Source organism: Labrus bergylta, chromosome 5 (assembly GCF_963930695.1).
Source record: "Labrus bergylta chromosome 5, fLabBer1.1, whole genome shotgun sequence".
Lineage (NCBI taxonomy): Eukaryota > Metazoa > Chordata > Actinopteri > Labriformes > Labridae > Labrus > Labrus bergylta.
The window spans coordinates 19,910,806-20,023,085 of NC_089199.1; the positions used below are offsets into that span (position 1 = coordinate 19,910,806).

The 112,280-nt window shown below is 41.3% G+C and overlaps 4 protein-coding genes across 26 annotated transcripts in view; 3 read left to right on the forward strand and 1 right to left on the reverse strand.

Moving 5' to 3' along the window:
* Nucleotides 1-10,736, reverse strand: part of alpl (alkaline phosphatase, biomineralization associated) — a 19,779-nt gene extending 9,043 nt beyond the window's left edge. Inside the window, exons 1-5 of one of the 2 annotated variants that reach the window (XM_020643383.3) lie at nucleotides 10,574-10,736; nucleotides 4,045-4,196; nucleotides 3,224-3,343; nucleotides 2,065-2,180; nucleotides 418-592 (exon numbers count right to left, since the gene is read on the reverse strand). In XM_020643383.3, coding sequence (XP_020499039.1) covers nucleotides 418-592; nucleotides 2,065-2,180; nucleotides 3,224-3,343; nucleotides 4,045-4,117 — 484 coding nt within the window. In that variant the 5' untranslated portion in view covers nucleotides 4,118-4,196; nucleotides 10,574-10,736. Of the gene's footprint in view, nucleotides 1-417; nucleotides 593-2,064; nucleotides 2,181-3,223; nucleotides 3,344-4,044; nucleotides 4,197-8,949; nucleotides 8,968-10,573 lie in introns of those variants that run through there. The other variant, XM_065955073.1, reaches the window with a different exon arrangement.
* A 5,136-nt stretch (nucleotides 10,737-15,872) lies between these two features.
* Nucleotides 15,873-43,106, forward strand: ece1 (endothelin converting enzyme 1). Of its 3 annotated transcripts, none has more exons than XM_065955092.1 (18): nucleotides 15,873-16,025; nucleotides 24,609-24,695; nucleotides 27,259-27,397; nucleotides 29,485-29,697; nucleotides 30,828-30,952; nucleotides 31,060-31,206; nucleotides 31,524-31,589; nucleotides 31,942-32,130; nucleotides 32,905-33,047; nucleotides 33,309-33,423; nucleotides 37,598-37,906; nucleotides 38,080-38,157; nucleotides 38,277-38,380; nucleotides 39,868-39,978; nucleotides 40,350-40,417; nucleotides 40,570-40,760; nucleotides 41,321-41,416; nucleotides 42,069-43,106. In XM_065955092.1, exons 2-18 carry the CDS (start codon nucleotides 24,609-24,611, stop codon nucleotides 42,243-42,245), a joined length of 2,358 nt encoding a protein of 785 aa, XP_065811164.1. In that variant the 5' UTR covers nucleotides 15,873-16,025; the 3' UTR covers nucleotides 42,246-43,106. The 3 variants fall into 3 exon arrangements, with proteins under 3 accessions (XP_065811164.1, XP_065811163.1, XP_020499071.1); XM_020643415.3 differs by lacking the exon at nucleotides 15,873-16,025 and having other exon boundaries at nucleotides 24,045-24,695; nucleotides 37,598-37,708; nucleotides 37,808-37,906; XM_065955091.1 differs by lacking the exon at nucleotides 15,873-16,025 and having other exon boundaries at nucleotides 24,040-24,695.
* A 559-nt stretch (nucleotides 43,107-43,665) lies between these two features.
* On the forward strand, nucleotides 43,666-100,712 carry eif4g3a (eukaryotic translation initiation factor 4 gamma, 3a). 16 transcript variants are annotated; one of them, XM_020643393.3, is made up of 35 exons: nucleotides 43,666-44,300; nucleotides 56,191-56,263; nucleotides 60,674-60,841; nucleotides 63,123-63,215; nucleotides 64,373-64,405; nucleotides 66,706-66,726; nucleotides 70,100-70,279; nucleotides 71,388-71,517; nucleotides 71,638-71,798; nucleotides 73,491-73,625; nucleotides 75,556-75,811; nucleotides 76,478-77,257; nucleotides 79,968-80,059; nucleotides 81,633-81,924; nucleotides 82,167-82,291; nucleotides 84,598-84,717; nucleotides 85,772-85,927; nucleotides 87,048-87,245; nucleotides 87,429-87,575; nucleotides 87,732-87,968; nucleotides 89,908-90,012; nucleotides 90,867-91,005; nucleotides 91,340-91,470; nucleotides 93,844-93,934; nucleotides 94,260-94,377; nucleotides 94,488-94,714; nucleotides 94,887-94,999; nucleotides 95,186-95,358; nucleotides 95,591-95,716; nucleotides 96,145-96,226; nucleotides 96,573-96,671; nucleotides 96,818-96,973; nucleotides 98,338-98,419; nucleotides 98,559-98,705; nucleotides 99,659-100,712. In XM_020643393.3, the coding sequence occupies exons 1-35, from the start codon at nucleotides 44,134-44,136 to the stop codon at nucleotides 99,838-99,840; spliced, it is 5,535 nt and encodes a 1,844-aa protein (XP_020499049.2). In that variant the 5' UTR covers nucleotides 43,666-44,133; the 3' UTR covers nucleotides 99,841-100,712. The 16 variants fall into 16 exon arrangements, with proteins under 16 accessions (XP_020499049.2, XP_029135065.2, XP_029135064.2 ...); XM_029279232.2 differs by having other exon boundaries at nucleotides 75,607-75,811; XM_029279231.2 differs by having other exon boundaries at nucleotides 73,500-73,625.
* Nucleotides 100,713-101,833: 1,121 nt separating this feature from the next.
* On the forward strand, nucleotides 101,834-111,270 carry hp1bp3 (heterochromatin protein 1, binding protein 3). 5 transcript variants are annotated; one of them, XM_020643419.3, is made up of 13 exons: nucleotides 101,834-101,987; nucleotides 102,484-102,567; nucleotides 103,359-103,542; nucleotides 104,155-104,217; nucleotides 104,324-104,480; nucleotides 104,598-104,741; nucleotides 106,163-106,222; nucleotides 106,416-106,555; nucleotides 106,964-107,054; nucleotides 107,482-107,641; nucleotides 107,944-108,055; nucleotides 108,240-108,398; nucleotides 109,874-111,270. In XM_020643419.3, exons 2-13 carry the CDS (start codon nucleotides 102,498-102,500, stop codon nucleotides 110,394-110,396), a joined length of 1,863 nt encoding a protein of 620 aa, XP_020499075.1. In that variant the 5' UTR covers nucleotides 101,834-101,987; nucleotides 102,484-102,497; the 3' UTR covers nucleotides 110,397-111,270. The 5 variants fall into 5 exon arrangements, with proteins under 5 accessions (XP_020499075.1, XP_029135061.1, XP_065811166.1 ...); XM_029279228.2 differs by lacking the exon at nucleotides 101,834-101,987 and adding an exon at nucleotides 102,046-102,068; XM_065955094.1 differs by lacking the exon at nucleotides 101,834-101,987 and adding an exon at nucleotides 102,122-102,245.
* The last annotated feature ends 1,010 nt before the right edge of the window (nucleotides 111,271-112,280 follow it).

Below are 112,280 nucleotides of genomic sequence, written 5' to 3' on the forward strand. Positions count from 1 at the left end.
TTAAAAAGCTTTAAAAAAAAATAAAACTGATCATACTTCACAGCAAATATATGACATAGAGAAACGTTTGGAAAAATAGTTGGTGAAATGAAACTCCATCCAAAAATAACCAATTTGGTCATGTTAAAGTCACTAACAATCTGCTCTAAGGATGACTTTGGTTCAAAGCATGAAAGGCTGAAAAGGGGAATGGGCAGAAAAAAAAAAATCACTTTCAAAAACACTTCAAAGTCATAGCTGTGAGCAGTACGTATTCACATTTTCAACAAACAAAGAAACCACGATTACCTCATTTTGTTTCCATGGACATGAAATGGATAATTAATGACAAAGAGCCGAAAATTGCGCAAGGCTGTAGACAAACAAACATCTGTGAAAGAGGCTGTGTTGTGTAGTCTTCATTTTATATCACGTTACCTGCGTCTTTTGCCCATCTGAGGATGGATGTGACCTCGTTGCCCTCTGTGGTGTTACACTGAGACCGGACAGCTGCTGCACTCACTCCCACCGTGCCCTCATTAGCTTTGACCCCGCAGAGGTAAGCTGTGGCCGTGCCAGCGCTGTCTGGCACCTGCGCGTTTGTGTTGTATGTCTGCAGAGCGACAGGTCATTGAAAATGCTGTTAGACTACAGATCATGTAAAGTCATTCTGATGTGGGGTGATGTAACTTATTTAGACATGATAATAACCAGGCAGTTGCTCAACCAATGACAACAGTCTTACATATGATAGCAGAGGGAAAGGACAGATTATTCTTGCTGTCAGCATTTGCAATAAAAAGACCAATACCATCAAATATGTTGTTCTAGACTCTCTCTGACTGAAGATCTCAGCTTCTGTAAATTCCTACATGTTTTTACTTAGAAAGTAAAACTGTTGAATTATGTCAACTCGTCTATTCTGAGGACCCACCACCAACTCCTCCATAAAAAATCGTGACCCAAATTTGGGATATTTTCCGACCAATCAGATTTGCAGTATGGACCTCAGTCGGTACAAAACGTGACAGAAGCAAGACACAACAAAACAAATATGCTTAAAAAGTGCTTCACAGACTTTTGTTTACACAAGTTTTTTTCCAGGGACACGTTCCCATCCCACTGAGAATGGCTCCGCGACCCATCTCTGGGTGCCGACCCACCAGTTGAGAACCACTGTTTAAACAGTCCTAATAAGTATTTGTTTGGGTGAATTTTAATTTATGGAATGGTGCTAATTTGTTGCAGTTTGTACTTCATCATTTAGTTAGGAACCTTTATTAATAAAAACGATATAGTAGACAATATCAACAATAACAGGATGGTTGTGTGGTTGTTGAAGTCTCCAAATTTGCACACACAATAAACAACCAAAATGACCTCTGATCAGTTCTGTAAATTAAAATGAATACAGTTGTTTTCCATGTAACAGAACGTTTGTCAATAGGATCTGTGTCTGTATTTGGTCAGAAAGCTCCCCCCCCCTAGTTTTAATAGGAGTCATTATTCTGCATTCTTAAATGTTACCTGATATAAATAATTAAATTCAACACTTTCATACTACTTATTTAGAAATACAAAATCTGAATATATAATTTACAGGACATACAGACACTTAAACTGACACTGTTATCTCCTGTGCTCATCCAGTGCAACAGCGAGTGTTCTGTCCTTTTAAAAAGATTTCAGACAACAATAGTCGTCTGTGGCACAGAGTAAGGGTTTAACTACATCTGGATGTAGCTACACACATGACACCCTGTAGTAATCTTTTGTTTCAGTCTTTTGAAGGCAATTCGTCGGTATGATGTACCAACAAATTGCCTTGATATGATACTGACTTACAGACGTCAGTTTCTGTGGTTTGAGTAAGGTCATAGCTGCTGCTATATGAGTTCTAAGTAAACAAACAACTGCATGATTTCTGGTCGTCTGGCTTCAAATCTGTAACAATATAGAGAGCCAGTATGACATGACACACTAAATGACCTTGTTTAAAGTTATAGGACCCTTTCAGGAAGTCATTCACAGACTGACATCAATACATTGTGTCATAGTGTATGTGTATGTATATATATGTCTGACCTTGGCCAGAGACACAAAAGGGAACTTGTCCATCTCCAGCTGCGTCTCTTCTCCGCTCTGTCCATTCAGCTGACCCTTCAGTATGCGAGCAGCCGTCACCGTGGGAACGCCCATCCCTAAACAACAAAATCACATCCACTGTTAGGACTGTTAGTTTCCCCTCAAGGCTGGAAAGAAAAAAGAGGACACTTTGCAAATATTAACTTGTTTCATTCACGCTGTGCCTAGGTTGCACAAGATCTTTTTGTTTTCTTAGATACTTTAGAACGAGGATGACTGCTGCACGGCAAAATATTTTCTCAGATACAAATTACTTCAAAACCAAACACTTGATTTCACTTCTCAAAGTTGTTTGTTGTTTTGTTTTGTTTTTTTAAGAGTGAAAGCTGGAAATGAAAGATAACTTCAGGAAAGTGTGAGAAATTCTTCATTGTGCTCATAGGTTACAGTTTTTCTTGTCTTGTTAACAGCGAGAAAGCAAAGTGTCAAATATTTGCCCAAGGTTCAGTCTGATCATTTACAATCATTCTGCAGCCTGCCCCGCATAAATAAAGCAGGAACGTTAGACAAAACCAGAGTCCTTTAGGTAAATAGGAATGGCTTTGTTCCTGTGCAGCTGAGTGTTATTCCAACAGAATCCTGTGATTTTGAAGTCAAACACTGTCTGGAAAACATTATCAACTTGGGCAAACATTACTTGTTTTGTCTTCAATAAGTCTTTAAAAAAAACTGTAAGATGCTGCCTTGACCCTGAACGCAGCAGTGGGCAAGAATGTCATGTTGGGCCGATAGTCCAAACAGAAAGCAGAGGCCCAGTGAGAGGACAAAGGTTATTGTGCAACCAATGAGCGGCCCAGCACAAACAGAAGCTCAATGATCTGGAGGGAGCACAGTTTAGTTCTATTCGATACTATACATGCAACTCACATGTTAGAAAACAATTGGTGAAATCTCGTTCATTTTCAGCTAGATTTCAATTTACTCCACCAAACTGTTGGCTCAGCTCCATAAAAACGACATTAAGAGTTTTTATTGCAATTAAAGTCCTCCTGCATCAAGGTAACCTTCCACGTTTAAGGGAATTGGAACAGCCCTTTCGGGATATTTCACAATTTCTTGCCTCAAATCAGAACATGAATATTAGAACGTCCTTGCTTACCGTCTCCGAGAAACAGGATGAGATTCTTTGCCTGGTTTTGATTGAGCTTTTGCAGCGTCAGAGCGTTGTTCAGGGTCTTCTGGGCCCACGCATTCCAAAACTTGGGATCCTTTTCATGCTCTGTATATTGCAACACATACATCTGGTTAGCAGTCAAAAATGAGAGGAATACATAGATGCAGGGTGATCTTTCAAATCATGTTTGTAATTTCCAATAGCCAAAGCAGTCTCTTCATATGATTTGTTCCAGACAACCAACTGTCCAGAACACACCTTGTTCTGAAATAAACTTTTTTTTAAACTTTATCCCTGATGAGGGTTAGTGTATTTGCAATACACAGGTGGAAACCTTGTTCTGTCCACTATGACAGAGAGAAAGATCAAATCCTCATATTTGAACCTGAAACAAAAAACAACGTTTGGCTGATTTGATATTAAATTGACTTACAATACAATAAAGTTATTCTTAGTTCAATGAAACTGTAATTGCAACAAAATCAGTCAAAATATTTAAATACAAATTCCCCCATGTTTATAACTCGTATCCTACCAGGGGAACCAGATTCAACTAAATGCAGTAAAACAAAACACATCTGTGTCCTCCAGAAGAGCAGGGGTGTTCCTTCTAAAGAATTCCTGTTATTTTCTTTGTAAAACTGAACCAAATATAGCAACGTATTGTCCTTTTTTTTCAAAACAGGAAATCCAATCGGCTTATTAAACTTCCTTAAGGGCTCCAAACATTCTCCTACAACCTTGAAAAAACACGTCCAGACGGTTGTTGTTTCTGCTGTTGTGGGACTGGAAACACGACAACTTACCGGGGAATTTAGGCTCCCCTGAAATCTCCGGGAGCAGACAGGAGCAGATGATGAGCAGAGCTGTCACTTTCATGTTGTCGTCTCTGTGCTGCGGCTGGCGCGTAACATGCCACTTTTAAAGCTGAGAGAGCCTGTCTGCAGTCGCCTCACAGCTAGGGACACACACACACACACACACACACACACACACATACACACAACAGTAATTAAGTCTGTGTCCCTTCGTCACACACTGACTCTGACGATCTGGTTTAATATGTGTTTACTCTGTGTTAACTTCACAAAATACACGTGTTTAAGACAAACATCAGACTTCACCTCTCCAAATATCCACCGTCTGTAAGTGACAGATATAATCGCAGGCTGCTCAAGATGAATTGACAGATCCGCTCCAGTATTGGCACTTTGCTTTAGGGGAACTTAAGAGAAATTAAAACTGTTTGCATGCATACTTATTCCCCAGTTGTGAGTCTAATCCCTGCTTTATTAGACTTATCAGAAACCGGAATAGGGTGTTTTAATGCCACAGTGTCCTGGTATTATCTGAGTACTACAATTGGAATTTGATGATTTATCATAACCAAAGGTCTGGACTACAAAACAAGTCAAAATCTGCTTTTGTGCATTCACTCTGACACATTTTGAAATACTTTACACATCTATTTTATCAGACAGGTGCGTAGATGGAAGGGAAATGTGTCCATGAAAAATGTACAGGTTAAACCCTGCACACTGTCTGACTTGCAACAATACATTTACAGTCAACTTTATCAGGGCTTTTGCCTGATGAGGTCTAGTACTGCAGTCTGCGACATAATGCCTTTACATGTATGTTTGAAAGTTAAACAGTGTGCGGGAGTATACGTTCATTCTTGACATTTTTATAAATAATTTCAGAAAATTCCGGTTCTAATATTTTCCAGAATTGATGCTCCCACATGTCTCTTAAACGGGAGATTTTCTGTGTTGCACAATTCGAAACACTCTGCGTTATGTGAGGAGGCTCTCGTGTAAAGCATGCAGGATGAGGACTGGGGAGAATCTTCTGAAATGGTGACTGCTTTCAGGTTAATAGGACATGTATAAGAACTTTTCTGCAACACAAGTGATGCAAGAATAAATACAAAAGGCGAGAAGTATAGAAGCAGCAAAATGTTGCTCAATGTGTTATCCCCTTGCCTATTCACTTGCAGAGAGTGTTCCAGACGGTTGACTGTTATGTTCGCACATCAGCTCATCACCACTTTGTGCTGATTTTTTTTTACAAGGGGGCTGGCAGCGGGAAAAGTCTGTTAAAAGTCAGTGCGAAAAGACTGCAGTGTTTCCCCCTACCATTCAGTCGAGGTGGCTGCAACACCAGCCCATCCGCCACTCCAAGAGGAAGGCATGAAATACTTTATTTATGGATTCACAGAATGCATGTGCACTCGCTGTATTTCTGCAGAGCATGAATGTTTTTTTTATGCATTTCAGTGTCCTGAGCAATGTCTCTGCTCTGGTGAGTTTCTTCTTTAACACAATCATACTGACTGACATGTATCCTACATGGTTTGTGTCAGATGCAGCACCAAGATATAGGTTTATTAGCATTTAACAGTACAAAATAATAAATGCTTTTGTTTGATTCATCATGCCTATCACATGTATTCAGAGGAAACAGAAATTAAGGTGGATGTGGAACCAAATTTGCTTTTGTTGGTTTTTGAAATTGTGTCTTCATATATCTCAATGTTGCTCCTCTGCTGTGTTACTTTATAACGCTTAAAATGATACCATAACGTATTTTAGATACTTAACTATACAAAACTGTAAGTTGGCATGCAAGGCTTTGCTTACAGTACATTCTGTAAACGTGAGGGGACTGAATATGAAGTAAATAATGTTTAAAGGTGATCTTGCTTTCAGAGAAAATCACTTTTTTATTCTGCATGATTCGTGTCTGACAGAGGTAAGTGTTTTGAACACGATCTTAACCAAGTTTAAATCTGAGACTTCATGTTTGCTGTTACCATCTTTGCAATGCACAGTGCAGGCGTGTAAATGTACACTCAGAGACACAGAGTCTGACTCAGATTCAGCTTATTACAAAACTTTGAGCCCTCCTGCATGGGAAAACTCTTAGGAAGGAGTGTTGTCTGATTGTAACGTGCAGCACGCTGGACGCTCAGTAAAGCAGTCGATTCACTCTGCGATGGAAGAGTCTTTTTCTTTAGATTGTTGTCTGACATCAGATCAAAGGGTCTGTGTCTGAAAACAATGTCAACAAGGGATGGGTTCAAGGCAAATACACATGCTGGATGTAGGCTGCCAACACAATAACAAGTTGTTTATTCGTACATTCTGGAAATGTATTTCTCAATTGGCTGAAGAGGACAGTGAAACATTAAAAAGACGATAATGATCTACTGACATGAAACAAGTGCACATAAATCCCATCAACAAATATTGTGTACCTTTCTTTTGAAGTGGTGGAAAGTCATGTTTCATTATAGAGAGCGGGCCGCCACCCCAGATGAAGGGTAGGGTAAACACTGTCGTTTTTGGTAAACAGCATGATGAATATCTTTCAGAGGACATGTACAGGTTTCTGTACATTTCCGCCCTCCTCTCTTTTCACAACTGATGCAGAAAACTCCAGGTTTGCTATTTGAAAACTGATTGTCAGTGGGTGGTGCTTTTATGGCAGTTAGTATATTATTTTGGACATCTGTCAGTAGCAGGTTAGATGTTCAGCTTCAGTTGATGAGAGTAAGAAAAGGAAACATTTTTGTGCTGCTGGAAACCCAGAGTTAACCCTGAGAGCGCCTCGCTAACAGCAAATCCTCCTTATCTGGACTTATCCAGATATCTGACATGAGCATACTACTGCACATGTTATCTGAAGTACTTAGAATATGCCCTGCCTTCTTTGACATTCTCTAAATAAAGAAACAGGCAAAAAAAAAAGGCAAAAGAATAAAAGCACCAAAAGAATGCAACCAACGCTTTGTTCCCATGCCATCAAAGCTGTATTGATGAATTAGTTTCTTTTGTGATGTTTGTTTGTGGTGTCCAAAGTTTAAAGAAAGAGCTTTCAGCCCGCCACCTCAGCTGTCTCAGCAGAAACAAAACGGAGAGCTTGGTGAAGTCAAGCAGGAGGCCTTGCTGTCAATGCTGGTAGTGACAATAGGGAACCTTAAGGGTTCCTGGCCAGCCAAGCTTTCATCTATAATTACCCACACCCTCTTTCCTTTCTTCCCTGTGCTTATAGTCAAGGTCAGTTTAATGGGATTGAGCTCCATAGTGCTGAGAGGTTTAAGGGCCCTAATAAAGCCGATTAACACTAAATGATTGACTGGACATGACCACCCTTGAAGAAGAAACACTCAAGACATTACTTAGACAGTACTTTTATCACGAAAATCTTCCCTTTGCACTTTTTGGTTGAGTGTGTGTGGACAGGGTTCTGTGCAAATATCTATAAAAAGAACTCAATTTCAAGATGTACAGTATCGCATTATATGGATTTGATTTATGTCGGCCTCCAAAGCCTCCCAAAAAGCAGCGTTTGGTATCTGAAGGAACAACTTCAAGTACCTTATTATAGCCCTGTTTCCACCAAGCGGGCCCGGTTTGGTACAGTAAACCCTGATCTTGCTTGCGTTTCCACAGCCAACTGTACCAGTTGTACCAGTCAACAAAGAAGAAGAACGTGACACAGTAAACAAAGGTCAATGATTCCAAGGAAGGTCTGCATCTCCGAGGCAAAAAACCCCCCAAAAAACACAGTGGTGCTGGTGGCGCAGTGGTTAGTGTGCCACCTTTCTTTACCTTTACCTCCTTTCCCACATGTCATTCCCCACTCTCTCTCTCCCTGATTTCTGACTCTATCCACTGCCCTATCTCTCCAATACAGGCACAAAGCCAAAAAATAAATCTTAAAAAAATAAATAAACACAGCGTTGAAATGGCTCTCCAAATCCGCAGGATATTTAAACATGGTGCGTTTTGTGTTTGTCCTTTATTACCGCTGTCGCAGAGGAAGTGAAGATTCTTTCAACCAATCAACGGGCTGCAGTGTGTCTAGCTTCACCCTTTAGGGTCTGATGGGTACGCTTGGCACCCCAACAGAAAGGAACCAAAAGAGTAGGATGGTACGGATCAGTTATTTTGGTATACCTTCCCAATTAAACAGTGGAAACACCAATAAATGTTTACCGTACCGAACGGGACTGAACCAGACCGCTTGGTGGAAACGACGTATCTGAACCATAATCTATCATTTAAATTCAACTTGCTTTAGGTCAATTATAACGTGATGACAAACGTCAGTCTGGTGATTACAGAGTGTAATTTCAGTCAGTTGGCAAAACATTAATCATCACAAGTCACTTTGAACCATCACTTGTCAATTTAACTATCCGTTCACTGCACAGAATTTCTTAATTGTCCTGTATAGTTCACTTCTCCATTTATATTCTCCTTGTATATACCTCCTATTTTATCTGCTCTGTTTCAGTTTTTATGTTGTATTTCCTACTTCTACTGTCTTTGTCCGCAACACCTGAATTTCCCCTCTGTTCCCCTCAATTAAGTATAATCTTATCTTGTCTTTTCTCCAATAATATGGTTATTTCCAATAATCTAGGCATCTAAAAGGAAAAAAACTATTTGCTAATAGTGTTAGTGCACGCATTGTATCTTTGAACTGCATTTTCCCGTTTTAATACCAATTTCCAAACAGCTTGTAAACATCATCTCGTAAACATCCAAAAGCTTGCGCCGTCTGAAAATGGAGCCAGACTCCATCTGGTTTAATGAGGAACTGGTGAGTCTGAACCGACCTGGAGTGGAAGAAAGGGTCCAACCAGGCAGAAGTCCATGAATATAAGTTTTGAGAAAAAGTAATTATTCAGCTGCTTTTACCTTTCCCAAGATGCAGCAAAAGGTGCAGTTTAAAAGGTGCCAGGTCCACCCTTGGGCAGTGGACCTGCCAGTCTGCACATAAAGTAGCAGAGCAGGACCACTACGGCTACCAGCAGGACTCCAGACAGGGCCGTGGTCAGAATGACATTAGATCCCATTTCCGTCATGGTTTCACGGCTGTTTCAACGAGCTGAAAAACCCAGCTGGTGTCAAATGGGGTGAAAATTCCCAGCAGTAAATAACCCCCCCCCCACCCCCCCCCCCCCCGAGCTGCTGTGAAAGCCTGAAGCGAGTCACACAGACACCTGAATGTGTCACTCCGGAAGGTAGCTGGGAGCGCCAAATGGAGGATTAGGCTTTTAATTATGCTGAGAAGTGCCAGGCCGATAGACAGAGGCTTGAGAATACTCTAACAAAGCTCTACAATTATTGTTCTGTGCCGGGTTTTTACCACAGATGAGATTGTGTTATCTTCTCTGTCTCAGTTCACTCTGATTGGCAAGGACACTAAAGACAGTTGCCAGGTTTTAGATAGGCAGCTTGGTTTGCTTCTTGCACCAGGCTGCTTCGCCCAACCTCTTGGATGCACACAGAATAACGAACGTTTTAACTGGATTTCACACTGCACCGGATGTCTTACTTACCCTGTTTGAGTAGAGCAGGCTTTTCAATGAAACTTTTAAGTTAAATGAAAAGGCTGCAGCTATTGATCGATTACTCAATTGAATGAGAAAATAGTCACAAACTTTTCAGCCATATTTTTCAGCAGGAAGAACAACATTTTTGCTTCATCAGACTTCTTCAATGTAAAGACTTTTAACTTTCCGTCTCCCATTTAATACATCAAGTAAACAATGTTGACATTTTCTGACTGTGGGTTCAACAAAACAGTGTTTAAAGTGACTTTGGGCCTTTTTATGATTGCCTAAATATTGCCGGTATTGCACTCATGTATCTTGAAAATAATCCTCAAATTTCTTGATAACAAAATGATAGTTAGTTGCAGCGATTACACATCATCACAGTGTCAGAATGTGTCATGAATAGGAGGTGTAAGACTAAAACTCTAAAACTTGTTCACGGCTCCCAAAACTTCCAAAGACGGCCTGGTATCAAAACTCCCCCAAAAATGCTGTAAATAGAGACCAGATTGCTTTTTACTACAACCTCCTATACATTAAAGGGACAGGAAACAGGAGTGGGTACAGGGAACCCCATGAAACCATTGCAAGATGTTCTACAAACTCAAACTGTCTAAATTACGTTGAGTTTTTTTTTAGCAAATCAAATCATGTATGACTTAGTAATAAAAGAGTTTAAAACGTACAACAGAGAACTGTTAATCCTAAAGGAAAAGGGGGCGTTCATAAACCTGGTCTTGGTGCAACAGTTGACCAAAAAGTCTTTCAAATCCAGTGTGCATCGTTTACATTTTCTTTCAAAACAAGGATAAAGTCATGAAGCATGGATGCTGAGCGCAAAGATGCAGATATTACAAACAAGCGGTCACCAAACAGTTCCGCCAAGATGATCGGATGCAGAAGAGGCAGCTCTCCAAAAGCAGCGTGTTATCGGTTTTAAAAAGAGCCAAAATAGAAAAAAGTTCTGGTGTCGTTTTACTTACTGAAAGCGGCGTTTCTCCCGGGACACAAATCTGCATCCAAATGTTGACTGCACTCAATTCAATTCATTCAATCCTTCACCTTGAAATGTGTGTCCTTGTCAGTGTTTCTCAGTCCTTTTATAAGGCCACACTTGTTCATCTCCGGCTCTGGGGGTCTGAGAATAGCGGTCTGTATCCCACGAGGGGAGGGGAAAAAAAAAAAGAAGAAAAAAAAAAAGAAAAGCCTTAGAAATAACGATGCCATGCCGTGCACGCTGTGGAAGGAGATGGACCGAGAGCTCCCCCTGTCTGACGACCGATGCCATTGCTTCAATGACCGGGCAATATGATTATAGCCTACTGACACTAACAAGTGGTGGAAGAAGTCTGACAACCTACTTTAAATACATACACATTTATGAATATTCCAGTATGAATACAAATCATGTGATCAGAAAGAAATCTTAAAAAGAAGAAATAAAAGTATAGGCTATTCATGCAGACAACCTACTAAAACCATCGCTACTTTCACTCAGTATGTTGACTGCCATACCAGGGACAATAAAACTTTGGACTTACTGTATGCGAACACCAAGGATGCATACAGATCATCACCCCTCCCCACACTGGGGCGCTCAGACCACGACCTGGTGAGACTGCAACACATTTACATACTATGGTGAAAAAACAAACAACCCCCCCCCACAACTAGGTATGTGAAGAAGGGGTCTAAGGAGGCCACTGAGGCACTGCAGGACGGCTTTGACACCACTGACTGGGAGGTGCTGTGCAGCCCCCATGGGGAGGATATCGACAGCTTCACACAGTGTATCACAGACTACATAAACTTCTGTGTTGAGAACACTGTACCCACCAAATAAGTACAGTGTTTCTCCAACAACAAACCCTGGGTGACCCCTGAGCTGAAATCCCTGCTGCTGGAAACGAAGAGGGTTTTTAGATCTGGAGACAGAGAGGAGCTGAGGAGGGTGCAGAAGGAGCTCAAGAAAAAAATCAAGGAGGGGAAAGCCAGCTACCGGGCAAAGATGGACGAGCAATTACAACATAAAAATGCAAGGGAAGTCTGGAGGGGCCTGAATAACATCTCAGGTCAGAGGTCGTGGTAGGGGCCAGTAGACTGGGAGTGGGCAAATGAACTGAATCTGTTCTTCAATAGATTTGATTCTGCTCCCAACCCCACCCTCACCCACCAGAGCGCAGACCAGCCCACTTCTCAGACACTCCATCTGAGTACCCTACCACCTCCCTCAACAACCCTCTCCTCTTCCTCCACAGACGCCCCCTCAACAACCCTCTCCTCTTCCTCCACAGACGCCCCCTCAACAACCCTTTCCTCCTCCTCAACCGACGGCCTCTCCACAACAGCTGATCAGGTGAGAAGCCAGCTGAGGAAGATCAAGGCGAGGAAGGCCACAGGTCCCGACAGCATCAGCTCCAGACTCCTGAAGGACTGTGCAGATCAGCTCTGTGAGGTCCTTCTGCACATCTTCAACCTGAGCCTGAGACTGGAGAGGGTACCGACTCTGTGGAAGACTTCCTGCGTGGTGCCAGTCCCAAAGACATCTCACCCCAGGGAGCCTAACCACTTCAGACCTGTGGTCCTCACCTCTCACCTGATGAAGACCATGGAGAGGATCGTCCTCAACAACCTCCGCCCCCTGGTGACTTCAAATCTGGATCCTCTGCAGTTTGCCTACCAGCTGAACATCAGGGTGGATGACACCGTCATCTACCAGCTGCAGAGATCCTGGACTCACCTGGAGAACACCGGCAGCACTGTGAGGGTCATGTTCTTTGACTTCTCCAGTGCCTTCAACACCATCCAGCCTGCACTGCTCAGGGGGAAGCTAGAGAGGGCGGGAGTGGACTGTCACCTGACTGCGTGGACAACAGACTACCTCACCAACAGACCACAGTATGTGAGGCTTCAGGACTGTGAGTCTGACATGGTGGTCTGCAGTACAGGGGCCCCGCAGGGGACAGTTCTCTCCCCTTTTCTCTTCACCCAGTACACCTCGGACTTCAGTTACAACTCTGGGAGCTGCCACCTGCAGAAGTTCTCCGATGACACAGCCATCGTGGGCTGTGTGTCTAAGGGGAGCGAACAGGAGTACAGGCAGGTCATCATGGACTTTGTCGACTGGAGTGAGCTCAACTACCTTCAACTCAACGCCAAAGGCTTGGACATCGAGATGGTGGAGACGTACAAATACCTGGGTGTTCACCTCAACAATAAACTGGACTGGTCACACAACACAGACGTCCTGTACAAAAAGGGTCAATGTCGACTTAACCTGCTGAGGCGACTGAGGTCCTTTGGAGTGTGCAGGACTCTGTTACAGACTTTTTATGACACTGTGGTGGCATCTGCACTTTTCTATGCAGTGGTCTGCTGGGGAGGAGGGAGTACAGAGAGAGACAGGCATCACCACTCATATCAATAATGCTGTGTGTTTTTAATAACAATATCTCTTTCCACAAGTGGAAGTGTACATACCTGGTATTATTCTATTATTGTATTTTTTCTCCCTTTATTTAACTGATATAAATATGTTTGATTTTTAACTTCTTGTAATTTTAATAATTATATTCCTGTTTCCTGTTTTCTTGAGCTGTTGTAATGAAAAAATGTCCCCATGGGGGATCAATAAAGTTTATCTTGATCTTTTCTTCCTAATTGATTTTATATTTTTTTTCAGTGACAAAACATGGTGGAGCAATTTAATATTCCGCACCATTTATTGCCAAAGATAGTTTGCAACACCCATCACTAAAATGTTCACAAGACGAGATAAAACTTAACCGGAATATATACAAGATAGATATCCAGAAGAAAATACTAAACTTTAAGACAGAAATACCGAAGAAAATGTAAACCAATGGAATGAAAACCAACAATTCATACAATTGTCTACACCCAAAGGTCACATAATATAGCCTACTCCTTATTAAAAAAGTTTAAATAAGTCTCAGATGTCCCCAAAACATGTCTGTGAAGTTTCATGTATTTGATCATGCCTATCCCCTCTATTTCAGCCCTGCTCAGTGTCTATATATACACAGTATGTCCATGCCTTATTGTTTACGGTGAGAAGGCAGACACAGAGGGCAAAACAAACACCTAGCTTTGGGAGTGTCACCCACCTGGGGAAGGCACATATTCCCTTTGTGATGTCATAGAGGGAAAATCTCCAAACGGCCTGTTTGAGCAGGCAAACGATGGAGAGGATGGACTTTTCTCATCATTGGGGGGTTTTTCCGACAGGCTAGGGACACATATCAGTGTTAGAAACCCACGGTGAAGTGCATTTTGCGTAATACATTATCTTTGAAATCCATAATTTTAACACCTTTGAAAGGCACCAGAGCATCCTTAAAAATGCCTCACATTTTACAAACTCATCATATTTTTTGATTGTCATGTCTTTCTCACTACACAATAACTGACAAAGCCTATTTTATAAAACCTCTTTTTTAAAGTACAGTTCTTAGGGAAATGTTATTTTTTACCATCCTCTGCTGTTTTTTTTTGAGACAACATAAATATGGGATCCTGGCTGCAGTAATTGTGGCCATCTCTGGGTGTGACTGTTTCACAGGTTTCAGCCCATCACAGTTGGAAATTGGTATCTGTTGAACAATCTGACAGACAAGAACTACAATCTAAAACCAACAATTGGATACACACGTTTATACAGCTTTATATTTTTTATATTTTATCCTCAGAGTTAACTAGTTAGCAGGAACCATTAAAACCAACCAACAACCAAGTCAGGTAGGCCTCAGGTTAGCGTGGTTAGGATTTTGTTTAACTTCTTGTCTCAGGATGTTATTGTAATGTCACACATTATTGATTGTTCTATGTGAAATATAGCCTACTATATTTAAGGTTGCTTTGCACCAAGCTCATTCAGTTCTTCAAAAAACTGATTGGCCGCATTTCTATCGAGCAGTTCAAGTAGGTCAAGAGAACTAGCTTTCAGTTAGCACAGTAATGTTTCTCCTTGAATTCTACTGTCAGGCTTGGTTTATTTATTTAGATATTATTCTGTAAATTGTTGATATAGGGATTTGTTTGTGTAGCCTAGCTTCATTTTGCCATTAAATTATAAAAAATGGGCACATAAACCACTCAATGAAGGATTAAGTTGAACTATTGCTAACTGTTACTTATTAGCTATAGTTGGGAGAGTCTTTGTATGCTTTTACTTTAATGGTTAACTCATGGACAGCAAGCTAAAATGTTAATTGAAAACTTTACTTACTATGACAGCCATGATATGAACATAACAACATCCAATATTTGACTCAAAGGGACATATAGATGTAAATTTAGCTAATTTATTTATTGTGTTTACATGATTTTTGGATACACAAGTGATTTTCCTGTGGAATTAAGCTTTGAAATCTGATTTCACTAGTTTAGTTTGCTTTTTATTTACAGTACAGTGTTAATATTTATGGTTGTTATAGGCCTACATTATAAATCAAAATGGACCCTCAAATGGAGCATGGAGCTAAACCTTAGACTGTAGCTAATGGACAAAGCCTGGTTGACGTCACCCTTCTGCCACAGGTGGCCATAGTGTTGATCTCCATGCTTGAAATCCTGTCTCAACTCAACTTGCAGTCAAACTAACGACAGGCCAAGAGCTGGAGCAAAGGCGGCTTTTAAATCTCCTGACAAACCGTTACTTCGCACCTTCCTGTCAAATCAGACACGTGCCTAACTATGCATAGCTCGATACTTCCTCATAACTAATCACATCAAAATCTTTTTTTTTTTTTGTACCAGGCTGTAAACATGTTGATTTGTGCTGTAAAAACGGGCATTTTTTGAATGTGGTGTGTATGTGACTTCCGCGGCTCTTGGTGCCAGCCTCAAGCGGCCACTCAACGAACTGCAGTTTTTTTTGCACTCCTGCCATTGGCTTCATTTTTCAACAGCGGAGGTCGCCTCTTGAGGTGTCCAGTCAGGTTTTAAAGAGTCAAAAGAACCGGCTCATTCGAAAGGAGCGAACTTCCCGTCACTAATTTCCATGAATTTTGCAGACAGGCAGTTATTTTATCTATTAGCCTACCACACACACACACACACACACACACACACACACACACACACACAAGGCTCATTTGATCATCCTTGACAGCTTCAAAAATTTCAAGTAGGGCCTGATTAAAGGCTAGTTAAGGGTATCAAAGCATTGTCTTTAATTTGTAACTTTTTGTCCTTCTTTTTTTTTCTTCTTTTTGTTTTCTCTAGAAACGCGAGTGCGCGATGATTTCCGGTGTAGCGTCATTGGCGGTGAGCGTTTCAGAGCGACGTGAACTATCTTGACAGTGACTCCCTCTTTGGTCGTCTCAAGCTGAGGGCTCACTCGCTGTCCCCGGTCACAGAGCACACCAGAGTCACGGGCAGAGGCGCTGAGGCGGTGGACCATCTGACAACACGGTAAGAGAGCTTTACACTTGTACCCAGATATAGGCTACTTTTGATTATAAAAAAAACAACGCGTTAATGGGTTAACAAAGTTTTTTTTAAAAGGAATGACACAACAGCACACGTGTTTATTCCACTCCACACGAGTTGATTGTGTCAGGCGTGTGCGTGGTTGTTGACATGAAACTTTCTGTTTTCCTCAGCAAATTCATGTTTTTTATTTTATGTTTCTGACATAACTTCAGGGTAAGTTAGCTGCGACTTTGCCTGGAGCTCATTGAGTCAGTGACCTTACCCGAACTGCTAAGTGTTTAAATCCAATATGAGAATTGACATAATATGTTGTAATATAGAATTAAAATAATATTTCAAAACTGCGGTAGAGTTCAACAGTGCAATACATGAGCTTATTGGGACTCCTTTTCAGCCTCACTCCTGCTTACTTTTTTTTTTTTTTTTTTTTTTTTTTTTTTACATCTAAGTTTCACAATCTGTTTCCTGTGGTACAGCTAGATACTGTGACACCAGTGAGGTTTCCTCATCTGAGCGTCATTTGTACTTTTCGGTGAGTCAAGTGAAGTTCCAGTTATTTGTATCACAATTTAAATTGCAACCAAAACCCACATTGTAGCCCAAATGACTATGTTCAGCCACAGTATAGCTGCATGTTTGTTTTGCTTTATTTAATGTTAGCAAAGGTGTAACATTTAGGTGCTTTTAACTGTCTAAATGTTAAGTTGGGTTGATTGATCATGAGGACTCCAAGGGGGTGATTGTAGGTAACAACATGGAAGAGGACATCAATTATAGATGATCAACATTTCAGCAAAGACCTAAAAACCAACTCAGAATACCAACTGCAGAGGTGACATTTAACCCAGTGTTGTTTGTTTTTATGAAGTTTGCTCTTTCATGCTTTCTCCACCCGAAACCCAAATTAAGAGGGGCAAAGAAGACGATGGTAGCAAGCATGCATACTTACAGTAAATAAAGTAGCAGCTTTCAGGTAATCAAACTGAGATTTGGGTGTATTAAAGCCGCTTTTTTTGCAACAAAAAAAAAATATTGATTGCATCGACTTTATAATTCATCTGGGCATGACCCATGAAGTCTCTGTTATTCACAGGGAGACATGTTGTGTCTTCTTTCTCTGCGTCATTTCTTTTTTCCTTTACTGGCTCGGCTTTATTATGTCTCATAAAGCTGTTAAACTGCTAAAAACTCTTGTGCTACAAATTCAAACCAATAACTACGTCGAGGGATTTTATTATTCTACTTGCTTCAGTGAACTTTTCACTCCACTAAACACTCACGCTGATGCCCCTGTGATTGATTGCTTTAATAATGTTACATGACTGTGTGTGACGGTGTGTGTGTGTGTGTGTGTGTGTGTGTGTGTGTTGTGTTTTCGGAGCTTTGTTTACTCAGCAGTTATTCATTACCTAGGTGTGATGGTGGGTGTGCTGCAGGGCACCATAACAACAGCAGGAACAGGTAATCTCCTGTTATCTGTGGCTGAAAATCTCACTGTAAACAAGCTTCCATTTAATCCCGACCATATGATGAAAAAGTCAAACTGAGAGCTTTCCAATAACTTTAGAATGACATTATAGTCCCATAATCAGCTGTACTTTTGAACTACATCATCACATTCAAAGCCCTTTCATTGAAACACACAGATGGGCTCGCTTTACTGATCTGTGCATGCAAACTGTTGCTGATGGAACTTAAAAAAAACGTTGGCTGCATTAAGGAGATGAAGTGCATGACGGTGGTGACACAGGACCCTTCTGGTTGATATTCGATCCTTGCACATACATCACAGTACCTGAAACGTGCACAGCACAGATGACCTGGAGTCCGCTGGCAACCAGGAATCTGAAGAATTTCAGAGCTGCAGCCTGCAGCCCTGCACATGCAGACTAAAAATAAACCAAAAGTGTTACGATTCTGGCTCTCAGCTTAGTTTAACAATCCCGCTCCGGAGCAAGGGAAAGCCGATTGCCTGGGAAAGTAGTTTTTTTTTTTCTCTCTCTCTCTCTCTCTCTCTCTCTCTCTCTGTCTCTCTCTCTCTCTTCTTTATCAGGGTGTTTTCGCCAAAGGAAATGTCTCTGTGCTGTGAAAAGAAAGACATTTCCAGGGCTGTCCTTACTGACAGGACTTGGAGCCTGAGACGACTCTGTCTTATCTGAGGCCTTCAGGCAAGAAACACAGGAGGGACTGAATGTGGAAGTATAAAGTGGAGGAGCAGAAGCGGCTTACTGTTTGATTTATGAATGTCCACTTTTTAAGTCATCGTCCTAATTTGTTTGTTTGTTCATTTGAGGACATACAGCCACGTCCATACACACAAGAGCACATACTGTACATAACTGGGGGGCCGGGACCTCGCATACAGTTTATAGCTGCAGCAGTGTACGTGCTCACCGCAAAGCCCCAGTGCACAATAACCCGCCTGTTCAGAAACAGAAGAAATGTCACTGTAACATTACTCATTCCAGTACGAAGCCCTGAACTGTTACACACACTGTTACTGGTAAGGGACAGAGCTGTTTCAATACTTCAAATGTGCAGCAGTTTTTTTTTTTTTGGGGGGGGCCAGGACACTCTTGAGAAAGAGAGTTTAAACCTCAACAAGTGTCTGACTGTTTCAGGTTCATCAGAGGTTCAAAACTGGTTGTGTCTGGTTGTTTTGTCGGGACAGTGGGCTGCCTGAGGGGAGGAGTTTCATCAGTTTGTGTCCTGGGCGTGAGGGCTCTGCACTCTGCAGTGATGTTACCTGCACGTTTCCTGACCCTGGACTGGTTCATCCGTCCACTCATCCATCCTATTTGGAGGGCAGGTTGGGACAGGACAGACTGGATAATGTCGTAAGAGCAAAACAAGCAAAAGAGTAATGGCTTTCATCATTTAGGCCACAGGCTCTGACACCATTTGGTTAACTCATTTGCAAATAAAGATTGTACTATGACTTGAAGTTGAAGGTGAAGAGAAACAGTGCTTGTTTCCCTGAGGTTTAAAAAAACCAGATTCTATAACAGCTGCCGTGTGCGTATCCTTCAGGTGAGATGTTGTTCAGTCAAAAGAAACTGTTTGTACTTGCTAAATCTTGCTGTAATTATAAGTGTGGTCATGTTTTGAATCTGCAGTTGTGGCATTCCCTGAATGTTTTACCAACCTCATTTTGTGATTCAAATGGCTTTAAAGAGGAAGTTCAGATCTGGTGTAGATGTTGTTGTTCTCTGTGGGTTGACGTAATGTGACAGAGATGTGAAAAGCGTGTTTTCTTTACAAACCGTGAAGCAGAAATGAGATTTCATCAGAAACATGACGGCTATCACGCAGCAGTAGTTCCTCTTCCACAGGCGTGGATTGTCACTTAGATTGTTTTTGTTGTGTAGTCTTTAATTACTGGTCGTCTGTGGTCTGAAACCACTTCTAGACCTCGCATCTCACTGGGTTAACATGGTGGTTTAGTGAGCCGCCTTCCCTCAGATGCAGATTGTGTTTACTGCCAGCCTACGTCAAACACCCCTATAAATCACCTGTGCCTTACTTCCTTCCATTTATGCCCGTCATCCCCATTCCGCTGCACAAGTCCTCGGCTTCTCTTTTGTCTCCTGTTCTCACATTTTGTCCTCGGGAGCTAAATTGTCAAACACCAGTCGCGTCTGAACCGACGCAGCACCCAATGCCCAAACACAAACATGCTCCATTTATTCTTGGAGGAATCCCGCCCCCCCCCCCCCCCCCCCCCCCCGCGCTACAAATAATCGTCTGGTTTGCAGGATCAGTGACGAATTACTGACGCATGTTTGTGGTTTTACAGCCTCACTCGAGGGCCGTGGCCTCGCGTCGGTTTCCAGGAACCGTGGGATTCTGACCCCCTCACGCTGTCCACTTTGCCTTGGAAAGACATCTTCATGTCACTCTGGGACACGACGGGAAATTAGCTGTTAAGTGTCCAGAGCTGACCTTGACCACCTACTATTCTTATGCATCACTTTGTATTTGCAAATGGCTCCCAATGGCCACTTATGGCGTGACTTTGAGAAATGAAGTGCATCAACAGGAAGTCCTGTGTAGGTTAAAGATTTTGCAGATGGTATTCCAACACACCCTGAGATCAGCAGAAATGCATGCTGGTGATTTTTATCCGTAGTTCTGTGTTCCTTGATGAGGCGATTAGGAAACAGGGGCAGAAATGATGACACATTGGATTGGGATGATACTTGATACGGATGATATTAGTCACCAAATATTGTTAACAGGAAAGGCAAGGCAGAGTTTTTTTTTTTGTCATTTCAGCAGGGATTCAGCTCAGTGGGGGTCAATCTGTGAGGGAACCACATCTGCACAGACGCACACACATGCCAGGAAACAGTTCAAAAACAGTACATGTGTGCCGAGGAATGTACGAGTGTGACAGCAACACAGCCTGTGTCAGAGCGGACCGAATGTGTTGCTCTGAACTGTGATCCAAAGCAGACCACACACTTTATTCAAGGGACTTCTTTGGACAGCGTTTTTTTTTTTTTTTAGTAGTTTGCTTTTGCTGTATATGCCACATGCAGACCAAAAATAACTTTTATAAGGTGTTTTGGCCAAGTTATGAGAATGAACTTGTTTGTCTCTTCAGATAGGGTTCTGTGAAATCAGTTTCATTTTTATCCACATTCTCTTCAATTTTTTCCCCCAATCAAGTGTTTTCTGCTTAAATTCACTAAATCGGCCAATATTATCGGGCGAGCCGATTAATCGGTCAGGCTCTAATTGAAAGACGGATTTACAAAAGTCTTTATCTTCTTATAGCCGTTGAATGGTGGAAAATGTTCACTTTTTTGGCCAGTGAAGCATAAGCTCGATATGAGATATTACAGGCCAGGTTTACACTTTGTTGTGCTTTACAAGGCGTAAATAACAGAGTGGAGTCATCCTGGCAATAAAGAGATTGAGATATTGGACGTTTTCTTTATACAGTTACACATTACTTCTAAAGTACATTTGTATTTGAATTGAACAGGATGAGGATTTGGTGGGTAAAGATTTAGTTTTGAGTATTTATGAATCTTGTTAAATGGAGAAGTTGTAATCCTTTCATAACATGTAGGTTTGATATTGACTTGTGTGTGTGTGTGTGTGTGTGTGTGTGTGTGTGTGTGTGTGTGTGTGTGTGTGTGTGTGTGTGTGTGTGTGTGTGTGTGTGTGTGTGTGTGTGTGTGTGTGTGTGTGTGTGTGTGTGTGTGTGTGTGTGTGTGTGTGTGTGTGTGTGTGTGTGTGTGTGTGTGTGTGTGTGTGTGTGTGTGTGTGGTGGAAAAAGTCACACATCAATATCCCTATCAAGCCATTTTCGCCTTTGGCTAAAGGTCATCTGATGCAATTTATGTAATTGAAAGTGCCCTAAAAACCGTCTGTGGCCTCGTACTTTCTCCCCCCTCCTCTCTTCCTGTGTGTGCTTTTTGAATTGTTCATCACTTTTCATCAACTCAATCTTTAATCCCGATGGCCCTTTTTATACGCTGATAATGTCTGTGTGCTGCTAGAATTTAAAATACATCAGCACAGCGAGGCTAGTTGTATGATTCTGGTTTGTGTTTTGGTTGTTGAAGGTGACAGCAGTTCCCTCCTCCTGGTGTTACTGGAGTTGATTTCCACATCTCGCCTCTTAGAAAACAAGATTTAACAGGAATCCGTGCTCCTGGTTTGCCTAGAATTCCCTGGAATGCTTGTGGTGGGAACATGTTTGTTTCTTTCCCCCTCAGTGGCATGTTGACGTGAAACATGTGGAAACTGAAATCAAACCAGGGTCTGCGGCTGGATTGCTTCCCAGTCGAGTTCCCAATAAAATCTAATCTGTCTTGGTCAAGTAAACATTTATGTTGAGTGTCTGGTTTGTCTTGTGCTCGGTGGATGTTTACATGACGAGATGCATGCCAGAGCATGAAGGAGAGACACTGAGATTGAACTGATACAACAACAGAGGCATGGGTTGGCTGCTCGGCTACACATCTGACATTTTGATCATATTTCTGTTGTGCAAAAAATAGTAAGGAATGGATTCTTTCTTTTACACATGCAGTGAATTGATTTGTATTCCTCTCAGGCTGACAGACTGCTGAGGTGATTCAGTGTATTCTTTGCACAGGGCTTAAAGAAAGGAATGATCAAATACAGGATCAGAGTGGATTTATATCAAGAAACTTCACAGACATGTTTTGGGGACCTTTTCCACTAATTTAAACTTTTTGAAAGGGAGGGTAATATGTGACCTTTAAAAAAAAAACACCAATTATTATTTTGCAATCTGGCTCTCCAACTCTGTCTTTAGATTAGATGAGATCATCTTTGTGGTCTATCCCAACAGTTACAGAAATACTCCTTTTGACAAGGCTCAAATGATAAACACAACATCCATTAAAAACACATTTAAAGCTCGTGTTATACAAACTAGATTGAAAATGTTAAATATTTATTTTTTTAGAGTACTTAAGACAGCAGCCTACTTAATGCATTTGCAAAGTTCAGTTAACAACAAACCATATGAATTGGTCTATTTTCAATATCATTCAGTAAATGCATCTTTGCTGCCACATCAGTAATCTGGCAATTTTTGGGGTGTCTGTATCTGTCTCACAAATCCTACTGTTAGGCTCTCTAGTTATTTTCAGCAGCGGCCGTTTGCCCAGAAGTTTTAAAATCATCTGACAAACAGATTGAAGACAACAAGAAGCCATAAAGTCAACAATGGTAGGCATTCGAGCAGCCAGTGCACAACACAAGAGCAACAGGAAGCGAAACAAAGAAAATATTTGATGATGACTGCGTAGTTACAGTATTTGTTGAATTAAGGTTGGCATTGGAAAGTTATTCGATTAGCGGTATGGATGATGGATGGATGGATTGTAAGACGGTGGCACAACTATTCATTAGAACTGTCAAAGAGACAAACTTTGGACCTACAACACCTCCATAACTAACACATGATAATATGAAGAAGAACTCACAATAATCCTACATTCTTAATCACATCAGTTACGTCTACTCTGTAATTAATACAGAGCTAATCTAAAACAAGGAGCATAAGTGAATTAAAAAAAAAAGGCGCAAACCAAAACATGATGTAGAACACAGGGCGACTGAAACAGACACAACCCCATAACCCCGCCTCTCGCCCAATAACAGCTGAGATCAGCGCCAGCTCCTGCGACCCCAAACAGGATGAGCAGTATAGATAATGGATGTATGGATTGTTTATAAAACAGGAGAACATGGCAGCAACATGTTTTTAAAGGATCAACCTACAAGAGGTGACTTCATATCAAGTTATCAAGCTCCAAGATGGGCATATTTTAATATTTAAAATTACTTAAAATTCTACTTCTACACTAGTTGGGACAAAGATTCTTCTTCAGTATTTTTGAAAGAAGGACTTTTGAACAAAATCAGGAATGTGTGCACGGTCAGCCACACATGTGTCTGAATGTTCCATCAGAAATGAATGAGGTCATGGGACCTGTGTGAATATGATCTGAAGCAGAGTTAGCTTATATATTGCACAGACTGTTAGCAGTGTGGAGATGACACGCATGCTTTTTGCTTTCTCTATCTCTACTTCTTTCTATGACTTAAGTTTGGCACACCTTCCAATGATGAGCCATTTTAAAATGCAGTGTTTATGCCACTTGTAAGTGCTCGTGTAGGTGAGACGAACTGACTATCAGGTAAAGGTAACACGGGGCAGCAACTACAAACATGTAGTGAGAGGAGGAGGAGGAGGAGGAGGAGGAGGAGGAGGAGGGGGGAGGGGGGAGGATATATTGTGTGTGCCCCTCCCCCCCGAGAGCCTCATATCCTATTAGAAAAAGACACTGGGTGTGAACTACAACGGTGAGGTTCCCTCCCCAAATCTAAGTGGTAACACATGCACAGGGGGAATGCACACACACACACACACACACACACACACACACACACACACACACACACACACACACACACACACACACACACACACACACACACACACACAGAAACACGCACACAATCAGTTCCACACACCCAGTCTCACTCGTGTATGTCAAGTCAGGGCTTCTTCCTGTTTTTCAGTAGTTCTCGTGCCTTGTTTTGCATACCTCCTGAGGAGGAAGTCCGGGAAAAAAAAAGAGTCTGCCCAGGAAGAGCGAGAAAACTGTGAGAGGACCAACGAGGAGATCTTGCATGGACTTTGCTGGACGAGGTTTCGGCTGCTGTTGTTGAGACATTTGCCCCCAGGGTTATCAGCAAGACATTATGGGGGCTGTTAGAAGTGTCCTCGGGGTTGTAGGGAGCACACAAGTGACTGTGAAAGGAGAGGACTGACACACTCTCTGAGTGAGTCAACTCGGTTCACCAAACCAGACAAACCAGATACCTGCTGATGGATTTTAGAGGGAAACCCTACCCTGAAGCCGCACAGACTGCTGACGAGTAGACGTCACTCATTCACTCACTCACTCACTCAGTGAAAAAAAAAAAACTCTCTCACACACATGAGTGGGAGAGGGGAGAAGGAACATGGAAGCACTGAGAGAGTCTTTTCTGCATTTAACTTTTCAGATGTCATCGTATAAGAGAGCCACGCTGGACGAGGAGGACCTGATCGACTCCACCGGGGACGACGTCTACCCTTCATCACCTATGCAGGTAAACATGCAAACACCCTGCACTAAAAATAAACAGAGCCTGTCAGCAAGCTATTATTACACAGGAAAAATGCAAAGGTCTTATAGGGTAGAGAGGGAGTCTTTTCAGGCACGTGTTATCTTAGAAACAAGGCTATGATTGCAGATTAACGTCTGCTAATTTAGTGTTGACTTTGACTTTGTAATGTGTTGAGCTGACCTCGTAAACAATCAGTAGAGATGAAATAACAAAACAACATTTTAACACCAAATCTAATCAAGGTGTCTTTTGAAACATTGTGTGTCAAACTCAGTCCATGCCGAGCAAATCCAGGGATGTGTTTCTGTTGGTTATGATTCAAAGTAAAATCCTGTTCTTATTTAAACACAACGTGTTTTCTTTGGAGGCCCTGATTTAAAATAAGGCTCCATATTTCATAACTATCTTAAATCCGTATAATTCACCGGGATTATGCTTGTTTTTTTTGCCATCTCATGCCTCAGTGTAGAGCGGTTGTTGTAAAGTTAATGTGCCATAAAATAAGCCTCATGCTGACTCAGTTTTGGCAGAACCAGAGCAACAGTAAGTCTAACTTTTATTTAAGCTAATCTGTGTGTAATTAGTGATGCAAAATACACTTTTTTTGTTGTGCTTCTTTTGCGTTTTATTGTAGAGATAGGAAAGTGGCTAAATTTGGAAACGCGAGAAAAGGAGCCGCAGGTCGGATTTGAACCTGGGCTGCCCACTTGGAGGGCTTTAGCCTCTGTACAGAGGGCAAGCGTACTAACCACTACCCCACCGACGCCTCCAAAATTCACCATATTAAATCTATTAACTTGAGCTAATTGGCCAAACTAACACTAACAAAGGTGAGGTTATTAAGCTTTATTTATTCATATTATTTAAAAATCCCATTAAGATCAAGATCACTTATACAAGATGAGACCTGAGCAAAACACATGCAGGCTACAAAACAGACAGTCAGAAAGCTGTCCTCACACACAGACAGACAGACAGACAGACAGACTGAGTCACTCCTCTGTGCATGGGAGACATAATGTGAATCATTGGTGATCAACCTGAGATTGCTGGATTTTCAAGAGAGAGTCTTTCAGCAAACTGCTCATTTCTTAATCAAACACTTACACGTTAGAGTGTAGTTCATATAGAGAAGGTTTTATTTTCAAAATACAGATATGCATTGATTTTTTTTGTTGTGGTTTCAAGTATGAGGTAGAAGTTCCTGTGTATGCTGTGGTCAAGTCGCATGTTGAAAGTAACTCTAAACTTTCCTATTGCCTTTTGCCGCTAACATGTTATGAAAAAAGATGTCCTCTTGTTGTTTTTAAAGTCTTTGTGATTAGTTTGAGCGCTCTTTTGTAGACATTTGGATCCCTTTCCTCTTACTAGTGCTGGTCCAAACAAAGGAGCTGAGATCCTGTAGTGCAGCCATTCCTATTCATTCCTCAGAAATCAACCAAAAGGAATTCAAGATTAGACAAATCTCTGCATTCATTATTGTGTTGTGTTTCTCAGGATAATAAAAGGCTGTTGTGAGAGACTGCACATGCTTGGCAGTGTGATTTTTTTTTTTTTTTTTTTTTTTTTTTACCACTCAGAAACACAGCTCAGGTCCAAAGCGAGGCGACACGCTGAGCTCCCGGGATTAAGGAGCCACTGTGGCTTTGGCATCAGATTTGATCACATTAACTCTGACTGTTAAACTCTCGTCTGAGCTAATAGAAGTTAATCGGGTCTTTATTTATATACACTTCAGAGGTAATTGACTTCCACAGGATATGTGTGAGGTCCAAAGACCTGCCTTTCATTTACAGCCGGGGATTCTCAAACGACCTGAGCGGAGTGCTGAACGTGACCCTGTGAGAGATTTGTGACTGGTCTTTTGGATTCATTCCTGTAGGAAATAAATTCCCCTGGCAGCCTTTACTAAAGAAACATGCAGCCGAAGAAAGAACAGGGGAAGGGTGTGCTTGTTAAAGATCTACTTCTTTAATCATTGATTTTCAGAAAGTGTTGAATCCCCGACAACAAAATACAGACTTTCCTCCAGCTTTTAAACTCCATTGAGCATTTTCAGACTCTTTAATATCCCGTTTCTTGTCCTTGTTTGACTCTTTTTTTTTTTATTTCCTCGTCATATTCAGGTGAACCACAAAAGCCCTCAGATATGGTTCTACAGGATTCTTATATCTTTTCCCTTAATCTGGGCCAAAAGGAAAAATGTTCTTTATGAGGGCATGTTAAACTAGAGGCGAGGGAACAATAGAAGAATGAGTAACCTTTTCAGTGTAAGAGGGTGAAAGGCACCATAATAGAGAAGCCATTGTGCCTCGAAAACCAAGCCTGTCATCAAATATCTGAGAAGCTGCTTGACTATAGACAACATTTTCCACAATGTAATAGTTATATAAAGTCTCATTATAAAGGGGGTGTGTTGAAAGAAGAGGTTTCTTTGTCTTCATATCATACCCTAACCTCTAAAAAAAGAACGATCAAACAGCTTTACAAGAGGAACTGAAATAGCCTACTTCTAAGGTTTAATGGCGTGTCTATGTGTTCACAGGTGAATCTCCTGCACGGCCGCGGCCCCACATGTTGGCCCCACAGGACGCAGAATGATAGCAGGCTGCTGTTTCTACTCTGTGTCGTGTCCACAGGCTTGTTTGTATCTCTCATCACCACAGGGGTCTTCTACAAACAGGGTGAGTTCTTTTTTCCAAGTCTTATTTGAACTCAGCATTTTGACAAGCTCAGAAAAGAAACACCTGCCGTCTCTTAGTGAAGCTCGGGAGACTTTGGAGGGGGCTGGCCTTCTTTTTTCTTTTCTTTTTTTTTACCAAACCAGACATCTACATACCTGCAGAAGGATTTTTAGAGAGAACCCATATTCTTACTTTTAGGGTTACTGTAACCTTCTGCTGCCTGGCTAACATCCCATCCTTACAGCAGGTCTCAACGAGTGTTACATAGGGAGTCAGGAGTAACAGGGAGTCAAAGTGTAAGCTACTTTTGTGTGCGCTGTGTTTTTTATGCCTCCCTGGAGTCGCATCCATTATTTACCATCTACCCGCTTTCCCTTTTCTGCTCCCTTTTTGTTGCTGGGATGAGGACACATATTGGTTCACTATCTGCATGAACCAAGAATAAACTGATAACATTAAAAAGGCAGAATATCAAGATGAGAAATAGATTGACTTATTACAGCTCTGACTCAGTTTTATCCATTTGACATAAAAAATGATGATGATCACAGAACACCTCGGTTCTAGAAAGTTTTGCATGATTTCAATTTGTTTGCAATTGGAATATCGCTGGAAAAAACTACATTTAATGTTCTCTAAAAATCATGCCCTATACCGTCTATAATCTAAAAAGACTACGTTGTGTTTATTAAGCTACTGGGCTTGGAAATCGGGTATGAACAACATGTAATTCAAACATTGCAGAGGAGATACCCTGGACTTTCTTCATGTTAAAGCTGATGATTTAAAGTTATTAAAACATTTAAATAAAAAATTAAATTGAATGACTGTAATCAATTCATGGGTAAAAGTTGTTTTCCAGTCTTTGTGATCTGTTTTCTGGCTAGCACTGGTCCCATTATCAAGGCTGTTTGTGTATGACAGAGAAAGTAATGAACTTTCCAGGTTGCAGAAAGATCCCATACACATCCTGAGGCTGTTACCTTTGAAAGTACACGTATCTTCTTTATTTATGTATCCAAATGAAAACTGCAGGGCTGTGCTATTTAACGCAGCAAGTGCAGTTTATTTTCTTTTCAAACAAAAGCCCCACCTTCAGCTAAGCCATCTAAAAACAAACTTTAAATCTCTCCCCTGAGCTTATTCATTATGGAAAAGAGGGCTTGTGGATTTAGCATCACATCCAGGCGGTGTCTCATCTGTGCCGGCTTCCTCAAAATTTACCCTGGGAAACTTAATGCCACTTCCTGCCATTCAGCAACGCATGTCAGATCACACTATGAAATAATAAAAGGAACAACGATGAATTCTCAAGAGGCTTCTAACCTCATCACTGCTCGTAACTTTGGCTCCGTCTCTGTTTCTTACCTTATAAGGGCGGATGGTTAAAGTCTTGCCTGTAAGTCAGGTTGAGTCCCCTGGAACTGGACTCCATTTCCTCATAATGACTTTCACTTAAACTTCTCGAAACACTTTCTTTGGTTTTCAAGAGCTCTTCCTGTGAAACAGTTTTTGTGTTTAGACTTAATAAAGCAGCACATGGCAGCCAAAAGTCTCTTGGCTGGCCCTCCGACAAGCTTCCACTTACACAGAAAATCCTCCAACAGCACAAGCATGGAAGCAATGTTGTTTATCTGTTGGCCTCTTTTTTGAAATCCTCTTTTAAAAGGGAGAAGTATGACTTGAATTAACTGATGAGGTAATCCAGGATTCTGTCTCTTCATCATATGGTCTTCTAATTAATCAGAAAATTACACAATAAGATTTCCAAAGTTGAATATTTGACATTACCTCCAAAATTAAAAGACAAAATAATCAACGTTCAGCTTTCAGATAAGTATTTCCAAAGGATTTTTACAAGTAGAAACTTCCCCTCAGGTTGTGTGTCTTGGCTGTTGCCTCCGATGAACTAACATTTTCCAGATGGTCTGAACACTCACATGCATATTTGGATGTCCGAACATGAAATACTTTGGGATTATCCTCAAACATTCTTTCTGCTAAGTGTTTCCTACATGCGAGGCCGTATAAAGTGGAGGGGGAAAAGGTGAACTCGCTCTTATTTTTGTAAAATCTCTGTCCCGCAGCTCACCCGGGCCTGTGCCTCACAGAGCCGTGCGTCACTGTGGCCAGTGTGGTAATGGGAGCTCTGGACCGGTCAGTGGACCCCTGCCACGACTTCTACAACTTTGCCTGCGGGGGTTGGGTGAAGAAGAACCCCCTTCCTGAGGGCAAATCCCGCTGGGGACCTTTCAGCAACCTCTGGGAGCACAACATGAATGTGATGAAGCATTTATTAGGTGAGCAGCCTTGATTGAGGGCAGCTTTAGTGCTCTAAGCAAAAGGTTTGGTGTCCCTTTTCTTCTTCAGCTGGCTGGACTTTGTTTGTTTTTCATTCACAAATCATTTTCATTTTTCAAACTCATCATTATTGTATTTGTTGTTCCTACCAGGAAGTCTGCCTTTCCAAACTAACACAAAAAAAACTTTGCACAAAGCCAATCCTCCTGGACTGGCTTTGTGTGCCAGTAGTCCTGATGGTGGCCTTACAGCGACCGTCTGAAGTTTCAAACTTCAAAATATCATATAAAGTGACAGTCAGTCATTCAAGCTATGATCTTACTGCTTAACGTTTAGCAGAAATGTTCACATGCTTTGAGTTTGCGTACATTATACAGGTAATTTCTACACATAAAAAAACAGACAAATTCAAACTCTGCTCCCACTTTTTTTTCTTGACTGACCAAACACCTGCTCCACATCATCACACTTTCTTTTACAAGTGATGCAGATGGATTTTTGTATTAATAGATAACAAAGTGCAGGGTGCATCAACATGGTTTACTATAGAATATCCTGCAAAATAATTCCCTATCTGTTTGAGAAAAGGAAAAATATAAGATGTTGTGCTGCACGTTGAGAGGGACATTTTAAGAATTTGATCCGAAAACCTTTTACAGATGTTTTACATAACATAAGAATGAGTTCTCATGTTTTTGCAATTAATATAAAAAGGACATTTGTACATATTTGATTCACTTATGGAGCACTCAGTTCTTGTAAACATGACCGACAACTTTTTGCTTTTAGATAAAAAGTAAACAAAAAAGTACAACAAAAAATGTTGTATAATTTTTAAAAATCTGCCTTCTTGTGTACAGTGCTGCAATCACAACTCTGATGATTATCTCACTGCACAGCAGAACCTAAAAAATCATGTTAGCAGTATTTGATCATGATTTGCTGTTTGTGTCACATTCTGGGTTCAGGTCTTGTGTAATATGAAGCATCTTATAGCTACTCATTGATTGTGTTCACTAAATCAAAGACGCATGGCTTGCAGGTTTCTTAAGATGATTTGGTGAAATGTCAAAGCTCAGTTTCACTTCTACACAGCTGCTGTAAACTGTTCTATTTCTTGATTGGACAGAAAACACAACGATGAAAGATCTGAGTAAGGCTGAGGAGAAGGCCCAGCGATACTATCAGGCATGCATGAACGAAGCCAAAATCGAGGATTTAGGAGCTAAACCACTACAGGAACTCATCAGCCAGGTATTTCCTGCAGACGTCAAACATCCAACAAACCCATCACTATTTTATTCCTGTGAAACAAAACCAATTTCCCTGCAGTCTCTGAGTGTCTGAATAATCTGTCTCAGTTAGGAGGATGGGCCCTGACCGGTGCCTGGGACAAGAACAACTTCCAAGAAGTTTTGCGCAAAGTGTCCGCTAACTTTCACACTTCGCCTTTCTTCACCGTGTTTGTCAGCACCGACTCCAAAAACTCCAACAGTAACGTCATCCAGGTAAGGAGCTCGGACAAGTCCATGTGTTTTTTTTTTTTTTTAAGGTCATTCGTTTACTCAAACTGCTAATAGTCCCTCCAACACAAGCAGCTTTCACAGACTGGCCCAAGGACACAGTTTTGGATCTGTGTTGATAAAAACAGTGGTCTTGGGTTCCCACTCACACTCTGTCAGTCCTTTAAATGGTGTCATGAGAATGTAGCAAATGGTTCTGATAAGATCTTCTTCTGTGAGCTGCTGCTTTTAGGCTGCATGCTCCAAACACAGGATTGAAAACAATCTGATGTTTTTTGTTTTTTTTTTCTTCTCTACTCCAGGTCGATCAGTCCAGTCTGGGACTACCTTCCCGGGATTACTACCTCAACAAAACCGCCAATGAAAAGGTACCAACCAGCACTGCAGTTAAAGAAAAAAAAAGGACATATACAGGGTTGGAAGGTGAAATTAAAAGCTGGAGTTTTCCATAATGACATCAAAATAATTACTTGGAATCCAGTAAATGAAACAACCTAAAGCTGTTTATTTTTTTTGCAAAGAAATTCTAGAAATATTCAAAAAAAATACATTTCAGCTTCAGGGGAATACTCTGCATAGTAGCCTGTATTTGCATTGTCTAGGATTACTTTTCTAATTAAATCACACACACACACACACACACACACACACACACACACACACACACACACACACACACACACACACCCTTCCTCACTGCTGCCCCCGTTGACTCTGCAGTATCTTACTGCATACCTCCACTTCCTGACGGAGTTGGGGATTCTCCTGGGAGGCACAGAGGAGACATCTCAGGCGCTCATGGAGGAGATCGTGGACTTTGAAACCACCCTGGCTAATATCACGGTCCCCCAGGAGGAGAGGCGAGACGAGGAGCTCATCTACAACAAGATGAAGGCCAAAGACCTAAAAGTAAGGCCAGCATCGTACACTTGAACGGGGGAGGAATCTGACTTAATTCAGCATTAAAATGTGAGATTGAAAAAAAAAGAACTGATTACAGATCTTATGCTAGCTATGAGTCGCTCTCTAAAAGCAGCCCAATGCAGTTTTTTGCTGCTACATGATTATTCATGATTTATCATTCTTTGATCCCTATCAAAAAGTATTTGGTAGTATCAGTCACAATGGAGATTTGGGGTAGGACAAAATATATACTCCCCGATATAGTCGCCCTGACTCGTGCGATACATTTTTTTTTTTCATAATTGGTGCCAAATATCAATATTTTTTGATAAATAATTCCACACTATGAGCAGATTTCATTACCAATTAGACTCACCATGTCACTACTTCTCCCTTTGGCGTTTATGACATGAAAGAGGGTAACATGAGTGGAAGTGAATTATCCAAAGACAGGAAGAGAGCAGAAAGAGAAGAAGAAGAAGCAGGATGATGTCGGGACAGTAGTGAAAGGATGTTAAAGGATGAGGCGGGATAAGAGGTTAAACTGACTAAATACATCCGTCCTTCAGTTAAAAATATATTTAGTGATGTTCTTTCATGATTGTCCTGCAAAATATCGACTATCACAGAATCAAAAAACAGTGTAACCCCATACTGTATGGAATTGTAAACTTAAATCTTGTTGGTGTGGGACTGTAAAGAAGTGTTTGTGTTCATACTTTAACAACAGTCTCCTCAGTACTCTCTTCATGTGTGATTTTTATTCTGGTGTTTTTGCAGACTCTGGTTCCTGCAGTGGATTGGATGCCGTACCTCACGGATGTGTTTGCCCCTGTGCAGCTCAACGAGTCGGAGCCTGTGGTTGTTTATGCCAAAACATACCTCCAGAAAGTCTCTGACCTCATCAGTAAAACAAATAAAAGGTCAGAGTAGTCTTCATTGTTGTTTTCATTTTTTTAGTGTCAAATGCTTGTTGTAAATCGCTTTCTCCATTAACTTTGATTTATAGCGCTGCAGGCTAAATAAAACGACTACAAACGAGGAAGGAAACTATAAAAGCATTCAGACTGTGAACATTATTTATAGAAGCATGCATCCTCCTACTAAAAGGCACAATGGTTTAGCATTCAGGTGGTTGTTTTAAAAAGGGAAACTAAACAATGAATTTAATATTTCCTTTCCAGCCTCCTCAACAACTACATGATCATGAAGGTGGTGAGGAAGATGGTCTCCATTTTGGACCAAAGGTTCCAGGATGCTGAGCAGCGTTTTTTCGAGGTCATGTCCGGAACAAAGAAGGTGAGAGTTAAAGTTCAGACCGTTTACTCTGGCTGTATCGTGACTCAGAGGCAGAGGTGGGATACCAAAAGAGAAAAACAGCAGTGTTTGTATGCACGCCTACCTGCTGGCAGATTCCCCTCCAGATAAACTATTTTTACTGTCTTTGTTTGAGTAAATAGCAGAATTGTAGATGCTGTTTTGCTGTCGTTTTTGTGTGTGCATGCAAACAGTTAAATGTGTATGCATTGAGTCATAGAGGAACTATTTAAATCTTGTACATTTCTAAGTTTATGACTTTATCAGCCCCTGTATGTTTTGGCTTTAGTCCTTACCGTTACAGAAAATGTCCCAAAGCCAAACACCTCGATTTACAGAGCTTATCACTCGACCTTGTGTTCTTGTTTATTGACAGTCAGAGGAGGAGGATTAGTTTTTACCAAAAGTAGAAAAATGGAAACTGGCGCCATGAGAAAAGCATAGTATCCCCATCGTTTAATGAGACTTAACCAGAACTATTATAGACTATGTGGTAACTTTAATTTAGCCGGAAAACAAACAAAAAAACTCTCGCCCAACTGATGAGGATACATCCTGCTCTTGATTAATGTTTGCATGTGTGCATGACAAACATCCAGCACAAGTGACGGTATCATTGGATTAGAGATACGGTACATTAAAGAGACACATCACTACATGTTGCTCTATGCCGCTGTGTGCAGCTCAAACTGAACCTGTAAAAATGAAGTCTTGAATAGTTGGTTTCAATAACTAACACATTCTTTTGTAAAACTTGCACAATTGTGCCGAGTCAGTACAGTATGTAGTTGAGTCGTGCAAATGATACAACTGAGATAAAGCTCCATCTATGGGAGTTAACTGTTAAAAACTGTGAATGCTCCATCCCTTGGACAGAGTGAGCTCTCAGGTCGTGTCCGTCAATCGGGTCGTACAGTGTGAGCACTTAATTGTGACCTCTGGTCGTGGTTTCACAGTAGTAAAACGGTCTCAGACCTCAACATATTCAAATATTCATAAAGTGAGATAGATAATGTGATACAATATTCAAACAGTTCTTTAAACACAAATATGGCAGAATATAAGACCCCAGATTAAAAAAATGGAGATGGTTAAATAACCGTATGTTAACAAAGCTGATTGGATAATTGTTTGGTAATTGTTAAGTAGTGCTTGAATTCAATTCAAGTTTTTCGTTTTCACTTTTTCTCTTCCACACTTTCATCGTGATGCAGATACTTTTCTTTAGTTTGGTTAGTTTAGTTCATTTTTTGGTGCTCAAGTCATTAAAAATATTAAATATTAATATAACAATATTTAAATAATTCAACAGTGGCAAGTCTTTCTAGGAGCAGAGAAATGGTTGCTGTCGATAATCTGCAGACCTCCCTGTTGACAGTTTTTCTTTGGAACCACATAGATCCAGTGAAAACAAACCATGTCTGCAGTTTATCCAGAGTGAAAGGGACAATGTGTCCGTTCAACCACAATGCTGCTGTCGCTTTAAAAAAAAAATAAAAAAAAATAATGAAGTTGTGAGCACCACAGGCAGGATTATTTGTTTTGGGTTAGAAGCAAAAAAAATATGAGCACTTAAATAGGTTTCCTCTCAAACTGTCAAAACAGCAGCTCTGCTTCCTCCTCGGTGAGTGTCTGTGTGACCGCGAAGGCTCCTTGACCTTGAGCCTCATCTGAGACAGATCCTGTTCCCTCGGCCTTGTTTCCATCTGAGGTCAAGCTGTAATAACAAACCCACAATTTTTTGTATCTGTTCTATGTGAGGGTGCAGCAGCTACGTCTCTTTTTCCATCTGAGACTAATTTTGCACGGGGTTTTTACAACTTTACTAATAACACGCCTCACTTCCTCACTCAGTCCAGGTTTCCTCTTCCTCTTTCCTCTGCAGACACGCAGCTCTGTTTGTCCTCTTCCTTTCTTTCACTTGATTATAACTTTGTCATCCAGGTGAAACTTTCTTTTTTTAACCTCTGGTCAATACATAAGCTAGATGACTGTGAAATTTCAAAGGATCACATCTTAAATTCAAAGGAGACACAACACAGGAATGTCGATGTTGTGTGTTCATGTCAGTAAATCTTTATGAAATATAAATAATAAAACTTATTTTAAATACCACCTTTTTTAAATCCAGGTAGGAACGTGCTTTAGAACAACTGTAAGACAAAAACAACATAGGTGGATACAAATAATTAAAAGAAAAATAGGAATAGTAGTGATGATAAATATTAACAGAAAACTACACATTTCAAATATTGAAATTAAACAACATGCAATAAAACACTACGATTTTCAATCATGAGCCTTGACATTGTAGCAACAAAATGCTTATCACAAAAAGTTCACACAAAAAATGGAAATGATCAATCATGTGACAAAGCAGCTCCGTGTGTGAGCTTAGAGCAAAGGTTTGCACAACTAGAGTACATTGTTTGTGAAAGCCTGAACTTAAAACAAAAAAATTAGGAAAAAGAAAAGACACAATCACACTTGACAAATTGAAGGTTATTTTGCATCCTTATAGTGTCTCAGAAAGATTCAGCTCTAAGTGAAACTGTCCCTTAAAAAGTAGGATGCAGGTTGTTCCTCAAACCTCTACTGAAGGTGCACCTCTTCTTTATTTAATTCCTCTGTGTTGTTTTTTTTTTTACTGGCTTCATTTGTCATGTTGTTTTTTTTTTTTTTAGCTTTTTGTGTAAAAGATAAGAAAGGGTTGTGTTGCACGTCCAGAAAAACATCAGTCGGTCGTTTAGAGAGAACACTGTGTCTCTGTCAACGTGCAGAGAGATAACGGCTCAACTTTCCCTCAGAAACACTGAACTCAGAGGTCACAAGACTCTCACAGCATACACTATCATTCTCTCTCTTTATCCCAGAGGGGGGCGATTCTGGTTTACACTCTGTTATTGAGAGACATGGACTTTTGGACATGCAACAATAGAGATGTCAGAGTGGGGCTGCTACACAGGGAGCGCACCAGAGCTGTTAGGGGTTCAGTGCCTCGCACCTCGGCAGTACTCCTCAAGTGACCTGGCATCTCTCCAGCAACCAGACCGACTTCCAATACTTGGGTCTGCAAAGGGACTTGAGGTGGTGACCCTCCTGTTCCCAACCCAAGTCCCTACAGACTGAGCTACTGCCGCCCCCTCTATTAGAGCTTTAACACAGTGGAACGTTTGTGTCTCAGTGATGGACTTGATTGGATTAACAGTTTCAATTAAATCAAAAAGTGAAAAAAAAAAAAAAAAATCACCACATATGTTTCACACTAATTGTCCTCTATCCTATACATCTATATCTGACTGATTATAATAAAGATATTTTGCGAGTTTTTACAGCAAAGTCCAGTTAAAAAATGTTCATATGACTCATCCAGCGTTCACAGTATTTAATTATTTGCATTCAATCATGGGCTTTCATGCCTGGGTAGAATTCCTCTGAGAAAAATCTTGCTTTCCTTTAACTATCTGCCTTTTTCTCACCGTGTAACATTTTCTGTGGAAAATATGAACTATCTATCCACCCTCTGTAAACCGCTGTGTAAGAATCTTATGTGACTCCAGAGATAACAGGCATTTAAAAAAAAAAAAAAAGAATAACAATGTCGTCAGTCTCCCCGCGGAAGGTCATGTACGCTTGTTAGGTCATACAGAGGCTTCAGTCTGTTTCATAACCAGTTAAAAACCTCCTCCTCATTTTATTCTCACACTCATGCTCGCTGCTCAGACTCATGGGCTTAGTTCATATCTCCCAGCATGCAATGGGTGAGAAGCAGGAACAGAAAGCTTTCAAAAGGTGAAATAAAGGTCAGTCATTGGGATGATTTGTCTCACCAAGAACTCTTCTATTACCATACTTTCACTTCACTTTTATGTGTCCCTTACTTCACCCTGACTTTATTTCTTAATGTAACTGTTTCACTATCACAACACTTTCCTCCACCCGCACCTGTAGCCCCCGGCTGACTGCTACAAGTTGAGCGACTCGTGTTCTCTTTGATGTCTGAAGTGACTAATCAAAGCTGACAAAAATGTGACACATAAAAAAAACAAAAAACCTCTATGCTTTCCTCATCGTTTGATGTTATCTGACAGTGTTAGAGAACGTGAGGCTGCATTCTTCCCTCAACATGTCCTGACGTGTCGATTTGAACTTGCAGAGCTGCACTCCGCGCTGGAAGCTGTGCGTCAGCGACACAGACAGCGCCCTGGGCTTCGCTCTGGGAGCCATGTTTGTCAAAGACACCTTTGCCGAGGACAGCAAGTCCATCGTAAGGCCTTCTCCCTCACAACATCTGTTCCTGCTGTGTGCTGTGATGGAGTGCAGTCTGATTTTCTTTTTTTTTTTCTCTGTGTCTTTCTCGTCTCAGGCTGAAGACATGGTCGGAGATATAAAATCGGCGTTTGAGGACAGCATAAAGTATGTGAACTGGATGGACGCAGAGACAAAAAAAGCAGCCAAAGAAAAGGTAGAAGAAAGACGTGTTTCTCTTCCAAGAAAAGTTCTTCCTACTGCGACTTGAAAGAGACATAAACATCTGACAGGAGTTCTGTCTCGAGAGCTGAAGTTTCTTGGAAATACAGCACTGCCACCTGGTGTGAAAATGTGTCTTTTACAATTATTATTTTTTATCGGTCACAGGCAGATGCATTATACAACATGGTGGGATATCCAGAGTTTATCATGAACGCCACAAAGCTGGACAAAGTGTACAATGATGTAGGTAAAGTGGAGCTGTGTTGTAACCATCCTGCTACTTGCATTTATCACATGCCATGATTTGCCTCGACAAAAAAAAATCACTGCAATGCCATTTTTGAATCACCCCTCTTTTGCAGTTTGAGGTGGTGTCGGAGCATTACTTCCAAAACGTCATGCAGTACTACAACTTCTCAGGCAGAGTGACCGCCGACCAGCTGAGGAAAGCACCAAACAGAAACCAGTGAGTCTCTCCCTCATCCCCACAGTGTGGCTGCCAGAGAGGAGGTCAAACTCTCTGACCGGGGAAACGTTCCCATTATGCTGACTCAGCAGAATCCTGCTGCCATCCACTAATGTTCCCAGGCAACCAGCCTCTCTCCGCTGAACTGATCCTTGTCTCGAAATTAGGCTCTGAGGAGGGAAGGGGGAATAGATGAGGGTTCCCATGCCTCCCTGCTGTGGATTTCTCTATAAAGTCCCAGTAATTGTGAAAAAATAACACACATTTAGTTATAAAATATTATGATGCTGTGTTTATTCAGCTAACCTCGCAAGATGTGGTGATAGTATCGACCCCCAAAAAAATATGAAAGGATGAAAAAAAAACAATAAATTACCAACAAAATAATGGAACAAAAGTTCCTCAATAACTCAAAGTAAACACAGCCATGCGAAGCAGTTTAAACTGTTGTTACCATAGACTGTGAATTTCAATGGACGGAGCCTGAGTGACGTCACCCGTCTGTTATTGCGGGGTGTTCCAGAGGTTCATCGACAGCTGCCGCCATGCTGGAAATCCTGTCTCAACCTAACGTTCAGTCAACCTAACAACAGGCTGAGAGCTTTTTTTTTTTTTTTAAAGCAACCTGTCAGTCAGGTCAGCTACATGCCTAACTATGAATAACATGTGTCATTCATAAAATCAAACGGATGCATTATAAAAAAAAAAAATCTACCCCCAAACAGTGTGTTCCCATGAGGACAATAACTAATCAGACCTTTTTATTTTACCAGGCTGTTAACATGTTAATTTTTTTTTATGTGGTGTGTATGTAACTTTAAGGAGTCTTGGATCCAGTCTCAAGTGGAAAATTGACGTTCTGCAGGAGTTGGCACTTCTGTATTGGCCTCATTTATTTTATTTATTTACACCGGAGCTTACCGCATGGTTGTAACATTTCCTTCAACTGAACTTTTACAGCCAAAGGCTTAAAGCTTGTAGCTCCTCCCACATGATGTCATTGTATGAATATGTACAATAAACTTTATTTCCTGTTATTCTTAACCTAAACCTCTACTTAACCAAGATTACTTGCATTTTCATTAACATCTCTTCTCACCCATAAAAACTTGTTTGGGGTAAAGATTATGTTGTTCATGTGAACACTAATTCAGGAGAGTGTATTATTTTACATTTGCTAAATAAATGTCTTGTTTTTTTCCATCCAACTTGTAGACAGTAGAGGTAATATATAACTCTCCTCATGCTGGTATAACTCGTGTGAATATCTGAAAAATATAAATAAAACTCCAAAGCGTGTGTTCCACTGAAACTGAGAAAAAGAGGAGGATGATCCTGAGGTTTCTTGGATAGTTTTTGCGGCTGGAGGAGAGTAGGCAATCTCTGGCGTGTGTCTGAATATGCAAGTCTTTGTGTTGTGCCCGAGTGCGCCGCCCTGACCTTGACCTCAAGTTGTGGTTTAATGTTTCTCTTGTTGTTTTTTGAAGATGGAGCATGACACCCCCGACCGTGAACGCATACTACAACCCAACCAAGAATGAGATGGTTCTGCCCGCAGGAATCCTTCAGGCTCCGTTCTACAGCCGCTCCTGGCCAAAGTAGGTCTTCCCATCAATTTCACAAAATCATGTTCGGTTGACTTATTAAAAGAGAAAGGGGGAAAAAAAAAAGTGTGTTGTGTACGACATTGGACAACAATAATAGAAGCACCATAGAACAGAATAGAAGCATGTTATGGTACAGATTAAAAAAAAAAAAAACACAGAACTAAGAATAAAGGTAAAAGTTAAAATTGAATGCCAAAAAAATCAGGGACAGTACAAGAATTTAAAAACTTAAAGAAAAAGAAGTATAAAAGTTCATGAGTGTGAATCAAAGTTACAGTAGTACACAGAAGTTTGTGAAACATTTTGACAAGAATTGTGTGCTGTGCATAGATTTTCAAGACCTGATTTCAATGTCTTTCCAGAGCTCTAAACTACGGTGGCATTGGTGTTGTAATGGGACATGAACTGACTCACGCGTTTGATGACCAAGGTTTGTAAAAAGTTGTCAATTTTATGAAATTGAAATTTCAGATGATGACAAATACAAGCACTCTGTAAACACAAAATGCCTCGATTAAAAAAAAAAAATGCCCAGAAGCGTGCACATATTTGAGACGGTTAGTTTTACACTTTGATTCAAAGGGAGGGAATACGACAAGGATGGAAACCTGCGGCCCTGGTGGAAGAACTCGTCTGTGGAGGCATTCAAGAAGCAGACGCAGTGCATGGTGGAGCAGTACGGAAACTACAGCATCAACCAGGAGCCTCTGAACGGACGACAGACTCTGGGGGAGAACATCGCCGACAACGGAGGACTCAAGGCCGCCTACAAGGTCTGATATCACACAGGAAGCATGAGTTACTTTAGTGATTTTCTTAACCTGAAGGAAAATGGCTTTCTGCCACCGACGTAGACCATTAAACGCTTTTCCATGATCATGGAAAGTTCACACCACACTGCTGTGTTTCCAAAGGCGACACTGTCAGATTGAATGTTTACAAGGTCAGAAAACAAACGCACAGATCTGACATCAATCTCCCTGCATTAGTTTATTTGTCGAGACTCTGCTGTGGGTCACATCCATTAATCTGTATTGGAAAAAGCAGAGTTGTCTGGTTTACAGTGAAGCCTGGAAGTGCAACAGGTGGCTGTGAACGGCCTTGTCAGCCTCTGGTTACTTCTTCACATGCACACATTCTTTCCATGTAATGAAAGGTCAGGAGCTGTGAGGCGGATAAGCAAATCGTATGGGAGTAAAAGCAGTCTGCACTACCTGCTACTATGTTCACCGTCTTCTGTTCACTTCAGGTTTTTATCAATGTCCATCTTTACGTGGGCAGATGAAATCATTAAATGCATGTGTGTAACATGATCATTTGTTTTCTTTTGAAGGCTTATGCGAACTGGATCAAAAACAACGGCGAGGAGGCCACGCTGCCTGCACTAGGAATGACAAACCATCAGCTGTTTTTTGTAGGATTTGCACAGGTGTGTACCCCCCCCCCCCCTTAATCTAATACTACTGCTGTCTCTGGAAGCTTCTCTTACCAGTTTGAACACATACAGAAATGTTCTTCTTAAAGGGACATCTCTGATTTTCTCTTTCCCTCTTTAGAAAGAAACATCATAAACTGATGATGTATAAATAGTTGTGTTTGCTCCAATCTGGTCGTTATTATGATGAGAAAGTTAAGCCTTTTTTACAGAGATTCTTTCCTATTCTTCTGAGCTGTGACTAGCTCTGACACCATTTTAACTTTGTACCTTGTGTGTACTACCCCACAACAATAATATTACTTTTGCAGTGTGTGATTTTACGCTGAGTTATGGAAAACCAGAGAGGCAGGACGTGTAAACAAATAATGCAAGTTTCACACATGTCTGCCGTGCTGGCTCCGACATTTCACATTTGTTATGCTTCTGTTACTACCCTTGATGCCGGTCTCAGAGGCGGAACATTTTTTTACCCCACCATGACGCCTTTAAGACATTTCCATGGAAGCGTAACAGGCTCAGGAGACAAAACTCCATATAAAAAGGCCACACTGAGATGGCCGACGAGCAACAGAGTCTATGTACTTCAGTACGATGTCAAAATGATCTGCTCATTTTGTGTCTCTGTCCGTCCTAATTTCTGCAGGTCTGGTGCTCTGTCAGGACTCCTGAAAGCTCACACGAAGGTGTTATCACGGATCCTCACAGTCCATCAAGATTCAGAGTCATCGGCACGATTTCAAACTCCCAGGAATTCTCGAAGCACTTTGGCTGCAGCGCAGATGCTCCCATGAACCCGAAACATAAGTGCGACCTTTGGTGATGACTTGTTTGTTCGATGCTGCTCATCAACAAGAAGTGAGAAGAACCTTTAAGGAATATGGCCTGGAGGCTGACGAAGGACAGGAAGAACCACTGAACTCCTGCTGCTTTACCACTTAATGCTTACCTGGCTCCTCTCTATCAGGATAAACTGTTCCTGTTCTGCATGGAGGATCCAATCTTCAGGGCTTTTCCACAACGACTGTTTAGACGCTTTCCCCAACTTCTAAACTGTAGAAATGAAATGTGCTTTTTGAACACTGAAAACCCAACAAATTCTTACAGAAATGGGATGGGGGAGGGGAGAGGTACACTCTTAAAATGTGTTCTGCTTGGTCACATAAAGTCATGGACAGGCAAGGGGACATTTTGTTGGACTCTTTCTCAGGCTTGCATCTGCTCCAGTTTACTTTAATTGTGTTTTATTTGTGCTCACAATTTTTTATAAAATAACACAACAGGGACCTGTTACACTTTTTAACCTGACGGAAGATTTAATACTCATCTATCTGGACTATTTTAAAGCAGTAAAATCAAAACGACAGTGTCAATATTTCAGAACAGTTTTGTGAACAGTCTTAAACTGTCTTTTTTTTTTTAATACATTCTGATGTTGTCTTGTTTATGTTTTTACTTGTGTAATGAGTGTAAAGTGTAATAAGAAATGTCCTATGCAGACACGAACGACAGAAACAGAATGAAGGAATTAAGACGTCCACAGCAATATTTAAGGTTCAATTTTATTTTGTTTTTTTTAATTTGAGAACTGAGTCTTAGAGGCTAAGCTCTTGTGCCATACTTGTTTTTATGAGTAAGAGTTTGTCACAAATTATTTTGTATAGTAAAACCGATCTTAAAACATGTTTGTCTCATGTCCCAAGTGATTTCACACTCTCATCCCACCCATTATTTCAATAACAGTGATGTACCGGTGGCAATAATAATTTTGCTCCCTTGTAGGTGCGTAAACCAAGAAGAACGGTAGGTGGCGCTAATGACAAAGGACGATGCTCTGATGCTGGAGCTGGTGCAGAGTAGGTCGTGAACTATCTGTGCAAATTTGTTACTATACGATTTTAAGAATAAGATTTGCTAATAATTAAATGAAAATAGCTAAGAACAATAGTGCAACTTGATATACATACAGTAATTCAACTAACTTATTTATTTTTTAATGTGAGGCATTTCATGTTAGTTTTTATTTTTAACATTATGTTCTTGTTTGAAAAAGGGGAAAAAAATGTAGTAAAAAGTCAAATATTTTATGCTTACAAAAAAAAAAAAAAGTATCAGCATAAAGGGGCAAATTCAGTAATTTCTCACACGACGAGGAAACGTGAACTCCGCGGTGTCCATGTATCTTGTGATTGTGGGTTACTTGATTAGCCGAGCGATTCCGTAACCGGCCGAGAATTGCCGAATCATCTGTCCTGCCCGGACTGCTGGAAGCGGCCGCAACGCCATGTTGGCGAAGTCTCTCATCTCTGTGAGGGAAAAAAAATGACAAATAACACACTTGACGACGAGACGAGGTAGATCGCCGAGAAGAGGTTGAAGAATCTGTGGCGATTATTTATTTTTTCCACAGAAACGAAACCTAGCCGGATCCAGCAGGAGGTTCCGGACGGGCCGAGGGGAGGCTAAACCTCCCACCGTCCCCATGAACAGCACCGCTGATCCGAACAGCGACTTTCCATGATAAAAGAAAAAAGACGATTGTGTTGCTATTCGAGCTTTCGTTATCCCGGTTCGTTAAAAAGGGGGATTTTGGGGCCTGCTGCTTCCAAGAATCTGCGAGGCTTTGCTCCATGTTTGCGAGCTAGACGCTGTTTGTCTCAGTATTTAAAAGGAGGTATTGTTTTTTTTTTTTTATTATTGTTTTTTTTGCGATGAGTTTGCCACCGAAAGTGGTTCCCAAACCCGCCGCTGTCGTCGCAGTGAGCGGACCTGGAAGTGGCCCCTCTCCGTCGAGCCAGCTGCGGGCTACCCTGACCTCCGTCTCTCTGCCGCCGGGAGCCCCCACAGTCCCTCAGCCCGGCTCCGTACCGACACCTCAGTATCCTTTCACTCTGGTAATCACGGTGATTTATTCTTTTTTTTTGTTGTTGTATTCATGCATTTCACTCTCATCACCTGTGACACTTAAACACACACACCTGGTTGTTTTAATTACTTCGGGGTTGGATGCGGGGTGGGGGGGGATGCTTTGGTTTTCGTTTGGAGGGAGCTGCGGAGGGGAGGGGACAAACCTTGCTAGCTCAGGATGCTAACATTAGCATTCTGAAAGCCGGGTGTCAAAGCTAACGGAAATGTCAGCTTGACGTGAGCTACCGGGCGTAAATAAAACAACGCCACTTGAATTATGCATTAATAAACAACAAAATGAGGTGATATTAAGCTTTTATTGCAGAAACATCCAACCGTGTAGGGCTACCGGGCTTTTTTTCTCCTCCAAATCCCCGGTTACCGGCTTTGTTCGCTTGTTAGCTCCGCCAGGTGCAATTAGCCCAGCTAGCTAAAGTGAAAGATAGCAATCTGTGGCACAAGTCAGTGGACGCTGCGTCGCAGAGCAGCAAAAGCTTCATCCTTTTGACTTGTGACTTTATCCTGCTTTCATGTGGTGTTAACAACATAGTTTTCCACTGGAAACTTAAACAACCCCCCTTTGGGAAAGTCAGAAGAATAGGACAGCCTTCATATTACTCTACCCCCATTTAAATGAACACATCTACACTGTTGTCTTATTTCAGTCTTGTGCAATGTTAGGCTTTGCTTGTGTTGTGTTTATGGTTCATATGTAATGTTATACTGTAGTGCTTGAACAGTGAGCATACCTGGCAAATAAAGCTGATTCTGTTAATGGTCGACTAAAGTAATGTAAGCTTAAAGGTCAAACACTTTTTTTATTGCTTCATTTAATTATCTTATGTCTCATTTGTAGGATAGGATAATACTTTATTGATCCCGTTACAGCAGCGCAGACAAGAAAGCTCAAAAATACACATTCAACAGAATAGATAAGATAAATGAAAATAAAAACAGGTGGGTGTATACAGTACAAAATGAATGATGAAGTTAACTGGGGGGAGGGGGGATTGAGACAGTATTTGCAGAGAATGACAAGATAGAGTGACAAGTGATTAACGTGATAAGTAAAGTAATAAGCTACCAAGTATGGTCATCAGCAACCATACACATTTTTTTTAAACGCCTGAAGTGTTAACATATTACACCTTAAAGACACGCTGCAGCTGAAAGAACGACCATCCTAAGGAGCACATAAATGCACCATTAATAAAGGGGCTGACGTAGGCCTGTTTTAAGGCCTGGTTGGTGGGAAAAGCCCCTCCTGACCTACTTCACATGACATCAGCTAGCTTTTGAACGCTGCTCCTTCAACTATGCACCTTGACATGTCAGGTAATACCTTGGCAGGTGATCTTTCAGGGTGAAAACCGGTATAATTTGATATTAAGAAGGAAGATATAGCTATGGTTATGTGAATGCTTTCTCTGTCAAACATGTTGATAACTCACTTTTTATAAAAATGCGTTTGTGGTGCAATTATTGTTTGTACGTTTGTACTGTCACCTCAGACACACCTTTACCTTTGCATTTACAGAGATGTAGACATGCATTCCACTACCCTACATTCCAGGGAGTGAAGTCACTGTGGTTATGTCACCTCCTGTTTTATTTACAGCGTGGTGGCAGTAGTGTGTGAGAGGTGATTAGTCTGACATCTCCTGGCTGCAGCTGGCACAGAGTGATGGGTGTTTTTTGATCTGACAGCTTCTCTCTTGGCTTAGCTTTGAGGTGTGATGTCTCGACCTGATTTCCTGCCACCTACGGTCATAGCCGCCCTGTGATTTTGACATCTGTATGGGGCAGTAACTAGCTTGGGACTGTAGCTGGCTGGCAGCATCTGTGGTCATGTTTTGAGGTTGTCTGTGAGCTAGATGAGTAAATCAAAGACACCCCAGATTATAATGGTCTCTTTTATCTGTTGTACCATGTCCTCTGTTGGCTCCCAATGCTTATCAAATGAGTGTTGAATTTGCTTAACCTACTTTCAGCTGTACGATCCTCTTTGCCTTCTAGTTGAGTTCTAGTTGCTTAGTATAAGGTATCCATTGGTTATAATAGGTAATGCTAAATATTTGTATTTTTAGGAGACTTTAACCTCTTTGTCATGATTGTTGTATTTTGTTCTTTGGTTTGTTGTTATCCCTCTTGCTTAGCTTTAGCTTAGCTTTAACATATCTTAAAGCCATCTGTCTGATTTCAACATTTCATGGGCTTACTGACCTCTCTTGATAATGTCGGAGATATTGATCCCCTGACGAAGGAACAAATTGTGGTAAAAAGGCATGTACTAGTGCAGGGGCTGGTACTTTATTTACCTCCTTTTTGCTAAAATATTCAGGATGTAGGTCACAAGTTTCATTATGAAAATATTCCACTTTTTGAAAACGGTACCAAATGTGATGATACATCAAAAATACTATCACTATTTTAAATACTTAACTTGCAAAGATGTATCGTATATATATCATTTATGAGGAAAGTGTTATCTCCTTTCCTCAGATTGCACAAAAACTAGTATTTTGATATGGATGTCACATGGACCGTTGGAAGTGAAACTGTTCGTTATGCACCTGTTGTTTTGGTTTCATTTAAAAAGTAATGTGATGCATGCATATCGTGTTGGGTTTCATGGCAATGTAAGTTACTAAAATTAGATTTAAATAACTGTTTGATATTTCTTTGCCAATAGTAACCAAACCACTATGTTTCACCAGATAGTTTCAAAATCACAGCTCCAACTTGTTTCACATGGGGTAGCGTGAATATTAGACACACTTGGATGATACGCCAATCCTGTGGCAATTTATTAGGGTCACCTTGAAAATGTACCTGCAATCAAATCTAATGCAACATTCACACAATAAATCCTAGTTCTTCCATTGCATAACAATATGTGCGGTAGGTGGGAGTCAACAGAAGGATAAATTGTTCTAACATCAAGTGAGTGAATTTGCAGGAAAGTGACACTAGTCTGATTTATCCGGGGACCTCAAGTACAATTTCAAATGTCCCCCTGATGGTCCCTGGACCCTGGTTTAGACGGCTATGCACTAGACTGCTATGCATTTGAATTTCACATCTATATGAATCAGACCCTCTTGAGTGTCGCCACTTGTCTGACCTCTCATTCTCTGTGGACCTCTGAGGTCAGGAGTGTGGGAGCATGTTACGCTCCGTCTGGCCTGGGCTCCTTGTGCATGGGAATTCCCTCTTGGTGGATGTTAGCATGTGCGTTTTGTGGAGTTCTAAATGTACAGGCGTTCATAGAAGTGGGGTGGGGTGTGTGTGTGCAAGGCTGGGAGGAAGATGAGGAGTTGGGGGTGGGGGGTGGGGGGGGGGGGCAGTTTGTTTCTGTTCCTGGTTGCCAGAGAAACACCCGGCGCATGCGTCTGCTGCTGCTGCACTTGCCAGACAATAGCAGCACTGCTTAGCATTCAGAGCGAGAGGCCAAGGTGGCGCTTCCCACCATCTGCCAACAAAGGCCCAGGTCACCCAGCCTGCCTCAGCCCTCTCTCATTTCCTTCCATCCCCCCACAGCCTCCCCTCACCCATGCCGGCCCAGCTGAGAAAACTCAGGGCTTCTCCCCCCTTTTTCCCTCTGCCCGTCTCCATCAGCGTCCCCCTCCAGGACCCTCAGCTTTCATGCTACAGTACTTTCTCTTTGAAGAGGCTCATCCCTTTTTTATTGTATCGCTCACACCAACTTTGCAATTTTTTTTCACACTTCATTGTCCCAACGTATTTGTTTGGACAAAAAAAGGCCACCATTTCACAATAAAAGCAGGGATCTTCACTGTACCCTGCAAGAAAGACAAGCAGTCACAGCCATCACAAGCTTTGAAATAAGTAACCATGTGATGCATGTATGTACCCAGCTGGACGTTCACACAGCACAGCAGTCCTGTATTTATTTACAGGACAGGTGTGTGTTGCCCGCATGAGAAGATATTCTCCTGAGCATACTCACTGTGGGATGTTATAAATAAACTGCTGAGTTGTTATGAGCCAGCAGAACTGTTCTTCCCAGAGAGGGAGTGGCCTGTTGGAAGAAGACATTACTGCACACTGTTGGTGCTCCTCCAGTGCAATATGCAAAAAATGACATTTACACATCATTGTGGATGCCTTATATTCTCCATCTCGAATGAAGTCACTTATTTACTGTCAATAATACTCCCAGAAAATGTTGGAAAGCAAACAATTTCTGATTTTGGCCTCATCTCTTTCAGCTGTTCTTCCTGTATCTTACAGTGAACTCGTGTTGGGAGATGTATCCCACCCACACATGATTCTGTAAGGTCGACCGTGGAGTTGAGAATATTCAAATTGTTAGCAAGTAATGCTTCATTTTTTTGCTGTTGGTGTTTCAGTGTTTGTGTCAGACAAGAATTTCTTCTTAGATAAATGTACAAGTCAAATGTTGCATTTAATATAAGCAAATCACAAAGCTATGCGAGTCAAGTTGAGCAACCGTATCGGTCAGTTGTCGCTGTTCCCTTGTGTTTCTTGTGTTGGATGGTTATTTCAGTCCTCTGTTTAAACAGGCTCTTTTATGCCAAATTGAATCTGAAAAGCAAACATTTCATACTGTAGATGAGTTATTGCTTGCTGTTTGTTTGTTCACTGTTGGCTTCTCTTGCCTAAATGGTCCTGGCGAGTGTTTTCTCCTTTCAGCTGCGTGAGTTTCATGGTTCAGACTGCTGGCTAAGTTCAGTGGTACCGGTGTGTTCAACATAAACCAGTAACCTGCTGGTGATGTATTCCTGGCAGCTGCTTCTGACTGCTGGCCTGAGTTTCTACTCCCTCTATATAAGGTCCCACAGGCAAATTCTTCATTTCTTGGTCGGTGCAATTTGGCTCATAGAATTTATCATCTGCGTCTGACTCACACAGTTCAACAGCACAAGTCATTATGCATTTCCGTCAAACTAATTAATATTTTTTCAAGTAGGTGTTTCTAAAGTTTTAACACAGATAGCTGCCATTGCAAAAATAGGAGACAAGGCTGTTTCCACTATGGGTTCTGAGTACATAACAACAACATTTTCTCATGTCTTAACACAGTTTTGCAGCATTTTAAAGATGCTCAGTAAACAGACTATAGTGCTGTGCTATAGCTACTCAAATGTTTGTCCTCAAACAACCTGTAGAAATACTGTAGACTTATTGTGAAGGGGTTTACAGCATGCCATGTTTTGGTCTGGCACAAGCAGACTTGACCTTAACAGCCCTCACTCTTTGGGCCATGTTTATTTTTCTCAGGTTTGAAACAAAATTATCTTCACTTAGCCACTTGGGCAATATTTGGAATAAGATCATATTGCAACTGTGTTTCCAGAGAATGATTACTATTGGATTCACGAGTTGTCTTCAATGTAAAATCAAAGTGAAAGTAGTTTAATTCTTACCTCAGGAGTAAAATGTTTTTAGATCAGGTCACCTCTGCAGCACCACATGGTGATCCAGTATAGTGCTGCTTTCTCACACATTTGAGCTTAATCTAAAAATGTCATCTTTTAGTCACTGTAGGTGCACTGTATGTTGTGTAATGTTGGTGTGTTTTGATATACAATGTGAATGTGTAAAACAGTGTAACTGTGGATAACATGAAGACTAGCTTCTAGTTTATGCTGAAGCTAATGTGGACCCAAACAAACATTTAAACAAACACACAAAGAAAGACGTCATTTAGACAGTACTCTCGGAAGGATTGGGGTTTCAATAATAACGGCTGGATCCTCTCTGTCTTGATAATTTAGTGATCGACTCCAAAGAGAGGGGCGACTTGGATGTGGATTTACCAAAAAGTGAAAGTACGAGATATTATTCACAAATCAGTTAAAAATCAATTTTATTTATCCCCCCAAAATACATATTATTTTAAGTGTTTACATTGTCACGAAGAATTGCATATTGACTATCTGTTTCCTTTATTAAAAAAAAAAATTGTGTGTTGAAATTATTATTATTCCTTTCTTTCTGCGAGTTGAACCTGCCACCCATCGTTAATACTGTCGTGAAAAAAAGCCGCCTCAGCAGCAGGCAGGGAGAGCTCTATGCTCTCTGTTTTTATCCAACAGCGTGAGTGTGTGTGTTTATATGTGTGTGTGTGTGTTAGAGTGGACAGTGGGCCAGCAGGGAGAAGGAGGGTTTGTGTCTGCACCATCTGGGCTGTGTCTCCTCTCACTTCCTGCGCCTCCACTCTGAACACACTGCACTGAGATTTCCAGGTAGCCTGTAGAGTCATTCAAGGAGACATGGCATATGACATATTTTAGGTGACATAAGAATTTTGGCTGTGGTTAGTTGTTATTTCATTACAGTGCAGTCATGTAAATGAGGTTTTATATATCTTCAGAAAAGCCAAGTTAGCTTAAAAAAAAAAAAAAAAAAAGCCTTGCTGACCCTTTCCCTCCTCTTATTCTTGGATATTTCTTGTGATTCATTCGGGACTATTCATTTAATCATGAATAGCAGGTAACAGTTTATTGAGCTGATTCATTCTCCTGATCGCACCCCTGCTAACTATAAGGTGGTGTTTCCTCCTGCATTGCACTCCCTCGCACACACTCAGCACATTAGTGGATTTACTGTAAGCTAATGATGAAGCAGGAGCCGCAGCGGCTTTTCCCTTCTTATTAAGGCTAATGGGTCACTGTGGGGTCAGAGGTCAAGGAGGAGTGTCTGAAGCTACTTTATGATCCCTTTAGACATAAATAATTGAACAGTTGTCTTAGGCTGTGGTGGCAGCCTTGATTTAGAACCGTGTTTTACCGTATCAACCATAAACTACATGGCAGCCTTGTCTTGTTTCAGCGATATGGACCCTGTGTGCAATGGGAGCTGTTTGTCGTGCTCACAAAGTCATAAGAGAACTATGGCTTGCTGTCGTCAGATGTCTGCTGAGGTCGAGTAGCTTACATACTCAAAGTGTAGCTAATTGGGGATCACGTACCCTCAATCCTCCATAAGGCCCTGTGTTCACCTAGTGTTATTTTCTGACTGCGGTGTCTTTTAAAAAAATGTTTTCAATGAGGACAGAGCGTTTGCAGCAGCAGGCGGATGCCTGTAGAAAGAAGCAGCGCCCGGCGTCTTCTTTCTGAGCACTCTTCCTTTCTGTGCAGCCGCTCCGAGCACTACTTGTTGAAAATGTTTAAATTTTTCAGAAAGGCGCTGTCGATGTCAACGGCGCTCTTTTGAAAACACATGATATTAAATTCCCTACTATCCGTCTACTACGGATTGTGCCCTGTACCCACATCCTCCTTGCTCTGTGTCCAGAAAAAGTATGAGGGAAAGCATAGCAGATAGTATGAATCCAAATTATTTTTTAAATTTAAAAAGCAATCTGAAAACGAATTGTTGACCTGATGTCAGCTGCACTGTGTTTCTACTTAGTCCTTATGGAGGTCAAATAAGAATCACTCTGTTGGTTTAATACTGTACAGTGGGATGTGGCAGCAGGTAATTTTTCAGCCACACACTGACACTGCTATTCCCCGGAGTTATATCCCTGCTGGTAGTCTTTACGTTGACATTGTGCTTGCCCTCTCTGCTCAAGCAGAAAATTAATAGAACTCTAATGAATAATGTCTAATTAGTGCAGCAGCCACTTCATGCTTGAGCCTGATACACGCAGTAGGGCTCAATTGAAGAGGGACTGCACCCATCTGCTGACTTTGCCCTCTATATGAAGGAGTTTGACATGTATGTGAGTTTACCCTAACCCTCAGGAGGACATTAGTTTGCTGAGTGTTGTCACCTGGTTATGGATGTGAGTAGGATGCAAAATTAACTTTTTGACTCACCGGCAAAGGAGGTGGGTAGATGAAAAAAATCACAGATGGAGAATCTTTTAACAGGCCAAAATAATAAATTGTGTTTTTGCTTCATATACAGAAAAGTCAAGCTGACTGTTTGACCGGATCACATGCGTTTTCAAACATAGGACTTAGTCTGTACGGATCACATATTTGTTACGTTAAAGGACACTAGCATGTGGTGGTGGTTGTTGTCCCCGTGTGTGTGTGTGTGTGCATCAGTGTATGTTGGTGTGGTCGTGCGCCCCCATGACACTCTGACCTGCAGACGGAGGAGCTGGAGAATAAAGCTGCAGCTACACCAAACACGCCTTAAATTCTGCTTACTGGTACATGACAACTATTGTACAAACCGTTACTCGCAATGTGGCAGATAGCCCTGAAATGTACTCGCCAAAGGGAAAATATACCTGCATTTGTTGCTTGGCGGTTGTTAATTTAGGACCCTGGATGTGAGTATTTTTTTTAAAGCTTTTAATCAGAGCAACGGAATATTATCATCAGGAGCTAATCTTGTAACTACAAAAAACAAGTAAGAGACTAATACAACCCCATGCATATCAAATCTATACAGAGATTGTCGCCAAAAGATTGAAGAATCTTTTGTATCATAGTGAAATTTTACCACAGGTTGTCAGAAACTAAATGTTTCTTTGGATAGATTTTTGTTCATCAATGAACAAACAATGTGGTATAAAAAGCTTGCTAAAGGCAATGTGGCACAGATGTTCAAACAGAATTCCTGCTAGCTTGTGGTATAACACAAATCTACGATGACCACAGGCGCTGGACTTCAGAGAGACTAAACTGCATGTTGGGTTTAGGGCGGTTTGAAGCGGAGGAAAAGTTTGGTCAGTACTGATGTTTGCCAAGATCATCTTGTCATTTGAGGTGTTTTACGGATTTATTTTGTGACCTTTCTTAGACTCTTGCAGGTTTGATATTTATGTTTTAATAACTTGATGATTATATCTCCACAATATCCAATGAGACAGAAGTCTAAAAGGAGATGGAGCAGCTGACTGCATTTCTAAGCAACAGTAAATATCATGGTCTTTAAGGCGAACTGTTGACAGAGAATTAAACCGACAGTTAAAATCTCACCTCCTATTGGAGCTAAAAAGTGTTGACCAAATATTTCTCATCCAGGCTCGTTAAGCTTATCTTTTTTTCTCACAGCAAACTATTACCAACATTAGTTGTTACACTGCATACGTCCATGTTGTGTTTACATCTGCTTCCCTGCAAGACCGCATTCTCTGTCGCTTTCAAATCTCATAGTGTGTGCACGATTGAAACAAGTTATGTGTGGTATCAGTTACATGCTTGTCGCAACTCGAGTTATTGAGTCAGTTAGGATTTAAAAACTCCTGTTATCCAACACTTTTCTAAAACATTGAAATCATTTCATGTTTTAATAATTTTGCTGAATTGCTGGACGATTTTAAATGTCTCTTTTATCCCGATTGTAGCTCTCCTGCCCTTGATACAGTCGATTTTGAATTGGAGTTACACCTATGGCTTGGTCATGCTCAGCCCTGATTCCACCTGTGTACATATCGCAGCTTTTCTTTATGTTTAGAGTCCCTCACACAGTTTGACCCCCGCCGACCAGTGGTCATGTAGAGCAGACAGATCAAGTTGCCTCTCTGTTACTCTCTGTTGGGTAACCTCCCCTTCCCCTCCACTCCCCTCCTGTATCAGTCTGTAAGTCACCCGACAAAACTGGGTCAAGGAATATTTGCAGCTGAACTTTTCTCACCAATGTAGCGTTTTGTTGCCTTGGATTTGTGCGCCACAGAAAAGCCCCAAAGAACCACTGAAAAGTGATAGAACTAAACTGATTAGACCTGCTTGGAGAACTATAGCCTCTGTAGCTGTGACGCACGGCCAAACAACTAGGCTACCGGCGCCCCAGTTGTCAACATTTTTGATCCACTACCACCCCCATGTTTAAAAAAATGTAGACAATCAGGAGCGTCGATAGCCGAGTGATTATGTTGCACGCCCCATTCACAGAGACTGTGATCCTCGTTGCAGCGGCTGTGGGTTCGAATTCCGACCTCGGCCCTTTGCTGCCATGTCGTCCCCTGCTCTCTCTCCCCAACATTTCCTGTCTCTGTGAGGAAATGTCAATCAAAGGTATTGACAAGTACTGAATAAAAAAAAACTTCAGATCCTTTCTCATATTTTCAACCCAAAGCTGCTGCAACCAAGAGAGAGCACCGTGTAAAATCCATTTGGCAACATACACTATTTGTGCAGTGTAGACACTGTGCAGGAGTTGCTTGCAACTTTTGTTTAAATACATGAAATATAATCCAACATTGGGTGCATCGAACTTCTATTTCGGTTGCTGTAGTATTGAAAGAGCTCTCGATGTAGTTTTATTTTTACTAGTTCAAAATCTAAGTTTAAAATGGTGGTGTTGTCACATCCCTAATCATAACCAATTATACAAATCTATAACACTGTGCTGCCCCCGCACAGTTTAATAGTTCCTCCCCTCACCTGCCTTGGAAGTTTCGGTTTGTGTGTGTGCCTCTAATTACTCCTAATGTCTGTGTGCATGTATACTGTGGGAGGGTGGACGTGTTGTTTTTCCGAACTCCCCGACAATGAAACAGATTATGCTTCCTGCTGTGCTTCTCCCTTTTCAATCACAGCGCTACTTTGTGTGTTAAATGAATCTTTTCTTTCCTTATCTCCCTCACTCCCCCTTGTTTTGTTGAGTAGCGATGCGGGCAGGGGGCCAAGAGAGATGACGGTCCCCTGTGGGCATAAGCAGCATAAAAAAGAAAGGCTTTAGGGGTCACTTTACACGGCAAGAAGAGCTTGTTTGATGGTTGGATAATTTTGGGGGGGGGGAGAATGCAACATAGGCTTTACTGACACCTTCTACCATTATTATCTAAACCAGCAATCTGTTACTCAAACCTGCTTCTTTCTCCTCTTTTTTTTATTTTTGTTTTGACACAACTATTTGTGGCCCCTTTCATGTAGACAACAGAGCCACAGTGAATTTCTACCAAGAAAATGTGCACTGATATCTCTCTTTTGTGCAAGCTTTCATCCCGCTTTTGCGTTTAACCGGAACAACTTTCACCCACCGTGGTTTGACAACAAGTTGGACAAAATGCTTCTTTTCTTGTACATCCCGGCCCTCAAGGGAAAAAAGGAGGCGTGATCTGGCTGAGAGGAAGAGAGCCAGACGTTGGGCTTCCCATAAACCATGTGACCATCAGTGTGTGAGCCTGTATGTCACAGACAACTGCCTGAGCAGGTTACTAACCACAGGGCTTCCCTCTTTCATGTAGCGATCACGCGTTCCCTCGTTTGTTTTTTTCTTTCTTCTTTTATGTTGTCTCCAGAGTGAGTCTTATTATTCTAGTATTGTCTAAAGCCTTACAGAAAGATATCTTCTGCTCTGCTGTCTGTGCCAGCAGTTTTTTATAAAGCCTGGGGTGTCTAAGCTTTTTACAAATATTGTGAGAAGACTTCTTTTTTTTCATTTTTTTTTCACCTTTAGCATGAGCAAAGAGATTTTGTATCTTCCTCGTTCCTTTTTATAGTTGTATGATCCTCTGCTCTGTTGGTGCCCTTGCCTGAAGTGGTCCAGAAATCCATTTCAGCTTTTCCCTTTAACACTTGCAAAAAGGCTGAAGGTACATAGTGTACTTTTAGAGATGGGGCATTTCAGACACGGGGGAGGGGGGGGGGCGGCTGGGGGATCCTTGAAATCCAACTATGTGATCTTTGGGGGTTAGAGGAAAACCCTTTGGATGTGAAGCAGCTGAATGTGTTGCATAAAATCATAGAAGCGCAGAATGGAAGTCATTTCAGTACAGTTATGTCAGAGTTTGCTGACAGGAATTGAAACACTAAATCAAGTCCCATTACGATGTTTAATCAGCCAGATTTAGACTGAGCTGTGTCTCCTACATTAATAACTGCTACCTGCTGCTTTTATCTTATTCAGCATGAAAAGCTTCCTGCTCTGTGTTTGTGTTTAGTTTACCTTAATGCACGTCTCTCCAGAATCCCACGGGTTCAGCAATCACTGGACGAGAGGATCTTCCCCACACAGCCTGGAGTTACTGCAGTATACAGCGTGAGTCACTGTGTGCACACTGCCCCTCTGACAGACATTTCCACCTGTTTGCTGCAGTGCATGTATAGGAAATGCACACTATAGATACAGAATAAACACAAACATTTCTGAAGCACAGTTTGAATTACATACCATAATATAGGACTTTAACAAAAAACATCCAGTTGCCAGATTATTAAGTACATCTGGTTTAATTTAAACTAATGTGCCCTTATGGACAAATATTCTATTTTCTGTTTTAGAAAGGTGTTGATTCAAGGTTTAAATATGTATATAACTGTATACATAATTATTCATCTTGTTTTCATAGAGAAATGAACTTGGCCCACCTCTAAGGTTCATTTTGTCTGAAGTTTGCAGAATAGACGGTGTAGCTGTACTTAATAGGGATGCACCGATGATTCAGTTGAACTTTGGTATTTTCCAATATCGATGTTAGCACCTAATGCTGGTTTAGTAAACCTATCTGCTGATTCAGATAGGTGTTTTTCTTATTGGGCCGGAGGAGGTCATGTCTTGGACAAACTGATTTTCTTTCATGGTCAACCAGTGTGGGAGTCTCACACCGTCTCTGGGTAAGATAAGCGACTTGCAATTTGTGAGACATGCTCAAGTGATAATTCAAGAAGAGGGATTACAAACAACAATTTAAAATGCGTCCTATCTTGTACGTCATTAGAAAAATGGCAACAATTTTTTTTTTTTTTTTTTGAAGTGATGGAAAAATACGGTATCAGAATTGGCAGTCGGCTGATTTATTTTGAAACGTTTGTAGCGGTATTAGCCCTGATTTTCAAAATAAGTACATTTCAAGTAATTAACCATCCCAACACAGTAGAAGAAGAGATTGCAACCATGTACAGGAGAAGAATGCAGAGATGTCCTCAAGAATGAGTTTCTGTTGCACAAGTTTGAATTGTTTATTTGCCGACTGGACGAGGAGAAACATGAATGCAAATGATTCTTATGCATGCAGCAATGGTCAGCTGATCATTAGTGTGATCTGGCATGTAAATATTAGTTTGCTATATCATGACTTATTAATCAAATGCTTTTCTAGATCAACTGAAGCACATCCATTACTTTTAGGAAAAAAAGTATTAAAGACCTCCAGTGGGTGTAAATCATTGTTTTGCCCTGTTGAAAAAGCTTTACAAGATCTAACAGTTTCCATACAGCTCACAGTTTTTAAAAATGTGCATTCAAACTCATTTATTGAAACATACCTATAATAACGCTCTGATTATGATGTCAGCTTTATGCTACAATGCTAAATACAGCCTCCTGTGGTACGTGTCCTCTGGAGTGCAACAGCTATTGCTGTATTATTTCTAAGCATATAACCCTTGATAAAAATATCACCCCCTCAAGTGTTTGTAGGAAACTTGGAAATGAGTGTATTTTCTGCTCAAATTGGCCATAACGGTTTGTAGTACCTATAAAACCATTCACCCCTCGAATTCTTTATTTTATATTTGTGCATGTAATGAGGGTTTTTTTGGCTTTAAGAAATGCTTCTTCTTTTTTTTAGAGTGTAAACAAATCTGTACAGCGGCTCTTTATAGGCACAGTAAACATGCGTTTGAGGGTTTTTTTTTTTTACTGCAAAAAGATGAAAGCCTGCTTGTTAAGCCACAGCGCTGCGATCTGACCATGAGAGGTCTGCTGTGGAGATTCATCACCTCAGGGGACCTCTGCCATTCACTCTCTCCTTCAGGAGTTAATTAACATTTCCTGCACCAGATCCTTTATAATAACACTCACATGATTCATGTTGTTTTATTTCAACCTGCTGGGGGGGGGGCACCGTCATGTGAGTTAGGGGGGCTTCAGGTAGACATGTTTCATTTGCTGTCGTTGGATGAACCCAGGGGTGTTAGTAATGGTTTTGTCCTCAGTGACCTGCCGCACCCTTTCTCCCCCAAGACAAAAACAAACCTGACATGGCACCTCTGCTCTCGTCTGAGGATACTCGCCTGACATGCCACCCGTTGCAAGTGGGCATTCGGCTGTACAGCATTACATGTTGAGGACTCCGATTTGCTCTACTGCACTGATCTACTCTGATTAGCAGAATGTACAATTACCTGGAGGCCAGCGGTTTGTCAGAGGCCTTTGTAGCCTTTGAAGATACCAATTAGTAATGATCCTACCGTTACAGGCGTGGATATCTCTATATCCATTGTGATACATCTTGTAAAATAATGTTTACTGCAGGAATCATGAGGAGAGAATATAGATTTTCTTATTCACTGTACATTTTATGGATTTTTCTATGAACTGAGCTGACAAACACAACTTGAGGCTTCGGCTGAGACATCTTCAGTGCTGTAAAGCTTACATTAGAGCGGTCAATTGTGGAAAATATTGTCGCATATGTTTTTATTTTTTTAATCTTGAGCTTTTACAAGCATAGCAGCACACTAAAGAGAAAATCACAGCTTTGTTTATTTGACAGCACATAGAGGATGTTTTCCAGTGATGATAAAACTCCTGTAAAGTGGAGGTACACTAGACAGCAGCTCGTTGCACAATAAAAGTCTTTGTGTATTTGAAGATAAGACTGCACAGCTCCAACACTGTGTATCCACAGCAAAACTACAGTGCTGGCATCACCGTCAGTTTTTACAAGATTTTCTAGCTCTGAAATTTCTTCCAAGGCAACAATGACGACACTTGTGGAAATACACCATGCACACATGCACACAGCTTGAAACACTTGTTCCGTGCGCTGGATATGAGGGTCTTTACACTCTTGTTTCAATCCCCTCGCCTCATGTAAAGCTCCTATACAGCCTCCCCTCCCCCACCCCATCACTCTGTATGTCCTCAGAATCAGTCACTCGCCTGAAGCAGCGCAGGCTCCTCCCCTGGCAACAGCAGCTAGATTAGTTGTTTTATCCCAGGTCATCTGAGGGAAGTGGGCCACACAGAGGAGATGGAAAGATGCAGCGGGGATAGTTAGAATAGAGGCGGTACAGATTGCTGCCTGTAGACGATGCTAGATTTATATGTAATGAAATTTGGATATGTTAGCTGTGCATACAAAGCTGTAAAAGCCTTAATGGCTCGGTTGTGTAGAGAGAGAAAACGAGTCTCAGGCATTCTGATACAATTCTTAATTCCTGAAACTGATTCTAATTCCTTAACTTGAGAATGTTAAATTAATTTTGTTCTTAAGAGCTACATATGTTGTTGAGCTCTGGATGGATGTGATAAACCGGTAGTTGCCTTTATTGAATGGCTTGGCTCAGTACACTGAAATTAGACTCTTATTAACCTCCTGAGCGTCAGGTTTTTTCACATGAATTTTCTCCCTTTGGTGTTTTTTACAAAAAGCAAACGTGATGGGAAAACATTGATGATTTTTCTAGCTTTGATTTACGTTACACTCTTTGCTCGCACTTCACTGTTTGGGTTTGATTTTCTCACATAACTTTTTCTAAAACAACCTCTCATTTAGGCTCTCGTTTTAAAAAAAGATGAAACAACATTACCTAAATTTTGGCCTTGTTGCACCGTTGTGCAGGCGTCAGAGGTAGTAACAGCGTTAGAACTTGATTAGTTTAAAACGGTGTGGACGGCAAGGCGCAGCAGCTCTGTGTGTGTGCATTTCTGAATGTAAGTACAGCCCTATTTAGACTGACGTTTCAAGGTGCAATATTTACATCTCTGTGATGTTTCGCCTTCATTATGAATGACGCGGCGACGTATTTGTGGGATGAAGTGATCCCCTCTCTGTACCGTCTTTGGAGGTAGTAACAGAGGGGTTGCAGAGGCAGGACTGCAATGGGTCCATTTCTCCTGCTTCTCGTCCTGCAGTATCCTGTCTCTGTCCCTGCTGTGTCAGGCCTGCTGCAGCAGCAAGCAGCACCCTCAGTGGTGCCAGCCCCACTGCTGCTGCAGCCAAGGCCCATCCTGCCACACCACAGACTAAGCTGAGTCAAATTGCATCCATTCTCCTGCTGGCTGCCGCCTCGGCTGGCATTTCCCAAACCGTGCATTGGCCCATATTTACCACGTCTGTTTAGCATGACTCAGAGTGAGTTGTATCTATTTTACCAGGTGCACCCTATCCGTCTCAGAAGAGCACGATGAGAAACATGATTACTTGACCTAGTTTTGCCATATGACAACTAGACATCGTTGCACAGCAGAGTTGGGCCCAGCAGAAGAGGCCAGAGTCGGGCTGCGCTAACCCCATCAACACCCATGCACAGTCCAGGTCTTCACCTCTACACACATTCAGGGGCTAATCCTACAGCTTGAGCGCTTAATTTACATTCCCCAGCAGGAGGGAAGACTAATGACCTGTAGAATCCTGCCACCACTGTTCCCTTGTAGTGTGTGTCTGTGTGTATGTGTCTGTGTGTGCACAAGTCTGACACTCTCTGTTTTTATGTGATGCAGGTACCCAGGCATGCTGGCCCTCCTTACACTGCTCATGACATCACAAAGGGACATCCTGGCTTGGCGGGCACACCGCCCGGTCATGCTCACCCCGCAACGCTTTCTCAGGTATCATTACCCACAGCTTCCCCATATCGCTACCCTAAGGGCTGGGAGACAGGCGGAGGGGTGAGTTTGTCACTGTGTCCGCCGTCATCCTCTCTGCGTATTCATGTTTGATCTGTCCATCTGTCTGCATGCTTTGTACCACTTGTGTTAGGGCTGGGCGACAGTTCAACACGAAAGCATTTCACAATGAGATGTTATCACAATAACACATAGAGATCATTTTGTTTACATGTTTCAATGAAATGTTTGACATATATTTAAATAAAATGTATTGTGTTATACCTAACACCCGAGAGAGCTTGATTCTACCTTTTAATAAATTTGAATACCTTAATTTAAATAAATACATAAAATAATATTTTATATGCTTATTACAAACATAAAATCTGCTCATGTCGCCTGTTCCTAACCAGTAATATTCCTCTGTTCTTACGTCACTCCTTTTACTTGTTTACTTTCTCTTTTCTGATTCATCTTTGAGTCATGTTTGAATGACTGTAATGTTCAGTGAATTCAAATGTACATTTGATTCAAACTGTTTCATAATTCTATTTGAAAACTCTCTCAACCAGATATGCATCTACTGTATTATGTATACTGTGTTTGTTTAATCCTGATGAGGGTCAGGAGGGGGCATGTCCCAGCATGCATCAGGCAAAATGGAGCTTAACCGTATATCCTGGCTTTGTTGCGGATCTAAGATCTATTGCACGGCTTACGATAAGGACATACATTCAGAAGTATGAGACTTGAGGACTATGGTAGGAAAGTAGAACACCTGGAACAATCCTAAATGATCGGTGAGAGAACATATGTTTAAACACAGAGCATTGTTTCTGTGAGGCGGTGGAGCAAACCACGATCAAGGAATGTAAAGAGAGAGATAGTATCCGGATGTACAACATGAGGATGCAAGAGCTCTTTTGTTTTTTTCAGAGCTTCTGTTCAGCTGCAAAATGTTGGACTGAAGTAGAACAACAATATGTCTAAATGAACCCACAGGAATCCCATGACAGTATGTCAACTGCCAAAGTTATGTCACCATGAGGTCATGATAGATGATCATGTGCTCAGTCTACTTTAGAGTGTGTAGGTTTGTTTTTTTCTCTCTCTTCATGTTGGAGCTTGACATGTGAGGTCTCAGCTGACAACAATTACTTATGTTGTAAATCTTTGTCAGTCATGGTAAGACACATGTGCTCAGAGTCATGGCTCTGGTAAAAAGTACAAGTGGGAAATATTTAAATTAAAAGAGGAGTAAAGAGGTGAAAAATCATGTGTACTACCAGAATGATCAAACATTTATTCATTAATTTATTCAACCTTTATTCGAATCTCAAGGAATCATTGAGTGCGTGTGAAGTTTTAATGTATGTTTCAAAGTGTTAAAATGTGAATGCAGCAGAGAAGCTAAAAGCATTTTTACTTACAGTCTGATTTTGAGCATCAGTCAATTACTACAACGTGATTATATAGAAAGGACTTCTGTTTCTTCTGGAGTCCGGCCCTGATCCTGATCCCAAAATCTACTTTGTTCTTTCTTGACCCATGTTTCACCGTTGCATCTAATTTCATGAAAATCCGGCCAGTAGTTTTTATGTAATCCGGCTGACAAATAGAGCTGAGCATGATGTGACGAAGATTTAATCATGTGTAAACTGAGGTTTAGTTACAACCTCTGGTGACACAGTTTTACTGGGATCAATCCTACATAAATGCAGTCAGATGGCTTAATCTACTTAATACTCTCAATCATGAAGAAAACTTCACTGTCGGGCGGTGAGTCCGCTGCTGTTGTGATGCTGTCATCCCCGCTGCCTCGCTGCTCTCTAACAGAATCATGTTTCCTCTGTGACTCAGCCTCTCTGAAAGTATGTGACTCTGCTTACGAGGAATCTGGTTCTTCCTCTTCACCGTTACGGCCTGCTGGCCCGCTGCCTCACCCCGAAGCAGCTCTCGTCTCTCACAAGCCTTCTATAGATAGCGCCATCAGCCAGCTCTAACTTAAATTATCACAGCCAAACCAGAAGCAGCTGGAAGCAGAGTAAGCAGATCTGCTTAAACCCACCTCTGTCAGGCTCCACTGCACGGGAGATGAAGAATACGAAATACAGGATTTACTGTCCTTGAGGATACTAATTATCTTCGCAGTACCTAAACCCCAATCCTAAACGTTTTCTCCTAGCAGCATCCAGAGTAAGTTGATGTCTGTTGTATTGTTATGCAGTTTGTCTTTGAATGTCTTAATGAAATAACTGGTGATTGATTGCAGCAGTTTCTGGTCTTTATGTAATGAACTCTCTTCTCCTCTGTCCATCTTTTTTATTTCTTCCTCTTACAGTCTCCCTACAACCCAGGGCAAAATGCTGGCTCCGCCCCTTTAGTGTATTCTGCACAGACGCAGGCAATGAATGCACAGCAACAAAGTCGCCCGGTGAGTTTCCCTCTGCTATTTTTATTCTTGCCTCCAAAACAGTTTTCCAGTGGTTTACTGTGTTCCCTATTATTAAAAATATTAGCCCTGCTTAGCCTGTGATGTCGCACACCTCAACAGCCAATCAGCTCAAAGCAGATTCAACTGGTCAGGGTATTCAGAAATGTCGAATCCCGTGATAAGATATAACATATTGAGCAGTATTATAACATGTATTCCTTTCTCAGTATCCATGGGGTGTAGATATATCCCTAGTGGTTCCCCTGGTGAAGTGATGTCTCCATACAGTTTCCTCTGCGTATTAGAGTAAGCGCACACATCAGCTCTAAATGACGCGAGTGCTCTGGGGAAAGAAAGGAGAAATGATCAAAAGGGGAAATCTCCTGAAGCTAAAGGCATATACATTTGAATAAGCCACCTAGATATCTCGTTGAAACATCAATGGACTGCTTCAAATTGTTCAGCCAAGTGTGGAAGGAGAGTAGTGGCTTCCTTTGCTTTGGATAATGAGAATCTAAATAAATTAATACATGAATGAATGAGAGATATCCCAAATATCACATTAACTTCACCTGTAGTCTATGTTCAAACACAGCTAATAACCATTATTAATTCATCTGACCTGGTGTCTGCCCAGCACCCATGTTCAAAGGAAACAAACCCAGACTTTTATCAGCATGTACACATACACGCACACACAAACAAACATATCTTAATTTGTATGTTAATTAAATCTATAAACAAATATATCTTAATTTGTATCTTGTATGTTAATCTTGTTGTTTTTAGGTGTACTAACATACCTCACTGATAACCTTATCATGTTTATGGCTTGCTTTGTGTCTTTTATTGTTGTTGTTGAAGTGTTTTTTTTTTTTTTTTTTTTTTTTTTAACGGGCTTTACAAAAAGTGATCATATCATATTTCCCTGCTACAGTTAACTCATCATACAGCTGATACACAGATGCACATTTTGACCCGTGGCTGAGAGCTGCATTGTGTGCCATGTGTCTTTAAAAGCTTTGTTGATTTTTCAAGCATCTACCTTCATCGCTCGTCTTATCTCCGTGTCTCTCTTCTGCTCTTTTCTTTTCTCCCCTGCTTTGCCATCACTGCTTCAAATCTCCTTGCTGGACCTCTCCTCCCTCCCCCGCCAGTTTGCTACGGGCCCTCGACCAACCCACCATCAGGTAATTTACCCCCGCTGAACGTCCCTCCTGCTCCCTCTCTCTCTCTCTCTCTCTCTCTCTCTCATCATCATCATCAAAGCAGTTTGCTGGTACCTGCTGGCAAAAGGACTGTTTGTGGGGCGTCAGCTGTTCCTTAAAAAAAGTCTCTATGATTTTGAAAGCCGACAGTGAAAGAGGTTTTAATTATCCAAGAATTTTTCTTAGCATGCCGATTTTATTTAAAATATCCAGCTGGGTGCACAGAGCTGTTTTCCAACGAGTTGCCCTATTCAAGTTAATTTTAAATGTGAGATCTTTCTTAGTTCTTTCAAGGAATTGAATGAGTATTTGATTATCTTTCATCAGGTTTAGATAAAGGCTTGTGGGTGCCCGCAGTTTGGCCACTAAGCAGAAAAAGTAACTGTTTCTTGCTCAGGATGAATCCTTATGTCCTTTGTCTTTGTTATGGTTCTTTTTTTAGGTTTATTGTTGGGCTTTTAATGCCTTTATTTAGCGATATGACAGTGGATAGAGTCAGAAATCAAGGAGATAGAGAGTGGAGAATGACATGTGGGAAGCTCATTATGTTTAATGAGGTATTTTGTGCCTACATTGCTGGTTACTGCTGCAGGATACTTCAATGCTCCAGTAGTACTGTTATAGGATCCAAGGCAATGACTTTCAGTGTTCCTTATTTGACTGGATGTTTGCCTAACAAACTGGGAGTGGATATTTGTTGTTTGTTCAATGTGTGGTTTGATTATATTGTAGAGATAATCAAATGTATCTCCTTAATTGTTGAGACAGAAGTATCATTTACCTAAGTGTAGAAGACAAGGAACAAATCCAGCTAACTTTGAAGGATATATTGTGTATAAAGAACTGTAGTTATACATGCAGCATGGAGTAAATGTGCAATATCTTTTTTTCTTGTAGCTGTTTCTGGATTGTCCTGCAGCTACAAGAAAAAAATATATTGCACATTTACTCAATGCAACAAAAACCGTTCTTAGATCACAACGTTTCTACCAGAGGTTTCTAGCCAAACGTTTTATGGCACCGATCAAGCATGCAAGTGTATTTTCTTAAATAGACTCACTCTGGTTCTTTTTAAGGTAGTTGACATCAAACTATGAAGGGCATGTCAATGTGAGTGTTCATGTCTGGCAGTGAAGTATTTATTACGCTGTTTGTGTAAACCTTGTGAATGCAGGGAGTCTGGGTGCTGAAATTCAGCCCATATGACTTCCTGTTATCCTTCTGCTTGTTGACGGACATTGTAATGGATCATGTAGCCGTCGTCTTTCAACACCGATGTGTCATTCACACCCAAAAAAGTCCTCAAGATTCAGTCTGCGCAAATTGTCATCCGACATCTTCGCCCTCTGGAAGCTTCTGTTTGGACAAATCTTGACCAGACTATTAATAGCACTGTGTCAAAGTGTGTTGGGTGTGTTTGCAGACTTTGGTGTCCTGTGTACACAAACACAAACACACACATAAGTGCATGCTCTGGCTGTCACAAACTGGCGCTGGGATCTCTTGTGCCACCACGGAAGTGGAGTTGGGAAGCAGATGAAGCAGAACAGAAGGCCTTTTATTCCATTAGAGAAAACAGCCATTGTCCCTCTGAAATGCACTCGATTCACAGTAAAGGCTGCAAAGAGATCAAAAAAAATTAATTTGGCTAAAACATAAGTCAGTCATCAAACAAGGATCATCTTTATTTATTCTTTGTTTTTTGTTTTCCTCCACTTATCCTTCTAACTGCCTTTTAAAGAAAGCTTTGAAACACTGCTCTTGTTCATGTATCAGGGTTTGAACTTTAAGGTCAAAGTAGCAGAAGTTACATTGACCACAAAAACAAACAACTGTTGTTCCATCCTCCAGAGAGCGGTTCACTGTGTAACTAACTTGATTAATCTGAGTTTTACACTCGAGTGTGTCCTCTTGGCTGGCTATAAATAGTGGAAAGGCCACAGAATCAAAAAATCATGTCATAATATGAGCACACTTTTTATGACAGGCAATATACCGTAAATTAACCTGGCCTGGCTCAGGTCTGCATACAGCGACATGTAAGCCCCTCAGCTGTCCGCTTTATGATCCAAACCAAACCTTGTTCTGAAGTTCTTTTCTATTATTTTATTCTTACATCAGAGACGTGTGGGACAGGTAATCAGTCTGGTCGAAAGGAATTCCCACCTTGTTGCATATTTGTGAAAGATTATCTGTATGATTTTGTATTGAGGCTTCAGTCTCTCTCTCTCGAGTCCAGTCTCCCATTGGCTTTTCTCTCTTTCCTGCTTTCAATACTCAAGGGAGGATTCAGGCCCATCCAGGTAACATTCACCTCTCTGCAGACCTGCATGGCATGATGGGGGATCGTCCCTAAATGATCCCATCCCACCTTAGCTGTATAACCCTGCACTCCCCCTCATCTTCACCGTGCTCTGAAGAGAGCGTTTGCATCTTCATCTTGTCCCTCTGTCCTGTCTTTTATTGTAGAGGATCATTAATGGACTTTGTAGTTCATAATCTCGTAGCTTTTCATTCATTAATCATCTCTAGTCGAGCTTGCACAATTTAATGAACCGCATGTGGAATGAGAGTACTTTCCTCTTTAAGTTAAGTGTTTTTTATGTCCTATTTTATTCATGTGATAAGAAAGTGTTCATCTGTTGGAACTATTGAATGTCTTTTTGTGGATTTCCAAATGATGTCGGTGTGTTTTTAAGTACAGTTTTATATTTCAGAAGTTGTTTTGTCTGTCCACTCATGTTTCTCGCTTTGTCAGCGATTTTCACTGAGACTGTAGCTGTAGTAAACAGTTTCCTGGTCGTTTCCCAGACCTCCACACGGCCATTTACAATAAAGCCATTGAACCTGATTTATTACGTTAAAGGTGATTTCCCTCCTGGGTATTTTTAGACACTTTTACAGCATTGTTTGTCCTGCTCTCCTTCACTGGGGTACACTGACACTGTGCTGGGATATTCCCAGCGTGAGTCCCCCCTGGTTGTTTGAAAGTCGGTCACAGCTGTTGGTAGTGGTCTTTCTACAAGCCCCTGTTCAGTATAAAACCCTTACCAGACTCCAAAGAGTCATGCAGTGTACCACACAATCAGTACAACTGTAACGCTGGCTGAGCAGCTCAGGCACAAAAAGAAGTATATGAAGACATTTAGCTGACCCAAGAGTTTTTATTTTATTTTTTACAGCTGTGGAGTCTGGTGCAGTTTGTTTTAAGTGCAGGCAGGCTGGTCGTAATAATACAAATAAAAAGGAAATGAAGTGATGAAATGTTCACTTTGGCTCTTCCTCTTAAAGTTTTCTGCAGTAATCAGATCTGTGTTTGTCAGTCAGGACTCACTAAGGTCTGCCTTATATATATATATAACAGACACTCCAATATCCTTATAAATATATTAACAGTTTATAAAGAGATGTCAAATCTTGTCTTCATTTTTATGTCGCAAATGGAGCAGCTGTGATGCCAGACAAATTTCAGACCATGTCTGACCATTAAGTTCTATCACTCAATAAATCAATCAATCAAGAACCTTGATCATTTTATTGTTATCAATAATATAAAATAAACCAGATGTCAAAACTTAAACCCCTCTGTCAGAACCCTCCTTCACCTGTGGTTCTTCTCGTCGACGACTCCGTCATTGACATAAATTCGACACATGAACCCCAGTTGACAGAATTTTCTTACAGGATTTCCTTTCTCACATTTTGCCTTCCTTTAGAAGTTTAATAACAGAAAGTGCATGCTTATTTAAAAATGCACTCAGAGATGGAAATATATGAAACTCATTTGAAGGCCAGTGACGTTTTGATTTGAATCTGCCATCTGGGTGTTTCGTTACAAACAGTGAGCTGGAAAGGGACTGGTTGTGGATATTGTTTGGCGTTTATTGAAGCCAACAGTGGCATCTGGGACAACGTTGAAACACAAATGAATTGAAAACCAATACATGCCAGTCAGCTCGTAGGTTCTGAGTGTCAGCATGGAGGGACTTAAGAAGTCAACAAAGCATTTCAGTGGATGCCAAATATGCACGGTATATCCATCTTTTTTTCCTTTTCTTTTTTAAGGCTTGTCAGAAAATGAGAAGCTGATACTGGACTATACATTGCTACCAGTGCAAGAAATATTTGGAAAAATAATCAAATGGTTGGCAGCCGCTAGACTGTTTTAAGGACAACTGAGGATCCCAAGACTCCACTTAAGAACTTATAATTTAAGATAATAATAATAACAATAATAACTTTATTCATATAGCACCTTTTAAAAACAAATGTTTACAAAGTGCGTTGACGGACAAAGAAAAACTCAGGACAACAACGGAACCGACATCAACAGTCAGGACAAAGATAATATAAACGTAAATGTCAGGGAATGAGAACGATACAACAGGAAGCACTCTAAACGCATTAAATGCAAGCTAAAAAGACAAGTTAAAAAGTCAACAAGATGAGAACAATAACAACATAACGAGGAAGAGGGAGATACGTTCTAAAAATAGAATGAAGATAAAAAGGAAGAATAACTGATAAATGATTAAATAAATACATTAAAAGCATCGTATTCTGTCTTCAATAAGCAGTGTGTGTACGAGTGTTGGACGTCCTCTTCTTCAAACATCAGTTTTAGCTCATATCCTGTATTTTATGGTCAGGATATTAATAAAAGAAAATGCAGTTTCATTCTCATGACTCAAGATAAACAATTACAATTCAATGAACTTTAGTATCGAAAGGAAAGCAAACAAAGCTTTAATTTAGAGACAACTCAAAAACCAGCCAAAGAATAATAAATTCAAGAGAAATCAGCTTTCCCTGACATTTTTTTTTAAAAGAAGCATACCCTCTTCTTCCCTCTAAACTATGAGTTGCCATGGTGTTTAGAAAAATTCAGGTCAAGATACCACAAAGATCCCCTGACGACAACACACACACACACACACACACACACACACACACACAGTGTGCAGCCAGGCTCCATTCAGTCAGTGAGACGTTTTTTCAAACTCATTGGAAATGATTACATCCCTTCAACTATCTGTTTTCATTTGCCTCCCTGAAAACCTTCACAAAGGGAACCCTGGGAAGGTGTTAATGATGAACACATGGTGTATTGTGAACGTCTGAATGATTGAAGACAGATGTCACGCTGTGATGCCCCGTTTACTGCTGTGTGCTCGGGCTTTCTTTGATCTCGGTGTGAAATCTTTAATTCTACTTTTGAGTTGTCTGTTTAGTTGATTAGATGATTACAGGAGGAAATATTTAACATGTCTAAACAGAGAGTGGTGCTCCCTATTTTGTTCATGTCATTCATCTGATTCATAATGTTGTTTACCGATTACAAAAAATACAAAACTTCAGAAGTATTTATTAAAGCGACTCAAAGAGGAAATTATGTGTTGATTATAGAGCAGAATTATAAAAATGTGCATGTCAGCCTGAAACTAATTCTGCCCTTCATTTCTCCGAGTCCTTTTAATCTTATGGCCTGCAGCAATGATGGGAGATTTCTTTCCAAGCTGCTGATAAAAAGCAGGCCTGTCTCACTGTGAGAAATGTGCAGGCCAAATGGTGAAGACATCTGAGAAACAGCGCTTGTTTGTGTTCTAGATAAAGTGTGGCAGCATGCTGAAATGAGTTGCTCTGTTTCTCTCATTTTTTTTTTTTTGTTGCTTTCAGTTTTTCCAGAGAACTCAGATGCAGGCCGCGAGGCCCACCATCCCCACAAACACACCCTCTTTACGGCCCGGCTCGCAGAACCCCACGGCGGCCGTGTACCCAACCAACCAACCAATCATGATGACCATGGCACCCATGCCTTTCCCTTCCCCACAGGCTGCACAGTACTACATCCCACAGGTAACAGCGACACTCTAAACTGGGTTATTGATTTGTTTAAGTTTAGACCTCGTGTAGTTCTACAAAATGCATCATTGTCAGAGCAGATATTGACTCTACTTAAATGGATTTTCTGACTCCGACTGCTGAGGGAACTCATTTCTTTGCATCACCCTGTAAAAAATAGATTTTAAATAAAATCTGCACAACTGAGATAATTTATTCTTTTTCTAACAAAAAGCCCAGACTGCAGCTTTTGGCAGCATTATGACATAACATACAGCTCTGGAAAAATGAAGGGAGAGTACAACAATATGCGTATCTCTGGTTCTACTAATTATAGGTTTGTGTTTGAATAAAATAAAAAAGTTTTTGAATACAACATTTATCCCAACGTCCAAATAAGACATCATCATTAAAGCAGTTCATATGCAGAAAATGACAGCTGGTGCAGAAAACAAAAAAAATCAGTATTTGTCAGACTGCAAAAATGAATGAAAAACAACAAAAACAAGTTCAAATTCATTTTCAAACATCTGAAGGGATGATGTTTTAATTTAGGTAGAAATCAATATTCGGTGGAGTATTTCTTTAGTTTTTAGCTGGGTATAAAACGCAAAGAAATTAAAATTGATGCCTCTTTATGAACTACACAAGCAAACAAAACCATCAGGTTGATTTGAGATTGAGCATTCAGATATGTTCTTTTTAAATGTCTGAACTGCTTAACACTGCAAAATTACATCATAACTGATGTCAAAATGTGCACAAATACCAGTTAAGGTTATCATTCATCGTTTAGCACTGTTGTTTGTCTGTAATTAAACAAAACAGAGAAGAGGATTTCACATTAGTTTCTGCAAATTGTTGTGCGATTATGTTGTTGTTGTGCTGAATAACTGCAAAGCAAACTACTCTTTGTAGAGTGTTTTTGCAGCTGCTGCTGGTTTGATAGTGAATATCTTTGGTCTAGACAGAATTTGATAGAGGGCTTATCCAGAACCTCTCAAGAAAAAAATCAGAACGCTCACAAGAGAAACACAAAACACCCTCCATTATAAAGTGTGCTGTTTTAAAAAAATGACATTTCTACAGGTTTGATTTGGTTACAAATTAAAAACGTGTTAAGTGTCCTCTTTTCTTTCAGTATCGACACAGTACGCCCTACGTGGGACCTCCTCAGCAGTATTCAGTCCAGCCTCCAGGGTCCGGCACCTTCTATCCTGGTCCTGGGCCGGGGGAGTACCCTTCCCCGTATCGTGAGTACTTAAATCAAAACATACCATGAACGTGCTCTCACATTCTGTACCATGTTACCTGAAATCACGCATCGCCTTTATGTGACTGTTGAAGTAATCTATGTTTCTCTTCTCACTCAGATCCCCTCAGGTACCACCCGCCTGTCTCACCCTCTGTCCCCGCTCCCGTCCCCACAGCTGGTCCCCCCTACTATCCAGGACAGGCTGTGTACCCCCCCTCACCCCCCATCATAGTGCCTACACCACAGCAACCTCCACCAGCCAAGCGAGAGAAAAAACCAGTGAGTATCTTAGGAGTTCCTTTTTTTGCAGCATCTGACACTCAATAGTTTTAAGTACAGCTGTGTGATTGTTTCTGATTCTCTGAACCTTTCATTTAGGGGGTTAAGAATTCTGAATCTTTATTTAGGATTAAGAAAGATCGTAGAACAATAGTTTACTTTAAAAACTCTTTCTTTTCAAAACAGTCTCCCAGCAAAGCCCCTCAGATCTCATGATTATCTCTTGTCAACAGAAACGTACACGTTTCCAGTTTTTTCTCAGCACCTCTCATCCACACTGTCTTGAAAGTTGATCTTTACAAAGTTCAGCTTTGACCTTTGAAACAGCAGCTGTCAAAACATTCCCCCCCTCAAAGTTCATTAAGTAGCCGCTTTTCCCTTTTCGACGATATCACAGAGTAAAAAAAAGTCAAATCTACGGCTGGAGTGTGACCAGTTTGGTATTCAAATTACTCCTGATGGTGAGATAAACCAAATCCATTTTACCTTTTTAAGCCATTTGTTAAAATGTTGTTGGTGTTTGTGGAATTATTTTAAGGATTTAGTGTCAGATTGAAGAAGTGTAAGAAGTTGTATGTGTGTAGCGAGTCAGTTTCCTTCACAAAGCCCTGCAGGAAACAGAAAAAGAAGGATAGTACTGACGTTAAACCTCCAGACTTCTGACAAAGAAATGATCAGGCTTATAACGCTTTTTTATCCTGCTCATTCTTTAACTAACTAATGTGATTATAATACTAGTCGCCTCATTATTACTTCACTATAACAATTTCAAGCCTTGTACATTTAAATTTTTGGATAAATTCCATAATTGGAAAACAACCATGTGACATGTTGCCATTGCTTGATAAATAAAAGACACACTGGTGCAAAGCATGTGTATTTATCCGCAGGTATTGTACTTTATGATCAGTGAGCAGAACACTTTTTCTCTCTGTGAAATACTTGATGATACTGAAGTGTTATTACTCGTTTTCATCCCTTGGCTCAAACATTTAATTCAGTTATACTGTTCGGTCGAAATCTGATTTTGCTTCTTCTTAATGAGTGAGTCTTAGTGAGTGTTATAAATCAGTGTAATGTTTTCTACTTTGGTTAATGGTAAATGGATTTGAGCTTGTATCGTTCTTTTCTAGTCTTCTGACTACTCAAAGCACCACAGGTCATTCTTACTCATTCACACACTGATGGCAGAGGTTTCTATGAAAAGTGATCATCAGAAGTAACTTCATCAATTCATACACATTTACACACCGCTAACAAAGCAGTGGGAGCAACTTGGGGTTAAGTGTTTTGCCCAAGCACACATTGGACATGTAGCTGCAGGAGAGGGGGATCGAACCCTCGACCTTCCGGTTCTACCACTCTACCACTGACCCACAGCCGCCCCCCTAACCCTCTATTTTAACAGCATTAACAAGAGAAAAAGAATCTTATGAGATAAAGATGCAAATTATGTGAACAAGCATACTGCACTAGAATAACTAAGATTAAAAAATGCACCTCCAAGCGTTATGAGTCTGTGTGTACTGACACTTTGATGGAGTCTGCTGCTGCTGCTGTTCTCTTTCTATGTATCAGATAAGATCATCTTAATAAAGAAGTATAAAGACCCTGGTTATAAACATGTAAAACATTTGGTCTGCTGCTCCGAGACTCTGCTGCTTTAGTGAGGTCTGTTTTTTTGTGTCATTGTCCTCCCAGATCCGTATCCGTGACCCCAATCAGGGCGGTCGGGACATCACAGAGGAGATCATGGCGGGAGGTTCAGGGAGCAGGAATTCAACGCCTCCCATCGGCCGGCCCTCCTCTACCCCCACACCCCCACAGGTACCGCTCTCTGACACACTCACCTGCAGTAGTTACAGTGGAGCCGGTGTAGCATTAAGAGCAGCTGATTAGACTGCAGAAGAGGAAAGGCGTCTCATGTTGCTCTGTAGGGGCTTGGGCTGTAATCCCTCCTGCAGGACGATGCCTCTCTTTGGTAATTCATTCAGCCATCTTGCCCGCTCATAAAGCAATTGATGACGCCTTTCAACCTGAAACATGCCTGAGGTTTATCGCTCAGGACTAAAATAAACTTTTAAAATCAAAAGTCAATCGTGGTTTGTTGTAGGAGGTTGGAAAAGGGGGTTTAGTGTTTCCACTCCTATGAAACCACTTACAAGTTCTTCAGTCTCCCTTACAGTGACTTAAAGTGTAGTATTTCTACACAGCTTATTTAGTTAACAGCTGTTTCTTTTGTTACACCTGCTTCCTTTCTACTGCTGTTTCTATTCACCCTCCGTCTTTTTACAGTAAATCACAAATCATCTGTATTCTCCTGCTCCTTCTACAGAATCCTCTCAACTCTTTAATCTGTCGATTCAGTGCTTAAAAACATTTGTTTTTGTTCTAGTGCATTGCATATGTAAACAAGTACCGGTACATATTGTGGCTCAGACTCCTGTCTAGACCGCAGGTGTATCAGATGTGGTTTTAAACTCTCACATCTCAAACAACAGAGGAGCGCTCACATATACTGTGTCCATGCGGCCGTCTGCAACCCCTTTATGTGTAACCTTGACCCTGCGTGCAAAATATTGCAATTAAAACATTTTATTTTAAATATGCACATGCTTGCTTTGATGGGCAAAAATAAAATGCACTGGATAATTTTTTATTTTAATAATTAGCTTTCTGGGCTTTAAGTTTTGTCCCCTTCATGGATTACTAACCTTTAAGGGTTTCTTTATTTTTTATCATATTGTTTGTTTTAAATTGTATTATTTTTCTCTTCATTTTCTTGTTATATCCTGGGTCTTTGATTTTATTATTTTGTGATAAAAGTTGCCGACCTCGCTGTCAGGTTCACTGTACATTTATAAATAAACTTATAATCAATAATTGAAGTTTTGATGGAAGATTGTTAAATGCAAAAGAAAGTAACCTGCTCTTTTGTTGCTTGACAATTAAAAAGAATACTAAGCACGTCTATTCCACATGACAGGTGTGTAGGAGAGGAGTGAGTCCATTAACAGTTGTCTCCTGCGCACTGTCTTAACCTGCAAAATGACATTGATTGGTTATGTTTCAGCATCAGGTCTGATGAGGTTTGGCTTGAAGGTCTATTCCCGAAACATTGCCAATAAATAAATATTTGCAAGTGAGACAGTGAGCCGGAGTGGAGGTTTGTAATTGTTGCTTGAAAATGTGAAATTTCCAGACAAGACAGAACAGGTACAGATATTCACTTCAGTGTTGCTCGAATGCTGCCCTGAAGTTGAAGTGACACTCACACATTGTTTGCAGGCTACACAGGTTGTAAGTCCTGGCATTAAAGAAAACAGCAGCGTTGTCATGGCAGTTAAGATGAAAACCGTTTCAATAAGACAATTGGATCTTTGTTTAATCAGCGGAGCCCAAAGAAAAGGGTTTTCCTGCATTCTGAAGAAGGACAGTGTGAAGTCTTCCTCCCTATTTCCTTCTGTAAATGTTAACAGTGTCTCTCCTCTTCTGTCTTTCTGTGCCCCTTTATGATTTTATTTCTCTGGATCTTTCTCCTTTGCTCTGCATCGCTCTGAGCCCTTCCCCTCCTCCTTCCCATCCCTCCCTCAATCTATCTTCATTCTCTGTTTCGTCCACATTGCTGATCCCTTTAATCTTAACATACCTCATTGGACTTCTTGTTTTCTGCTTATTCCTGCTTTTGTTTATTTGTTTTTGTGTGTGCTTGCCTACATCTCTCTGTGCCTGTCTCTCTGGTTTTCTGTGTTGCTAGTTTTTATGGCCGCACCCTCATTATCCTCACATTTTCTACCTCAAATCGCAGCAGCTGAACAGGAGCCAGACTCCAGAGCAGCAGCAGCAGCAGCAACAGCAGCAGCAGCAGCAGCAACAGCAGCAGCCTCCTCAACCACAGCCGGCCAATCCTGGAGGCTACACGTTGGAGCCTCCGCAGCTACCACAACCACCGCAGCCCCAGCAGCCACAGCAGCCGCTGACGACTCGGGCCTCAGACACCAAACCAGGGCCAGGTCTGCTCCTACATCCTCTGGTCCTCTAAAATACTTCTAAATGGAACGCCCTCAAATCCTGAAACAATACACACTATTGGACTATTTTATTTGCTTTGTCATGGCCTACTGTCAGGCAGCTCATGTGAATGCTTTCACTTTCATTTCTCTCACAAATCAGTGAGTGTGGTGTCAGCAGGGCAATCTGCTTTTCCAGTAATTAGCTGGAACGTTAAACTGATACAAAGCAAAAGTTTGAGAACAATTTCTACTTTACAAGTTTTATGACCCAATGCCTAATGTTCACACTGATACACTAAATATTGAAAATATTAAGTCATTGTCAACCTGAGGCCTTACACAGCATCTACTGTTTTAGAACAAGGAGGATCTGTGTGGGATCATTTAAAAACTTAAAGTCTTTTTTTTTTTTTCCAAAGGGCTCTGTCATGATTTCATAATTCATGTGGTGCCTCTTGTTTAATCATCTTAAATTTAATTATAGGATGTTCCTTGTAAATGCTATTATTGTTTGTGTTTTACTGTCTCTTGTGTATTTTATGCCGTTTAAAAGCCAAATTTTAGACAGGCATTGCCAATTAGCCCTTTGTGCTGCAGCGTGTGGCAACAGTTTACATGCTTCATAATACAAATAAATTTTAAATGAATACATCTGAACTCTTCTAGATGAAACGCCAAAACTGGAGCCAGTGGTCCAGAAGTCTTCCTCACCTGTGCTCGTGCAGCCTGAAGCTCCTATGGAGAGACTCGAGGCCAGCGCTGCTGTACCTGAGCCCTCGTCTACTGTGGAACCAGAGCTTCCCTTCACAGCCGTGATGGCCGCCCCCGTCGCTCTCCCTGTTTCAGTGGCCAATAAGAGTGAACGTCCCTCAGCAAGGGAGTCCACTTCATCAGCCTCTTCTCCCTCCCCCTCGCTGGTGGAGCGCAAACCCTCTTTGGTGTCACCTCAGACTCCCAACACAGACAAGCCTCTTTCAGAAGCCCCACGGACTCTAGCCGCCTCGCCTGCTCCAGCTCCCAAGGCTTTGAACGGCCTTGCAGATTCTGTGACAGAGCTGGACCCTCCAGTCCATGAGCCTTCTCCTCTGTCCCCATCTTCACTCCAGCCTCCGGTCTCTGCTCCGGCCTACAGAGATCCCTCCTCCTCTGAAACTTTGCCCTCTGAAGTGAGGCCAGAGGTGCCCATTGCTGCTGTGCTCGCTCCTATGGCACCTGTGTCTGTGGTGCCAGTCACCCTGACCTCAAGCCCTGCCCCTGCTCTGCCTGTCATGCTCCCCCCTGGCCTTCCGCCTCTAGTGCAGGCCACGACAGAGGCTGACGAGCCGAGCAAGTCCTTAGACACTAAAGACCTCGTCCCCAGAGTGGGAACTGAGGCACTTGGAGGCATTACTGACAACAAAACAGAGTCCCAACAACAAGCACTCACCAGGAGGAGTCCCACTACAGGTACAGTATCTGTTAACACTTTGACAGCTGTAGCCCAAATAATTAATAATCCTCACAGGTCCTTTGCCCCCCCCCCCCCACACACACACACACACACACACAACAATGTTTAAACCTGCAACAAAACTGTAATGACTCTTAAGAATGATCTGTTTTTGGTGATAGTCCAGCCTGAAATGAAAGACTTTATTAGTCCAAGAGTATTATGAATGACTTACAATGCTAAGTCATTATTCACTTGGGGTTTTACGAGGGTAAAGAATTGCAAACACTTTTTTTATTGGGGAGGCTTGTTATCGAGAGACGCAGCAAAAAATAAGAGTAGAATCACAAGCTGAAGCTTCTAACGCCTTTATTACATTCATGTTCTGCAGCTGCTTTCTGCCAACGCAGTCCTGCACTCCTAGTTTAGGATGATTGTTACGATACACATCGTCATCAATAAGCCTCCTCGTTGCAGATCACCTGATGTGATAATGGAATATCAAAGGAAGCCATTCTGTAGGAAACAGTGCTGCATATCAGGAAGCTAAATCACTCTGCACACATGATGGCATAGCTGCACTTAAACATTTGTAATGTAACTCATAAGAGAGGAGGGGCAGACACAAGTCAGAAACGGACTAGAAGAAGAGTAAGCCTCCGGTGCGTTAAAAAGGAGCCGTCAGTCATTCTCAGAATAAAACTGATAAACTGTCTTTTACAATATGGAAAGTGAAAATAAAACAATTTTTTTTTTTTTTTTTTATCAACATATTTTTATTAAAGCAAGTTCAAAACATACAGTGCAATTGGGATACAGTCAACATTTTTCTTTTTCCTCAGAAACATTCAAAAACCCAGTATCCCTTCGCCCTGTAAACAACCCTCCCAGACCAACAAATAGACCTCTTACTTTAAAGACAAGAGTAAAAGTGCAAGATTGGAAAACTTCACAGAGAAAACAAATAAAATATAAAAACAAATAAATAATAATAATGAAAATTGACGAGACAAACATAAAAAAAAAAGAAGAAATAAATGAACAAACAACATTGACAGGAATGAAAGTCGTTATGAGCATACCACATAGGTAAATAGGAAAAACAGTATAACCTGTAAAAGAGACAAAATCACTCACGCACACTGCTCAACTTGATCAATAAAAGGGAAGACAACAGCTGCTCACATCCAGGCCACCACCTAAACGGCTGAGGGGGGGGGGGGGCAGCTGGACAGGCACAGCATCAGTATCAGCAGGCGAAGGTGTACTACTACAATACCGCGTCAGGTGAGAGTTTCTCAAAATATTGAAGCAGAGGTCTCCAGTGAGTGTAAACCTATCAGAGCACCCTCTAAGAGAGAATTTAATTTTCTCCAACTTAAGGAGAAATAAGACATCGTGCAGCCATGCTTTGAAGGAGGGAGGTTGTGAAGATTTCCATAAGAGAAGGATTTTCCTGCGGGCGATTAAAGAGGCAAAAGCAATAACATTGTCCTGAGTGGTCAAGGTGGCAAGATCGTCAGGAGATCTACCGAAAATAGCTATAAGTGGGGATGGATTGATGTTTATACCTAAAATGTCGGAGATGGACTTAAAGAAGGACTGCCAATAATTAAGTTATTGGCCAATAAAAAAGTTTCATCAATTGTATCCGGAAATATTCTGGAGAGTTTATATTTGCTGTAATGAAGTCTGTGGAGCACTTTAAACTGGTTAAGAGACAGCCTAGCGCAGCTAGAAGAAGAATTAACAGCCCCAAGCGCCTTTTCCCAGAAATCCTCAGAAAGGTTGGTTTGTAATTCGCTTTCCCAATCAGCCTTGATCTTTTTTATCGTGGACTCGTCAGTTGTGAACAGGAGGTCATAAAGGAAGGAAACCTGACCTTTGGGCAAGATTCTTGCCTTGAGTGCCAAATCAATGCCACTGGGGTTTGGAACATGAGGAAATGCCAGTGAGTGGGTCCTAGCAAAATCACGGAGCTGAAAATATCGAAAAAAGTCTGAGCCATTTAAAAGGAATGCAGAACGTAATTGGTCGAAACTGACAAAAACATCATTAGCGTATAAGTCACCCAGACAGCGCAGGCCATTCCTCTCCAAAAATGCAAATCGTGGGTCAATCCTAGCTGGTATAAAAAGGTGATTATTACAGATGGGCGTCGCTTTAGGGAGGGAGAGCCACCCAAAGTGTCGTCTAATTTGTGACCATATTTTAAATGTGCCTATTACCACAGTATTAGACGTGAAGCTAGAGAGAGACAGGGGAAGGGTGCCACACACCAGAGATGGGAGAGAAGAGGATAAAACACTCTTTATCACAAACGTTTCATGAATCAAATCAAATGATGAAGTCATTTTTATCCCACACATGCCTAAATCTTATTATTTCACGGTCACACCTGTGGCTTTTTGTTTCTGACTGTAACAGTCTGTTGCAAATTCCAGCTGCATTCTTTTAATAAATCAACTTCAGAAATCAACCTTTGATTAAGACTGGCTGTGGTTCAGTTGGTAGAGTCGGTCAACTTCCAAGCATTAATATAATTTTCTTGTTACCTCTAACAGCCTTAAATCATCTTGATTTTTTTGTCCCCAGACTTAAGTGACTTTCTTTTTTTTTTTTTTTATAAAAATGTTTCCATCCTTTAGTTTCACACACAATATTTATAAATAAATTGTGGTTGGTGTTTTTTTTCCCATGCTAACTGAATGATTTATGCCCCTGCAGTAAATCAGACTGCTTCTGCTATACCAAAGACCTGGAGGAAACCAAATGAAGGGATCTCTGCTGGAGAAGCATCTCAAAAGGAGGAGGAGGAGGTAAGACCCGAGGCCGTCTAAGAAACCACACTGAACCAGATGTAGTGAGAACTCAAGCTCCTTTTTACATATGGTGACTTTAAATGACCTTAAAGTAGCTTCAGTTCTTACACACATTTATTTAGCCTTCATCATCTTTTCACAGATATCCATTGAGATTTAGTGACTTAATAATAATTGTGTGTAAATTTTTCACCTGTTGATTAAATGGTTGGTATCTAAGGAGGAAAAACAAGACTTTTTAAAATGCCTAGAAAGAATGAAAGGGTGGATAGAGAGAGATAGAGAGAGAAGGAAGGAAAAGCGCAATGTGGGCAATAGTTCAAGTGAAAAATGTTTCCACATGTGCGGTTGGGGGAAGCGGACATAAATGACTTTGGGGTGTTGTTATCGTCCGAGTACCACAGTAAAGAATCATCCATCATCTTCATTGCTCACCCAGCCCACTGTACGTAAAATCAGCTCCGTCCTGCTCGCCTTTCTTTCTGTTTTACTGCTTCACGTTGGGCTTTTTGCCTTTCAAGGGTTTTCACATCACAGAGTGGATGCAGTGACAAATAATGATTGATTGACTTATTGAGAGAGAGAGAGAGTAGCAGCTGTTCAGCCTAAAATGAAACTCTGAGTGACACAGAAATGTTATTTTACTTAGAAGCATGCATCTCACAACAATAATTAGAGATAATTAACTCCACTACAGATGACAAAAGATAAGTATATCTTTACTTCTTCATTTCTTGCTGTATTAGTATCTTTTTTTTAGTAGGAGGAAAGTAGATTTTTTTATTGTTTTTGTTCATAAATGTGTCAAACAATAGAAGAAACAACAACAAATCAGATTCTTTCACTTTGAAACCAAACAAGGGAACATTTTTTTCTTCATTATCTGGTCCATCAAGCCCCTAAGTCCTAATTTGAGGTTTTATTTTTGGTTGATGAAACATACATTTAAGGGGGAAAAAAAGGGGGGGGGGATATTTAAGTGAAACAGAATGAAAATATATACATCATGATTGTTAAAACTGATAACTGTAGTGGTTTGTAAACATGTGGTGTGTTCTCTTAACGTCTTGGTTCACAGTTTACCTTTTCTGCCAACACTAGCCACAAATACTTTTAGATCTTTAACAGTATGTCCACTGTGTGTCATTAATCCTACTACCTGCTTCAACGAACCTTAAGTGCTCCTATTCCTCCGTCTCTTGTTTGTACCTGACCCCTTCGGCCCTGCCTGTATTTCACCTCCTCTTATTCCCCTCGAGCACCACTTCCATCGCTCTGTTTTTATTCATCCACTGCTCATTTTCCACTCCTGCATTTTTACCCTTTCTTTGTGTCCATCCACTTCAACCTGTCTGCAGATTACCTTCTCACAGCCTCAACTGATTATAGACCCTTTATTATGTAGACAAATTGTGATGCTGCTGGATTTAGATATGATAAACAGCATGTTAAGCTGCACAACATCAACCAGCGAGTTATATTTAACTTGCTTGGAAACAATAGAAGAACTCTTTATGGTCGCAGACAATTATTTTCATATTATTTAACATCCGATCTCGTTTCCTTACAGGAAGAGCCCAGGCCAGTAGACCTCCCTGCAGGAGAGCAGACCCTGCAGACCGCTCCTCTGAGCAGCAGCCCGGTGCCTCTGCCATCATCAGTGTTCACCTCCAGCCCCGTCCCAGCTCCGGCCAGCAGCCCCGAGGCCGACGGAAAGCCTGCCGCCCCGGAGGAGAACGGCGAGGCCGAGATAGAGCCCATGAGGAACGGAGCCGGCCACACGTCAGAGACGGAGAGCAGCGACAGCGGAGCCACACCCGGAGACAAGGAGAACTCCACAGGGGCTGCACAGGACATCGAAGGTTAGGAGAACAGATGTTTAAAGATACAGAAGGCAAACTTTTATGTAAAAATATGTTAAAATCTGATTTTTAAGTTGACATTCAACGTTCTCTGAACTCAGTTTTGAGTTCTCTTAGCGTGACCTTTGATTAAATTATTTCCAGTTCAGTCTTTGTTTCATATGTATAAGAATATTTGCTCTTTCTAAATGTATATTTTTCTTCCTTCCTTCTGGGGACAACCCCTTCATGTGCTGGTCCAGACCTGACTGACCCCGCTGGGAAGCGGCAGTATAACAGGGACTTCTTGTTGGGCTTCCAGTTCATGCCCGCCTGCATACAGAAGCCTGAGGGGCTCCCACCCATCAGTGACGTGGTGCTGGACAAGGTCAGTGAATCTGTTTTTCAGATAATCAGACCACATTTTTGTTTGTAACAGCTATAGAAAGCAATAAAAAAGGTATTGTCAAATAAACTTGTTCTCAAAATTAGTTCTAGAGCTCCTCTACCAGCCTCCCCTACGAGCCAGAAAGGACAAACAATGAAGAGTGTGTGTAGTTTTTGCAATTTCATGACAAAATGTGATAAAATATTTAACTAACTGATAATCTCACAGTTGCTCAATCTGATGTGTTTACCACAAAAAATATCTTTTCCATTTCTATAATTAAGAGTAAAGAAACTTTGAACTGCTGCTAATAAGAAGGAGCTGCAAGCCGAGCTGCTGCTAACACAAGCCGCGCTTGTTATTATGACCTCAGATTGTCATGTTCAGGCTTCTTAGTATTTATCACTGACAAGTTTTTCACCAGGAGCAGAACTCTCTGCAGTGGTCTCCTTGACTCCCAAACTTATCCCTGTTTAGGGACTGGATTCAGGTATCACAATCTGTCCTAATCCTGGAAACCATTAGCATTCATTGATCAACAATTTAGCTTTAATAAATGTCTTCAACCAGACATCTGCATGCAAGTGCAGCTACTAACCTGCACTTAGATGTTGTTTCTTAACACCAACTACATTATCCCTTCTCAAGTTGTTGTTAGACTGTAAACAGTAGCAACACACAGAAACGGAAGTCTTGGCTGGAAATCCTTTGACGCTAATTGTTGGCTTCACTGTTAGCCCTCAAAGTTGTCCATCACTCCCAGAAGTTATAACATGGTCGGACCATCACTGATGGGTTCCCAGACTTCTTTCACATGAAAGAAAATCAGAAACAGAAAAAACCCAGAAACCCAGGAAGGAGCCTGTGAGCCGAGCTGCTACTAGCTGCTTACTAGACATCCAGACCATATTAAACACAAAATATAAAGTTGATAAAATCCTTCATTGAGTTACAAGGGCAAGCTAAGCCTCATTTATTTAAAGGTTTTGAGTTGGACTCGTATGCTGCAGAAATAAATCTGAAACTATTTACAAACTCAGGCGAGCTTTTTGTTTAAGTCGAGTATGAATCAAAAAGCAAAATGTTCAGTTCCTCAAATGTAGAGATTTCCAGTTCTTGTTGCTTTAATCACTTAATTAAATATTACTGATATAAGACTGTTGTGTCTCATTTCCAATTCTTAATACAGTCAAACCAGACTCACTTTTAACTGTGTTTGCGTGAATAGGACGAGATTCCGAGCACTTCAGGGAAATGTTTGTCTAGAAAAAAAGGTTTGTAAATGTCCTGCCTACTCTTTGGAGCTCATTTAAAACCCAGGCACCAGTGAGCAGGTTAATCTTCACAGGAAAACTAAGTAGATAAAGTTCTGGTATCCGTTTTAAATTAGTACAGTGAAGTAGAGCCAATGCCATAGCGCAGAAATCAGCATTAGCTGGACAATATGAAGAATTTGATTTTGTCCCCTCAGGCTGCAGGAAAGTATGACGGAAATGAGTCATCATTTTCTGAAGTTGAAATGATGGATTGTATGAATAAATAATGTCATTAGTTAAAGGCATAGGTTTAAGAAAAGCTCTTCATGAAACAGTTTTCCATCAAAGCAACAGGCTGAGGTTCAACATCCCTTTATTCTGTTTGAGTTTGCTTCATTCCTCTGATCCACACATACGTTCGGGTGGAGCATATGGCCCGCTGAAACGCTGTTTTGATTAAAATCACATTGCTATTATGTCACACTTGGCACTGTTAAAGAGTACATACCCCTCCCCCCACCTCTCCAAAAAAGAACAAGCCGACTGGTGAACAGTTGATGTACAATCCCGTGCGCACGTTTTCTCTAAAGGGGAAAGTGAAATCTCACTGGGAGAGAGCGGAGAGGAAGTCAAGGACATCTGAAAGACAAAGAGCTGGATTTGTTCTCCTCTCCTCTCCTCTCCTCCCCCACAACTATCCCGCGTTCCTCTCACTCGTCCTCCACTCTCATCCACATCTGGTTCTGACTTCTCCAACTGAACGGCCAACTCAAGCCACTGAGCAGAATTTATTACCCCAGCAGTAAAAAAAAAAAAAAAAACATGAAGCAAAAGCTGCCAATGTAGTACGACTGTCGTTTACAGTGGGTCACCTTTAAGGGACCACTGGGTTAGAAATGTAAACCCACTGACACACAACAACTCCTTTTACCCTACTGGCACTATTGTTAGGGGATCACTGCTCCCCCTGCTGTTCAGTTTCAGCTTGTGTGTGTGTGTGTGTATATGCGAGTGTGTGATAATGTATTGTCTATGCTATGTGTCGCACAGATGAACCAAAACAAGCTGCCGTCTCGAGTGGTGGATTCCAGAGCGATCTCCAGAGGACCCGATTTCACACCTGCCTTTGCAGATTTTGGCCGGCAGATAACCGGAGGACGAGGGGCTGCAGTGAGTCATAAGTGCACACGCACCATTTCAACACTCTTGTCCCAAAGCGTCAAATACTGACAACTTAACACAACTTCAGGGATCTAGAACTGGAACATGCAAGGTATACCCTTTAGCATCCACATGTGAAGCTAGAGGCTTTCAGCAAACTCTGTTTGCTGAAAGCCTCTAGCTTCCAAGGTCAGGGAAATGCTGTGAACATAGACTTGCAAAAACCTCAACTCAAAGAAACAAAGCTCCCTAAATCATCACTGTTTCCCCCTCTGTTCAGCTGGGTGAATAGAGAGATGACTTGAAATAGTAACTGAAGCGGGGAAACATAGATTACAGAAGACAAACTCGAGATGGTTGTAGATTCATAGTTTACAAAGATCTGAACAGACAGCAGGCCTCGAGGCAAATTAGTGCACTACTCAAGATTTTAGGTAAGTTGTTGAAAGGCAGGTGATACTCTGGTTGCCTAGGAACCAGAAATGGAGCAAGCTGCTTTTAAAAAAAACTGCAGGTTTTAAGTATTAAAAGAACAGTCTGACTCGAGTTTTTCAAGCTGTTACTGTAGACTGAGTCGGGGATCTGATTCAGCTCTTATGGGGCTTCTTTTTATAAGTCATAAGGTGATACTGTCGCGTTTCTTTATATTCATTATATGTTATTTTTAATCCCAGATAGACATTTTTCCTGTGTTACGCCCAATCAATAAGGCGGCCCTATAGGGCTAACAACAGACCACACATTGACCCAATAAAACACTTAAAACGCCTTAACAAAGTCAAAATCAAGAGATCTATTACTAAGATGACCAAACACAACAATCCCAACAAAGAGGCACAGCAGCCCCCACTCCAAAAGCCTCTCTTCTCCTGAAGCCAGCTCTGATGCCACGTGTACCTCGTTAGGTGATCAGTAGCTTCGCCTGAGAGCAGCAGGGACAAACAGCAGAGGGAAGCAAACAGCCGTAACACTTGTAATAGCTAATATGTCATTGTAACATGTTTAAGATAGTTTCAGCTTTGCTTATAGACACGCTGTACTGTGTATTTCTTTGCTCTCACAGCTGATTAACATCGGGGCACGGCGGCCTCCACCCAGGAAGATCATCATGAATGTGTCGGTGAATGACGAGATTCAGCTGAAAAAGTCCGAGAACGCCTGGAAACCTGGAATGAAGAGGGAGGGTCCTTCAGAGGATCCTGAGATACAGAAAACACAGGTAGGTCCAAAATTACAAAAACGGGAATGAAAAGAGACTCAACAGGAGAACCGTTTAGATTCATCAGACATCAGCTCTCAGCGCATTGTTCTTATTGATGACTTTTCAGTTATTAGAAATGTAAATGACTTTTGATTATATGATTGATTCTGTAGAAATCAGATATTAAAATACTCATTAAAATACTTGTATCAATCTGTTTATTATAAAAGTTACCACAGAATAAAACAAATGTCAGACTGTTACAATGATTAGGAAAATTAATCATTGGAAAAACTACTGATAATAGCGTCACTGAAAACAGTTATCTTTAATGATACAAAGGTTGATCGATATAATACCCGACCTTTAATTAAATGTGATGGCTGATAATTAACTGATACTACCACATCGTGTGGCCCCACATTTACAACATGTGCTACATATTAGTATTTTGCTTATATTTCTTTTAATTAAGTTGTATCGAAGGGCGGACTCATACTAGGCCCAGTTTGTCCCGTACCGTGCTTAAGCACGATTGCGCCGCCCCCCCATTCCCCCGCTGGCCTGCACTCACACTGCTCCAGGACTAACCGGGCCTGAGCAGGGTGACCTCTTGTACATAACGACGTAATACAACACATGCATGAGAACTTGACAGCTACTTTACTGACTTTGTGGCTTATTTTGAGTCATGTTAGTCAGATACTGTCAGAATTCCCCGTAACAGGTTGTGCACCCGTGCTTGTGCTCATGCATGAACTGTACTTGCCAAAGCACACCTGAAGAGCACACACAACAAAGGATACATTGCTTTCAGAAATGTACATAAATTGTAAAAGATTTCACTAATAGAATCAGAATTTGTCTACATACTTACCAAAAAATCTTTGAATAAATTTCCCAGTAATGTTTTAACAGGAATTTATTTAATATGTGCAAATCTAAATCTTTGACAACCTCAGAGCAGGCAGTCTGAGATCCCAGGTTGTGATCCGAGGATCTAAGTAATATTGTTTCAAAAGTATAAAGAACACAAGAGATATGTTAACATTTTCAAAGATAAAGAAATGTATCACAGACAAAGGATTGAACGCTGGTCTCAGGGATTAACTGCTGTTTCTGTCACACTCCCCTACAGGATCTCTTCAAGAAGGTTCGCAGCATCCTGAACAAGCTGACGCCTCAGAAGTTCAACCAGCTGATGAAGCAGGTGACGGATCTGACCATCGACACAGAAGAGAGGCTCAAAGGAGTCATCGACCTGGTGTTTGAGAAGGCCATCGACGAGCCTAGCTTCTCTGTGGCCTACGGAAACATGTGCCGCTGCCTCGCCACGGTAAGAAGAACAACACCATGTCGACTAAAAACAATTAACGTTTCTCTTTTGAGTTGTGTAGAATCCTTAAAATCTTCTTCTGCTAGAACCCTTAGTCGGTGTCCCACATTGAACATTGTATCACTGAACTCTTCTTGACATTCTTTCTGAGCTGTGTCTGCCTTGTTTGATGTTCCTGAACAGCTCAAAGTGGCCATGACGGACAAGCCAAACACCACAGTGAACTTTCGCAAGCTGCTGCTAAACCGCTGCCAGAAGGAGTTTGAGAAAGACAAGGTGGACGACGTGGTGTTTGAGAGGAAGCAGAAAGAGCTGGACTCTGCTGCATCGGTATGTGATCCAGGAACTGCTCGAGTGTGACATCAGATTTCATACTCTATCAAAGCATTTTTAGCGAAGCGGAGAAAATAAAAAGCCCGCTCGGCTCTAGAAAAGACATTCTGTGTATACGTTTCAGGGAAATGATTTAATAATGTCTCCCCTCAGGCGCCGGAGCGGGACCGGCTTCAAGAAGAGCTGGAAGAGGCCAAGGACAAGGCGCGACGGCGTTCCATCGGCAACATCAAATTCATCGGGGAGCTGTTTAAACTGAAGATGCTGACGGAGGCCATCATGCACGACTGTGTTGTGAAGCTGCTGAAGAACCATGATCAGGAGTCGCTGGAGTGTCTGTGCAGGCTGCTCACCACCATCGGCAAGGACCTCGACTTTGAGAAAGCCAAGGTGAGGGGGAGGAGGAAATGTTGATTATTGTCCTGTCTTTTCACCACCATGGATTTTCAGTATTGACTTCAGGAACACAATGTGGTTGAATGAACTCCAATACAGAGCATGAAAGTGAGAGTTTACAGCTATTGCTAACTTCCCCTAGTTGGTCTTCTGAGTATATCGTGAGAAAAAAGATCAACAACATTCAGTAAGACCATAAACATCTGCGTAGCGTATTTGGAAAACTTCTAAATTCAAATAAAAGACGTCACATTGCATGCCCCTGGTGTTTCCTGCAGCTGCCCTTAGTGATGCTTTTCCCTCTCCGAGCAGTTTAATGCAGTCAGTCTTCTTTCCTTCAAGTTTTTTGCTCATATGTATCCAGTACTGAGCCGCCACACACACACACACACACACACACACACACACACACACACACACGCACTCTTCTAATGCTTGTGTATTGATTTGAAAGATAAAAGTTCTAATATCAGATAAAGGTCAAATATGTGTTAATCCAAGCTATTTGAATAGACTAAACAACTTAATGAAAAAAGAAGCCAGCTGTAATTACAGGACTAGTCTCTTGTTTGGCAAACAGCTGGCGTTTATGTGAAGCCCTGCGTTACATAAGAGGGACTGCTAACATAATAACCGATAGGAGTGCTGTTTGTCCACGAGCTCAATGGTACTTACTGTACTAATCCAATCAAGTAAAAATACAAAAAAATACTGCTTCTGGATATCCAACCCTTTCCATTAATGTGCTGATTACTCTCCCTTTAAATCAGTTTTTTTTTTTTGCCATAGAATGTGAACAAACTGGAAAGTAGAGCCGAACGGATTTCTTCAAATTACTTATTGCTTATTCCATCCCTCTAACAAAAATCAAAGGACTGTCTGTTAAACTTTCTTATTGAGACAAAAGAGCAGCAAAACCTTACATTTCTAGACTCTGGAAGTAAATATTTACTATCTCTGCTTGTTAACAAATCAATACAATCAGTCCTTAGATGGAAAAGGTTGCTGGTGACTTTCTTTCTGTCATTCAAATAAGTTATCCTCGCCTCGCTGTGCTCAAAACATTGTGTTTTTGTTGAGCTTTTTCTAAGATGAAGAAACAGTTTTAGACATAAAAGACAAAGTTCTGGTCTGATTCTCTCCTACACCATATGAGCTTAATTCAGTTAAGAAACTGCTTGTTTTTTTAAGAGGGAACAGGAATATCGCCACAGTTTGGTTTAAAGTGTCCCCACAGTGAACAACCCACTGTGTTCTGTCTCACCGGCTCTCCTGTAGACACCAGTGACTCACAGCTGGACACAGCGAGCGTCCTCCTACGCTTGTGGAGAGACAGAACTGATCCTCAGGCTTCTCTCTCTCTCTCTCTCTCTCTCTCTCTCTCTCTCTCTCTCTCTCTCTCTCTCTCTCTCTCTCTCTCTCTCTCACTCTGCTGTTCTGTGATGTGTGGCTTGATCCTCACTATCCTTACCAGTCTCCCTGCAAAAAGCAAAGTCCTCTGACCAGCAGGGACATTGCTGTGAACTCATCATGCAAACCTGCTCCGGCTGCTCTTCAATGGTTTACAATGTGTACCAACATCAAGATGTTATGTAGAAAGTGTTCTTAAATCATCCTTTAGATGACTTTCAACTGGTTAAATGTGGTAATATCTGCTTTAATGTGAACATGGCCACTTTATTGCCGGGCCATTACTGTGGATTGGTTCTGTTCTTATTGGGCTATTACAATTTTTATTCTCCTGTCTCCTGAAATGTTTCTATTTAATCCAGGGCAGTCGGGAAAGCTCCTGCTCCGAGTAATAAACTGAGCGGTCAGTGAAATAATGTGAAAAACCTCTGAAACCCGAAGCCCGGACGATTAATGACGAGAGAAATGGAGAACGTGACCTTCATGTCTCAAATTAACCTCCTCTGTCTGTCACTTTCCTCAGCCTCGGATGGATCAGTATTTCAATCAGATGGAAAAAATCGTCAAGGAGAGGAAGACGTCTTCTCGGATACGCTTCATGTTACAGGACATTATTGACCTAAGATTGGTGAGTCTGAAGTTGTGTTTTTTTTTTATCTACCCAGCTAAAGAGAGTTTGAAGAAAGTCAGGCCCCCCTCTAGTCTATGTTCACTTTGGCTTCCGATAAATGTTCCCAGAGTTTGATTTCATTGATCTTTGACCCTCTGGTAAATGATTTTTGAATATTCTGCAGAGTAAAACTACCACTGCTCTTGTTATTGAGTTGTTTCCACTCTTAAGAAAGACTGATGGAGGAAGAATTACACTGCTGATCAATTAATCAATCTACAAAAAAATGCAGGTGTAAACCTTACTCTTTGTTATATTATCTACAAAGACCCAACATTAATCCACCATGAGCACAGCACCAAGCAACATTTAGCAAAGTGACAGTGGCAAGGAAAAGCTGCCTTAAAGATGGTGACTAATGAGGCTGAATTTCAGCTTCAGCAGGATTTCTTGTAAAGATTACTGATGGAATATTTCAAGACAGTACTTATCTGGTCATAAAAACAAACAAGTATAGTTGGAGGAACATTAAGCTTTTCTTGGACTTCACTAAACCTGATAGGTGTGTTATAACCGTCTCGTCTCCAGTAGAGAGACATCTGCATTGATTTGATTGTTCACTAACACAAGCTGTTGAAATCACTGTCACTATCTCCTACTTGATGCTGGGAAGACACGTTCAAACTGTCTTGTCAAAATTGAAATGAGGAAGGCTACTTAAGCAGTGCAGAGATGAACACTTAAAAGTGTATTTACATTAAACAGCACAAAGCATAGAGCTACAAACAGTCATCTTCTTGAAAACTACCTGTAGATGAACCCATAAAATTCTGCTTCAATAAAACCCTCGGTTTTTTTCGTTCTTCCTTCAGCACAACTGGGTGTCGAGGAGAGCTGACCAAGGCCCCAAAACCATCGAGCAGATCCACAAGGAGGCAAAGATCGAGGAGCAGGAGGAGCAGAGAAAAGTGCACCAGCAGCTGCTCTCCAAGGACAGCAAGAGACGGCCAGGTCAGGCCCCCAGTCTAAATCCTCTTTAAGGCTTAGAATCACATCCACACAGCTACAGTGACTCAGGAAGCCTGCGGGCGTACAGGCAGACTTGCTGTCACTACAGCCGGCAGAGATGCTGCCATTGTGCCCAACAGCAGACGGGAAGCCCCCTACTCCCTCCCGTCTGTCAGCTGTCCTGTTATATTTCATCTGGAGATGTAGAAACAGTCAGAAATGTCACGCTCACGGTCATTTAACTTAAGGGAATGAATCTACTTTTACATGTGAATCTAACTGACCTTTAATAGGCATTTACCTGTATGTGTGTTTGTGTGTCTTTTTGGCGTCATAGATCCCCGAGACCAGAGAGACCAGAGAGATCAAAGAGAGCAGCGTGTGCAGAGAGAAGAGACCTGGAACACTGTGCCCATGACCAAGAACAGCAGGACCATCGACCCCACCAAGATCCCAAAGATCTCAAAGGTGAGACTCGACACAATCCTCTTTCTACTCGTGCTAACACCACACTTAATACTTAATACTCTGTATACTGTATCTTTTCTGAGTCAGCCATTGAGGGGACTCAGAAAACCCAATCAGACAAGCGAGCGTCGGTCCTGCACTTGTTTGTGGTTTGGTTTTGCTTGTACACACTAAAGCACCGTCCCATAGTTTTCCATCTACAATGAAGGAAACCTTTATTGCCCGTTGTAAAAAAGGCCTGTTCAGGTTAGTATTTTGTTCTGCATCTCCTATTTCTGAGTGCACCTGAATGTATCGCTCATTGTCTGAGCGCCCCCTGAAGGCAGCATGCACAGTGCATATCCAAAGTAACGGCAATGAGAGAGACATGCCCAGAAGTGTTTTCAGCCGTCTGTATTCTGTAATGCTCTATGTATAAGTCACATTCCTAATTGTCTTTCCTTTATATATTTTATTATAGAACCACACACACACACACATACATATAGGTTCAATTACTTCAAGAAAATCAAAGGCCTCAAACTCATGCCTTGTTGTACTCTGTTCACCTGAATTTTATATAAATGGCTTGAACGTACTGGATTCTCCATCTTTCTTCCTCACTCACACCTTTGATTCAAAATCGTGTCCTGACCCGACACCCTGATGTGATTGCTGCCATCCTTTATTGGATTCTTAATACCTCTCATACACCCCTAAAGGAATTTGCCTTGCACCGAGATCCTAAAAACACAAGACAAACAAACAGGAGAGCACATAAGAACAAAGCCATTAAAAAAACAAACAAATGACCATCATTAAAGCATCACATGGTTAAACGAGGGATTCAGAAGCAAATATAGTGCAGGGTGCCGAGTTCATACAGTATGATCAGAGCTTATGAAGCAGCTGAATACTGCGAGGTACAAAGGATGTGACTCCTCCTTTAGTCCTCATCCTGTTCATTCTATACATGCGGCCAGAAGGTTAAAAAGTTCATTCTCAGACCAAAGGGGGTGCAGAGGGTCCGCTCTAATGTTGTTGGTTAAATTCAGTAATTCAACACGGGTTAATAGCATTTACAAAAGTGTCTGTTGTTGTTTACGAAGACAAAAATCAAGAACATAGCTATGTAAACATTAAGAGTCCGCTGCCAAATTATGATTCTTACTGGTTCTACTATCTCTCAAAGTTTAAACATTAGTATACCATTATTTAAAAATGAATATGAACTTGTTTTCATTGTATCATTCAGGGCCTGAAATATTCAGCAGCTTTGTGTTTTCATTTGGAAATTGTGACAAATGTTGTAAACAATAACATTGAAAATGTTTAGTCAAACACAAACCTCTAAACATTAGAACCAGAGAGAAACATGTTTTTCACAGTGACCTCTTCATTTGATCTGGAGCTGTATATCTGTGTGGACCAGACGGAGGAGTTTCCACACCTTTAGTTCACCTTTAGTTTGCTTACCTGCGTTTTATTTTCAATTATGTTGTATGCACCATCGGATTAGTAAAATTCATTACTATGTAAAAACTTGTTGGTGATGAATCTTGTCCAAAATGTGACGAGTCTGTGATGTCGTTGCAGACTGCATGGTACACTCTGAGTGTTTCCTCAGTGTCCTCACGTCTTTGGGTTATTGAGTCAAATTGGTTGTAGGTTGTTCCTCATGTCATGACAAGGTTGGAGAGTTTTTCACACCAGTCTCAAACTCCTTTACTGGGCAGGGGGGGGCGGGGGCTCTCCTGTTCTTATTATGGAAAGTTCCTCAACACAGCAGATGAATGTTTACACAGCAGCAGCTAGAGGAATCTTGTGGCTCATAATGTGTACACAAACACACACACACACACACACACACACACACACACACACACTCACACTCTCACACACAAGCGCACACTCTCACACACACACTCTCTGTCCCTGCCATCATCTGTGCTACATTATTGTGGTTTCTGTGTACAATAGTACTCAGGCCCCCCGCTGGGTGCATGAGGTACTGCTGTGTAAAAGAGAAAAATGTAAAATTATTTTTAGAGCTCCCTCCAGTGGATTAAAGTTACTGTGCTTGAGAACTCACATTTGACAGATTTCTTTTTTAGTGGCCTCAAATCTGACCTCAGCCCTTTGCTGCATGTCATCCCCTATGCTCTCCTCCCAACGTTTCTCTCTTCATCTCTCCTCTCTAAGAAAGGCAAAAAGGAACAAATCTAACTTTAAAAAATCAAAAACATGGCTTTTTATCAAGTGTAGGGCATCAGGATGAAGTGACGTATGAAGTATTAACATCAACACTCGATAATGTGTATTGTTTTCTGGCAGAGTTGCACATTAAAATTAGTTTTTTCTACCTGATCTAAAAAAGTGTTTTTCTCTCTGCAGCCTCAAATGGACGAGAAGATCCAGTTGGGCCCTCGGGCTCAGGTCACGTGGGTGAAAGGCAGCAGTGGAGGAGCCAAAGCCAGCGACTCCGGTAAGAAAAACATGTCAATCATCTTAACTGAAACAACGGAGGTACACTAGAGGGATGTTTGGATTTCACCTGCAACATGTTGAACAGTTACGGTCAGTATTTCAGAAAGACAGAAATATCTTTCAGCAAAACCATAGCTGGTCTTTCAATGAGAACAGCAACTCCCATGATCCCACACTAGTCCTCAACATCATCAAACTACTTCTTGTGTGACTGTTTCTGTTTTGATTCTGAGACCAGAAGCTGCAAAAATAACATCCTGCAAGTCAAACTCTATGATCATTTACCCTTTTTCTGGTCACTTATCTCGCGTCTTCTCTCTCAGAACAATCACGGACAGCTGGCCTCAATCGTTACTCTGCGCTGCAACAGACGCCTTCACCTCAACCCTCTACCACTCCTCCCCAGAACCAGGACTTTGACTCCAGGAGAACTCTGGGAAGGTACAGGACGGTGTCAGGCTCACATTTAGAGCTCCTGTTAAACAGTTCTGTCGACTCTTATCTCCTCCTTTCCTTTCCTATTCCTTATTTCTTGTTTGCTCCTCTCTCAGCACTCGCAGCAGTACAGGGAGGGAACGCAGTGAGAAGCCGTTGATCTCCGCCCCTCCATCGTCTCGACCCGGATCCTTCGTCAGGGGCAGCAGTTCGAAGGATCTGCTGGAGACTCAGACCCCCGAGGAGCCGCGGAGAGACCGAGGGCGTGAGGGAGCCGAGCCCCGCAGACCGAGTGTCAGCGAGGATAAGACAGAACCCGAGCGCATCAGAGTCAGGGAGCCTGGTGAGACACGCAGTGCCACACAACAACAACAACAACAACAATGAACATCCGTTTATTTCTAGTCAAACTATCTCTAGGGATTCATATTTTCTATCTTTTATCGTGATAATGCATCTCTTTTTTTTTTTTTTTTTACTGTTTACAAACATGACTGATGATTTCATTTGAACAGTGAAACCTGAGCCAGTGGTTCAGATCCCTGACAGACCGGCTCTGTCAGAGGAGGAGCTGCAGAGGAAGTCCAAATCCATCATAGACGAGTTCCTGCACATTAATGACTACAAGGTACTGAGAGTGAATGACACACTGTACTTTTTATCTCTAACTAACATTTCATAAAGGATTGATTAGTTCATAGTAGTAATCTTCCTACTTAATCCCAACAATAAATCTCAATGTTCGAATGTGTGTTGTGTTGAAGCCCCTCCCCTCCTCCTCTCGGTCTTGATCCTTTCTCTTTGTGTCCTGCAGGAAGCCATTCAGTGTGTGGACGAGCTTCAGTTGGGCTCTCAGCTGCACATCTTCGTGCACGTCGGGGTGGAGTCGACTCTGGAGCGCAGTCAGATAACACGGGACCACATGGGCCAGCTGTTCTTCCAGCTGCTGCAGAAGGGACTCCTGCCCCAATCCGAGTTCTGCAAAGGGTCAGTTCTCCTTTACTCTTACACATATATTTCACATTCTCATGCAAATTTCTAGAACATTTCAGGCTGACTGCCCCTGAAATCATACATGCACCTCTGCCAGAAGCTCACTGGGAATTTTCCTGGATATTTATATGTATATGTGTGTGTGTCACTTTTACAACCACAGGTACAAAGGTATAACTGCTTCAAGTGGTGTCCTAACAGTTCTGTGTTTTCTTTGTTTTCTCAGGTTTGCAGAAACGCTGGAGCAGGCGGATGACATGTCCATCGACATTCCCCACATCTGGCTTTACCTGGCCGAGCTGCTCAGCCCCGTGCTGAGGGAAGGGGGCTTCTCTATGAGAGAGCTCTTTAGGTACTAAGAGCTATGATGTGAACCTGTCAAAGTGTTTGAATGACCACCATTTGTGAAACTGAGTTGTGCTGATTTTGATAACTTCAGCTTAGTGTCAGAATTAGTTTAAGATGTTTCTGCTCTGTTTACAACCACAATAAACCATTTTTATTAATAATTACTGAGTTAACAAGAGTCGTTTTCCAGGGGACAGGATTGTCTTGTTAATGATTCTCGTTTGATTTCCCATTTCCAAGAGTGACTCAGAGTTTTAGGGCGACAATAACAATCTGGACAGGAAAAATAAAACAAGCATCTCAAAGTGAAACTGATTGGACTAGATCTCCAGTAGAATACATTATGAGAGTTATTTATCTTCTTTTTTTTCTATTTAAAGTGAGAATGATTCTCAGACTCGTGTTCTAATTCTGTTGTGTGTTTGTTCACAGTGAATTAAGCAAACCTTTGCTTCCTGTGGGAAGAGCTGGGATCTTAATTTCTGAACTACTGCACACACTATGCAAACAAATGGTAAGTGACAAACGTCTTTGTGTTTTTTAAGTTGCAAGCTCTCATTTTAAACAACTGTGTAATTATCTTCAGCGGGCAGTCTTCAATCTTTGTTTGCTCTAGTGTCCATTAAGGTAAAAGATCGACCTACTCATGGATTTTATTTGGGTGTAGACGGAGCACTGAGGGAATGCTACTTTCCGAATCATGCTAGTTTTTCGAAAATGACCAACCCAGCCTTTAAGTTGATTTGTTATTTCGCCCTTTCGATTTGTAGCTTGTTTCAAAAGCCTTGTTAAAACCGGACAGTAGGAATAAGATATTTCAGGCATTAAAATGTTGAAATGAGTTTGTCTGGTCCTCACAGAGCCATAGGACTGTAGGTTCTCTGTGGAGGGAATCTGGCCTCAACTGGAGCGACTTACTTCCAGAGGAAGAGGACGTCCAGGCTTTCATCTCACAAAAGGTGGGCACTCAACTAACAACAGGAAAAATCAATACACACTTCTCCCATTGTTCTTCCTTCTCCTTTATTTTTCCATCTCAGCACTTTTTCCTTATTATCAGTCTCATCCTCGTAATAAAAACCGTCTTTCTTTTTGATGTCAACAGAAGCTCCAGTTCGTCCTGTTGGACAGCTCCAGCTCCGAGGCGTCTCAGTGTAAAACGATCTTGTCTCCTGAGGAGCTGAGCCAGCAGCTGGAGAGGCTCCTCCTGGAGGACATGGCCAGTGACGAGCAGATCTTTGACTGGGTGGAGGTACGAGAAGTGAGAACATGTATACAAAAGGACCCAAACTCTGCTAGTGACAAAAATCCATGTGGTGCAGTCCATTGTTTAAGAGGCTACTTTAATAACCTGTCAGCTAACCTATAACAGTAAACAACTATGTACAAGTTGGCTGAATTCTTATTTTTACTTAACATTACCTGCTTAAATCCCAGGCAACAAAGCACCATCCTCTAGTGTTATATTTGATGAATTAGATGGTGGACTTTTAGATTGATGCTCTGTGACGTCAGGTGATTTTGAATTCTCAGAACACGTACTACGGCCCGCTCTCCTTCTTGCTGTGGAGCAGAGGATCAGTGTTAGGTGGGGGTTGTTTCTGCTGTATAAATCCAAGAAATCGTGAAACAGACTGTAGATTATAACACCATTTAATCGGCCGAGGTCAGACAACTTCACCAAACACGCATGCTTCCAAATCACTGACAAAGTAACAGTGTTCACAGTGCTGCTTATATTCTGTTAAAAGGTGCAACCCACAAATTCCTTTCTATTTGGGTCCATCACTATAAAACAATAAAGATGACATGACACTGATTTGTATGCGTAACAGATGTAGACTCTCTGTCTAGAAAACAGTTGTTGACAACATATGGATGGCTCTTACACAAATAAAGATCTGCTACAATTTAGGTGTTTCACCCATATAAGGTTACAGCTTCAGACACCCAAAAGTAGGAGTGCTAACAGGTGGTAGACAGACTTGAATAATACATTTCACAAAGTTACCAAGATGAATGAATTTCATGAAAATTCGTACTAACAATCAACTTTCAGCTCTTTATTTGTTCTTTTTCAATGTGTAAAACTCACAACGTTGCCTGTCTTGGCATCAATGTGTCATTTTGTGTATACATGCGTTGCATTGCTTGTGTTTGGCATTGATCCTGATCATATGGAGCCACACTTCAAATCTCTTCTAAAACATTTTAATACCTTTTTAAAATGCATTTAATCCAGCCTCTCAAGATAACAGCGTTATAATTCATTGGTTTAATGTGCTGCAGCTAATTGATACAGTGTTGCTTATTTATAGGATTTATATTTGTACAGGTACATTATTTGTGCAGGCAGACACTGGTGATTCTGCAACTTCTAGAAGGTTAGAGCATCCAACATACATAGTGCAGTGAAAAACATTTAGAAACTGTTCTCCAAGAAACAGGCATCTGTCATCTGTGGCTTCAAAATTCAGTGAAAGTCTTGCCACAGCACTGCACTCACACTGCTCCTTTAATACTCATCAGCCCCGTTGAACATGAAATATATGGTTGCATGTTTCACTATTGAAGGACTTTAGTGTATTTTGTAAATGCTAAGACTACTTTTTTTTTTTCCCCCAGGCAACCCTTGATGACTCTCAGATGAGCTCGTCTCCCTTCCTGCGTGCTTTGATGACAGCTGTGTGTAAGGCAGCAGTGAAAGGTAAACACTCGAACACCCGGAGGAGCCATCCCTCCATTCTGCTCAAAATCTCACCCCTGATTGCAATATTTACTCTTTGCCAAACTGCGTGCGGAGCGTCTCAGCGTGCACTCACTCCACCTCCTGCTTTTCCAAACAGATGATAACACCAACTGTCGAGTGGACACGGCCATCATCCAGAGGAGGTTGCCCGTTTTACTGAAGTACCTTAACTCAGACACTGAGCGACAGCTGCAAGCACTTTATGCACTTCAGGCGCTGATCGTCGCCCTCGATCAGCCTCCAAGTAAGTGCTGCATCATGCTTCACTTCTTCTTTGTCTTTTCATCTCTCTCTAGATTTCTTGTCAGAGAACCCTCTTTTGTTATTACAACCAATTTGAAATGATGTTGACACCGATTTTGAATTTCCCTTGGGATCAATAAAGTATCAATCTATCTATCTATGCTTAAGGAGTATTAATGGTCGAGAAAAAGTATCTCGATATCATCATCACCATCATTTATTTTATTTAAATCAACGGAAAACGCTTTTAGGGAGAACCTTCATTTGCGATGGTGCCGAGGTACAGACAAGAATAGAAAAGAGGGGGCGCTAGTGGCGCAGTGGTTAGTGCGATCCCCCCATGTATGGGGCCTGTAGTCCTTCAAGTGGGCGGCACAGGTTCAAATCTAACTTGTGCTTCTTTTCCTGCATGTCATTCCCCACTCCCTCTCTCCCAAATGTCCAACTCTATCCACTGTCCTGTCATCTCTCCAATAAAGGCACAAAAAAAAATCTTTAAAAAAAACAAAAAAACAATAGAAAATAGGCGAGATACGAATAAAATAGAGGGCTCGGGTGTAACGACAAGAAATCAGCAAGAATACAACTAGAAGTTCATACATGCAGTTAAAAGGCAAGAAAATAAAATGAAATGGATTAAAAATAGTCAGAACAATTCAAATATTAAAAGCAAAAACATTTCACATCAATGAGATCAGAAATTCAAACTTGGAATTGTCTACGTGTTATTTTCATTGTTATCTTAAAATGTCTTTGAAGTAAATTCCAAGTGTTTGGTGCGTAAAAGCAGACCTTCTGAACTCTGTGTGGATTCTAGGATCCTGCAGGGTTTACTCTTTTTGTACTCTTTCACCAAATAGGAACATTCATGATGCGTATTTTCACAACATGAAGACGTCGTGTTTCAAAAGGCTCCCCTCACCGCTGTGTCTTCGCCCTCTCTCTGTCCTGCAGATCTTCTCCGGATGTTCTTTGACTGTCTGTATGACGAGGACGTCATCTCGGAGGACGCTTTCTACAAGTGGGAGACGAGCAAAGACCCTGCCGAGCAGCATGGTAAGGGCGTGGCCCTCAAGTCCGTCACGGCCTTCTTCACCTGGCTGCGTGAAGCGGAGGAGGAGTCGGAAGACAATTGACAAGAGAGGGACACCCGGGAGACTCGGCGTAGAAGAACTGCATCCTTACAGAACAAAACAAACAAAAAAAACATTCAGAATTGGTGTATGGGCAGGACGACATGTTTACGGCTGGAATTTTTTTCTGCGGTACGGTTCTGAAACATGCCGCCATTTTGAGTTTGGATTCCAACGGCGGAAGCACTAAATACCTGTATTATACATAGAAAATATTTTTGTTTTAAATTTTAACTTACTTTTCTTTTGTTACTTTTTAAGAAGAGACTTAAAGATACATAGGTTCTGGACTCTTTAATTTATTATTTTTTTAAGGACTGCAAATACGAAAGTTATTTAACGTTTGCAGAGGCTCACAAATGAGAACGAGACAACAGAAATAACAATATAATTCATTATAATAACAAAATAATAATTGTGAAATAATTAGCCTCCCTGGATTCCACACTGTTTGGTTTAAAACAGGGTCAAACAAAGTTATTTTGGGATGACGGGGGAGCAGAGATAAAATAAAAAAATAAAAAAAAGGAGCAAAGATGCAAAGAAACTATTAACGTTGTCCGTGTATGACGTTTTAAAGTCAAAGGTTTTGTTCTGATAACAACAAAGTGTTCCCCGCAGTCTTGGCTTGCTCTGCGTTGTTTATGTACATACACCTTGTGAGAGGTAGAGGTATGCATTCAAGAAGCGATGCAAGTCAGTGCACAGAACTGTAAAAACAAACGCAGACGAACAAAGCGGATACATGAGCAAAAATGCAACTTTAAAAAGCAAATGGCCAGGGTCACTGAACATGAACATGCTTGTAATACTTAAGACCTACAGAGCAGATTAAAGCTTGTAAATACATTAAAGACAAAAAAGGTATTTAAAAACCCTGTTCTCATCATTTGTTGTGTTGGTGGCTGGTGTTTTGGAGATGTGGTTTGCACACTCTGTCTTCAATGTGTTTGTATGTGTGGTTATCTGGGGCCATTATTAAGCTTTCCCATCAAAGACATCTCATCATCCTAAGAAGAAGAGCTGCATGATCCGACCAGGAGCAGCAGGAGTCACTGGGAGAGCCACTAAAGCATGACAAATCTTTATGAATGAACTCTCAATCAGAGTCTCTGCTTTATTGCAGCTGTTCATTTTGTCCTCCTGTGACAAACATTTTAAAACGAGTGGTTTCTAGATGATTTATTTTGCATTTGAAATGTGTTTCATTGTGGTCATATTTCAACATTAAGTGTGGCCACTTGGTGGTCACATCCCTGGAGTTTTATTGCGCTCTTCATGATGGTATACACTCGCATGTTTTAGGATCATCCACACAGAATTTAAGACTCCCATTGTGAACATTAAGATTAGATCTGGCAAATTTAATCCAGATGTCAAGTGACTGGAAAACCGTGTAGTTTCCTGATTGTGAGCTATACAAGTCGGGTCCATTAATCATTGAATGACACAATAAGCAGCCCAAAGGAGTCATTTGAGATACACTTCATTCATACAGCAGCGATGCGATAATGAGCAAAAAAAGAAGCTAATCTCCAGAGAAATGTGATGAAGTGTCATGTGTTGATTCAGAAACAGAAGGATGTTTGTGATTAATGGATAAGTACTCAGTTTTAAGAGACATTCAACAGGATTTTATAGTTTCTGTAGTTACTTTCCCACACTTTCAGAAAGCTTAATTGTGTGTGTATTGTTTTCAAAGTGTTGTTTTTTTTATACTAAATGTGCGTCTCCTACTGTACTCACTGCTTAGCGTTAAACAACTACAGCTCCCATGAGCCTTGGCAATAGACGACTACTCAAAATGTTATCAGAAATGAAGTTTTTCACTGTTTTTATATTTAGGGAGGGCATATCAACCCGGGTAAAAACAATTACATGTTTAAATTGTGTTGACATGTACGGTGGGAGACGCCGAGTAAGCCCAAAGTTGATATAAAATCTTTAATGTTGGAGTTTTATGTCTGTGGTTTCGACGATTGGTGACGGCGGCCATGACAGTGGGAATCCTTTGACGTTCCGGTGACGCTGCTACGTAAGTACGTAACCAACGGACCTAATGGGGCGGGGCTCGTAAACAGAGAACTCTAAATAAAGGATCGTGCAGAAATTTACTTCACAGTATTTCACTTTTTCTCGTAAAGTATTGGGTAAGTGTTATTTATTTAACGATACGTATTTGCCAAACGTGCAGGTGCATGGACGGAAAAGCTCGAAAACCCGCAAGCGTGGTGCGTTTTTTTTTCCTCCGCTTTGCAACTGGAAATGAATTTTTATCTTCCTTGTGCGACGCCATTACTGTGTGTGTAAACCAACCCGACAAAATGGCGAAATTTACGAATATTTTTGGCAACTCATCTTCTGGCTCGTGTGGAAATGATTGAAAATGTATTGGCACGTAATGGCGGGTGAGCCAGAGATAAATGAACAGTCTCTTAGGTGGCGAACGCAGGCGAAATCCGATGCACATTTTCCTTCTGTTTTGGAGATAATGGGCCCCAATGAATTAAGTGGGTTTGTCAGTCCCTCCATTACTAACCACGCACCTAACCCCAGATGTTGCCCCCCCAGAACCAGCGGTGTGCCTGTGCTTGCTTTTCCTACTGCACAGGTAATGTTATTGTTTTTTTTCTTCCCTCCATGCAGGTAAATCTCGTGTAATGCCGATTCGCCGAGCGCCAGCGACTGCGACCCAGGAGAAGGCCCCCCCCTCCGCCGCTGCAGAGAAAGGTTAGGCCGGGGTTGTCCATCACCTGAAGACCCCTGAACGCACCATCATCACTGAAAAACAGTCATTCCATTAAAATTGAGTTTAAAGTGTGTGAACCTCCCATCACCGCAGATACTCCACACCAGAGAACAACATAACTAAAATCAAATACTTATCCTTCTTTTATTTTATTTTGCTTCCTTTTTAATAAAAGAAAAACAAGATATATATTTTCCTTTTGAATTGCAAATAGAAAATCATAATTGAAAGAATAAGCAGACTCACTTGTTTGTTAATCTTATCACTCCAGATAGTCAAATACTGTGACAAGCCATTAGAATTACTGTTTGAACAGCTGTTTTCCCAACTTCCATCGCAAGACAATTTCAGCTTTTAATTTAAATCTCTGAGGCTAAGTGTTGAGACTTACCAGGGGATGTATACAATCTGCACACAGTGCCTCACAGTATGGAAACCAGTCATAATAGAAGGAAAACACAACTTGTAGCTGTTGCATTGACCTTTGACTTCATTGTAAGGATGACAAAGTCCTCATTTTAAGGACTGATTAAAAACAAATTAAATAAATTAAAGTCACGCTGCAACATCCCTCTTTCAGCTGATGTGTGCTGTGCCCCTTTCGTATCACATTTTTGTTGTTGGCTGTTGGGTAGTTAACATTTATTTCTGTATGCCAATTTTACCACCGAACTTTCCAAAAAGAACAAGCACAATGTAAAACTGTCTGAAGATTCGTTCATATACTTTCTTTTTGCCACGGTATTAAAACATCTCTCCTCTCCTCTCCCAGAGCCTGAAGCGTCCTCGGAGGAGTCCCCCTCTGCCGACGAGGAGCCGGCGGCATCCTCGGCCGCCACAGCAGACGTCGAGGAAGCCAAGAGTGCAGCCGAGACGGAGCCCACAGAGAATGGAGAAAAGGCAGACGAAGAAGACGCAGTGGCAGAGAAAGAAGGCGAAGCGAGCGAGAAGAAAGAGTGAGTTTCACCAGAGAGCTCACCTGCCACTCTGACCACTGCGATATTTCACTCTGATGGCACTTTTATCTGTTTATATTATCCTTGCCTCTGCTGGATAACGGCAGACTGCTCCCCTCGTGGTTGCGGTGTTGCATTTCTAAAAGATGTGACCTGTCTGAGCCATGTTCATGAGACGCATATCAGACAGATGTTCCCTTTGTCCACAGTCTCGGAGGAGTTAAGGAGGAGTGGATGTCTTTGTCACTGAAGTTTGACATTTGTTACCAGCTCAGTTCACATTTCACTATTTCTATACAAGAAATATTCGTTCAGAAAAAAAAAATCCCCAAAACATTTCCGGAAACCCTTTAGAGGTACAAAGCAGAAAAACTTAATATTTCAAATATTTAAGGGAAATTTAACCTGGTTTTACAAGTTAACGGCTTGTAACTCCACTTATTTCTCCTCCTTTCCTTCTCCCAGACTTCAACAAAGTCAAACGTTAACCTTCCTGCACATAGCACACTGCAGTAGCAAATTGATTCAGCGTCCAATTACTATGATGATCATTAAGACAGATGTTCTCAAACTCCATTTTGTTTTTTTCTGTCGGTGACAAACGGACTAAAGTGACAAATGCAAGGACTGCGCGGCTGGACAGTGTGCAACACACTGCTATGTTCTCCTACTAAGGTGAGGATGTGATAGAGATAAGGGTGGTAACAATCACAGTGAAATATCGCCTCTAAAAGACACAACTTCCTTCACTGATTTTGTGTCTTGCTCCTTTCGGTGACAGGCTGAAGGATGGCTACAAGTACGAGAAGTCCAAAACCAAAAGAGTGAAACGGACGATTCCTGCGTGGGCTAGTGTCACCGGCAGCAAAAAGGTTCCCGTTACCAACTTTGCAGGAACTCAGCACAAAGTGGATAATATCCTCATCGAAGCCATTACGGTGTGTTAATCAATCAATCAACATTTCTCCACAGTCAGTAATGTGTCATATCTGTCTGTTCCCCCCCCCCCGTGTTCATGTTCAAGTAATGACTGTTGTGACTTGTTGTGTTTGCAGGCTTGTAACGACAGGTCTGGGGTTTCGTACCAGTCTGTCATGAAATATATCCTTAAAAAATACCCCGAGATGGAGCTCGACAGGAAGAAGTTTCTCATCAAGAAAGCCATGAAGAAACATCTGGACAAGGGGACCATCAAACAGGTGAAGAATGATTTCTTCTTCTTCTTCTTCTTCTTCTTCTTCTTCTTCTTCTTTTGTAAAGTGTTGTCTTAATAATATGAGGGGAGAATGTACTGTAAACATAGATGTGATAAATGAGTGTGCGCCGTCTCATGCGAGTGTAAATACTAGATCATATCCAGCTCACTGTTGGACAATCATATTTGTTGTTTACAAGAAAATGAGCTCACAGATGCCGCCTCTAGCTGACTAATAACACGAAGCAGTTATTTTCATTTTCCATTCATCTGTCTACTTCAGTAATGCCTTCACTTTTTCTTCGGTCCACAAACGGTGATGAATGTCTACCGAACCTGAGATTGTGTTGACTTGTGTCTAAAGCTGAAGATGTGAAGTTCACTGTCATAGAGAGATCATAGAAACAAAATGTTAACATCTTAAAGAGCACGGCTCACAGGCTGTGGGTCTGTAGGGTGCTTCACAACTTTCATCATAGACTGAGAGATCAACTACCGCACTTGTAGCTAGTAAATGTGCAAACTGAATGAAGCTCAAACAGATGGCGCTCAAGGAGCGACACAGCTGTACACAAACTGCACGATGTGGACTTCGCTGAACACAATAGAAATCGTCTCGCAGGAAGACAGTTGAGTCCTTTTTTTTCTATCTAGGAAATCCCCACAAACAGACTGTGACTTACATACATAACTCAAAAACATGATGTAGCTGCCAATGTTTGTCTACGCGCCTCTCGCAGCATCTATCCAGCTTCCACACTGAGGATGAATACTGCGCTGTGGATGTGCTAGAGTCATAAATAGACTGATTTAAACTTTAGCTGAAGCCTCACAAAGTACGCTTCTATGACATGTTGCCTGGTCTCACAGAAGCTCTAGATTAAATAACTACTGTAGGGTTTTTTTTAGCCTGATTTAAGGCTCACATTTAAGTAGATGGATACTTTGTCTTCCTTATTTTCCTTTTTTTTTTTTGGAAGAGACATTCCTGACACGTTGGGTATCACCCACCTTCTGTAGCCCTTAAAGTCTTAAAATGATTATGAAGTGGACTGAAATGACAAAATTTACCATCTATATGTATTTTTAATAACGCAGCGATACCGTAGGGAGGGTGTCACACACAGTAATTTAAAGCGCTCAGACCAGGAGTGGCTTCATGATGATTTTACGTTGCGAAGAAAAAGTGATACGTTTGACATTTACAGACAGCAGGGAGATGTTTCCATAAGAGAATACATCTGGTTATCAGCAAAGAGATTAGAAGTACAGCTTCTTCCACATTGGTTGAAAAGATCAACACCCAAGGAAGTTTCAGTTCAGGATTTTTGTAGTTGCGAAACAGTTTGTTCAGAAAGAGCGGTTTAAGAAGTTTGACAAATTATTATCATCACATCTAACTGCTCATATTTTTGTGTCACACAGCTGAAGGGTAAAGGCCTTTCGGGAACCTTTGCCATTGGGAAGCAGACAGCCTCATCAAAGGTATGTTGAAGTAGAAGAGTTATATTTTTTTATTTGATTTATTCATTGTAGGGAGATAATAAAAAAAAAAAAAGACTAGATTTAACCCCTTTGTTAATGACGTAGTGTCAACAGTTTCCTTCTCCCCTTTCCCCTCTGAGACTGGGATGTGTTTGGTTGTAATCGTCATGTCTGTAAACGGATGGTGTTTTAGAAAGCAGCACAGAAGCTGGAGCCTCTGGGAGACGCTCTTCCTCTCATCATCACTCGGCTCTGTGAGCCCAAAGAGGCCTCCTACAACCTGATCAAGAAATACCTGGAGCAGCACTTCCCCAGCCTCAACATCGAGAACAGGTATGCCAACCTTCTTCTTTTCTTTTTTTTTTTGTCATGTAACTCTGCAAACCCCCTGGTTCATTTAAGAGTTTATTATTTAGTATTTATTTTTTTCAGTTTCAGGGAGTCTTTTAGTGTGTTACGTTTTCTGAATCAATACTTGCTTCTTCTGAGCAGCAGTAAAAGAACAATTGAGAATTTATTTGAATTTAAAAGCTTTATTTTCTTCTTGATATCTGGAATGAACCGTCTCTAAAAAAGTTTGAAGTCAAAGACTTCTGAAGTGTCTTTGATTAACAACCAGTGTGAAATGTGATCTGGGTTTCAGTGACAAAGTCGTAGTTTACAAAACGGGTGTCTAAAGTTGTGTTGTAAGCTGTGATTATGGATCAAGTGAAGAATGAACTGACTGTGGTTCTTCTTCAGGCCAGACGTCTTGAAAGCAGCTCTGGTGAAGGCAGTAGAGAAAGGACACCTGGAGCAGATCACTGGGACCGGAGCCAGAGGGACTTTCCAGGTAAAGTTATTTCAAGCTGTTTGTCGTTTTCTTTTGTTTTCTTTTGAAAGGAGACAAATGAGTGAGTGATACTGATATCTCAGATATTTACATCTCTGTGAAGTGATAGAAACAGAAGCGTTACAGGGGCGAGGCTGGAATGGCAGAGCCTGCGGGGGAGCACAGCGCTGTGTGTGTGCATGTCTGTCTGTGTGTGTATGTGAAGCACCCGCTTTGCCGTGCTCAAGGCGATGTGAATTCACAGACTGGGACTCCAATATTACGTCGTAACGGAATCAATATGAATGTCTCAAGGTGTAATGCCGATGAAAGGGCTCTTAAGTAAGACACGTTCTTCTCTATATGAGCAGCAACATGATTAACTGCTTGTCTATAAGCTAGTGTTGGAAGTAGTTCTATCATTATTTTTTTTTCCCATCCGTCACAGCTCAAGCGTACTGGTAACCAGGTGCTGCTGAAGGGTGGAGCCGTGGAGGACGCCATCACAGCCGCCATCACAGCCATGAACGAACCTAAAACCTGCAGCACCACCACCCTCAAAAGATATCTAGTAGACGCCAATAAAGACAGAAAGGAGTATCAGTTAGGTAAGACTCCCGCTCTTTCTGCTGCTCATCACTTCCATATGTGTAGGGCCTGATTCAATGTGAACATGGAGATTATATCTCTGATAACTCAAAATGGTCAATCACTGTCAAAAATGATTCTCAGGGTTTGGGGAAAATGGAAAAATGGGGCCATTGATTGTCATCGGTTTGTCACTTCAAGGACTTATTCTGTAAAGCTGGCCTTCTTTTCATCTTGTAACATGAACGCTAAGACATTTTACAAGAAGTTGGGGCTTGTGCATCAAAAACTGTCAGTAACAGAAGAATCATTTTTTCTGCAGTAAGGAATCTGAGGAACACTCTGTCGAAGTGTAAAGTACTCGGCTGGATGGAGCAGATCACCGGTCACGGCTTCACAGGGACCTACAGGCTCTCGTTCCCTTTCTACCCCAGGTAGGTCACCGACGCTTGGACAGAAGGAATCACTTTGTTTAAAAGTCTAATATTGTCATCAGTGGTGTTTTTTAAGCTACTCATTTAGTAGTGTGCTTTGAAGATAACAATCTATAAAAGACAAAGCAGACACCACTGATCATTTCTCTGTTGGCTTCTTGTCGTTTGTTGTTTTTCTCTTTAGCCCCACCATCCTGTACCCGGAAAAGTTCAACGAGCCGGCCAAGAAAAACTCTACACCTGCGCCCAAGCGGAGGCGCATGGCTGACTCCTCTGACGAGGAAGAGTCAGAAGAAGAAGAATCAGAAGAAGAGTCTGAGGACGAAGCTCCAGCCCCTAAGAGGTGGGTTTAAAAAAAAGCTCCACGTTTGCGATGTAGTCTGCAGAGAGGTTCTCCATCATCTGAAGTAACTGCTACTTAAAGTCAAAACACCTGATTTTCCAGCAGCTTTTCTGAAAAGTAGCAATGCAAGTTTCAGTGTTTTAAAGGTTGTTTTTTTCCCCCCACTTCATCACCTATTTATTATTATGACGCTCATGACAGAGAAAGACCACACCTTAGCTTTGGTATAAAAAAGTGAGCCTATAGCATGCAGCATCACAAAGATATTTAAGACGGCGTAGAACTCGTTTCCTGACATTAATACAGCATCGACACACAAGGGATCAATATTTTGAATTAGAGATGCACCGACTGGGAACATCAGAGCCGATACTGATACCAATGTTTGAAATAACAATTTAGACAATTGCTGATTTTGATAACGATGTTTGTTTCATGACATCTTGTTGTGTAAAGGTCCCACAATGACACCATCTTCTCTCGTGTTTGACAATGAAAACAGGTGAGAGTCTGTCCATTAGGTGACTTCCTCTGCCCAATAAAACATCTCTACTCTGACTCAGTCGTTTGGTGTACTAGATGCCAGCAATAAATAGATTTGGCACAACAAATAAACATCGGTTCAGGCCTCATTATTGGTCTGTTAACAGGGCCAGTGTCGACCAATACCGATGTGGAACCGATGCATTGTTCCATCCCTATTTTCAATTTAAAATAAGTACAATTGGTACATGTCGACACCTGATGGTGTAATAGGGTGACGGGTCAAGTTTGCAGAGATTGACAGTAATTTTGATTGTTTGATTTTGCGTGGATTCGCTAAATATCAACAACTAGACATCCTGGAGGAGCCACCTTATGGTTAACTATCCAACTTGCCCATGGTTTTACAGACCTCAGACAATTACAGTAGTCATTTTTTGAGTGAACAATGTAATCTCGAGGCGCCGATGGCCTAGCGGTTAGGTTTCACCCCACGACCAGAACATCAGATTCATTTTTGTTTTTAATTGCCAAGTACATTTACACATATGCAAAAGAGTTAGCAAAGGACTAAAGCAACAATAGTATGAGGCTGCATTTCTTCAAGCGGGCAGTGTGGATTCAAGTCCGACCTGCGGCTCCTTTCCTGCATGTCACTGCCCACTCCCTTACCCCAATTTACTACTCTATCCACATCTATCAGTGAAAGGCATCAAAATAAAAAGTTTATCAAAAGCACATTAACCCGAAGGGATGGGAATAGAGAGCCTAATCACTACTGAAGGATTATTAATGCTCAATGTTTCTAACATGTTGACGTGACAAAGACCCAGTCAGTTAAATATTTTCTAAATAAATATTTGGTTTATATTTAGTGTGCTCTGCTTCCTCTTTCCATCTATGCAGTTCTCAAACAGCCTTTCCCCTACAAGTGATGTGTGTACATTATGTGCTTTCTACTTTTCTAATTTTACTTTTCAAATTATTCCCAGGAAAGCTCAGAAGAGGCCTCCCCCCAAAGCTCGCCGTCCTCCACCAGCCAAGAAATCTCCGAGTGCTAGTCAGTCAAAAGCTAAAGGCAGAGGACGCCCCCTCGCAAAGAAGTCTCCCGCCAAGAAAGTGGTGTCATCAGGCAAGAAAAGGGGCAGACTGTCGGCAGCAGCTAAGAAGGAAACCACAACGCCATCTAAAGCCACGCCTGTCAAGAGAGGCTCTCCGGCAAAAAAGCCTAAAACACCAGCCGTCAAAAAGCTGACCAAAAGGGGCTCGACGCGGCGTTCTTACAGAGAGTCATCTCCTGAAGAGGATGACGTCCCAAAGGAGACGACGAAGAGCCGGTCTAGGCGATCTAAGCCTGACGAGTCGCCCAAGGAGGAGCCTGCAGCTAAAAAGCCAGCGACCAAAGGGGCATCAAGGCGGAGCGAGCCTGAAGAGTCTTCCCCTAAAAAGCCCGCAGTGAAAAGGGGAGCGAAAGGCAGGAAGCAGACGGGTCGCAAGACCAAGAGAGGGAAATAATGAGCCCAGGAGCACCTTCCACGAACTGGGCCACTTTGTTTCAGTGCTCTCTCTCTCTCTCTCTTTTTATCATTTTCTCCCTTTTTAACAGGGCAGTAGTTTTTTTTTTTTATTTCTATTGTAGAATAAGAATGTTATCCTCCCAGTTGAGTTTACTGTACATTGAGGGGTTCTGAATTTCCTTTTTAATCACCGTGTGTAGAAAAGCTCAAGTTAGTGTTGCCGTAAAAACAGCTGCCAGGTAAGGGAAAGCATAGTTTAATCTGACAAACTGTAACTAGAGCCATGTAGTGACCTCTGTTTTAATATGATCTGTTCCTCATCTCCACTTCAGGTGCTCAAAGCACACGTTCCTTATCCACAAGAAGAGAAGTGCCAGTGTTTTGGACAATTGTAATGAAGTAAAAAAAAACAGTGGTTGAAAAGATAAACATGTTTTACTAATTAAATAAGATTTTATGAAAACCCAATCCTAAGGTTGTTCTGTGTTATGACATTTAAACATGTCGGCCTTTGAGCTCTATCTACTTTTATTCAAACGCTTGACAAACAACACTAAAATGTTTCCTCTTTTGAACTAAAAGACTTAACGGTAACAAAAGCTTCATCCTCTGTTAGATCCTCAACCTGACAGTATTCATTCATGAAATGGTCACATTTGGGGACAAGTGTCTTTTTTTTTTTTTAATGTTTGTGTAAACAGGCATTTACACACATGGATTTTATTGCTTCACAGCTGTAATTCAGTACCAAACTGTAAGACGTGTGTTGTTAAAAAGAAAAAGGTTCTAGCTCATACATACCCTGCATGCATGTACTCCTTGTGTTGTTAAGCTTTTTTTCCAAGTCATTAATAAAATGGCTATATTTGTAATTCTTCTGTGCCATATTAATTTAGTGCACAATTATTTATAACTACAAAAGTAAGTTTAAATCTTTTCTCTTCTACCCGACAGTTTATGTGTTACTTTTCAGATTGTGGTATTACACCGTTGTCTTTGGTTACCTCACAAAAAACAGGCTCTGGTAGAGTCCAACATTTCAACATGAGTGGGGTTTAAAGAGGTGAAGGGATTCAGTATTGAAGAAAACATAAAAAGAAGTTTGTACATCTAGATTTCTTTTCCATTTCAAGCGATTGATCGCTAATAAAGCTTCAGGATTCTCTTCTGATATCCTGGCCCTGGATTCAGACTAAACTCCCCTAATTGTAGGGGCGCACGCCCCGTGTACAGAGGCTGTAGTCCTCAAAGCAGCCGGCCTGGGTTCAGATCTGACCTGTTGCTCCTTTCACACATATCCTGTCCCTCTGTCTCCCTGATTTTCGACTCTATCCACTGTCCTGTCTCTACTATAAAGGCTTAAAAAGCACAAAAGTAAATATTAAAAAAAAAGTAAACTTAAGAATGTTTCAATTAGTTTAAAGTAGCCCAACCTTGAACAAACAACAAAATCAAAATGTGATCACAAATGTTGACTCAATATTTCTTTAACAACTTCATACTTCTCATGTACATTTTTTATGGAACAGACACTTTGCTCTGTTAAATGTAATGTAAATGTTGATTATGATCTCAAAACTATAAAGGCTTAGAGCTCAGACCTTTGTTCTCCCGGTGGAGTATTTCCAACATGTGTATTACTGAAGTTTAGAATCCAAGTTCGTATAGAATCAAATGTTTTATTTTTCAAGTAAAAGATCCAACTTTTGTTTTGACTTAATAAGAATATTTAGACAGACAGACATACCAGTTTATAATAAGACATCAGTAAATTCATAAATCCATGTCACTCAGAGCAGAAAGTGACGGACTCATTTAGGAGAAAATTCTGAGTAAATCGAAATCAAAGACATTGATTTCTTATCTGTTTCCTGTTTGAGAG

Bases quoted from the DNA above. Each gene is read 5' to 3' on its own strand.
- hp1bp3 (XM_020643417.3), top strand. From the start codon at position 102,224: ATGTATTGGCACGTAATGGCGGGTGAGCCAGAGATAAATGAACAGTCT. The intron at 102,568-103,358 runs GTTAGGCCGGGG...CTCCTCTCCCAG, and splicing joins CTCCGCCGCTGCAGAGAAAG to AGCCTGAAGCGTCCTCGGAG. The intron at 107,642-107,943 runs GTAAGACTCCCG...TTTTTTCTGCAG, and splicing joins CAGAAAGGAGTATCAGTTAG to TAAGGAATCTGAGGAACACT.
- ece1 (XM_065955091.1), top strand. From the start codon at position 24,567: ATGGAAGCACTGAGAGAGTCTTTTCTGCATTTAACTTTTCAGATGTCA. The intron at 27,398-29,484 runs GTGAGTTCTTTT...TCTGTCCCGCAG, and splicing joins AGGGGTCTTCTACAAACAGG to CTCACCCGGGCCTGTGCCTC. The intron at 40,761-41,320 runs GTCTGATATCAC...TTTCTTTTGAAG, and splicing joins GACTCAAGGCCGCCTACAAG to GCTTATGCGAACTGGATCAA.
- eif4g3a (XM_020643393.3), top strand. From the start codon at position 44,134: ATGAGTTTGCCACCGAAAGTGGTTCCCAAACCCGCCGCTGTCGTCGCA. The intron at 84,718-85,771 runs GTGAGTCATAAG...TTGCTCTCACAG, and splicing joins CCGGAGGACGAGGGGCTGCA to CTGATTAACATCGGGGCACG. The intron at 98,706-99,658 runs GTAAGTGCTGCA...TCTGTCCTGCAG, and splicing joins CGCCCTCGATCAGCCTCCAA to ATCTTCTCCGGATGTTCTTT.